General features: G+C 39.8%; 1 protein-coding gene across 2 annotated transcripts; it reads left to right on the plus strand.

Moving 5' to 3' along the window:
• Positions 1 to 23,184: 23,184 nt before the first annotated feature.
• Positions 23,185 to 100,168, plus strand: BBOX1 (gamma-butyrobetaine hydroxylase 1). Of its 2 annotated transcripts, none has more exons than XM_061380977.1 (8): positions 23,185 to 23,313; positions 33,470 to 33,723; positions 35,161 to 35,275; positions 60,648 to 60,846; positions 80,907 to 81,012; positions 87,118 to 87,314; positions 97,421 to 97,587; positions 99,318 to 100,168. In XM_061380977.1, exons 2-8 carry the CDS (start codon positions 33,505 to 33,507, stop codon positions 99,476 to 99,478), a joined length of 1,164 nt encoding a protein of 387 aa, XP_061236961.1. In that variant the 5' UTR covers positions 23,185 to 23,313; positions 33,470 to 33,504; the 3' UTR covers positions 99,479 to 100,168. The 2 variants fall into 2 exon arrangements, with proteins under 2 accessions (XP_061236961.1, XP_061236962.1); XM_061380978.1 differs by having other exon boundaries at positions 23,200 to 23,313; positions 33,467 to 33,723.
• Positions 100,169 to 144,179: the final 44,011 nt, after the last annotated feature.

The raw sequence follows: 144,179 nt of genomic DNA on the forward strand, positions 1-144,179 counted from the left end.
TACCAGAATTATATAGCCATGATCTCTATTAATGATTTCTTTTATTTCCAAACTCACTGAGAAATCCATAAATTGGTATATTCATGTGATATGTCACAATTATTCTGTGGCTGGTATTTATCATTAATGTTATTTAATTTAGTAACATATCAAATATGGTAAGTTATAATAAAAAATATTTAAACATCATATATTGATAAGGCAGGCTTCCCTTATGGCTCAGCTGGTAAAGAATCTGCCTGCAATGTGGGAGACATGGGTCAATGTGGGAGACCTGGGTTCAGTCCCTGGGTTGTGAAGATCTCCTGGAGAAGGGAAAGGCAACCCATTTCAGTATTCTGGCCTGGAGAATTCCATGGACTGTATAGGAATTAATAATAATAATCCTTATAATAAGTAAAGAAGTATGAAAATTTTTAAAATCTCATTCTATATATATTCATGACTGGGCTCATGAAAATAACCAAGTAATGCTAATGTACTATAAAATAAATGAATTCCAGCTTTCCATTTGTATTTCTGTCTCAGAGCTCTGTGTTTATCAATTTTTTTAAAGCCATTAATGGGCCAACCCAACCCTTTTAAGTAATCTGTTAAAAGAGTAAAACAACGTTTCCATTGAGATGTTTTTATATCGCTAGTTTATCTGTCTAAAAGCATCTCAAAATTAAAATTTACTCCTACATTTGCAAACCAAGTACACATGTCTGGATGAAGCATTTTTAGTGGCTTTTGATACTCAAGATGACTTTCTCAGAAGTAGGAAAAAATAGAGCACTTTGAGAAATTGAAATTTGGCTAGACAAATAATGAACCCACAGATCATAATTTCCCAAATATTTTATATAAATGGTGTGTTAACTCTCTTTTCCCACTGCTCAAATCATGCAGTGAGTGAGAAGCCACCCTCTTTCTGCCAAAAATGCCATCAGAGTCTTGTGAGCTAATTGGAAAAATGATCATGAAAGAAAAACAAAGAATGTTATAGAACCCTATAAAGCTGAGAACAAATAAAAAGTATTGTAAATCTTGTAGCCATACGTTCTGGGAAACAAACTCACTCAGAAGGACAATGCAGATAGTGGAGTGCAGTTTATTACACCGGTGGGCCCAAGGCAGAATATCCTCTTAGCCAAGGACCCGGACCAATTTTTGTGAAAACCTTATATACCCTAAGTGTATGTGCCCAAACCCACCTCCCCAAATTCCCTGAAACTAGTCTGAACAAAAGAAAAGAAAGATACAATCAAAGTTAACCCGTGATTCATATGCCTTTAGCCTAGGTAGTTAACAATGGACAATTATCAATAGGCCTGTGGTCATACCCCAATAAGTGTAATAGAATTTATGATTCTATTTGGTTACACAGATAATTAGGGTATTCTTTTAGGAAACAGAGAGGCTAGGTACAAGCCCTGGGGCTCTTCCATCTGGGGGCCTGGTTTTCCAGTTGGTATGTCATTTCCATAGATACTGGGCATAGAGCTCAAAGTCCACAGTCCAGCCCAAGATTGAGTCCTGCTTTCAAGATGGGGCCTGTTCTGTCTGTTTCTTCCTTCATTCCCCCATCTTGATGCTCTTAACTCATAGTATGAGCATCATTCATAGGGATATATTGCACCTTGACTCTCCAACCTCCAATTTGGGAGAACAACATCAACCTTTGGGTTACAAAGTTCATAATACATTGTAAAATAAAGGGTCCACAAAGCAGAACTATCAAGGCAAATATAACAATGGTAAATATAGTTTTCCACCCATCACCTTTCACCCAAGATAGGACCAAAGCCCAAAAAGGAAGATTATCAGACATAACTTTTACCTGACCTTTCACGTCATCTAGGGTGGCTGATATATAGCCAGATAAATCAGGAATATATACACAATATTCAACTTTAATTATAGCACAGGTCCCTTTTTGTACTGAAACTATGATTAGTCTCAAGATGATACCAGCAAGTCCTTGTAGCAGCAGTTGATTGTAGAGCTTCATCTCTGTTTCTTCTTCTTCTTCTTTTTTTTTTTTAATGTGTTTATACTAGCCATGACATGGAAGCAACCTAGATGTCCATCAGCCTATGAATGGATAAGAAAACTGTGGTACATATACACAAGGGAGTATTACTCAGCCATTAAAAAGCCAGAAAGTCTTTTGGACTCTGTTTCTTCTTTAAGATAATCTTGGTTTCACAGGGATCAGTGGGGTCCTATTGTGTAGTCCGCTCAGCGTCCTCCGGGTCTGCATGATATGCTCTCTTTACCCTCATTTGGTGGATCCAGGGAGTGATGCTTGCAACTTTAACTGCAGTAGGGCTGGTTAGAACAACAGTATATGGACCCTTCCAATGTTGGGTCAAGGCGTCATGTTTCTAGTCCTTGACCACACCTGATCCCTGGGCACAAATTCGTGAATCTGTTCCCCAAGGGGGAATGGCACCCTTTCTTAATGTCTTCACAAATTTAGTCACCTGATTTATTACCTTACCCAGTTGTTCCATCTGCTGTAAAATCTCATCTCCCTTTACCTGAGGCAAATTTGTTGACACCTGTTTTATTATGGGAGGAGGCCTCCCATACACAATTTTGTACAGAGAATTTTGTACACAATTGTACACAATTTTGCCATGGGACTGTGGGGTCATCCTGAGTCTGAGCAGAGCCATCGGAAATAAGTCCACCCAGGAACAGTCAGTGTCTAAGATCCACTTGGAGAGTGTCTCTTTAGGTGTCCGGTTGGTTCCTTCCACCATCCCAGAACTCTGGGGCCTATATGCTGTATGTAATTTCCACTTGATGTTTAAAGTTTGGCTTACTTGTTATACTAAATCAGCTACAAAAGCGGGGCCATTGTCTGATCCAATGCTGGTAGGAAATCCAAATCTGGGAACTATCTCCCTAAGCAGGCACCAGGCTACTTTTGATGCTCTTTCAGTCTGGGTAGGAAAAGCTTCTACCCATCCCAAGGACGTACTATGACCAGCAGGTAATGGTAGTGTCGGTGAGGTTTCATTTCAGTGAAGTCCACTTCCAGGTGTTCAAAGGGCAGCATGCCTTTTACCTGAATCCCTGGAGGTTTCTGTCAGTGCCGAGAAGCAGCATTGACCTGTGAGCAGGCAGTGCAGTTCTGAGATTTTGTCCTGCATAGGGAAGAGAGGTGGGGAACCAAGAAATATTTTCAAATTAGCTCTTCCAGTTTATCATGGCCTAGATGGGTCGCTTGGTATGTTTGGCTTACCAGAGAGGGTACCAGCTCCTCCGGTACCAATAATTTGCACTTGGCAATTCCCACCATCCCTTTTCAATCTTGATGGCCCCTTCTGCTTTGGCTAGTTGGTTTTGGGCTTCAGTGTATTTTGAAGAGTCTAGCGTTAGCTCAGGTAGCTCCGCCAATATGAGAGCTTTAATAGGGGCTTTACTTGTCACCCCCAAGCCCTCGTCTGCTTGTTTAGCAGTCTTATCTGCCAATCTGTTCCCTGAGCCCGGGGGTATCCTCTTTTTGACGTTCTCAGCAGTGTATGACTGCAACCCTTTCTGGTTCCCACGCAGCATCTAATAGGGTCTTGATTTCTTCCTTATTTTTAATATCTTTTTCACTACCTGTCAAAGGCCTCTCTCCTTATACAGAGCCCTGTAGTGTGGCAAAAGCATACCTGGAGTCTGTGTAAATGTTTGTCTTCTTACCTTTTGACAGCTGGAGGGCCTGGGTTAGAGCATATAGTTCGCCTGTTGAGCGGACCAGTGTGATGGCAGAGAGCTAGCCTCAACGATGGTTTCTTCCGTGACTACTGCATATCCTGACAGTCATTGTCCTTGTTTCGCCAGGCTGGTGCCATTGGTGGACAGGACCCAATCTGGGCCCTGGATTGGCTGGTCTCTCAAGTCAGGTCTGTTGGCATATTTCCTTGCAATCATGTGAGGGCCCACCTTCTCCCACAAGAAACAGAGTGGCCAGATTCAGGGCCTGACAAGGCTCAGTAGTAACATGGGGGTCTCACATAACAGTCCCTGGTATTGAGTAATCCAGGATGTTGACAGCCATTCATGGGGGTCCCCTCGCAGGAGAGTGTTGACCTCATGCAGGACTTTTACGAACAAATCTTGACCCAAAGTCAGCTTGGTTGCCTCCCGGACCAGTAAGGCAACTGCAGCAACTGCCCGTCAGCATCCCAGCCCCAGGGGCTATATTGTCCAGCTGATTAGAGATAAGTCACTGGTCTGCCCCATGTCCCCATAGTCTGGGACAACACTCCCACAGCCACCTTGTCCTATTCAGTCACATAAAGAGTAAACGGCTAAGCAAGGTCTGGCAGACCCAAGGCGGGTGCTGACATACTTGTACCGGGTTTGAGTTCTATTACCAGTGGAACTTGTTTTGCTAGCCTGGGGCAGGGAGGGGCGGGTAGGGTGGTTGTCTTCAGCCCAGACCTCAGCGAATTGTTGAGTTAACTCTCTCTCTTGATGTTTAGTCCATCTGGTTTCCTTGCTGGGAGATTGTGCAACCTCCATTCATCTTGAGGGGTTACTGAGAGGAAGAGTAAATAGTTGGTTGAGCCCACTTGAACAGTGGGTCTTCTGTGGGGGGAAAGGTCACTCGTGCTCCCAATTTAGACAGCAAGTCCTAAAAAAGGTACTGGGCATTCAGGGATGTATACAAATTCATAAATACATCTGGATAAGAAAGGAATGTGGATTTTAGGATTTAGTTTCAAGGGAACAAAAGACACTTAATATACTTCTCAAGTGCAAATTTGTCCACAGTTGCACACATCGGACCAGGTTCTTTAAGACAGTTCAGTGTAGTATATATTTTCTTCCAGTCACACTCTAAATTCATCTTCCACAGTTTATTTTCAAATTCTAAATCTGTTTTCCCACACATATGTTTAAGTCTTTTGTTAAGGTATCCAAACAGTCTGGAGAGTACTTCATTTGTTAAACAACAAATCAGAAAACAGAACTATCTGTTACTTGGTCGAAGTATGCTGGCTTGCACTCAGGAGACAACAGCAAGGCAAGTTCCCTTGGATCCCCCTGGCTCTCCTAGAATTTAGCCAAAAGATAAGAAACATGCTCCATCTTTGAGATCACTTGCCTGGAGACTTCAAGAAACCCCCTAATTTCAAGGTAGGTATGTAGGATTCAGATCCACATTACAGGGTTAATCTGGGAACCACTGGAAAATCTTAGAGAGGTATATTTATCAGTTTATGTCCTCAGATCCACAGGTACCATTTACTTAGTCCCATTTTCAGCTGTGTGTTCACCTGAACCACCATCAGTGTGTCACACATCTTTCTAAATGCAAAAAATTTAATTACAAACAGCCATTTGTAATATGCCTGTTTGACCTAATTGCACCCAAGGTTATAGATAGTCTTGTGTCTTGTGTTCAACAAGTGCTTGAAGGAATGCAATGGTTTGAATAGCTAAAACCAAATCTGTAATACATGTCACTGAATCTTGGAGGCGGGATACAAATTAAGAATCCCAGGAAGTAGGGATGTCCTTGGAAAGAAATATTTCTGTAAAACTCTGTCTCCCAAGACTCCTCAGTTTTTCCTTCTTGTTTCTTTCACTCCCATCCAAGAGCAGATGCTGCTCCTTGCCTCTCATCTTCTGCCCTAAATGATTCCTGCCCATCTGCTTAACCTCACTCCTCTCATTCTCTGCCTGATCAAGGGCAACTGCAGTGACCTGTTTTTTCCTCAAGGGCACCACACTGACTGCTCTCTCAAACCATTTTGCTTTGCCCTTCTCCCTGCCTGAAATATTTTTTATACTCTCTCCCATTCTTCTGTTCTGTCTGCCTGTAATGTTTTTCATCCTCCCCCAAAGGCTGGCTGTCTCATCATTCTTGTCTCAGCTTGAGCATTTTCTGCATAATTTTTTTTTAAATAAAAGCTTTCCCTGACCAGCACAACTAATATGTTTTCACACAAGTTTCTCTCCACCCTATTTCCCTCTTTAGTAAATTTTTTACAGCACTTACCACTAACTGAAATCATCTCACTAATTTATTTCCTTCTTGTCTGTGTTCCTCAATAATAGCTCCCTGAGGAGCATCTCAAAGTGTTTATAGCAGGCTCTTAAACATGCTTGTTGAATAAGGGAGTAAATGATTATTGCAGTTGCTTTTAGTCTCTTCATTGCTACAAAGTGAGGGAAGGGAGCTCTGATTTTGAAATCAGAACTGCATTTCAATTCCAGCCTTGCTGATTACCTGCTGAATAAACTTGGGCAAGTTACGAACCTTCTTTCTCTGAGCTCCAATTTCCTCACCTATAAAGTAAGAATAATAGTATCTACCTCATTGGGTTTTGTGAAGATGGAACAAAATGGAACAGAAAACAATGATTAAAGTGTCTGCTCCATAAGAAATGCTCAGTAAACATTAGTGACAAAGTAGTGCTTCTCTCAAAGGACATTTGCATTTGAAAAGGTCTCTGGAAGAGGCTAAATCTTAATGAAGAGATGCTTGCCTTGCAATCAATGGAATGCCTGTTATTGGCGTAGTTTCTTTTGGCCAAAAAGAGATCATATTGAGAAAGAAAGTTAACTAGCGCCCTGCACATCATAGTTTGAAGACAACATTTCCAATGGAGAAGGCAAAACCTCTTTTAAAGGATGAGCAAGAAAGGAGCTTAGATATTGGTGAGGAGAAAGTCTTACTCAGCAGCATCTCCTGGGTGGATTTATCTTAAGTATTGGCCCTGGAGACACAGAAAATGTCAGTCTCTCAGAGTTGATAACACCAAGAGATACTGCCTTGCAAGGTCCACACTGATGCATGTAAACTAGAAGCCAATTTGTTAAATTAGAACAAGAACTCTTAACTTTGAAATGGCAACTATTCATATTAGCCTAAGCTGTCCATTTTCTCTTTCTATGAAAAAAAAATTGTGGAAGACAAATTTTAATATAAAAATGGCTTGATGGGCAAGGAGAACTATTCGTGGGTCTCAAATATTTTTGGATATATTCTATCCGACACTAAGGCATCCATCGTCACTGCCAAATCCTTATGTGGTTGGTGCTAGAGGGGTGATGGCAGCTTTCTTCTTCTAATTCCTATGTTTCAATATTTCCTCACCTTCCAACTGACCCTTTCCTTAGATATCTTGATATCATTTATCCTGCAACTAGGGGCTTCCCTGGTAGCTCAGATGGTAAAGAATCTGCCTACAATGCAGGAGACCCAGGTTCGATCCCTGGGTCAGAAATAACCCCTGGAGAAGGGAATGGCAACCCACTCCAATATTCTTGCCTGGAGAATTCCATGGACAGAGGAGCCTGGCGGGTTACAGTCTATGGTGGCCACAAAGAGTCAGACACAACTGAGTGACTAACACACACACACACACACACACACACACGCATCCTACAACTGCTTGGGTCTTACTAATTCAGACAGGTAAGAGTTGGAAGAACTGTTTCAGCCACTCAGTTCCTTGCCAGTTTCCTAGAATGAATTTCCTATAATTACATTCTCAAAACATTTTATTGTTAAGGACTTACTATGCCTTAGTATATTTTATGTTTACTATCTGTGTCTATGAGTTCACACATTTGAAAATTGTCAGTGACTGTAGGAGTAATAAGGATTTCCAGACATTCAGACAGTTCAAAGATACCTCCAGTTTCATCCTCCCAATAACATGATTGGATTGCAGTTATCTGCCTCCTTGAAAGGATGTGTGATGATTGACTTGCTTAACTAATGAAATGAATGGGGGTGATTTGTGACACTTACAGATGGGAGTCTTTAACTTCCAGGCATAATTAGCAATGCTTACTCTGTCACAGCATCTGGTGATGTACCAGGCTGTAGAGACTTCATCAGTCTAAACCCCCAAGTTCAGTTTTGATTCTCAAGCTCATTGAGCAGATCCCACTGCCCACAAAAAATGGACATGTCATATGTGTAAGAAATACCCCCTCAGTTGCTTTAAGCCATTTAGCTTTTGCAGTTATTTATTTATGCACCATAATTCAACCAATCCTCACTAATACTGGAATGAAAATCTCTAGAGTGGACACGTAGATGATATCACCTTAATGATACCTGGTTTTTCTTTCCTTTGAAAATATTCCAGATTCACCATCTATAAAATAAGATTTTAAATCAGAAGATGTCTAAGGTTCTTCCCAATTGCAATTATACTTGTACCTTTACTGATGATTTTCCTGAGCCCTGTCTTTAGGTTCATGGGCATATGGATCAATCTGCATTTCCATTCAGCCATCTGTTCAGAAGAGTTTTCAATACTTTGTGATATGATCCTAGGTTATCCCTTTTTGGAGATCTTTTGCAGAAAGAACTGTGGGTTTTTGATAGTATAAAGGAAGGTTCTCAGACAAAAATTTTACAAGTGATTTCTTTCTCAGAGTTTTGAATGTATGGAAACAGAGCTCTCTCAACTTTTTCATAGAAATTGGGAGGTAAAACAATAAGTTATTTGTGGCATTGTGAAAAGAAAACATGGCTAAAAAAAAAAAGAAAATAAAGAAAAATTGCACCTAAAAAAAAAAAAGAAATAAAACATAGCTAATGGTGAAAAAAATATTGAAGGGAGAACAAATGGCTCATTGAGCATACGGGAGCAAAAGTGAAATACTTTGGGAGGAAGAAAACACCCTCATGAAAAGTAAAATATCTGCTAATTGGAATGATTGAGAAAAAACAATGCTTTAACTAAGTATATCAATAATCAGTCAATGGACTATGCTCACAGAAATGATTACTAATCATTAAGCTTTATTCAATTAGCCAAGCAAATGAGAGGGAGAATGCCACTGCTGAATCTTTTACACTTTCTTATTTTTTGTGTTCATCTTTAATTCCTCATTGAGCATAACATATACAATGACTAAATCTTAGTTATTAATTCAAAGTCCTTTTTCTTTTCACTACCCCAGTTTACAAAATACAGCTGAGAGCAAAGTAAAAGCATAAAACACAGCCTTTCCTCCCTGAGGCTCAGATAACAGACTTGTAGCCAAATGGAATTTTACCAAACTTTCTAAAATGAGTAACATTGTGTGAGCACTGTTCCCTTGGGAACTGTATGAAAATGAGATGTCTTATCACAAAGGATTCTCCAAGAAATATCCTCAAAGAAATGGGCAATTGTCTTGATCCAGAGACAACTGTAGAAAATTACAAACACCTAAGAACAGCTTAAACTAAAAAACATGAATTTTTCCAAATATGATAATAAAAAAATATGAAAATTTATTGAAAGTCTATTACTCATTCTTTCAATGCCATTTATTGATTGTATCTAAGGTGCCAAGAACCATGTTAGATGTTTTTACATGAATTGTGTCATTTGGTCAAGAATTCTATAAAGTACAGATGAATTTATAGATAAATGGCTTATCTAAAGTCATGTACCTATAAACCCTCTTTTCCAGGAGGTGTTTATTAAGGTTTTCTGCATGCCAGCACTATTTTATGCACTAGGGTGCATCATAAATGTTTGAGGGGGAGGGTCCAAGAACGGGAGTACAAACTGAGGCTCCTATACCATATGGCTAAATATTTAAAATATAAATGTGACCTAACACAAGTTTGTATGGCCGATGCACAATGAGGCCAAAAAAGCCCAAAGTTGGAGTCTGGAGCAGAGAAAGTTTTATTGTAGGACCATTCAAGAAGACCAGGTGGTTCGTGCCTTAAAAAAAATCCTGAACTCCTCAAAGGGTTTCAGCAAAGTGCTTTTAAAGGCAAGGTGAGAACAGAGGCACAGTTTGTTGTTGCAAACTTCTTGGTGTCACAATCCTTTGTTCGTGCAGCTGTTCATGTAGGTCAGGTCTGATGCTCCTATAAAACTCCAACAAAACAAATGCTGTTTTCTGTTCTGCAACTTTTTTCTCTATATGAGTGGACACTTAATTATCATAAACCCAAGAGTAGGCTATTTGGTTTATTTCAAGTTATAAGCAACATTCTTTTACAAAAGGTGCAAAACCAGCATGACTAAGCACAGGCCACAAAGCACAAGGGTTAAAGTCAAAGGAACACATCTAATACGAAATCAGATTTCTTCTTCCCTATTACATAAATAATATTGTGCTAGATCCAGCTGTTAACAGCTCAGGGGAGCCAAATGTATGCATCTCTTCCCAAATTCATATTTAGTAATGTTGCATTGGCAGTTTGAACTTGGCCATGATGGGATCATTTCAGTTCAGTTCAGTTCAGTTCAGTCGCTCAGTCATCTCCGACTCGCTGCGACCTCATGAACCACAGCACACCAGGCCTCCCTGTCATCACCAACTCCCGGAGTACACCAAAACCCATGTCCATTGAGTCAGTGATGCCATACAACCATCTCATCCTCTGTAGTCCCCTTCTCCTCCTGCCCTCAATCTTTCCCAGCATCAGGGTCATTTCAAATGAGTCAGCTCTTCGCATCAGGTGCCCAAAGTATTGGAATTTCAGCTTTAGCATCAGTCCTTCCAATGAATATTCAGAACTGATTTTCTTTTGGATGGATAGGTTGGATTTTCTTGCTGTCCAAGGGATTCTCAAGAGTCTTCTCCAACACCACAGTTCAAAAGCATCAATACTTCGGCACTCAGCTTTCTTTATAGTCCAACTCTCACATCCATACATGACCACTGGAAAAACCATAGTTGACTAGACAGACCTTTGCTGACAACGTGATGTCTCTGCTTTTCCATATTCTATTTAGGTTGGTCGTAACTTTTCCTCCAAGGAGTAAGCGTCTTTTAATTTCATGGCTACAATCACCATCTGCTGTGATTTTGGAGCCCAAAAAAATAAAGTGTGACACTGTTACCACTGTTTCCCCATCTATTTGTCATGAAGTGATGTGACCGGATGACATAATCTTAGTTTTCTAAATGTTGAGCTTTAAGCCAACTTTTTCACTCTCCTCTTTCACTTTTATCAAGAGACTCTTTAGTTCTTCACTTTCTGCCATAAGGGTGGTGTCATCTGCATATCTGAGGTTATTGATATTTCTCTTGGCAATCTTAATTCCAGCTTGTGCTTCCTCCAGCCCAGTTTCTCATGATGTACTCTGCATATAAGTTTAAATAAGCAGGGTGACAATATACAGCCTTGACATACTCCTTTTCCTATTTGGAACCAGTCTGTTGTTCCATGTCCAGTTCTAACTGTTGTTTCTTGACCTGAATATGGATTTCTCAGGAGGTAGGTCAGGTGGTCTGGTATTCCCATCTCTTTCAGAATTTTCCATAGTTTGTTGTGACCCACACAGTCAAAGGCTTTAGCATAGTCAATGAAACAATGAAGCCAATGAAACTTCTGGAATTCTCTTGCTTTTTCTATGATCTAGTGGATGTTGGCAATTTGAGCTCTGGTTCCTCTGCCTTTTCTGAATCCAGCTTGAACATCTGGAAGTCCTTGGTTTACATACGGTTGAAGCCTAGCTTAGAGGATTTGGGGCATTACCTTGCTAACATGGGAAAGGGCACAGTATAGAAGCCTTTACTGTTTGTCCTAAGACTGATATTAAATACAGAATTCCCAAAGCCCTGGTGGAACTTATGTTTCACAAGAGAATATATAATAGTTTAAATATCAAATATTTAAAACAAATTATTTTCAAGATCAAATTGGTTATATTATCACCGCTCTCTAAGATTAATGGTGATATTAATCATCATAAGATTAAGAATGACTGTTTATGGATAACTTATTTAATTGGAAATTAGTTCTAGGAGAATAAGTGACTAAAAATTCAGAGCTGAGTTACTGATTTCAGCTTGCAAAATGATTACCAATATTTATTTTTCATCACAGTATTTGTTACGATGGCTGAGGATGGACTCAGAACAGCTTCCTACTCAATAAAAGTGTTCCTTCTACTTACCGGCTGAGTCCTTTTGTAGATTCTGGCTGGGCCTGCTCCTTGTTCACAGGTCTCTTGATCTTAGATAATGAAAGCACTTTTGTTATTTACCTGAGAATTAGAAACTTGTGGACACACAGAGCTGGTTGTTCAATGTTTACCAGCATACCACTGGGTTATACATATGGGTAGTAAATCAGTGTGGACTAAAAATAAAATATTATTAACAGCAATTACTTTTGGGAAAAGGAATTCAAAAGAAGGAGAAGGAAGGCTTTTTATTATATTTCCATATTTTTCTAAGTAATATGAGGGCAATGGGATTATGATCCATTTTGGTTTTCTTCTTTATAGATATATATAAAGAAGGCTTTATGTATATAGCCTTTTTAATATCATTATATTTTGTTTTTTTTAAACCTTTATGAAATGACTAAAATTTAAATAAAAAGAATCAACTGTGTAGGAAGTATCCTGTACAGATCCTGCTATTTTTTTCCTTAAACAAAATTGGAAATGATATAAGCAGCAGAATCTTCCCACAGGTACTAGATTTCGCTGAAGCTAAATGGTCCTGCCACTTACAGTATTTTCTTAAGCCCAAGCCATCCCCCACCTCCAGCATCACCAGATGCTAAAAATGAGACAAGCATGTTGCCACTATAGTCTCCAGGCTCCAAAGGCTTCCTCCTTTGGAAACACTACCCATCTTCATATCTTTCAGTTAGATCTTGCTCAATCTCATCAAATCCGACAACATCATAGAGGTCTTTCATGTAACCCAGATCATCCTCCATTCATGCATGCTCACTGAAAGGAAAGCATCATTCATTATATTTCTGTTTAGAATAAAAACTGAGTTTCAATGTGTTTTTAATGTCTAACTCATTGACAAGATCAATTATCTGTACTTAACAGGGAATTAACTTTTAAAATAAACTTTTCTTCAGTCTAAAGCTTAAAAAACACATGGGCAAAATGAAAACATTTCTGGCTCCAGTACTGACGTCACCTCTTGCAAGTTTTGTGACCTTCTGTAGTTCATGAACCTCTTCAGCCTCATTTTTTTCCATCTGAAACCCTTAATATTAGTCCTGTTTGCTACTTCCTGGATAGTACACTGAGAGACCAAATACAAAAGCCAATTAAGGCTGTGAAGGGTTAACTCTGACAGGAGAGAGCCCTCAGGGAACCACTGGTATTTATTTCACTCTTAAAGAGGCTTCTCATAGTCCAGAGTAGAATTTGTTACTGTGTTATTTGTTTTCAATGTGGGAATTAATTCTTTATGTGCAGGTTTTTAAACTTTAAGCATTAACATGTTTGTTAATTATTGTTTTGTTTCTTTTTACTCTTCTATTAGAACCCATGTTCATGCAGCATATTTTTTTAAACTACGTTCTGAGAGCTAAAACGGAATTCACAAAATTTATTCCAGCAACTGTTAACTAAAGCACAAAGTGTGAAATTAAAGTTAGTGGAGTGTATTTCTATTATGTCCTCTAAATGTTTGTTTTTTATATAAATTTATTTATTTTAATTGGAGGCTAATTACCTTACAATATTGTACTGGTTTTGTCATACATCGACATGAATCTGCCACAGGTGTACACGTGTTTCCCATCCTAACCCCCCTCCCACCTCCCTCCCCATATCATTCCTCTGGGTCATCCCAGTGCACCAGCCCCAAGCATCCTGTATCATGCATTGATCCTGGACTGGCAATTCATTTCACATATAATAATATACATGTTTCAATGCCATTCTCCAAAATCATCCCACCCTCGCCCTCTCCCACAGAGTCCAAAAGACTGTTCTATACATCTGTGTCTCTTTTGCTGTCTCACATACAGGGTTATTGTTACCATCTTTCTAAATTCCATATATATGCATTAGTATACTGTATTGGTGTTTTTCTTTCTGGCTTACTTCACTCTGCATAATAGGTTCCAGTTTCATCCACCTCATTAGAACTGATTCAAATGTATTCTTTTTAATGGCTGAGTAATACTCCATTGTGTATATGTACCATAGCTTTCTTATCCATTCATCTGCTGATGGATCTAGGTTGCTTCCATGTCCTGGCTATTATAAACAGTGCTGCGATGAACATTGGGGTACACGTGTCTCTTTCAATTCTGGTTTCCTCAGTGTATATGCCCAGCAGTGGGATTGCTGGGTCTATTTCCAGTTTTTTAAGGAATCTCCACATTGTTCTCCATAGTGGCTGTACTGGTTTGCATTTCCACCAACAGTGTAAGAGGGTTCCCTTTTCTCCACACCCTCTCCAACATTTATTGCTTGTAGACTTTTGGATCGCAGCCATTCTGACTGGCATGAAATGGTACCTCATTGTGGTTTTGATTTGCATTTCTCTGATAATGAGTGATGTTGAGCATCTTTTCATGTGTTTGTTAGCCATCTGTATGTCTTCTTTGGAGAAATGTCTATTTAGATCTTTGGCCCATTTTTTGTTTGGGTCGTTTATTTTTCTGGAATTGAGCTTCAGGAGTTGCTTGTATATTTTTGAGATTAGTTGTTTGTCAGTTGCTTCATTTGCTACTATTTTCTCCCATTCTGGAGGCTGTCTTTTCACCTTGCTTATAGTTTCCTTTGTTGTGCGGAAGCTTTTAATTTTAATTAGGTCCCATTTGTTTATTTTTGCTTTTATTTCCAATATTCTGGGAGGTGGGTCATAGAGGATCCTGCTGTGATTTATGTTGGAGAGTGTTTTGCCTATGTTCTCCTAAGCAGATTTATATTTTCTGGTCTTAAGTTTAGATCTTTAATCCATTTTGAGTTTATTTTTGTGTATGGTGTTAGAAAGTGTTCTAGTTTCATTCTTTTGCAAGTGGTTGACCAGTTTTCCCAGCACCACTTGTTAAAGAAATTGTCTTTTCTCCATTGTATATTCTTGCCTCCTTTGTCAAAGATAAGGTGTCCATAGGTGTGTGGATTTATCTCTGGGCTTTCTATTTTGTTCCATTGATCTATATTTCTTTCTTTGTGCCAGTACCATACTGTCTTGATGACTGTGGCTTTGTAGTAGAGCCTGAAGTCAGGTAGGTTGATTCCTCCAGTTCCATTCTTCTTCTCAAGATTGCTTTGGCTATTCGAGGTTTTTTGTATTTCCATACAAATTGTGAAATTATTTGTTCTAGCTCTGTGAAAAATAACATTGGTAGCTTGATAGGGATTGCATTGAATCTATAGATTGCTTTGGGTAGTATACTCATTTCCACTATATTGATTCTTCCAATCCATGAACATGGTATATTTCTCCATCTATTAGTGTCCTCTTTGATTTCTTTCACCAGTGTTTTATAGTTTTCTATATATAGGTCTTTAGTTTCTTTAGGTAGATATATTCCTAAGTATTTTATTCTTTTCATTGCAATGGTGAATGGAATTGTTTCTTTAATTTCTCTTTCTGTTTTCTTATTATTAGTGTATAGGAATGCAAGGGATTTCTGTGTGTTGATTTTATACCTGCAACTTTACTATAGTCATTGATTAGCTCTAGTAATTTTCTGGTGGAGTCTTTAGGGTTTTCTATGTAGAAGATCATGTCATCTGCAAACAGTGAGAGATTTACTTCTTCTTTTCCAATTCGGATTCCTTTTATTTCTTTTTCTGCTCTGATTGCTGTGGCCAAAACTTCCAAAACTATGTTGAATAGTAGTGGTTAAAGTGGGCACCCTTGTCTTGTTCCTGACTTTAGGGGAAATGCTTTCAATTTTTCACCATTGAGGATAATGTTTGCTGTGGGTTTGTCATATATAGCTTTTATTATGTTGAGGTATATTCCTTCTATTCCTGCTTTCTGGAGAGTTTTTATCATAAAAGGATGTTGAATTTTGTCAAAGGCTGTCTCTGCATCTATTGAGATAATTATATGGCTTTTATTTTTCAATTTGTTAATCTGATGTATTACATTGATTGATTTGCTGATATTGAAGAATCCTTGCATCCCTGGGATAAAGCCCACTTGGTCATGGTGTATGATCTTTTTAATGTGTTGTTGGATTCTGATTGCTAGAATTTTGTTAAGGATTTTTGCATCTATGTTCATCAGTGATATTGGCCTGTAGTTTTCTTTTTTGGTGGCATCTTTGTCAGGTTTTGGTATTAGGGTGATGGTGGCCTCATAGAATGAGTTTGGAAGTTTACCTTCCTCTGCAATTTTCTGGAAGAGTTTGAGCAGGATAGGTGTTAGCTCTTCTCTGAATTTGTGGTAGAATTCAGCTGTGAAGCCATCTGGACCTGGGCTTTTGTTTGCTGGAAGATTTCTGACTACAGTTTCAATTTCCGTGCTTGTGATGAGTCTGTTAAGATTTTCTATTCTTCCTGGTTCAGTTTTGGAAAGTTGTACTTTTCTAAGAATTTGTCCATTTCTTCCACGTTGTCCATTTTATCAGCATATAATTGTTGATAGTAGTCTCCTATGATCCTTTGTATTTCTGTGTTGTCTGTTGTGATCTCTCCATTTTCATTTCTAATTTTATTGATTTGATTTTTCTCCCTTTGTTTCTTGATGAGTCTGGCTAATGGTTTGTCAATTTTATTTATCCTTTCAAAGAACCAGCTTTTGGCTTTGTTGATTTTTGCTATGGTCTCTTTTGTTTCTTTTGCATTTATTTCTGCCCTAATTTTTAATGTTTCTTTCCTTCTACTAATCCTGGGGTTCTTCATTTCTTCCTTTTCTAGTTGCTTTAGGTGTACAGTCAGGTTATATATTTGACTTTTTTCTTGTTTCTTGAGGTATGCCTGTATTGCTATGAGCTTTCCCCTTAGCACTGCTTTTACAGTATCCCACAGGTTTGGGATTGTTGTGTTTTCATTTTCATTTATTTCTATGCATATTTTGATTTCTTTTTTGATTTCTTCTGTGATTTGTTGGTTATTCAGCAGCGTGTTGTTCAGCCTCCATACGCTGGAATTTTTAATAGTTTTTCTCCTGTAATTGAGATCTAATCTTACTGCATTGTGGTCAGAAAAGATGCTTGGGATGATTTCAATTTTTTTGAATTTACCAAGGCTAGATTTATGGCCCAGGATGTGATCTATCCTGGAGAAGGTTCTATGTGCGCTTGAGAAAAAGGTAAAATTCATTGTTTTGGGGTGAAATGTCCTATAGATATCAATTAGGTCTAACTGGTCTACTGTATCATTTAAAGTTTGTGTTTCCTTGTTAATTTTCTGTTTAGTTGATCTATCCATAGATGTGAGTGGGGTATTAAAGTCTCCCACTATTATTGTGTTATTGTTAATTTCCCGTTTCATGCTTGTTAGCGTTTGTCTTACATATTGCGGTGCTCCTATGTTGAGTGCATATATATTTATAATTGTTATCTCTTCTTCTTGGATTGATCCTTTGATCATTATGTAGTGTCCTTCTTTGTTTCTTTTCGCAGCCTTTTAAAGTCTATTTTATCTGATATGAGTATTGCTACTCCTGCTTTCTTTTGGTCTCTATTTGCATGGAATATATTTTTCCAGCCCTTCACTTTCAGTCTGTATGTGTCCCCTGTTTTGAGGTGGGTCTCTTGTAGACATATATAGGGGTCTTGTTTTTGTATCCATTCAGCCAGTCTTTGTCTTTTGGTTGGGGCATTCAACCCATTTATGTTTAAGGTAATTATTGATAAGTATAATCCCGTTGCCATTTACTTTATTGTTTTGGGTTCAAGTGTATACACCTTTTTTGTATTTCCTGTCTAGAGAAGATCCTTTAGCATTTGTTGGAGAGCTGGTTTGGTGGTGCTGAATTCTCTGAGCTTTTGCTTGTCTGTAAAACTTTTGATTTCTCTTTCATATTTGAATGAGATCCTTGTACAGCACAGTGATCTGGGCTGTAGGTTATTTTCTTTCATCACTTTAAGTATGTCTTGCCATTCCCTCCTGGCCTGAAGAGTTTCTATTGAAAGATCAGCTGTTATCCTTATGGGAATTCCCTTGTGTGTTGTGTGTTGTTTTTCCCTTGCTGCTGTTAATATTTGTTCTTTGTGTTTGATCTTTGTTAATTTGATTAATATGTGTCTTGGGGTGTTTCGCCTTGGGTTTATGCTGTTTGGGACTCTCTGGGTTTCTTGGACTTGGATGATTATTTCCTTCCCCATTTTAGGGAAGTTTTCAACTATTATCTCCTCAAGTATTCTCTCATGGTCTTTCTTTTTGTCTTCTTCTTCTGGGACTCTTATGATTCGAATGTTGGTGCATTTAACATTGTCCAAGAGGTCTCTGAGATTGTCCTCATTTCTTTTAATTCGTTTTTCTTTTTTCCTCTTTGTTTCATTTATTTCTACCATTCTATCTTCTACTTCAGTTACCCTATCTTCTGCCTCCATTATTCTACTGTTGGTTCCCTCCAGAGTGTTTTTAATCTCATTTTTTTTGCATTTTTTCATTATAAGTGCACTTTATTGTGCATTATAATGCACTTTATTGCATTATTCATTATATATTGACTCTTTTTTATTTCTTCTAGGTCCTTGTTAAACCTTTCTTGCATCTTCTCGATCTTCTTGTCTCCAGGCTATTTATCTGTGATTCCATTTTGATTTCAAGATTTTGGATCATTTTCACTATCATTATTTGGAATTCTTTATCAGGTAGATTCGCTATCTCTTACTCTCTTGTTTGGTTTGGTAGGCATTTATCCTGTTCCTTTACCTGCTGGGTATTCCTCTGTCTCTTCATCTTGTTTATATTGCTGTGTTTGGGGTGGCCTTTCTGTATTCTGGCAGTTTTTGGAGTTCTCTTTATTGTGGAGTTTCCTCACTATGAGTGGGTTTGGACGGGTGGCTTGTCAAGGTTTCCTGGTTAGGGAAGCTTGTGTCAGTGTTCTGGTGGATGGAGCTGGATTTCTTATCTCTGGAGTTCAATAAAGTGTCCAGTAATGAGTTATGAGATGTCAATGGGTTTGGAGTGACTTTGGGCAGCCTGTATATTGAAGCTCAGGGCTATGTTCCTGTGTTGCTGGAGAATTTGTGTGATATGTCTTGCTCTGGAATTTGTTGGCCCTTGAGTGGTGCTTGGTTTCAGTGTAGGTATAGAGGTGTTTGATGAGCTGTTGATTAATGTTCCCTGGAGTCAGGAGTTCTCTGATGTTTTCAGGATTTGGACTTAAGCCTCCTGCCTTTGGTTTTCAGAATTATTCTTACAGTAGCCTCAAGACTTCTCCATCTGTCACTTCCAAGGTGGTTCCCTCTGTTTTGGCTTCTTCTGTTTGCTGTCTCTTCAGTGTCTAATTTCCACCCTGACACAAGGGGACGATGGTGGACACTTTTTTAGGCTCACTTGTTCAGTCCCACTCCAGTACTCTTGCCTGGAAAATCCCATGGATGGAGGAGTCTGGTAGGCTGCAGTCCATGGGGTCGCTAAGAGTCGGACACGACTGAGTGACTTCACTTTCACTTTTCACTTTCACGCATTGGGGAAGGAAATGGCACCCCACTCCAGTGTTCTTGCCTGGAGAATCCCAGGGATGGGGTAGCCTAGCGGGCTGCTGTCTATGGGGTCGCAGAGAGTCGGACACTACTGAAGAGACTTAGCAGCAGCAGCAGTTCAGTTGTGCTGTGGGGAGGGAGGAACACTGCAAACAAATAACACTGGCATGTGCTTTCAGTGTCTCGGCCACACTGGGTTTGCCCCCACTCACAGCGTGTGTGCTTTCCCTGTCTACACTGCTTAGGCTCTAGGTTGCTCTGCCAGGAACTGTCTGAGGCTGGCCCTGGGTTGTATGCACTTCCCAGGTCTAAGCCACTCAGGTTCAGGTACTCGGGTACTCCACAAAGGCACAGATTTGGTTGGGCCTGCATTTTGTGCCCTTCCAAGGTCTGAGCAGCTCAGATGACCAGGTGTTTGGTGAGTGCAGTCGCTGCAACTTATTGCCTCCCCCGTCCCTGCTGCTCGGTTTTCTGGGTGTATGACCAGGGCACCTTCTCAGGTGGATGTTGACCGTCCAGAATCCCAAGAAGTCTTGGTTAGCAACGAAGCCTGCTTGCAGTTTGGTAGATGATGCCTCTCTGGGGCTGTGATTGCCTCCTTCCAGCTCTGGTGGCTTTTGCCTGCCTGTCTCCAGTGGGGGATGGGTTGGTCCACAGCCAGCTAGCTCTAGTCAGTCTTTTCTTCTGTGAGCGGGCCTGGTGCTGTCTTAGGTTAGGGCTTTTCGCATAGCTCTAGTCAGTCCTTTGTTCTGTGAGAGGGCCTGGAGGTGTCTTTAGTTCAGTTCAGTCCAGTTGCTCAGTCGTGTCGGACTCCCTGTGACCCCATGAGTCACAGCACACCAGGCCTCCCTGCCCATCACCAACTCCCAGAGTTCACTCAAACTCATGTCCATCGAGTCGGTGATGCCATTTAGCCATTTCATCCTCTGTCGTCCACTTCTCCTCCTGCCCCCAATCCCTCCCAGCATCAGGGTCTTTTCCAATGAATCAACTCTTCACATGAGGTGGCCAAAGGATTGGAGTTTCCGCTTCAGCATCAGTCCTTCCAAAGAACACCCAACACTGATCTCCTTTAGAATGGACTGGTTGGATCTCCTTGCAGTCCAAGGGACTCTCAAGAGTCTTCTCCAACACCACAGTTCAAAAGCATCAATTCTTTGACACTCAGCTTTCTTCACAGTCCAACTCTCACATCCATACATGACCACTGGAAAAACCATAGCCTTGACTAGATGGACCTTTGTTGGCAAAGTAATATCTCTGCTTTTCAATATACTGTCTAGGTTGGTCATAACCTTCCTTCCAATGAGTAAGCGTCTTTTAATTTCATGGCTGCAGTCCCCATCTGCAGTGATTTTGGAGCCCAAAAATATAGTCAGCCATTGTTTCCACTGTTTCCCCATCTATTTCCCATGAAGTGATGGGACCAGATGCCATGATCTTTGTTTTCTGAATGTTGAGCTTTAAGCTAACCTTCTCACTGTCCACTTTCACTTTCATCAAGAGGCTTTTTAGTTCCTCTTCACTTTCTGCCATAAGGGTGGTGTCATCTGCATATCTGAGGTTATTGATATTTCTCCCGGAAATCTTGATTCCAGCTTGTGCTTCTTCCAGCCCAGCATTTTTCATGATGTACTCTGCATAGAAGTTAAATAAGCAGGGTGACAATATACAGCCTTGATGTACTCCTTTTCCTATTTGGAACCAGTCTGTTGTTCCATGTCAAACTGTTGCTTCCTGACCTGCATAAAGGTTTCTCAAGAGGCAGGTCAGGTGGTTTGGTATTCCCATCTCTTTCAGAATTTTTCACAGTTTATTGTGGTCTACACAGTCAAAGGCTTTGGCATGGTCAACAAAGCAGAAAGAGATGTTTTTCTGGAACTCTCTTTCTTTTTTGTAGCTCTAGTCAGTCCTTTGTTCTGTGAGCAGGCCTGGCCGTGTGGTAGGTTAGGGCTTTTCGGGGGTAGCTATCCCACAGTCTGGTTTGCTATCTCAAGTTAGTTCCTTCAGATTACCCTCGAGGCATTCAGGCCCAGTTCTTAGTCTAAGCAATGCTGCTCGTGCCTCCCTGCCCAGCCCCTGCTTGTTAGTGGAAGATGCAGACGTCTGTGCTGCTTCTCTGCTGCGGAGTTACTGATGGGCACGTAATCTGTGGGTTTTAATTATTTATTTATTTTTCCTCCCAGTTATGTTGCCCTCTGAGGTTCCAAGGCTCACCACAGACTCGCCAGTGAGAGTGTTTCCTGGTGTTTGGAAACTTCTCTCTTTTTGAAGACTCCCTTCCCGGGATGGATCTCCGTCCCTACCTCTTTTGTCTCTCTTTTTATCTTTTATATTTTTTCCTACCTCCTTTTGAAGATAATGGGCTGCTTTTCTGGGTGCCTGATGTCCTCTGCCAGCATTCAGAAGTTGTTTTGTGGAATTTACTCAGCGTTCAAATGTTCTTTTGATGAATCTGTGTGGGAGAAAGTGGTCTCCCCGTCTTATTCCTCCACCACCTTAGGACCACCCCCTAAACGTTTAAAGTATAATTAACTAATTGCTTCTGGCATGCCTATTACCTCAGTCACTGTGGGTTTAAAGTGCTGGCAACATTGCTGAGTGCCCCCCACATCCACACACCCTCCTCCCATACATGGGAAACAAAACCTGCCTTAATTTCACTGGATGCTGGATGTCAGTCATTCGATCTGGAGACCTGGGAGAGCAAAAGAAGGGACCACAAATGACATGGTTTAGACTTTACTGTGAAAGAGTCCACAGAGCATCATTAATGGAAGGGACACTGCAGCTCTGGAAGGAAGGGTTGTCCTCAGCAGGAAACCAAAGAGGAGACCAAAGAGAGTGGATCTGCATTCTCTCTCCCTCTCTGTGTCTCTAGTTAGCTCTTTATTTCCTGCCTCTCTGAGTATCTCAGGTGTGGATGTCCTTCGGGCAAGAATCAACAAGTTGTGGGCTGAGGCTGTTTGGGTGTCTTCCTGGGAAGAGTGGTGTTTGCTGGGAGGAGGGCAGAGGGCATGTGTCTCTTTCCTGGACTTTACTTGCCACCTGCAGACTTGCTTTTAATAGAATCTGGGCCCCTGTTAAGAACTAGAACTTGAGACTCGCCCACTAGCCCTCCCTTTGCACTGTTCAGACCCATCTGAATGCCCGGCCTCCAGGCTCTGGGTCCCTGGCAGGCTGTCCACCCTGGGCTTTCCCTTTTGTTGCCCTAAGGGCTGTGTGTTGAGAGTCAAGTCACTGGGCAACCAGGTGCCTTCAGAAAAGCCCCACACTCTCTGGCCACTGCAGTTCACTTCAGCCAAAGCTGCAGAGAAAGGAGGGCATCAGGCTCAGGGAGACCCATCCCAATCTTCCTACCAGTCCCCGAAAACTAGTCAGGCTCCCTCCAAAGAGACTCATAAGGAAGATTCTATGAACACAGAGATACCATCTCCTCTCTGCTCAGGTGAGGAGCTGGTAGCCCCTCCCTATTGAACATACATCTCAATAATTTTTTCTCCAAGTGAGTGTTGCAACAATAAAGCTGTTGCATGAACAGGTGGGACAAGAGTAAAGGAGCTCCTGCGCTTGCTGCTGCCAGCTCAGGAACAAGAGATAAAACAGGTGAGAACCTGAGAACTGCCCTCCATGTATTAGAAAGATTCTAACAAAGGCAATGTAAGTTGCACTGAGTCCTGGGGTTTTGTGGCTTCAGGAACTAGTAGGAGTTAAAGGATTTTCTCTTTCTAACTGCTTCTCCTCTAAGCCATAAAACCTCTTTACTTTTTTTTTTTTTCCACCTCCAAGCTCCCCTCAGGAGTTGTTACACCTTCAGATTGGGACATCCATCCTTCCTCATTTGCAAGCCTCAACTGTGTCTGGGGGCAGGGCAGCAGTGGAGCTGCCAGGAGCAGAAAGAAAGGCTTACAAGTCAGAGCACTACAGGGACACTGGAGGCAGATCCAACTGGGTGGTGACAGGCACCGAAGGTTCCTTGTGCAAAGGACATTGAATAGTAAAGCCTACATTTTCCTGCCTTGGTAAGTTTTGCATGGTTTGGGGCCTAACGCACATCTGAGAACAGGTATAGTTGAGTTCAACTTTTTCTTATTTGGAAGAGCTTGTGGATCCAGGTCTATGGATTAGGGGTCGGGGGAGGGGGCATCCAATTGGAAATACAGTCACATGAGTCTCACAGCCATGTGGGCTGAGATGAGGATGGTCCATCAGGCATTTGCAATAGGCTTGATTTTGGAATGCAGTGGATTTGATTGCTTCTTGGCAGCTTCCCTTCCCAATTATGTTTGGCTTAGTCTAATAGTCAAATTACTTTGCAGTCCCTAAGCAGATCCAGAAAGCATTCAGAGGGGACAGAGGGGATACTGTCTAAAAAGTAGACTGGGTGATGGGGGGAGGGAGGGTTCTGGCTGGAATCTGAAAATGTTCACTGACCAATCCACAGTCCAGCCCAAAGGAAATGACTGTATATTATATGATGGCCCTTTGCTAAGCTCCCAAACTGAATGTAACATGGTTTTCTAGAATACTGGTCAATTAAGGCTATTGTATCCCTCTTCAATTATTTTGCTTCCTGAATATAGCTCAAGGGGAAGTGTGACGGAAATTTTGAAATGCTTTTCTTTGAAAACAAAGGATTTCTCATAATGAATACATATTCTGATTCAAAGATTTAGAGACCTTCTTAAAATCTAGACCCAGTACTGTATAGACCAGTACTCTGCTTTACCTTGGCAAACAAATGCATTGATAATTTGTTTCAATCTGAATGTAATGATGTCACCAGACTGAAGCTAAATTTTTCCTTTTTATAGATTAGGAAGGAAGTATTTGCATAAAATGTAGTACTTTAAACAAGTGAGCAGGCAGAAGGGTAAACCTACTCAAGAGAATGGACCGGTTTTACTAAGGGTTTCATAGAATTCATTATTCCCCTGAAAGTACACTCATGAATTATTAAGTAACTCAGCCACTTATTAAATCAAGTTAGCAAAAAAAGCAACAACTTCTAAAAGTTCAAACGACTTAGGTAGCAAAAGTAATGAGTAGAGTATGTATATACTCAAACCATATTAAGGTTCACATACTACCAATGTGGTCTGGTCAACCTCTACCTCACCAAGTGGAAATGAATCGAGTTTTATGACTTAAAGGTTGATATATAAAAGAATAATAATATTTTAAGCCTTTATGGTGTAATGTCTGGAAAACTTCCTGTCCTCTCCTTTCAATGATGAAATGTCGGATGGTGAGGTCAACCAACAACCAACAATCTTGAGAGTTAGCTGCTATTTTAAAAGTACGTTTTTGCTAAATTGAAGTTATTGCCTGGAAAATTATTTGACCATAGATTCTCCATGAGGTAGTCAAGTGTAGTGGCCGTGACTTCAAGTCAGTTTCTTTACCTCTTAAATCTCCAATCATCTGTAAAAGGGAATGATGGCAGGGATCTCACAATGTTTTCCAGAGGATTACATAAGGTTTATTCAATTGAAAGCATCAGTAGAGCAGCTACCACATAAAAAGTGCTGAATACATGGTTAGTACATACATCTCATACACTTACCCATGCAATTTGCCTGTTTCTTGCATTTTGATTTTTTTTTTTTTTATCCTAAAACCTAAAAACAGAAGGTCAAACACAGAAAATCCTGTGCTATCACAGCAGGCCTGATGACTTACCTGAGGAAGAGGAAAAAGACATTAACAGATTCTGACATTTGATAACATGAGTCTTCTCTATCTAGTCTTCCGTTATACAAAAACAGTTGAAAAATGACAGTTTTTATTTTGAAGGGTGAGTAATCTAGTAGATGAATCAGCCTTCTCTGGTGTGTATTATTAACCTCCATCAATTTTAATTTTATATATAGTAACTATGCAGTATATTTGTCAATTTCTTGAGAATCCTATCTAAAACCTATTATTCAGATTAGTTGCAATTAGCATTTGAGAAGTTTTTGCACTCCCTTGGATTAGAACTAGAAGTTGTTCACTTTTATATGTGTACAGTAGCTTGGCCAATCCAGGTTTGGGGCAACCCCCACCAGTGTGTGCTGGGACAGATTACTCCCAGCATTTCTGAGCTTCCATTTTCCTTGCTATCAGATGAAGCCACTCAACCCAATGATAGCATAGATTTTTCTTTCAGACTCCAGTTCTAAGTTTATTTTATTCCCAAGACCAACACATACAATAACTTTCAGAGCTATTTTCTTGATTTTCCAAGCCAGCTGGGAAATTTTGAGTTTGTAATACTTTAAAGAAGGCAAAAACCACACCCATGACTGAAGTAAGATAATCTCTAAAACAATTTATTGAGCAAAACAGGAGTCCCAAACAAAGGTCCATAACTCTGAAGGGGGAAAATATGGTGAGTTAGCAAGGAAAATGACAACGCATACACACACATCAAGTAATGGGGTGAAATGCAAAGAAATCTATCCCATTAGATATTAAGCCCCCCTGACATCAATCCAAAGTCTGTTTCTCAGGATGTTAATATGACTTCCTTCCACCAAACTCAAGTGATATTTCATGAATTAAATTATAATTGTGAATAATAAGAAGGAAAATAGGTATAAAATAAATATTTTCATTTTATAGGACCATTTTAATTCAGCAAAAATATCTCACTGAGAAATATATATATATATATATATATATATATATATATATATATATATTTAGAAAGAGAAAGAGAGGAGAGCTTCTTCATGGCACTCAGCTCTAAGGTCCCTAGGAGGAGAGCATGAGTTCTTAGTTGTTCAGTCATGTCTGACTCTTTGCGACCTCAGGGACAGTAGCCTGCCTGTCTCCTCTGTCCAAGGAATTTTCCAGGCAAGAACACTAGAATGGGTTGCCATTTCCTTCTCTAGGTTATCCTCCTGACCCAGGGATCCATCCTGGGTCTCCCTCATTGTGGGCAGATTCTTTACCATCTGAGCCTCCAGAGAAGTATGTATACATAGCTCACACAGAGCTATGAGCATCAAATGTTTTGGTTTTTCTTTTTTCTTCAGAGAAACACAACAACTTATCAAATAACTAAATGGTCATTATGCTTCAACACAGCTCGGGTTTTTTTTTTATATTTATTTATTTATTGAAGGATAATTGCTTTACAGAATTGTGTTGGTTTCTGCCAAACATTAACATGAACAAGCCATAAGAACACAGCTCAGTTTTAACAAGTCAAATTGAAAAATAGACTTTAACAAGCCACACACACTTACAAGCCTATACATTACAGGAGAAAATTTGTTTTCAAGTACAATGTCCGTTGATTTTTTTTTTTTTTCCCGTTTTCCATTTCATCCCATTTATCCTAATAAAGCTTTAAATAAATCAAGAAAAGTTAAAGAGGAAAACTCTTTTCCCATCCTTTCCCTCCTTTGGTTTGGATTATCATTCACATTTGTCATAAAGTTCAGAAGGGGATTGTGAAGCACAGAAATAACCTGTCAAGTTCCTTCACAGATACCCAAACAACTTAACTTTAGCAACACCCAGGTCTTTCCAGTTCTGCCACTCTCTCGCAGCTGCCTCAGGCAGCCTCCATCAGCCACCCTCCTGATATGGCCTCCTCTCTCAAGATAACCCTCCCAGAACATCCATTTGACCAAGAGGAGTGGGGTGGGGAAGAGTCTGTGTACATGTGTGTGTTCAGTTGCTCAGTTGTGTCCAGCTCTTTGCAACACTCTGGACCATAGGCCACCAGGCTCCTCTGTTCCTGGAATTTTACAGGCAAGAATACTGGAATGGGTTGTCATTTCCTCCTCCAGGAGATCTTTCCAACCCAGGGATTGAACCTGAGTCTCTTGGCAGATTATTTACCACTAGTGCCACCTGTCAAACCCTGTGCCCCTAATACTTGGAAATGCACTTTCCCTCTCCAGTTCAAACTTGAGGTAGAAAAAGGAAAAAAAAAAAGATAAAGAAAAAAAGAGGGAGAGAAAGAAAAAACGTCAGGTTAGAATGGAACAGGTGTTGGTTGGTATGGCCATATCTGTAGGTGTGATCACTTCAACAGTTAGTGGGACTTGGCACAGAGCCATGGGTGAGTACAGAGCAGTGTTTATTATGGGAGAAGATGCACCCTTCAAACAATGTATCTATTAAGAATTAATGTGTGAAATTTCAAGTTTTATGAAAATCATTTCAAACAAAACATTTTCAAGCTCGTTGGTGGTGGTGTAGTTGCTCAGTCATGTCCAACTCTTTGCAATCCCATGGATTACAGCCTGCCAGTCTCCTCTGTCCATGAGATTCTCCAGGCAAAAATACTGGAGTAGGTTGCCATTTCCTCCCCCGGGGGATCTTCCCAACTCAGGAATCAAACCCAGGTCTCCTGCATTGCAGGCAGATTCTTTACCAAATGAACTACAGGGAAGCCCTTCAAGCTTATTAATCAGCACTTTCTTGACAATGAGTTAAGTTTCAAATATATACCAATACACATGAGAGTTTGATGATTAAAAATTAATAAGAAGGATTTTTCCCCTTAATTGTCTTACTTCTTAGGAGATCTTAAGATGGCATCACCTGTATTCTGGTATTTCCCAACCTCTTTCTCCTGCTGCTTACCTGGGCAATTGCTGTAGATATTTCACTGGACAGTGATGATTCCAGTTAATCTGGGAAAATATAACCAGATCCTTAAATCATACTGGAAATGTAAGGAGAAAAAGAGTAAATGTAGTCAATTTTTCTCTAGCTCAGAGGTTGGCATATAGATATATGTGTGTGTGTATATATATACACACACATATAAAGGGAAGATAGTATATTTTCAGCTTTATATACTTTCCCTGTTGCATGTTCTTGTTTTATTTTTTCATACCTTTTGAGAATATAAAAACCATTCTTTCCTCATGGACTGTGTAAAAACATCTGACCCACAGGCAGCTGCCTGTCCTTGAACAAGTTATGTACGTTATGTTTTTACCACAGTAGGTACAATCTTACTTAAATACAGAAAATAGTCTTCTTTTTCCTCCTCATGTGTCAAGCTAAAATTTTCATTCCAATATTAAATGTCTTCTATGTGCCTGCTGCACTGGAGGATACAAAGATCACTTGGAAGTTCCAAACTTGAAAATAAAGGAGATAATTATGAAAGTAAAAAAAATAATAAGGAAGCCTGGGCATAAGTGACATTGATAGTTATCTGAGAGGCCCCAGGATGGCCTGTTTAAAGAAGATATCTATATAAGCAAGTCTCAAAGAATGTGAGCAACACTGCTGAATGCATGTTGATTCCATCTTATTTTCCATCTTCACTAATTAAACACTGATTTCCACAGAGCAAGCATGTGACTAGTAAACAGTTATATTTCCCATCTTCTCTTATAGCTAAAGTTAGATTGTGATATAATTCTGGCCAACGAAATATATCTGGAAGTTGCTAGATGGGGAGTTGCTAGATGGGGAAGAGTTGAAAATAAGGTAGACTTAAGTGCCACGTGGTGTTTTTCCTTTTTCCTCCCTGGAATGTAGATGTGGTTTTGGTGATGGAGCAGTCATGTTGCAAACATGAGGCAACAAGCAGAAGGGTAAAATCTCTGAGTAGCCTGGGCTTCCCATGATTCTGTGAAATCACATTACCAGTAATGGACAGTCATGTTGGGACTTCTTTTTATACAAGAAAAACAAACTCTTTACTTATTTAAGCTTCTATTTGCCAGATCACCAAGATACAGATAGCCTGGCTCACAAAAAGAAAACTTTGTGAAAAGTCATCTGTTGAGGTCCTTTAATGGACCAGAACCTGGTGATCCGGAGTCAAAGATAAGACAGTAAATGAGAGAGAGAAAGAGGCTGATATTCCTTGGTTTACACAGAAAACCAATAAAGCCCTTTGACACAGGGCTTGTGTCGCTCACGAAGGCACCTGGCGCCCTTTTGAGGGGGGTGAAGTCACAGTGCGCCTTCTTGAGAGGGTCTTAGCAGTCTGGGCAGGAGAATGAGCACGATGGGTCTCTGTGCTGCAAAGAATTAGCCTGAGAGAGAGAGAGACAGAGAGAGAGAGAGAGCAAGACCAAAAAGCTCTGATGGAGCAAAGGTGTTTTAATCAACATGGTGTGGGCATATATACTGTCTTACAAGGTAGTCATTCTCAGCAAAGATAAAGATTAAAATTCCAGACTTACAAAACATAGGTGATCCATATTTTAAAGAGAGAGAGTTGTAAACAATCACTTTTACCCTATGGTTCATAAGAAGGAAGAGGGTACTTATCACCGTATTGATAAACTAACAAAGGAAATACCTGGATTCCTCAGCCCCGGGAGAGGCTTGCCTCTCAATTCCTGAATATTCAGGAATTAATAAGGAACAGAGGATTCCTGACAGATCCAAAACAGCACACAGGAAGCCTCCTGTTAAATGCTTCCTGACAATCCCCCCTATTTTATTATATTTGTAAAAAAGGTCCTGACCAATTGAGTTTGTTTAGTATTAACCAACCTTATAGAAAGGCAATGATAAACAACAAATATAATTACCAAGACAATCACCAGAGTTATAGTTCCAGACCTGATGCTGTGGGTAATATTTTGCCTATGGCTATAACAAAAGGAAGTGGGACACAGTCATAAAATATGACTGAGTATAGTGAAAGAAATAGTTACTATGACCATGACTGGTCCCTGTGAAATCGCAGCAAGTTGTCAAATGTCCCATTGTTCAGGCCCACTCTGTTTACCGAGGACGATTCTAGGACGAGGTGGGGCTAATCCACCATCAAGCCACCCAAGAAGTCCTTTGTCATGGTAATGTTGTATCATAGTGTCAGTGACCTTCTATGTCACTTGTGTTACATAGTCACACACTGTGTTATTAACCCCTTTTGAGCAGTTAGAGAACCACAAACCATGGGGTCCTCAGTCAACCATGTGTTGAGTTTTTAAGACAGATGGAGCCGAAAACAATGTATCATCCATATAGTGAACAACAAGAAAGTTAGGAAATTGCTTTTTCACAGGCTCAAGGGTTTTGGCAACGTAGTACTGACACATGGTGGGAGAATTCATCATCCCTTGTGGCAGTACAGTCTATTGGTACCCTTTATGAGGCCCAATACGATTAGGATAAGGGAGAGAGAAAGCGAATCTCTCTCAGTCTAATTGGTGTAAAGGTATATTAAAAAAGCAATCTCGTAAATCAATAATAATAATAATATGCCAATTTTGAGGAATAGTGGTAGGTGATGGGATTTTTGCACCCATAGGTTTTACAGATGCATTAACTTTTCTAAGGTCTGTTAGGAGACGCCATTTGTTAGATTTCTTTCTTATAACAAAAATAGAGTTTTAAGGAGAACAAGATTTCTCAATATGCTTTAATTCTAGTTGTGTATCTATAAGTTCCTTAGCCACCTATAATTTCTCTTTTATTTGTCATAAACCTTTTTGCCATATCTTATATCTTTTTATTAACAGCATATATCTTACTTTTTTTTTAGCAACTATGGAGTGTCTTGTATATTAGCATTTTATAGATTGGTGAATATATTTATTATATCATATTATAATATATATTTATATATATTATACATTATATAATATATTTATTAATAGTTTAAAATCTCCTTAGTTTTTCTGTAAGAAAAACTTTTTGTAAGGGAAGTTAATGTTCAGTAATTAATGTTTTAAAATCTTATTTTATTTGGAAATGACCTAGTTATTTAATAAACTTTTATTATTTAGTTCAGTACAACTCTAGAAATTTAAGTTATCCCAATCTTAAGAGATTATTTTAGATTATAATAATAGATTATTCTATTAAAAATATAATTATTTTAATAGAGTTTATCTAAAAGTTTTCATCTCATTTATATATTTATATAAATATATAAAGAGTTACCTTTTTGTTGACAAATTTAGTTTACCTTAAACCTAGGCATAATAAAAGCATTATATAATGTTGATGACTTAAGACGTGTCTTAATTAGATGAGCAAACAATTATATTTAAATTATATTTATATTTAAATAAACATTATATTTAATATTGAATACTTTTCAGTTCACGTGAATTTGAATTTAAATAGAGCTCTTTAACCTCATATTCTCTAAAAACAAAGCTGGTGTATCAACGGCAGCACTGCCAGATGTTGAGGGTTTCAGGGAAAAGATGGAATTTGTCCCTGGTTTTTGTTGAAGGGGATCTGGGGGGTCCCTACTTGGAGTTTTCTGGAATAGGCTTTCCTTCAGTGTCAAATTTAGACTTACAGTCTTTGGCCCAATGCATATCTCTATGGCAGCAAGGGCAGATTTTTGGAGGTTTTTTTTTTTTAGCTTTTTTAGGGAAATCCCTTTTTAAATGGTTCTTATTTCCACATGTAAATCATCCTTCATTTCCCTTTCTTAAGGCAGCAACCGTTGTTTCAGCTAGCATTTGCATCTTTTGAGTTTCTGATTTTAGATTGCAACAAGCCTTCAAATAATCAATAATAGTCTCTGTCTCACAAATTGGAGCTATAGCTTTTTGACATTCCTAATTTGCATTTTCATAAGCAAGTAATTTCTCTAGTTGCCTACTGGCTTCTTCTCCAATTACAGTACGGGAAATAGCAGTTTCTAATCTAGCTAAAAAATCAGCATACATTTCATTAGGTCCCTGAAATTTAAGTAAGTGATTAAGTAAAGTAGAAAAGTGATGGGGTTTCCAGCCGTTTTACCCATATCTTAGTACTTACCGGCCCCAATAGGCCACTGAGGTCACTCTGTCCGAATCTGCCATGTGTACCAGGCTCCTGTTCGGGCACCACTTGTTGAGGTACTTTAATGGACCAGAACCTGGTGGTCTGGAGTCGATGATAAGAAAGTAAAAGAGAGAGAGAAAGAGGCTGATATTCCTTGGTTTACATGGAAAACCAATAAAGCCCTTGACACAGGGCTTGTGTCGCTCATGAAGGCACCTGGCACCCTCTTGAGGGGGGTGAAGGCACAGTGCGCCTTCCCAGGAGGGTCTTAGAAGCCTAGGCAGGAGAATGAGCACGACAGGTCCCTGCGCTCCAAAGAATTAGCCTGAGAGAGAGAGAGAAAGCAAGACACGGGGACCAAAGCTCTGACGGAGCAAAGGTGTTTTAATCAACATGGTGTGGGCATATATACTGTCTTACAAGGTAGTTATTCTCAGAAAAGATAACAATTAAAATTCCAGACTTACAAAACATAGGCGATCCATATTAAAGAGAGAGAGAGTTGTAAACAGTCACTTTTATCGTATGGTTCATAAGAAGGAAGAGGATACTTATCACCGTGTTGAAAAACTAACAAAGGATATGCCTGCATTCCTCAGCCCAGGGAGAGGCTTGCCTCTCCTCTTAATTCCTGAATATTCAGGAATTAAAAAGGAACAGAGGATTCCTGACAGATCCAAAATAGCACACAGGAAGCCTCCTGTTAAATGCTTCCTGACAGTCATCCCTAGTAATGAGGGCAGAATGAGTCTAGGAACTGAGATTTGAAAGTTCCTGATTTGGCTGGATCCAGCAAATTTGGGCCGGAGAAGGCAATGGCAGCCCACTCCAGTACTCTTGCCTGGAAAATCCCATGGACAGAGGAGCCTGGTAGGCTGCAGTCCATGGGGTCGCTGAGGGTCAGACATGACTGGGCGACTTCACTTTCACTTTTCACTTTCATGCATTGGAGAAGGAAATGGCAACCCACTCCAGTGTTCTTGCCTGGAGAATCCCAGGGACGGGGGAGCCTGGTGGGCTGCCGTCTATGGGGTCACACAGAGTCGGATACGACTGAAGTGACTTAACAGCAGCAGCAGTGAATTTGGGCATCAGTTAAAATAGCACAGGTGTGACAGTTACACTTTCAATTTGTGGAGTATTTTTCTCTCTTAAAAAAATTCCAGAGCTTTTATGCAAGCTTAAAAGTGCCTGTGTCATTGGTTCTGAACTTATTTTTTTTTAAGTGCTATGAGAAAACAAGGAATTCTTTCTGTCTGGATCATGACAGAGCATTTATCTTGTTTACTTTTAGTCACTGTGTTTCTGTTTACAGCTCATGAAATACTCTCATCAGAACAAAGGTCCCAGCACAGATAAGTGAAACCACAAACCCCAGCAAATAGCAGAAGCCAGAGTCCATTTGAATTGTTAGAAGTCAAGTTCAGACCTGATCCTCCTGAGAGTCCTTTTAACACTGATTTGTCATAGCAGGTAGCTGACAAGGTTTACCCCCAAGGACTAGAAACATGGGCTGCGTCATCCAAAAGGCAGAAGTGCTGGATGGAGCTCACTTGATGCGAATCATCTGGCAGGATGGTACAGACTCTATCTACCCAGCTGTGTGGCTCCGGGACAACTGTCAGTGTCCCGACTGCTACCTTGATTCGGCAAAAGCACGGAAACTTCTTATCGAAGCTCTTGATGTGTACGTTGGGATCAAAGACTTGATGTTTGACAGGAAAAAGGTAACTATCTCCAAATTATCTCTCCCTGCTCTCTCAACTTAAATAAAAGGTCTAGACTCAAATAATTCGAATGATGAATTATATTGTATTTAATATATGTATATATTATATATCAGAGTCAGGGATGTGCTCAATTAGTCATGTCTTAGCAACCCCATGGACTATAGCCCACTAGGCTTCTCTGTCCATGGAATTTTCTAGGCAAGAATACTGGAGTAAGTTGCCATTTCCTACTCCAGGGTATCTTCCTGACCCAGGGATCAAATCCACATCTCTTGTGTCTCCTGCATTGGGAGGCAGATTCTTTAATACTGAGCCATGTATAAAAAAAACAAGACTGCATAGTGCTTGGTGCCAAGTCAGCATGCTCACTAAGGGAAAGCTTCTGCTATCATTATTACTATTTTATTACTACTGCTATTATCTTTAATTAAATATACAGAGTTGCTCATTATTCCTTCAGTGAGTGGCAGCCTTGAAGGTACAATCAAACTATTTCTCTAATACAAGGAATGCTCCCTACCTCAGTTTACTCATCTAGAAATGAAGGATACTAACAAGATTTGTTCCTAGAGATGATGTGAAGACTGAATGAGATAATGTGGGTAAAATGTTAGCATGTGGTTGGCATACAGTGAGCACTCAAAAACTTGTATTGATTAATATTTTTAGTCAAATTCGTGAGTAGACGTAAAAGACTTCGTATGGGATTCCTGACAGCTCAGCTCTCAAAACCACAAAGCAGACATGGCCCCAGCCTGTTTCTCTCTTCCAAATTTGCTAGGATGGTTATCAGAAGAGGAAGTGTGACCAGCAAGGTTATCTACCCCACCTCTGTCTTCATCTTGAATCAAGGACTTTACTGCCAGAGTTCACTGCTTGCTAGCTGTGGGATTATAACCATGTTATTTCCTCTTACTTGCCTCACCTGAAAATGTGAATATTAGTTATAGCTTCCCCCACAAGTTGTGTGAGGACTAAGTGAGTTATGTTGATAGTGCTCCTTGTATAGTAGGCACTCAAAATGGTGCTAGTCCTCCTATTATTATCTACCTCATCATCATCATTACTATTTCTGATATTCTTGGCAGGAATCTTCATTGATCTCTGACCTCAAGTCATCACAGAAAGTTCAGGGACCACGGGTTTTAAGAATATAAAACAAGAACTTCAGATCTAGCCAGATTTTGTTTCTTGTGTAATATTTAAAGGGCTTCAGACCTCAGGTGTATCTCCTTGGCGTTCAGTTTCTTCCTTTGCCAAAAGTTTATTCTATGCTTGTAAGTATATAAGTTAAAAAACAGAAGGAAAAAAAAGCAAGAGCTAATTTGATTCTCTGATAACCTTAAATAACTTTCAGAAACAGCAATAGCAGAGAACCAAAGTACATAGAAGTATAATATATGTTTATGTGATATTTGCTTTCTGTGTTATAAGGTTCATATCATGTGGCCAAATGACCATTGCAGTGAATATGGAGCTGATTGGCTGAAGAAAAGATGCTTTTCACAGCAGGCCAGAGAAAAACTCCAGAAAGAATTGTTTTTGCCAGGTAACCTTGCTACGGTTTTCAGATTTTAACCTTTAAACCTCATATGGTAAAAAAATTTGCTCAGAAGCAAATTAAAACCCTTGTACCCTGGTTAAAATATTATTGTAATTTATGTGGAATGTTTAATGATTTACCACACAGATCATGCAAGTAGAGATAGAAAGAAACATAGAGCAGGTCTAGACATTCTAGAACTTGGAATTTTCTACCTCAAAAGAAAAGAAATTTAGCAAATTTGTATCCTTGTCATCTAACACGAAAACTTTCACTCCACAGGCACTCCATAAGTCTCCCTGCAAAGAAGCAGGATGAATCAAAGGCACACTTGTTCCTTAACAGTTTTGTCTGAGGTCAGAAAAACACAAGATCAACAAGGCAGATATTTCTAAACTGGCGTCCACAGATAAAATTATGTGATCCATGAACCTCATGAAATAGTATACACAGCATTGAATGTGCATGTGAGTGTGTGTGTCAGGCTTGTGCACAGCAAATTGCTTGGGGAGAGTTTATATGAGTCTCAAGGGAATCTGTGACCACAGAAATATTCAGAAAATCTCCACTAGACAGATTCAGTCAAAAAGGAAGACTTCGTTCTTTAAAAAAAAAAAAAAAACCTTCCTTTCAGTCTTTTTTCTTTTTTATTGAAATATAGTTGATTTACAATGTGTTAATTTCTGCTGTCCAGCAAAATGATTCAGTTAGACATATAAATACACTTTTATTATGTTCTTTTCCATTATTGTTTATCACAGGATGTTGATATAGTTCCCTGTGCTGTCCAGTAGGCTCTTTTGCTTATCCTTTCTACATATAATAGTTTGAATTTGTTAACCGCAAACTCCTACTCCATCTTTCCTCGAATCCCCTCTCCCTTGTAGCAACTATGAATCTGTTCTCTATGAAGAAGGTTTTAATCTTGATCTGAGATACAAAATAAGCACTTAATAAGATAGAAAGTTATTTTTTAAATACGACTTTTCAGAGATATACAATAATACAACTCAATCAGAAGTGCTGGGGAGAAGTGGGAAGTAGTAATACTTTGTGCATGCTCAGTTGTGCCCATCTCTTTGCAATGCCATGGGCTGTAGCCCACCAGGCTCCTCTGTCCCTGAGATTATCCCAGCAAGAATACTGGAGTGGGTTGCCATTTCTTGCTCCAGGGGATCTTCTTGAGCCAGGGATTGAACCTGCATCTCCTGAGGCTCCTGCACTTGGCAGGTGGATTCTTTACCACTGAGTCACCTGGGAAGCCATTACAATTTTATTCTCTGCATATGTTGAAGATTTGTATCACAAGATGATGTGGTCAAAGGCGATTTTGAGAACAAGCTGATTCTTATATATTTACTTGAATCTTGACTTGCACAAATACACTAACAAGGTAAGTTTCCTTGAACATTCTTTTCCACTGTTAACCAGACATATTGGACCACTGTCCCTTTGGGCAACTGATCAGCCTTATTGGATTTTGTAACACATCTCTTCTGGGGATTCTGGGTCATATACCAAGACACAGATTTTTACCTTACTGCTTTCAGATCTGAAATTCTCAAACATGTATGGTGACTCTGCATGGTTTTCAGTGCTAGACTTACAACAGTGTCCTAGGTGTGGAGATATTACTACAGCTTCACCTGGACCCATGGTTATCGATAGGGTGTGGTGTGGTCCCCTTCCTGTTCAAGGATAGGCCTCATCCCTTAATCTTACCATTCTGACAGCTGACAAAGTTTTGCTCCAGTGCTCTCTGTCTAAACCATCAGAAACCCATTTTCCTCTTTATCTAGTCAAGCTAGCTGGTGGAATCCAGATGGATATCCAAGGAAAGATGCTTTTCCTGCCTTCCCCCAGTGAGTTCACGGTTAGATTCTTCAAAGAGTCTCCAATTACATAACTGAATGGAAACTGTCTGGGTCAAATAGCAATATCACAAGTGTATTTTTTTTTATTATTTATTTTAGATTTCTTCTGGTACTCAAAATATTTTTCCTTAACTCTGCCTTAATTTTGTAATCCCATTGGATTTTACTTTCATTTCCTTCAAGTTCTTTTGATGATCTCAGGGAATAAAAGCCAACTTTTTATTATTACAGCTTAAGCTTTTAAGCATTGTAAAAGGATACGGCCACCCCCTCCATTAATATTTCTTGACAAGCGCAGTTTTATAGCTTGCATTTCTCAGTACTGTCAGGCAGTAGCAGGATGGAAATGATACTACTTTCAGTTCAACAGTGGAAAAAACAGGTCACATGGACAGGCTGCAATCAGAAATCATATAAGGAGAACTGGCTGTTATTTAGACAATGGAAACTATTTTAATGGTTTAAAACAAGATCAGATTTTTAAAATATATTCTCAAGCTGTGTGGTTGGTAGGTAAAAGAAGAAATTAATGGACCATTTTTGAAATATTGCTTCTGTGGCTTTTTGCCTGTAGAATTTGGCACCTTATTTCCCTGCCATTGCATATTTTCAAACATTCATACTCAGAACAAGTAAACAGACTCAGTTACATTTGTGAAAGAGCTTTGTTTTGGGTCCTCACTGGCAGTGTTTCCTCTGTTGCTCTTTCCTTAGAGTGAAGAAAGACTTTTAAAATCTGATGTCAAGATGCAGATTACTTTTCCTTGATTTTCCCTTGGCATTAGATGTTGCACTCAGAAATGGAAAGACCATCCACCAGAAAAAGCTCTTGTCATGGGACAGTCACAGCTGGGAAACATGGATAACAATCATTCTCTCATACATTTCTATTCAATTGCACCTATCTTGTGCTGAAAACTGTAAGGAAATAACAAGTTTTAAAAAGACATATTGCAGGACAGCAATAGAAACTTTGGCCACCTGATGCAAAGAGCTAACTCATTAGAAAAGACCCTGATGCTGGGAAACACTGAAGGCAGGAAGACAAGGTAATGACAGAGGATGAGATGGTTGGATGGCATCACCAACTCAATGGACATGAGTTTGAGTAATCTCTGGGAGATGGTGAAGGACAGGGAAGCCTGGGGTGCTGCAGTCCATGGGGTCACAAAAGAGTCGAACACAACTGAGCAACTGAACAATGGTAGAGACGCAGACGTAGAGAATGGACTTGTGGACTCAGTGGGGAAGTAGAGAGTGGGATGAATTGCAAGAGTAGCATTGACATATATACACTACTATGTGTAAAATAGATAGCTAGTGGGAAGCTGCTGTATAGCACAGGGAGCTCAACTAGGTGGTCTGTGATGACCTAGAGGGTTGGGAGGGAGGCCCAAGAGGGAGAGGATATATATATACTTATAGCTGATTCACATTGTTGTACAGGAGAAACCAGTACAATATTATAAAGCAATTATATTCCTGTTAAAATTTTTTTTAGAAAAACATGGATTCTTCCCTAGAAGATTTATCCCACCTAGGAGGGGACAACAGCCATGGAAACAAATAAGTATAGTACATTATTTTAAGTACATGAAGACGTGCATAGAAGATTTATTAGAATGCAGAAGGACTCTGAAGAGATAAGAAAATGTGACTCAAATAAGACGTAATACTTGAACTGGGTTTTGAGGAATCCATTTGTTTGACAAAGATAGAAAGTAAGGAAATTCTCAACAGAGAAAAGAGCAAAGAAGTATAATAGAGCAGGGTGGGTTTAGGAAACTGCAATTAGTTTAATATGGATGAAGTTACAATTGTTAGGCAACTAAGAAGGAAGTGGCTTAAGTGCCCTACTAAGAGGCTCAACCCTAAACCCTAAGGCAAGAAAGTTTGCTTAGCACCAAGGTCAAGTATTTTTCCTTCTGTTAGTTTTTCAGGCTGATTCTCTTCTTATAAGGCCAGAGAAATGATTGTTTATAAGTTTAAGAAGAAGATGGCTTTATCTATTTTTTTAGGATGCATTTTACATTTTCATTTTTAGGACGCATTTACATTTAGGATGATTTTTACCAAACACATATAATTTCTCAAGTGCCTATGAGATTGTGAATGTCTCCTTAGCTTCCTTTTGTTCTTAATGCATTCTACCCTTCCCTCTTCCAGTGTACCCCTTTGGTTCTTGGTTTGTATTTATCTTAAATTAAAGAGGGTGAAGAGATCAGATCTGTGATGTAGAAAAATCTTGGTCATGGTCATCTGGGCTGGATGGATTGGTGTGGGGAATGCTCAGGAGCAGGGTAACCATAGTATGATCTAGAAGTCATCCTGTATGAATCATTAAGAACTTAAACTAGGAAAGTAGCAGAGAGCACAGGGATAGTATTTGTACTCAAGAAAAATAGATATTAACCTGGAGGACAGGAGGGTCTGGCCCTCTAATCTTTATCCATTTAAATCCAAGCCTAGCATGTGAATATTTCCAAATAGATGGATATAAGTGAAGATTTTAATAAAACATTGGAAATATGAAGAATTTTTCTGAAATTGCTTTTTAGCTTTCATGAGAAATTGGCATGATTATACACTCATTTTTGGGGACTAACTTTAAGATGCAAAATTCCCAAAATAAAACTGATAGGACTAAAATAGAAAAGAATCAGTGCATAATGTGATCTTTTGTATATGAACCTAAATATCTGTTCTTTTTATTAACATGTGGTGGCAGAATGAATGCTTGTTTTCCTAGCTATCTCCTTGAATTGGTACTGGAATATTTGTGTATTACTCTCTGACAGCAGTAATATTTGTTATCGCAAATTGAGATTTAAAAGGTGTTAATTTGAAGAAAATCTTTATTCCATAGAAGCAATCTGCTCAGTTTTGTCAGCAATCCAGAAACTAAGTACACAGCACAGTCAGAAAAGAATATTTCCCTTCATTTCCATATGTCCCTCTTCTATCAGAGCAAGCCTTCACCTGTGTACTTTATCAGATTACAACCCTTCTACAGTCCATAGCTATGACTCCCTTCTTTGTTTCAAAAGGAATATGCCGCAAGAGGAACTGAAAACTCTCAAGTAGCTATGCTGCTGCTGCTGCTAAGTCGCTTCAGTCGTTTCCGACTCTGTGCGACCCAAGACGGTAGCCCATCAGGCTCCACTGTCCCTGGGGTTCTCCAGGCAAGAACACTGGAGTGGGTTGCCATTTCCTTCTCCAATGCATGAAAGTGAAAAGTGAAAGTGAAGTCGCTCAGTCATGTCCAACTCTTAGTGACCCCATGGACTGCAGCCTACCAGGAGAAGGCGATGGCACCCCACTCCAGTACTCTTGCCTGGAAAATCTCATGGGCGGAGGAGGCTGGTAGGCTGCAGTCCTTGGGGTTGCTAAGAGTCGGACACAACTGAGAGACTTCACCGTGGTGATTTTGCATATGGTTAAAAAAAAAAAAACAGAGCTCCCCCTTTCTAATAGAGGGCCATATGCGTCCTTGAAGATGAAGATTTTTATTATAGTGCAAAGAATAGAGTTGGTTTGGTACACAGCCTATTTTTATAGAAATTTGCCCCAAAAGCAAAAATTATTATCTTTTTTAAAAATGAACAAGTAATGTACACAACAAATATGCCCAATTCCCACATAATAGTTCATCCATATCCCTAAACGTTGCCCCATCCTTCATCCATTCATAAACCCCCAGAGGTGGGAATTAGCAGGGCAAGTCGGGGATGGAATGAAGGTATCTGTTTCACTTATTACTTGGTAATTATGAAAAGGACTGGGAGGTTTTTTTTCCCAAGCTATCTTAGAACATTCCAACTGTATGAACTACCAGTCAGAATAGCTTCAGAAGAGCTCTGTTAAAACAGATGCATCAGAGCAATCAAGCCACTGTGTCACATTGCCAAATATATTGCCTTTCCAAGAAAGACCTAGTACAAGTCACTCAGGCCCACACTCTGGTGCACAGGTGGGAGAATGGCCCAAAGTCTTCGTATGTTTAAAAAGAAAGTCTCTATTTTGCCTGACATATGTGAAATGAACCTACCAAGTTTCAGAGAAATGTGTTTGGGGCTTTGATGAAATAAATACAGGTATCTTAAATGCTTGTAAGTTTACAAATGCATATTTTGCTGCCCTTTTTCTCTGTGCCATAGTGATGTCTTTCAATATGTCCTGTTCTTTTCTGAATCACATATCATTTGTTATCACACTCAGTTTCTGCATTGCACTTGAGAAACGAGGGCATAATATCTGAAGGCTCTAATATCCCTGTGGACTGTAAGTCAGTAAGTCCAAGATGGGAGATTCACAGCCTGAGAAGCACCCTGCAGTATTGTATACCCAACAGAAGCCCCCAGGCTGGAGGTTGTTTCCACAGCCATCTGCCTAGTTTGGGGTTCTACTTGTAAACTCTAGGTCAGATCCTTTTTCTTTTATGTTTTTTTCATCTCCATCCATACTTCCAGCTAGAAAACACATAATCATATACTCAGAGATATGTATTAAAGTATTAAAGATAAACTCTGTTTTGAAGCTGGACACATTACAAAAATACAGGGTGGGGAGAAGTCCTATGAACTACATCTATTACTTTTTAAAAACTTTTAGGTAAGAAACATTAATTATATATTTTTAATCATTTTTAGTATTTAACAACTTTATAAAATAAACTATCATATCATCATCCAATGTTAGTGCAAAATAGGACTTTGAAAAGCTCGTGTCTTCAAAAAGTTGATATCTTTAAAAGCCTTGAAAAAGTTTGAGGATATTTCTGAGAATCTAAAGTAAATCTATTTTGAGGAAGAATTATTATAGTCTATTCCCTTTTCATAATTTTTCAGTATACCTACCACATCAAAAGTTAAGGAAAATATACTAATTTCTTTATTCTTGGAAAAGTAATTATCTAGAGTTACACTAAAGTAAATTTATTTCTTTTATTTCCCTTTTCTTTCAAACAGGGAAAAAGTAAAGTGGGCTTTCTCCAATGAGTGAACAACTTCCATTTCTCACAAATAAGACTTACTTTTTCTTGCAGCGTGGGAATAAGTTTTGTAACATTGGCAATTGGATGGCAAATTTAGAATTTATAAATTAAGAAAATTCTAAACTGTGGCAATTTCAAGAAGTAAAGTTGTATTGTTTTGTATGCTGGCTTCACTTTACCAAACCTACATATAGGCACATAAGTTATAAATTTAATGTCATTTCTGCTAGTGCCTACACATTAGGAGATTCACCAACTGGGAAAAAAAAAAAAAAAGGACAACTGATTCTGATTAAAAAACTATTACTTCTCACTTCTGGTTCTACCTTGTTCTTCAAGATGGCAGAACACAATGGAACAAACATAGTTTGGAGTAATAGATATCTTCATCATACTTAAATTTCTTTAAGATTCCAGTTCCAAACTTTCAATATGTCCATGGAAAAAAATTAGTTTTAATTTCTTCTTAAATTTTTCTATCCCCATAAGGAAAAAAAAAAAAAGATTTTGGAAAGACTTTTGATGTTGCTGTTCACCCATTCTGTTGATTTGCCTACTTTCTAGCTGAGCAAATTAGTTAAATAATTTTTAGTCTCTATTCCATTCAACGATTTCTTTAACTTTAACCTTTTGCTCAAAATTCTGTATTTTTCCCAATCTGTAACTTTGCTTTGAATCAAAAGAACAGTATAGCACTGAATTAAAAGTACTCTAGAACCTAAGTCTTGCTTAATCTGTGACCTTGACCAATTTTCTTAACCTTTCTTGTTCCCAAATCTTTATCTGCACAATGGAGATGGGACCAGCTTACAGCCTTGAAAAGCACCACACTGAGTGAAAAACGATGTCTCACTTTACATATGACCTCACTTCATCTTCAGAAGGTTCCCTTGAAAGCAGTTGTAAATACTGATAACTATAGAGAACAGCCTTGAGAGGCTTCTTGACCTTCTTAAATAGTATATCAGTTTACAGAAAAAGAAAAAAAAAAAGCACAATCCTATTTTTTTTTCCATCAGCTATCAAGCTTCCATGTTCATTGCCTGTTTGCCCAGAGAAGACTGACATTCAAAACGCTATAGGTGAAAAAGATTGTATAATTTGTCCTTCTTGCTAACCACTTAGTCAAAGCCTTTTGTTATCTCATACTTGAGTTACTGAAATAACATGGCCTCTGTGTTCACCCCCAGCTTGCACAACCCTGCAGGGTTATCCTCCAGATGCCCATCATTATCTTCCCTCCCCCAGCCCTGGTGATTCTCTGCAGCACAATACAGTCCGAAGTCTTCCCTGGGACTTTCTAATCATCCCGCAATCTAGAGCCCCATCCACAAGCATGTGGATTCTTCAGTTCAGTTCAATCCAGTCACTCAGTTGTGTCTGACTCTTTGCAACCCCATGAATTGCAGCACGCCAGGCCTCCCTGTCCATCACAATGCCCGGAGTTCACTCAAACTCACGTCCATCGAGTCAGTGATACCATCCAGCCATCTCATCCTCTGTTGTCCCCTTTTCCTCCTGCCCCCAATCCCTCCCAGCATCAGAGTCTTTTCCAATGAGTCAACTCTTTGCATGAGGTGGCCAAAGTACTGGAGTTTCAGCTTTAGCATCATTCCTTCCAAAGAGCACCCAACACTGATCTCCTTTAGAATGGACTGGTTGGATCTCCTTGCAGTCCAAGGGACTCTCAAGAGTCTTCTCCAACACCACAGTTCAAAAGCATCAATTCTTCAGTGCTCAGCTTTCTTCACAGTCCAATTCTCACATCCATACATGACTACTGGAAAAACCATAGCCTTGACTAGATGGACCTTTGTTGGCAAAGTAATGTCTCTGCTTTTGAATATGCTATCTAGGTTGGTCATAACTTTTCTTCCAAGGAGAAGCATCTTTTAGTTTCAGGGCTGCAGTCACCATCTGCAGTGATTTTGGAGCCCCAAAAATAAAGTCTGACACTGTTTCCACTGTTTCCCCATCTATTTCCCACGAAGTGATAGGACCAGATGCCATGATCTTAGTTTTCTGCATGTGGATTCTTCAGTTCAGTTCAGTAGCTCAGTCGTGTCCGACTCTTTGAGACCCCATGAATCGCAGCACGCCAGGCCTCTCTGTCCATCACCAACTCCCAGAGTTCACTGAGACTCACATCCATTGAATCAGTGATGCCATCCAGCCATCTCATCCTCTGTCGTCCCCTTCTCCTCCTGCCCCCAATCCCTCCCAGCATCAAAGTCTTTTCCAATGAGTCAACTCTTCGCATGAGGTGGCCAAAGTATTGGAGTTTCAGCTTTAGCATCATTCCTTCCAAAGAACACCCAGGGCTGATCTCCTTCAGAATGGACTGGTTGGATCTCCTTGCAGTCCAAAGGACTCTCAAGGGTCTTCTCCAACACCACAGTTCAAAAGCATCAATTCTTCGGCACTCAGCCTTCTTCACAGTCCAACTCTCACATCCATACATGACCACTGTAAAAACCATAGCCTTGACTAGACGGACCTTTGTTGACAAAGTAATGTCTCTGCTTTTGAATATGTTATCTTGGTTGGTCATAAATTTTCTTCCAAGGAGTAAGCATCTTTGAATTTCATGCAGTCACCATCTGCAGTGATTTTGGAGTCCAAAAAAATAAAGTCTGACACTGTTTCCACTGTTTCCCCATCTATTTCCCATGAAGTGATGGGACCGGATGCCATGATCTTCGTTTTCTGAATGTTGAGCTTTAAGCCAACTTTTTCACTCTCCACTTTCACTTTCATCAAGAGATTGTGTGGATTCTTACCTTTGTCCAAATTCTGCTTGTTTCCCCAATCACTTACTCTATTCTTCTGCCTGGCCTAACTTCACCTCTCCATCCTACAAGATCAAACTCACATCCCAGTGGACCCCTTTACCAATAGTTCCACCCTAGATTTATAATTATCCCTGAGACAAACTGGCTCGGTGATAAAGAACCCACCTGCCAATGCAGAAGATATGGGTTCATTCCTTGTGTCGGGAAGATCCCCTGAAGAAAGAAATGACAACCTACTCCACTATTGTTGGCTGGAGAATCCCATAGACAGAGGAGCCTGGTAGGCTACCATCCATGGGGTCACAGAAGAGTCAGATATGACTCAGCCACTAAACAACAACAACAAAGTCAAACTACAAAATATGGACCAGAAAGCGAGCAAGTCCAGAAAACGGACATAATTTCACTGGTAACACTAAAATGCAAGGCTGTGGTATAACAATGGAAGCATATACATTTTTCCAAAAGAATTTTGTTAGAATTTGTTAGGAGAGGAAGTGAAAGAGGGTGGTGTGCCAAGAACATGCTTCCCCTGTAAAACAGCACAGTGTTACAAAAGGAGAACAGCTTTGGAATCAGCAGAGGGGTTTTGACTTTCTGCTCTGTGAGCCTGACTTGTGCCATAAATTATCTGACTCTCACTTTTTCCATATGTAAAAGAGGCAATACCTCTCAGCTGTGGGATGTGAAGAATAAGTGGAAAAAAGTAAGTGCTGTGCTTAGCTCAGTGCCTGGCACACTGTGGCTACTCAAATCCTGTTAGGTCCTTTCCCTCGCCTTCTCCTCCTACATAAAGAGCCATGGACATAGTAAAGGCATAATAAAGAACATCTGAGCAAGGATAAAAGCAAAGAGAGTAACAGCATCATGATCATGCCTTATGCATGAGTTCCCCTTACTTGAAGAATAATATTATAATCCTGATTAAATCCTTGAGGGTGACTCAGAAATGAATTATTGCCATGAAAAGGATTTTACTCATTCAGACATTGATTTTAAGTGTGGGCTAAATTTTTTCTACTTGACAGATAGTTTTCTTTAAATAAAACTAAGGAAGGCAGTGAAAAGACAGGTCAACTTTGACCCTAATTCCAATCAGGTCTGTAAAAATGTTTGCTGAAGCTAGGATGATCAGCAAACTTGGGGAAAAGTGATGTATCATCTACTGGTTAGTTAAGTATCATTAGAGATGAAGACACCACACTCAGCAGATATATTTCATATACAAACCTCAATACTTAGATGAAAAAAAAATTCCAGACCCAAATTAGATATAGTCTCATGACCATATGAAAACAGATAATATTAATAAAGAAGATAGGGGTAAAAATAAATAAATAAAAATAAAAATAAATAAAATAAAAATAATAAAAATAAATTAAAAAAAAAAAGAAGATAGGGGGAAGGTATCTGAAGAGAACCATGTGCTCATAAAGGAGGAAGAAGAGTGTCTAAGCTCTAACTTCAAAAGGGCATGATGGAAGTGTCTGGGCTTCCCCAGTGGCACCAGTGGTAAAGAACCCACCTGCCAATGCAGAAGACATAAAAGATGTGGGTTCAATCCCTGGGTCAGGAAGATGCCCTGAAACAGAAAAGGGGAACCCACTCCAGAATTCATGCCTGGAAAATTCCATGGACAGAGAAGCCTGGTGGGTTACAGTCCATGGGGTTGCAAAGAGTTGGACATGACTGAGCACGCATGCACACAGGAACAGAAGTGGCTAGCCCAAAACAGGTTGATCAATCATAATCATGATGCACAGCCAAAAGGGGGGTTTATAAAGTGATTTACTTGGAGAAATAAGAAAAAAGGAGGAAGATCAGAGGAAAGATGAATCCTCTGATGGGAGTAGATGGTCTTAGATAATCCTGCTTCACAGACAGTCTTCCCTGACAGATGGTAACTCCATCTGTCAGGCAGTGGGGTCAACCACTACTATTTGACATAGTTTTGTAAGTCCTAGCCACGGTGTCAGAGAAGAAAAAAAAATAAATAAAAGAAATCCAGATTGGAAAAGAAGAAGTAAAATCTCACTGTTTGCAGATGACATGATCCTCTACCTAGAAAACCCTAAAGACACCACCAGAAATTTACTAGAGCTAATCAATGAATATAGTAAAGTTGTACGATATAAAATTAATACACAGAAACCTCTTGCATTCCTATATGCTAACAGTGAGAAAACAGAAAGATAAATTAAGGGAAAATCCCATTCACCATTGCAATGAAAAGAATAAAATACTCAGGAATAAATTTACCTAAAGAAACAAAAGACCTATATATATAAAACTATAAAACACTGATGAAAGAAATCAAAGATGACACAAATAGATGGAGAAATATACCATGTTTGTGGATTGGAAGAATCAATATAGTGAAAATGAGTATACTACCCAAAGTAATCTATAATTCAATGCAATTCCTATCAAGCTACCAATGGTATTTTTCACAGAACTAGAACAAGTAATTTCATAATTTATATGGAAACACAAAAAAAGAAACCTCGAATAGCCAAAGCAATCTTCAGAAAGAAGAATGGAACTGGAGGAATCAATCTGCCTGACTTCAGAATATACTACAAAGCTACAATCATCAAGACAGTATGGTACTGGCACAAGGACAGAAATATAGATCAATGGAACAAAATAGAAAGCCCAGAGATAAATCCACACACCTATGGACATCTTATCTTTGACAAATGAGGCAAAAATATACAATGGTGCAAACACAGTTTCTTTAACAAGTGGTGCTGGGAAAACTGGTCAACCACCTATAAAAGAATGAAACAAGAACACTTTATAAAACCATACACAAAAATAAGCTCAAAATGGATGAAAGATCTATATGTAAGACCAGAAACTATAAAACTCTTAGAGGAAAACATAGGCAGAACACTCTCTGACATAAATCACAGCAAGATCCTTTATAACCCACCTTTTATTTAATGGAAATAAAAACAAAAATAAACACATGGGACCTAATTAAACGTAAAAGCTCTTGCACAAGGAAGAAAACTATAAGCCAGGTGAAAAGGCAGCCTTCAAAATGGGAGAAAATAATGGCAAACAAAACAACTGACAAAGAATTAATCTCCAAAATATACAAGCAGCTCGTGTAGCTTAATACCAGAAAAATAAATGACCTAATGAAAAAGTGGGTCAAAGAACTAAACAGACATTTCTCCAAAGAAGAGATACAAATGGCTAACAAACACATGAAAAGATGCTCAACATCACTCAGTATCAGAGAAATGCAAATCAAAACCACAATGAGGTACCATCTTACACCAGTCATGATGGCAGCCATCAAAAAGTCTACAAACAATAAATTCTGGAGAGGGTGTGGAGAAAAGGGAACCCTCTTATGCTGTTGGTCGGAATGTAAACTAGTACACTGTTCTATGGAGAACAGTATGGAGACTCCTTAAAAACTGTAAATAGAACTGCCATATGACCTAGTAATCCCACTGCTGGGCATACACTGAGGAAACCAGAATTAAAAGAGTCACACGTACCCCAGTGTTCATTGCAGCACTGTTTACAAGAGCTAGGACATGGAAGCAACCTGGATGTCCATCGGCTGATGAATGGATAAGAACGTTGTGGTACATATACACAATGCAGTATTACCACTGTAAAAAAGAATGCATTTGAGTCAGTTCTAATGAGGTGGATAAAACTGGCGCCTATTATACAGAGTTAAGTAAGTCAGAAAGAGAAACACCCATACAGTATATTAATGCACATATGTGGAATTTGGAATGATGGTAATGACAACCTTATATGCAAGAGAGCAAAAGAGACACAGATGTAAAGAACAGACTTTTGGACTATGTGGGAGAAGGTGAGGGTGGGATGATTTGAGAGAATAGCATTGAAATATGTATATTACCATATGTAAACCAGATGACCAGTGCAAGTTCAATGCACAAAGCAGGGCACTCAAAGTCAGTGCTCTGCTCTGGGGCAGCCCAGAGGGATGGGGTGGGGAGGGAGGTGGGACGGGTGTTCAGAATGGGGGGACACATATACACCCATGGCTGATTCATGTTGATGTATGGCAAAAACTACCACAATATTGTAAAGTAATTAGCCTCCAATTAAAATAAATTAATAAAAATCTAGACTCTTCATTATCTCTTATACCACGCACCCAACGTGCCAAGAAAATCTAACTCTATTGCCAATCCAGAATCCATCAACATCTCACTATCTCCTATACCAACCCTCTGTCTGAATTACCAACATGTATACCCTCTTTCTCCCTTCTTTCCCCCTACTCCTTTGCCAATCTTCCTTCTTCATATTTTTAAGCATTGCTAGGCACTAAGCTCAGTGCTTAATATGTATTGCTGTATTTAATCCTAGCAACAACTTTACAAAGACAACATTATTATAACCTTTTCACACATGAGGAAAATGAGATTGATAAAACTAAGTAGTCCAAAACAAAAGAGTTAAAGAAGTGATGGAGCCAAGATTTGACTGAAGAGCATCTGTTTTATTAGATTCCTTTGTCATCCTCCTCCTCTTCTAGGTGCTTGTAGCAATTTGTGCCAGCTTCTCTTTCCATGCTGGGCTTCCCTGGTGACTCAATGGTAAAGAATCCACCTACAATGCAGAGACACGATTTCAGTCCTGGGGTGAGAAAGATCCCCTGGAGGAGGGCATGGCAACCCACTCCAGTATTCTTGACTGGAGAATCCCACGAACAGAGGAGCCTGATGGGCTACAGGCCATAAGGTTGCAAAGAGTCAGACACGACTGAAGCAACTAAGCTTGCACACATGCTCTTTCTGCGCCATTGCCATTACGGCACTCAAGGGTCAGTGTCTGTGTATTTGACTGTCCGCCCCACTAGAAAATTGGAATCAAGAGAAAAAACGAATATTAATAACAGGTACCATTTTTCGAATACCTTCCATGCATTATAAAATTGTACCAGGAATTGTTCTCTGTGCTGGGGATACAGTGATGAAGAAAACAGAAAAAATGTTCTGTCCTTAAGGAATTTGCATTCTGGTAGAGAATGAGATCACAAAATTTACAAACTTATTTATACCACATCAAGAGACAATAAGGACACAGATACAGGCAGGGTGTTCGATGTGGTGATGGGGGTGAATGGAAGTCTCTTCTGAGTCCTTCTAATTTTTACTGAAACGGGAAGCAAAGCTGTCAGCTAAGCATGAGTAGAAGGAGGATGTGTGGGAAGACTGAGAATAGAGAATATGATAAACAGTCAGCTAGGGAAGTATGGGATAGAGTTAACTATAGATTAAGGAGTATGCAATAAAATCGTCATCATGGTATATTTTCGTCCAGCCACATTCAGCTGCTCTGGTTCAAGTGCAGTTAGGTGCGCTATGTCTAGTACTTTCAAGACCATCTCATTTAAATTTCCCCACAATCCAGCAGATTATTTCCACCCTGTATTTTCAGGAAAGAAGTTGAACTGAGAGAATATATCACTTTCTGAAGGTCATGCAGACAGAAAGTGTGAGAATTCCGACTTGAATCCAGATCTGTCACCCTCAAACCTTTGACACAAAGTCCCTATCAAACTGGACCTGCATCTCATTTCTACATAAGTACTCAGTACATTCTCAGTGAACTAGCTTCGGAAATGAGACTTGGCTGAGGGGCAATTCTTACATGTTTTGGCAGACTGAAAAGTTAAGCTGAGTCAACAGACTTGAGACTGCCAAAACAAGGTTAATTAGATTTAGGCTGCATGAATAAAAATGTAGTAGCGAGCCCACTGTGTAGGTATGGCCAGAGTACACCTGTAGTATTAGGTCTGATTTGAGACACCCAGGCTGTTATAGGGCATCAGCAAACTTGAAAGCATCAACCAGAGGAGAGCAGAGAGGATAGTATGGGGCTTGGGAGCCATAAAACGTGAAAAATATGGGTGAGAAAGAGGCTATTTATTTAGCCTTGGAAAGAAAAACTCAGTTCAGTAACTGTCTTTATACCTTCTCCAAGACTGCCATATTTTGTGTGATTCTGGAGCACTGAATTAGCGCCTCAAAGAAGGTGACAGAGGTAGATGTGACTCTGTGTAAGGAAGAAGATTGTGTCATTTGGAGCCGACTAGAACCAGAGTGGGTTGCTCCATAGGGAGACGTGTGCTGTGCAATGAAAAGCCATCAAGAGGGTGTTCTACAACCTTTTCAAGGATGTCAAAGGGGATAGTTAAAATAATGGCAGAGGGTAAAATTGAATTTTCGGTTTGCACTGCCAACTCGAAGGAAGTCTGAGATAATAATCTTCCTTCTTGACATCCTTCGGTGCTTGTTATCCTTCAACAAATTTTTTCTGAATATCCAGAGTCTAGTTCTTCATGTAGTATCCTAGCTCTGACTTAACATCAGCTGTGTGATGTTGCATCACTTACCTAAGATACTGATGCCTGTCTCATCTATAAAATGGGGACAGTACTAGAACCTCTATTATGGGGTTGTTGTGAGGATTACATGTGACACTCCATGTAAAGTGCTTAGAAAGTGCCTAGTAAGTGTGTTAGGACTTCCCTGGTGGCTCAGGCGGTAAAGTGTCTGTCTACAATGAGGGAGACCTGGGTTCGATCCCTGGGTTGGGAAGATTCCCCTGGAGAAGGAAATGACAATCCACTCCAGTACTATTGCCTGGAAAATCCCATGGACAGAGGAGCCTGGTAGGCTACAGTCCTTGGGGTCGCAAAGAGTCGGACACAACTGAGCGACTTCACTTAGTGTTAGCTTCTGTTTTTGTAAATGTTTATTACACTGTCCTTTAGTGCTGTTTCATAATTTCCTGTGTTTTTTCCAACTGTATGGTCACTCTTGTCATAGGGTTGCTGCTGCTGCTGCTGCTAAGTCGCTTCAGTCTCTGTGCAACTCCATAGATGGCAGCCCACCAGGCTCCCCCGTCCCTGGGATTCTCCAGGCAAGAATACTGGAGTGGGTTGCCATTTCCTTCTCCCATGCATAAAAGTGAAAATAAAGTCTCTCAGTCATGTCCGACTCCTAACGACCTCATGGACTGCAGCCTACAAGGCTCCTCCGTCCATAGGATTTTCCAGGCAAGAGTACTGGAGTGGGGTGCCATTGCCTTCTCTGGTCATAGGGCTGAACATATATAATATATCAGGTACCTAATAGTCCAAAGCAGAAGTGAGTTTCTCTTCTTGCAAGCAATTTATAAACTTGTTTATACATTCTCAAGGAGACTTTTCAAGTTTGGTGAGATTATCACCTACAGGAAAGGTTTTATGGATTTCTCTATCTTTTAAAATGCTAAAGGGTGCTCAGATACTGTCTTCATTTGAGTTGGTTCCAATTTCCATTAATCATTAGGAAATAAGCAAATATTTTATTTAGGATACAGAACACAGTAGTTTTATGAAAATCTATTGAATGCCAGCCCTGTGCTGTATACCAGGAGGAGAAAGAGTTAAGGGCAACAGCCAGGAGGAAATAAAAATAAATGACAAGATCCTTATAGTTTGCAAGGACCTTGCAGTTTAGTGAGAGAGAGAGAGATGAGGACCCACCTAACCCACTCTTGCTTGCTTTTATATCTCACCTGTGACACCCACGTCTGTCTAGTGCGTCCTAGGCTCAGTGACTTTGAGTTCCTCCAGTAAGCTAAGAGATCACCCTTCTTCCTATTGTCTTTCCTATTTGGACACTTTCTCTGCCCTTTGCATGACTGACTTCTCTCACCCCTCAGGATGCAGCTTAAATAGCATCTTTTCAGTTAGACCTTTCTTATCTGCCATGTCTAAATAGGGTCTCCATCCCACTTCCAATGATTTTTTTGTCAATATACCCCATTTGTTATGCTCATAGCACTTGCTACAATGTTTAGTTTTATGTATTTATTTCTTTGCTTCCTTATTTATTCACCTTTTCCCTCCCAAGGGCAGCGATCACATCTATTTTTATTCACTACATGTTCTCTTTCATATAGCCAAACCTTTCAACAAACACATACAGAGTAAATGAAAGATCCTTTCAGCACAGTGAGGTGAGCACTGGGACCGAGGTGTGTATGGTGCTAGGCACCACAGAAGACAGCCATCCTAGCCCAGTCTTGCAGATGCCAAAGGAGGGCATCACAGAGGCTGTCACGGCTGTGTCAGTGCTCCTCAGCACTTTTCTCATACATACCAACAGCTTCGTATCCCAAGCCTGCCATGCTCCTGGAGGGTCCTCTCTGCCTAAGGGAGCCTGCTTGGCCAACACACAGGAAAGGCCAGGAGACCCAGGAATGAATCCCCAGAAACAGCTCTCAACCAATAAGTGGTGGGTGTCGGTAGCCTGTGCATCTCAGCTTCCTTGGCTCTGGGTAGGATAACTCTGAATGTGAAGTATAGTCTACAGCATTGCCATGAGGTCCAGCAGTGCTGAGTCCCAGCTGCAAAACCCTAACCTGTTCACCCGAAATTATCACAACACTGTTATTTGGCTATACTCCAATATAAAATAAAAAGTTTTTTTTAAAAATCCATCCAGAGGCCTGCTTCCCTGTCTTACTTCCCCACCTCCTATTGGTGCCTCCTTAGTAAATTGTTGTTTATTTGCTCAGTCATGTCTGACTGTTTGCAACCCCATGGATTGAAGAACGCCAGGCTTCTCTATCCTTCACCATCTCCCAGAGGTTGCTCACACTCATGTCCATTGAGTTCATGATGCCATCCAACCATCTCATCCTCTGTTGCCCACTTTTCCTCTAGCCCTCAATTTTTCCCAGCATCAGGGTCTTTTCTAATGAGTCAGCTCTTTGCATTAGGTGGCCAAGTATTGGAGCTTCAGCATCAGTCCTTCCAATGAATATTCAGGACTGATTTCCTTTAGGATTGACTGGTTTGATCTCCTTGCTGTCCAAGGGACTGTCAAGAATCTTCTCCAGCACCACAGTTCAAAAGCATCAGTTCTTTGGTACTTCATGGTCCAACTCTCACCTGAGTAAGTTGCCTGCATTCAAATCCTCATCTTAGGGTCAGCTTCTGGAAGATTTCAATCTAAAAGACGACAAATGACCAAGATCTTGAAAGGCAGGTTGAGTCACTAGACAAGAGACAAGGATACCCTTTCCAAAAAGGGCAGCAAGTCCTTAGTGCAGAAAAGAGAATCAAAGCCCTATTTCCACTCAGGGGCCTTTCCTCTCCTCGGGGTCAGATTTGGTTTTTGGCTGAAGCCCTGCAAGATATCTACAGGAAAAGATAGTAAGCCATCAGCTGATCCTTAGCACATGAGATGAGCTGTTTCAGACAGTTGTTTCAGGCACAGTTCTGTACAGGTGAACAGAAGGTCCTAAATTCATGAAATAACACACTGTAACCCTGCACACTGCATTCATGAATCTTCAACTGAAGAGCTTCTTTGTGTCTTTTTCTTTTTTGAAAAACAAGTCAGGATTCAGGAATGTGAGGTTTAACCCTGAAAAGCAAGCCTTATACAAATGGTTCCTTGAAAGCCAGCATGTAGCCTGTGCATAAATTTTATGATGTGTGAAGCACATGTTCAAGGAAGTATTTATTAGTAAGGCCATAAGTTAAATTAGAAAGGGTGGTTCATGCCTTAAATATTCCGTCATTTTCCATACTATTTATGTATCCAGACCCAAGTGTGAAATTTAAGTTTGCTTTCAATGTATTCACCTGACCAATGATTTCTTCTAGGCCAATGTGTTTTCATATGGTCCCTGGTGGTGAGGTTTTGTGGTTGGGGCAGATTGGGAAAATGCTTCTAAATTACCTTTTCAACATCAGAGTTTCTGTTCAGATATCATAGGATCTACACATAGATCATAGAATGATCCTACTGGTTGGATTTATTAAGATGAAGTTTATTTCTCCTGGAAAACTAGAGTACTTTATATTGAGGATGTTATGATGAATTTGGAAACTGGTTAGTCACAGTGCTGTCCCTGAAAATTACACTTGCCATTATCGAGTCTAGCAGTGGCTCATATTAGGACACAGATTTTATGATGGGCTGTGGCCCTTGGTCACTGATTTTTGCAAAGCGGCTGCCTAGGCCAATCAAAATAGGAGCTATAGCTGAAGAACTGTAAACTTGGTAGAACTTGAAAGGTACTGTGACCAACCCCTGATAGTAAAATCCTATGAATGTGAAATTATTTATAGTACAGATTGATGCTTATATTAACAGCCTTGCTTTATCTTTAGTCTTTATGTGAATATAGTTAACTTTCCACATGTAAAGAGTAACATATTTACTGAAAGAATATAATTCATTTTCTATAAGTTAGATAAGAATATTGGATATTGTGTTTGTATGTCCATGTGTGTTTGACAGCATGTGTGTTTTACTCTATAACAGGAAAATGACTCATGTAAAAAAAAATTCATTAAAATATGCTATAAATATATTTTGATGTATATAGTGTATACCCTAAGTAGTCCTTCTTGAATCCACAAAGTTTCCAAAATACAAAAGTTTTTAAAACATTTACATCTTGTGAAGGTGTTTTTTCCATCTCTATTTATTACATTTCCTTGCTACACAGTCACCAAAACTCTCTGGAAAGTGATAATGGCCTTAAGTAAAACCACTGGCATGGATCACTGACTTACATTGGCATTAATTTTTTAAAAAGAAGCTAGCTGATTTTTAAGCCTTGGTTCACTTCACAAAAGCAGTGAATAGCAATGCTGTTGTAGAGTTGTGCCATGAAACCTAGTTGTAAAGTTTTTTCTGCATTGAAAGTCCTGACTGGGAGCCAGGGTTTATCTTTAAACATTCATGCTTGAACATGTCCAGATGAAGTGTTTCTAATTGTAACTTGCCCTGCTTTACTTTCCATCCAGAAAGTAGATTTTCCATGTAAGGGTGAGAGTAAGCTGTAAACATTCAGACATAGGACTTAAAAATGCATGTGACAACAGTGTTTCAAGGCATCAGATGTTTATTTTCTGTGTGGTTGCTAAAATTACAGACTTTGGAATTAGTCACCTGAATTTGCTTAACTAGCTCTGCAAATCATTAGCTGTGAGACTCAGCTCTCTGTTCCCTTCTCTGTACCATGGGAATACTGAAACCATCATAGTATTCCTATAAACCCTATGATGTATATTTATTATGAATTTTCAAAAAATAATGTATGGAGAGCACCTTGGACTGCAGCTGACTCTAGAAAGTATTCAGCAAATATCAATTGTTATATTATGTATTTTCTTAGTCGCAGTTCAATTCAGTTCAGTCGCTCAGTCGTGTCCGACTCTTGACGACCCCATGAATCTCAGCACGCCAGGCCTCCCTGTCCATCACCAACTCCCGGAGTTCACCCAGACTCATGTCCATTGAGTCAGTGATGCCATCCAACCATCTCCTCCTCTGTCATCCCCTTCTCCTCCTGCCCCCAATCCCTCCCAGAATCAGTCTTTTCCAATGAGTCAACTCTTCGCATGAGGTGGCCGAAGTACTGGAGTTTCAGCTTCAGCATCATTCCCTCCAAAGAAATCCCAGGGCTGACCTCCTTCAGAATGGACTGCTTGGATCTCCTTGCAGTCCAAGGGACTCTCAAGAGTCTTCTCCAACACCACAGTTCAAAAGTATCAATTCTTCAGTGCTCAGCCTTCTTCACAGTCCAACTCTCACATCCATACATGACCACAGGAAAAACCATAGCCTTGATTAGACGGACCTTTGTTGACAAAGTAATGTCTCTGCTTTTTAATATGCTATCTAGGTTGGTCATAACTTTCCTTCCAAGGAGTAAGCGTCTTTTAATTTCATGGCTGCAATCACCATCTGCAGTGATTTTGGAGCCCAAAAAGTAAAGTCTGACACTGTTTCCACTGTTTCCCCATCTATTTCCCATGAAGTGATGGGACCAGATGCCATGATCTTAGTTTTCTGAATGTTGAGCTTTAAGCCAACTTTTTCACTCTCCTCTTTCACTTTCATCAAGAGGCTTTTTAGTCCTCTTCACTTTCTGCCATAAGGGTGGTGTCATCTGCATATCTGAGGTTATTGATATTTCCCCCAGCAATCTCGATTCCAGCTTGTGTTTCTTCCAGTCCAGTGTTTCTCATGATGTACTCTGCATAGAAGTTAAATAAGCAGGGTGACAATATACAGCCTTGACGAACTCCTTTTCCTATTTGGAACCAGTCTGCTGTTCCATGTCCAGTTCTAACTGTTGCTTCCTGACCTGCATACAAATTTCTCAAGAGGCAGGTCAGGTGGTCTGGTATTCCCATCTCTTTCAGAATTTTCCACTGTTTATTGTGATCCACACAGTCAAAGGCTTTGGCATATTCAGTAAAGCAGAAATAGATGTTTTTCTGGAACTCTCTTGCTTTTTCCATGATCCAGCAGATATTGGCAATTTGATCTCTGGTTCCTCTGCCTTTTCTAAAACCAGCTTGAACATCAGGAAGTTCACGGTTCACATATTGCTGAAGCCTGGCTTGGAGAATTTTAAGCATTACTATACTAGTGTGTGAGATGAGTGCAATTGTGCGGTAGTTTGAGCATTCTTTGGCATTGCCTTTCTTTGGGATTGGAATGAAAACTGACCTTTTCCAGTCCTGTGGCCACTGCTGAGTTTTCCAAACTTGCTGGCATATTGAGTGCAGCACTTTCACAGCATCATCTTTCAGGATTTGAAAGAGCTCAACTGGAATTCCGTCACATCCACTAGCTTTGTTCGTAGTGATGCTTTCTAAGGCCCATTTGACTCCACATTCCAGGATGTCTGGCTCTAGGTCAGTGATCACACCATCATGATTATCTGGGTCATGAAGATCTTTTTGTACAGTTCTTCTGTGTATTCTTGCCACCTCTTCTTAATATCTTCTGCTTCTGTTAGGTCCATACAATTTCTGTCCTTTATTGAGCCCATCTTTGCATGAAATGTCCCCCTGGTATCTCTAATTTTCTTGAAGAGATCTCTAGTCTTTCCCATTCTGTTGTTAGTCTACTATGTGCTATTCACTATACCAGACTCCTTGCATAAACTCATTGCATGGTTAACATATACCTTCAAGGCAAATATTAGTATGGTTATTTTATAAATTAAGAGATGGAATATCAGAGAAAAGACAAAGAAACAAGCTGGTAAGAGGCAATATGATGACTCAAGCCCAAGTCTCTTTAGCTCCATGTCCTTTATTCTGCTCATGTCCTATTTCATATAGTATCAATTACATGTGGCTATTTAAATTAAAGTGTGCGTGTGTGTGCTCAGTTGCGTCTGACTCTTTGCTAGTCCATGGATTGTAGCCCACCAGTCTTCTCTGTCCATAGAATTTTCCAGGCAAGAATACTGGAGTGGGTTGAGATTTCCTACTCTAGGAGATCTTCCCAACCCAAGCACCAGACCCATGTCTTTTGTGTCTCCTGCATTGGCAGGTGGATACTTTACCACGGTGCCACCTAGGAAGCCCAAATCAAAGTTTAAGTCAGTTTAAGTTAAATAAAGAAAAAAACTCAGTCCCTCAGTTCCACTATCCATATGCCAGGTCTCAATATCCACATATTGTTAGCAGCTACAGTACTGGATGGTACAGATAGAAAATAGTTCCTGCATCTCAGAAAGTTCTACTTGACAACACTGCAGTCTGGACCTTACTATCTCTCCAGGCTGGTTTTCTCTCAATAGGATATGAGATTTTTCTTTTAAATATTACAACAAGGCTCATCAATAAATTACTTAACTCTTTGTAATAAAGACATCACACATTGCTGTAGATGACCATGTAGAGCACAGCTAATACATCTAGCAGTCTATACAGGAATGAAAAATTTGCCCTTAGCCAGATTATTACAGTGCCCAAGAGCTGAGAACTATTCAGCCATAGTTTAGATGATCTTTCTATCCAATAATAAGAGCCCATAATGATGGGATATCCTAAAGCCAGTATGAAAATCTCATCTACCTCTAATACTCTATGGACTTACAGTTTTCATTTGGAGCTCAATAAGCTTAAAGTTGTTTTCAATATTTTTTAAGATTCTAGATGTAGTCCATTTAGGTGTAAGGTTTGGAAAGAGGAGATAGTGATTTATCATTTTTGTCTTTAACACTGATATTTTGCCCAGGAAACTTTTCTCTTTATGGGAAGCCAAATGACCTTTCTATCTAGGTAGCCAAGAAGCAGTATTTATGACATTGATCACCTTCTTTTCACAGACCTTTATGATGGATATCAACTATTACAATCTGGAGACTATAAATGCAAAGGGCAAATAGGAGTGGCAAAGCAAAAAACCATAAAATCCAATATTCAAAAGTCAAGCAGATCTCCTCTTTGAATAGAAGCTCTTTCACATAAATCCAACTCTTGTTAGAGAGCAGAGTGGTACAGCTCAAGCATGCTGGGCCCATAAAAACCAGCTCTGTTTGATTTTAGCAGAAATAGCTGAGGCATGAGGGACAGACATGGGAAACTGCATGTGTTTAAAAGAATAACTGGCATCATAGAAGGAGCGTTTATAAGGGATCAGAAGATCTGTTATCTCCACAGTATCTTGAATGTAATTCAACTGTAGCATCCAGCACATTGTGTGATTTGTTTGCTTTGTCACCTAGGAGTCTGTCTAATCCATACTGTTGTAGGTGGCTTACCTTCACTATTTTGCTGCTTTTACTCATTTTTTTTATCAATTTTTATTATAGTTGCTTTACAACATTTTTTGTTTTAATGGTCAGCTTCCATGTCCAATCTTCCATAAACCATGAGTTCCTGAAGACTTACTGCTATCACAATGTCTCTCAATATAGTAAAATATTAGGCTTAGTGAGGGCTTCCCTAAGTGGCTAATTTGGTAAAGAATCTGCCTGCAATGCAGGAGACCCAGGTTCAATCCCTGGGTCAGGGAGATCCCTTTGAGAAGGAAATGGCAAGCTACTCTAGTATTCTTGCCTGAGAAATCCCATGGACAGAAGAGCTTGGTGGGCTACAGTCCCTGGGGTCGCAGAGTCAGATACAACTTAGCAACTAAACCACTACCACCAAACACCACCATCAGGCTTATTGAAAAAATAAACCATCAAAAAATTATTGGGTAGCTAATAGAATCAAGAAACACCAATAATGTGTTTACACCCTCCACCCCCCAAAAAAAATTATGATTATATTCCAAATCATTCTAATCTCATTATTACCACTTTAGCCAGCCTGCTCTGGCAAAACAACATGGCCCATCTTTTCCTCCCCATGGACAGCTTTTGCTGACTCCCATGAACAAGTTGACCCCAGATAAAGCTTCTTATCAGTTGAAATAAGAGAAAGCAGGGGCGGTTCCTACCATGGCAAACACTGCCCCCCTCCCCCCCAACCCCAAGGGATAGGCTGTTCTAACACATCATTCTCATTTTCTATTTGGAATTGAGTAATTTAACTTGGCTGTTAAAAATGCACAGTATTTCAAGGCTATTTCTAAGCAATATCCAGACAGAGAAGCCCTAAGGACATATGTATCAAGAACCATCTACAAGCTACACATTCTCTTGACAAAGTGCTATAGTGAATACCAGTCATGGGTCTTGCACAGTGGCAGGCAGAAAGCCTGAGTACACTGGCCTGGCTCCAAGGAAGAAGAGCTGGTAATTTGGGTATTTCTAATATGATTGAACTTTAGTCCGTCCCATGATAGATCAAAGGTCAGCTTCAATGAACTAGTTCCTTCTCTGAAGTTCTCATTGTATGTTAAAAACAGTGTTTTTAACACTGGTTTCTCCTTTTTCATAATTCACAGAGTGTCAGTACTGGGGCTCAGAGTTCCAGCTGCCTACTCTGGATTTTGAAGATGTTTTAAAAGATGATGAGCATGCATACAGGTGGCTCTCCAGCCTCAAGAAGGTCGGCATCGTGCGACTCACAGGAGCAGCTGACAAACGAGGAGAAGTTTTAAAACTCGGGAAAAGGATTGGTTTCCTTTATCTCACATTTTACGGGTGAGTCACCAAATAGTTGGTATTCTGCCATGACAGAGAGAGTTGGATATAGTTCTCAGGCAGAGGACTCTTTTGATTGATGATATAAAAATGTCTACACTGTTTTGAACAGGAAGTAAAATGAGAGTCTAAAGTGGGATTTCTCTGAGCATGACTGGAATGACATCAGACACCAAAGATAGGGTAGTTAAAGGTCAAGGGTTCGTTTGTTAAGGCCACCACAACAGAATATCACAGATTGGGTGGCTTAAACAGCTGAAGTTTATTTCCTCCCAGTTCTAAAGGCTGAAGTCCAAGATCAAGGTCTTGGCAGCTATGGGCTTTGCAGGTGATGCAATGGTAAAAAATCTACCTCCAGTGTAGGAGATGCAGGAGATTTGGGTTTGATCCCTGGATTGGGAAGATCCCCTGGAGGAAGAAATGGCAACCCACTCCAGAATTCTTGCCTGGGAAATCCCATGGACAGAGGAGCCTGGTGGGCTACACTCCACAGGGTCACAGAGTCAGACCCAACTGAGTGAGCACACACGTACATTGGCAGGTGTGGTTCTTGGTGAACGCTCTCCTCCTTGCAGTTGGCCGCTTTGTCACTGTATCTTCATATGGCCTTTCCTCTGGGTATCTGTACTCTTGGTATCTCTTCCTCTTATAAGGACATCAGTCCTATTGGACTAGGGCTCCACCATTGAGATTTCATTTAACCTGGAGTTCCCTGTCCAGTGATTAGGACTCCACACTCTCACTTCAGAGGGCCTGGATTCAATCCCTGGTCCAAAAAAAAAAAAAAAAAAATTTCATTTGCCCTTAATCACCTCCTTAGAGGCTCTTACTCCAAATATAGTCACACTGAAGGTCAGCACTTCATCATATGAATTTGGGGAGGACACCATTCAGTCCACAACAGGTGAGATAGAAGACTATTTCTGCAACATGTTTTAAAAATATTCAGCTTTACAAAAGTGAAAGTTGATTAAGTTTTACCTCCCAAGAGTTGGTGCAAAATTAAGTTGGGCCCTGAGGAAGTGAAACCAGCCAGCAGATGTGTTAGATAAAACTAACGAGCAGAAAATTAAATCTACACACTTTAGCAAGTAACAGGAAATATTATAATCGATTTTAACTTTGGAACAAAAGGCTGTTTGCATAAGAAGTGCCTGGAAGGTAACATTAATTATGGATAATAAAACACTAACAACGGGAAACACTTATCTGGAAATGGGGGCATTCATTAGGGTAAGCCTGTCATTTGAGATGAATACACTTATTCTTGGGCTCAGAGTAGAGGGCACTAAAAGCGAAAAGGACCTCCAAAACGCAAAGGTCGCAGGCTGGTAGCACACAGGCAGTATTCAGATGTGTTTTGTTTGGCCCACATAACGTTGAAAGAAAATGAAATTAGTCATCTCGCATCAAAAACTGGGAGAGTTTACATTAAATATGGGTCTGACTTTTCTTGAAAAATCAAATATAGCAACAACTGAGCTTAACCCCCTGCTTGCCAACAACCTGCAGGATATATAATATATATATATATATATATATATATATATATATATATAAAGGCTGAATCCTGAAGTGAGCACATTCCACACCCCAGTTTCACACATTCTGTCCCCACTCCTGCCTCAGACCTGCAAGGCCCTGCCAGTCTTTGACTTTGCCCCTAGGTCAGCTAATCAAGGGCGAGACCTCATCTGCAGGTAATCAGAAGGTCAAAAATCTTCGATCAGACTTCTCTGGTGGTACAGGGGTGAGAATCTGCATGCCAGTGCAGGGGACACATTTTTTGATCCCTGGCCCGGGAAGATCCCACATGCCATGGAGTAACTTAGCCCGTGTGCCACAACCACTGAGCCTGCACTCTAGAGCCCGGGAACTGAAACTACGGAGCCACATGCCTCATCTACTGAAGCCCGTGTGCCCTAGGGCCCGTGCTCCACACCAGGAGAAGAAACTGCTGTGAGAAACGCATGCATCACAACAAAGAGTAGCCCCCACTCACTGTAACTACAGAAAAACTCATGAACAGCAGTGAAACCCAGAGCAGCCAAAAATAAAACAAATTTAAAAGTTTTAAAAATATTCAGTCCCCAGTGATTTGAACAAGTTTATTCATGGAAGAAGACTATCATGTTTAAGCTTGAATTACCTAGTCTCCATTCCCACCCCAGGAAGTTACAACTACTATCAGCAAATTTGTTGTACAAAATTTTTATCTGCTCTACATCTGCAAGAATTGAAGCTGCCTTTAGAGAAGGCAATGGCACCCCACTCCATTACTCTTGCCTGGAAAATCCCATGGATGGAGGGGCCTGGTGGGCTGCAGTCCATGGGGTCCCTAGGAGTCGGACACAACTGAGCGACTTCACTTTCACTTTTCACTTTCATGCATTGGAGAAGGAAATGGCAACCCACTCCAGTGTTCTTGCCTGGAGAATCCCAGGGATAGGGGAGCCTGGTGGGCTGCCGTCTATGGGGTCACACAGAGTCGGACACAACTGAAGCAACTTAGCAGCAGCAGCAGCAGCAACCAGGCCTGACCCTGCTTCGCTTCCAAGATCAGATGAGATCAGGTGCATTCAGATGGTAAAGAGTCTGCCTGCAGTGTGGAAGACCCAGGTTCTATCCCTGGGTTGGGAAGATCCCCTAGAGAAGGAAATATTCTTGCCTGGAATTGCACTCCAGTATTCTTATCTGGAAAATCCCATGGATGGTGGATGTAGCCTGGCAGGCTACAGTCCATTGGGTCGCAAAGAGTCAGACACAACAGAGCAACTTCAGAGATAACAGCAGTTGAAACAGACAAAGGAGAAAGAGTCTTGAAATTATTAACAGCTTCGACTGTATTATTTGGTCTTTATTTTTCACAACTTTTTGAAATAAATGTTATCTCTGAGTTCCTTTTGGAAACTGGGGCCCAGAGAACTAAACTATACCCCCAAGGTCCTACAAATAGTAAATAAGGAACCAAAGCTAGAATCTGGGTCTGTTCAAGCCCTGGGCTTCCTAATCTACCTCAGTAACAATAACAATATGAAGGAAGAATATGAAAAAGATGCTTTCAGGCACTGGAGGTAAATAGATCACTTCAAAACCAATCTTTTCTATGTTGTTTTACTTCATTTTTACTTGCTGACACCAGACTTTTGCATTGATGCCAACACATTTCATAATTTCATTACAGTGGCCAAATTTGGGGGCTCTGTTACACTTGCCTAACTCCCACCTCCATCCATCACACTAAGGGTCAGATTCTTAGTCCTGATTCATGGCTTGTGTTTTGTTTTGTTTGTCAAAGTCTTAATAACTCAGCCACCGATCTCATATTGAGCAATTTACTGGACTAAATACTAAAGGCTTGTTGTCCAAACAAATCAGACTTCCTACTACTCTTCCACTTCCTTTGTCCAAGATCTTTGCGTCTGACCAAATTGTGTGTGGGCAGGGTCGTGTCCGACTCCACGTGAGTCCCCTGTGGACTGTAGCCTGCCAGGCTTCTCTGTCCATGGAATTCTCCAGGCAAGAATATTGGAGTGGGTTGCTGTGTCCCCCTCCAAGGGATATTCCCAACCTAGGGATGGAACCTGCATCTATGATACCCCCTGCATTGGCAGGCAGGTTTTTTACCACTAGCGCCACCTGGGATGCCCTGACCAAATAGGTTGCCTACTAAATCTCACCTTCAGCAAATGTCTTCCCTAAGACTCTCCAACTATACCACACTCCACGACATGCCTTTCTTTCTACTTTGCTTCTTTTTCCACTAATGATAACCAAAATCTCTTTTTTTGTTGTTTTTTTATTTTTGGTAATTTCTAATCCCCAACTTCAAGAATTTACAGAAAACAGTTTTGCTGTTGCTGCTATTGTTGTTGTAGCTTAGATTTTGTTTGCTTATTTGCTTTGGGAGGGGGGTTGTCAATAGAATGAGAAAACTAATGTTTTCCCCAAAGTTATTTGCCTTTTCTATATTGAAGTTAGGGTAACATGAGATTTTTTAAAAGAAGAGATATTTAGGACAATGTTTCTCAACCTAGGCTGCATGGTGGAATAGCCAATTTAAAAAAAAAAACACACAAAAAAATATCTGAGTCCCATCTCCAGAGTTTTTGTTTTTTTTTTTTAAACAAGACTTGGATTTGGCCTGGGTAGCAGGAATTTTAAAACTCAGCAGGTGATACTCATTTGCATCAAAGGTCTTAAGCCTCTGGTTGAGAGAAAGGGTAGTTCAAGAAAAGGCAGGTCTCAGTTGATATAGAGCTTGGGTTCTTTACAACCTCTGAATTCTCACAATTATGTAACTAAACAGAACTTGTCATGTTCTTCTTGGTACTGTGGTAATGCCTGGACATGACAACTTTATAACATAATCCGTAGCTGCCTTATACAGGGTCTCTCCCTTTCATACCTTTATTTGTCTTCTGGCCTTACACTTGTTTGAAAAATAACTGGCTGGTGAGTGAACGGAAAGAATAAATGAAGGCAATAAATAATGGAGACGAGGGACTGCCAAATGTATGAGAGGGACAGAGAAAGGAAAATGGGGAATGTTAAAGGTAAACTTTGCTTTCCCTAGATTTTTCAAGAGCCTGGTTTCTACTCTTACTCACATGCCAAAAACAACAATAGCTTACTATTTCACACTTGCTTGCCTTGGGAAACTAATACCCACCTAGTACTTTTCCTTTCAAATAGGGTTACTAGTTCGGACACGACTGAGCGACTGAACTGAACTGAATTGAAACTGAGAATTATAGTATCTGATTTGGGGTTCTGACTGTTCTCTCCATTCTTATATGATTGGCTGGATAAATAAAAATAGTAGATTCCAGAACTTTGTGTAGTCTCAGTATATAGTAGGCAAGGAATAAATATTTAATGAATAAATTCTCACCTAGGTTTAAAAGGACTGCAAGGCAGTAGATGAATGCAATAATTATTAGAGGATTTCATAATTATAAAATTATATTCACCTGAATCAAAATGGCAACAGCTTTGAGGGTAAAGCTTACATCATGTTCCACATGTGTATTTTCTCAGATACTTGTCATTTTTTTAACCATGCGTCATCTAGATGATATTTTTTCATGCAGCCGTGTGAAATGCTCATTAAGCTTACTGCCTTAATGATGAAATCTTTAAAGAAAAAGATTTGGTAAAGAAACTCCCATTGTCAGTTTTGTCAAATATTTATACATGTGGAGCAGTATGTAAAAAGATAACATTTTCAGGAGGATTTAAACCTTTGACTTGAGGCAACATAGTTTTTACAAAGTTAAGGCCAAAAACCTCATCCCATGTCCCTGACCCCCACCCCAAAGGAATAAAAATAGCTTTCTGGATCTCTTCTTTATTGAAGAAATTATATGACTTTTATGACATAATTTAACCAATGGGAAATAGTCATTGTAAATTACACTCCACTGCCACTGTCAAGTAGAATAAAGCATTCAAGGAAGCATCCCATAGAGTAAATCTGAAAATAAGTATAATCAATGAAAGAGAATGTCTTGGTTGGTGGTATTGTCCTACACATCCATGCAACAATTGAATACTTTGCCATGTGCAAAACACCACACCAGCATTTTGTTCTGAGCCAGATTTGGGTTTCTACTTATGCAAAATTATCTTTGGTGATTCTTGTATGTGGTGCTGGTGGTTTAGTCTCTCAGCTGTGCCCAACTCTTGTGATCCCATGGGCTGACTGTAGCCTTGCCAGCCTCCTCTGTCCATGGGATCATCCAGGCAAGAATACTGGAGTGTGTTGACATTTCCTTCTCCAATTCTTGTATGTGGATGAATGTAAATAGTTGAGTTGACTTCATCTAGATAGTGTAGAACAATTAGTGAAAGTTACTCAGTTGTGTCCGACTCTTTGTGACCCCATGGACTATACAGTCCATGGAATTCTCCAGGCCAGAGTACTGGAGTGGGTAGCCTTTCCCTTCTCCAGGGGATCTTCCCAACCCAGGGATTGAACCCAGGTCTCCCACATTGCAAGTGAATTCTTTACCAGCTGAGCCACAAGGGAAGCTCAAAGAACAATACATATCCCATAAAACCAAGGAATAAACTATCAAGGAGTCCTCGACTTTTGGCATTACAAATGAGGGAACAAGACAGGCAATATATGCCAACGGTAATTAAAAGGTAGCACAGAGCTAAAGGATGGTGCTCTCCTGGTCTGCTGAAAGCATGGTGATAATGGGGTAATATTCAGCTATTAATATGCCAACTGGACAGAAGGAAGCCAGGGCTCCTCAAATTTGCACAGGCTGCTGCTGCTGCTGCTAAGTCGCTTCAGTCACGTCCTACTCTGTGTGACCCCATAGACGGCAGTCCACTAGGCTCCCCCGTCAAGAACACTGGAGTGGGTTGCCATGCTACCAGTGTATAAATAGATGTGATATTAATACATACATATTTAATTACAACTGTATAATTCCGTACAGCTCCTTCTCCCCACCACAAGCTAACTCAACATATATGCAAACCATTTTATCCACCAAAGAAGCTGGCGAGGGAACAACTACAGCCATAGTTCTTTTCTCACTTTGCTAGGATTGCTTTTCCCCCTTCATGCTTCACCTTCTTTCTGGCATGCACCTCCCTCACTTTTCCATCTCCCTGCCTTAATCCTGTCTACAAACAACCTGTTCCAAGTCCTCTGTTTTTGGCTCCTTTTCAGTCTTTCGTGCCCTTCTTGCTTGGCCTACTCATCTTTCTCTTCCTCTATTCTAACCACCACTCACACTACATCTTCCCTTGCTCTAGCAGCCTCTGCGACTCTAGGGGAGAGAACCCCTTTCCCAGCCTCAGCTCTACCAGCACCTCATTCTCAATCCTGGGCATTAGAAGAAAACAAAATATTAATAAGTACTTTACTCTACTTCCTAGGAGCCAGTTTTGCATTCTGAATGGCTTATCCAGAAAAGAGAGTTGAAATATCTGTATATTCATAGCATCTAGTTAGGCATTTTCCTGTTTCTTGTAAGAAATTCCATTGTTACGGATAATGCATAGTGTGGAAAAAAGTGAACTATTCTGTTGTAAGATATCACTACTGCTTGTTGGACTGTAGTAATGTTTGCTGGTCATTGTCTTTTGAAACTCTAAAATATATGACGACACTGTGAAGTTCAGATGGTCTTCCCTAAAAAGGCAAAAACATAACCTGAGACTTCCTTCTCTAGTTAATTGGACAACTAACGTGTGTGTGTGATAGAGATGGGGTAGGGGGGGAGGATTCAACATCGTATTTTCTAAAGTGTTTACCATTAGCCTCATGTATTCACTAGTTATCTTGCTGCTACTACTAGCCAGGACAACCTTTGACAATAAGTTTATTCATTGCCATTGCTACTGTCATACTGAACTTCTTTCAGGTAGGAATGGTGGCCTGATCAGGCCATCACCTTTCTTTAGAACTAGCTTGGTGCTTCACACACATTTATCTCTCAGGAAATGTTAATGAGAGGGAATATAAGCTATGATGTTAAGGAATTCCATTTGATCAAGACATCAAAAATTCTTTTTTAGCATTATCGACATTTATCAGTCCTCAGTTAGAAAATTAACCTCATGAACAACTCACTAGAAAGTCAACCAGAAGAGAACACAAATTTCAACCTTAGCTAGCAAGATTCCTTTCCAGAAGTTCAGTTCTTTCTTCTTTCCAAGAAGGTTTTATTTTCTAGCACAAGCAAGATGCAGTAACACATGCAACAAGGATTAGACTAATAAGATTAATAATACATTTTTCTGGAACAGTAACATCAGGAGTAAAATAAAGATGGTAAGAAAGAAAGAAAAGAAAAGAAATTTCTGGATTTTGGTGGTAGCCAATTTTTATCTTGTAGAGACAAGCATGAACGTGATATAAATATTGAATAAAACTTATAAGGTCACAAACTGTAGTGGGAAAATATAAATATTTTGAAACACTTCATTTCAAAAAGTTTAGGAAAGAATTAAGGACTGAACACCCCAGACCATCTGTATTGCCTTACTGCCCTGAGAGCTGCCCACAGGACCAATAACGAAACAGAGCTTAATCATGGCTTCACCACCGCCTATTTGTAGGTGAAAAATTAGTCTAAACTTCTCATGTAATTTCCCAGAGTCCTATCATTCTCTTCTAGTGAGGACTTGTTTCTCTTTTCTAAGGGAGTGTTTTAATACCAATCAGGCTCTTCGAGGCCTTTGGATGAAAAGTTGCTGGAAAAAAATGTAAAATGCTACTATTACTGCTGACACTTGCATCTGCATGAGTGCCTTGCATGCAGGCTTCATCAGATGAATCAAAAAATATCAAACAGCAAATGTTTCTGTTGGGCTGTTTGTGAAATACACCAGCCAGGCCAGTTAAGAATTAGCAATATTGAAGTGGCCTCTGGGGAAAACAAATATATCTCCCATCCAGCATTCACTGGATTTCTGCTAGCATTTCTGTAAGCCAGCCCAGCAGCATTTCACACATTAACTTGTTTTAGAGATTGAGGATGTATGAGTGAAAATATGATTATTTGGCATCTGGACCCTTAGAAATTACTCCTACTGTTAGTACTCCCTCCAAATCTGACTTTGAAACAGCTGCTTGTTTGATGTACATGTTACTATAAAACATTTCTTTTCTAAAGTGTGGGACTGAGAAGGGAAAGGAAAATCAAGTTTACCCATTTTGCTGAAGTTTCTAGCCAAGCAATTGCTTCAGAAAACCACACAGCCCTTCTTGGATAAAAATGGCTTCTGAGTTAGAAAAGACCAATCTAGAAGCAATTCAGACTTGAGAAGAAAACAAAGAAATCTTGTCTGAGTTCTGAATTGAGTTGTAATTTCATCCTACTTTGTGAACATTTTGCACTGAGATTTCTTAGTGAGTTGTTTTAAATTTAGCACAGTATTTGAGGATGGGAGGGTGGGTATTTAAAATGTGTACTCTTCTGAGTATTAGGGTTTCCTAAGCAGGACAGCATGCAAGTTGTTTCAGCCATTGTGAATCCCAGTTTATGTTATCAGCCAAGAGCTAGTCCCTGGAGTTCCTTCTGTAATATTAGGTTTTGCAGTTAATGCCAGCAAAACCACTTGAGTATGAGGTCATCTCATGAATGAAAGGAAAAATAACTTCTCTGTCTCATGCTCCTCTAGAAATCACTTGAGGAAATTTGTAAGCTACCCTAATAAAGCAGTTGCTTCTCCACAAGCCCTCCGATCCCCGTTACCTCCTTGGTAATACTCTATGATGTCAAGACCAGCAGCTGCTGTTACTGAGATGTGAGAAAATAATTTTCCATTAAGCACCTTTTATGTGCTAAGTATTGAACTCCGTGCTCTACATCATGATCTTGAATCTCGACAATTCTGATAAGAATCATTATCCCCATTTTAAAGGTAAGGAAACTGAAGCAGAACAATCAGTTGCTAACTCAGCTTTACTTGATTCAGTAGTCTGCAATCTTGCCTGTACACCATGCTACTATGGGTGGTTTGTTGTTATTAACATTTTCTCAGTTCCTAGTGCCATAATAATCATTGACTATCAAATGTGGCTTCTACTCGTATTGCAAGCCCAGAGGCAGGAAAGTAATTTGACAGCCCTATGTGGAAAGTCCTCAAACTAAACCATAATGACAGCATCAGAATATTCATTCCTTCCCTTCTTCTCTATTAAGCTCAAATTATAGCCAACTGTTTATGCAAAGGGGAAATGACAATTGACAAAGAATCAGATAACTTGTTACAAGAAAAGATTAAGTTTATATTTTAATCTTTCACATTATTAATTAAACTATCATCCAGTTCTTGCTCTGGTGAAATAAATTAAGCAGTTTTCCATCCCCCAACCCCCCAAAAAACCATTACATATGCTTAATGTGGAATTCTCATAGATTTTTTTTTTGCAATGGATTGCATTCTAAGTTTTTTATAATGAAGGCCTTTTGAACTTTGAAGCAAATTGCTGTAACTGCTTATGTTTTTAAAGGTAGTTGTCATCTTCCTATCATTTATGTGTGTTCAGTCCCCTGCTGCTGCTGCTGCTAAGTTGCTTCAGTCGTGTCCGACTCTGTGCGACCCCATAGACGGCAGCCCACCAGGCTCCCCCGTCCCTGGGATTCTCCAGGCAAGAACACTGGAGTGGGTTGCCATTTCCTTCTCCAATGCATGAAAGTGAAAAGTGAAAGTGAAGTCGCTCAGTCGTGTCTGACTCTTAGCGACCCCATGGACTACAGCCTACCAGGCTCCTCCGTCCATGGGATTTTCTAGGCAAAAGGGCTTTTTTTCAGTCAAGAATACAGGAATGGGTTGCCATTTCCTCCTCCACAGAATCCTCCCGACCCAGGAATCAAACCCTCATCTCATTCATTGGCAGGAAGATTCTTTACCACTAAGTCACCTGGGAAGCCCATCTTCAAGCCCATCTTCAACTTGATTGCTGAGAGTATTATTAACCTTTAAAAATAGAGGATAAAAAAAAATACTTCTCATGGTAGAATATAATATGGATAGAGAAAAATCACATAAAACAAATGTATAGTTTAATGAATTACTAAGGCAAACACTCTTAAATACCATCCAGGTCAAGAAATAGAACACTGGCAGCCACTCTACAACCCACCCACAAGTCCTAACCAATCACAAACCTTCCTTTTCTCCCCCCATGTAATAGCTCCCTTGAATTTTAAGGTATTCACTACCATATTCACTTACATATTTTTCTAGTTTAAAGTATGATCACCCCAGTGTGACTCCCTTATCACTAAAGTTTGGATTCCCAACTTTTTAGTTTTCTGATACCTTTTTTCCTTACCTAACAATTGATTCTTTTTGTAAATATAAATTTGCTCATCAGCACCAGTGCTACACCAATGTATTTCTATTCACTTTAGTTGCCTGAAGCCCATCCTCTTGTAAATTTCTCTGGAAGAACTCATGGGAACAATATTCTCTGAATTCTTGCATGTTGAAAGCAGCTTAAGAACTTTATACTTGAAAATCAGCTTGGCTAAATATAAAATTCTTGGCTTATAACATCTCTAATATGTCCATATGATTTTATTAGTAATTTCTTTTCCTTATAAGTAATTTGGTATTTCTACCTAGATCCCCTCAGAAGATTTTTTTTTTTTCAAGAGTACTGATTTTATAGACTATGTCTTGGTATTGGTTGCTCTGAGGCAACGTTTTCAGAGAGTGTTTGACGATCTTTCAATGCAAAGTGTCAAATATAACTTTTTTAATTTTAAGCCTTTTTAAAATTGTAGTTTCTAGAACTTTCTGTTTTTTAATTTGGGTTTCTTCTTTTGAGGACATCTATTATGTATATATTAAATCTTCTTTGCCTATCCTCTTTTTTTTTTAATTTTTATTTTTTTTAATTTTATTTTATTTAACTTTACAATATTGTATTGGTTTTGCCATATATCAAAATCTTAATTTGTTACTTTCTCTCCAGTACTTCTTATCTCTTCCCTCTTTTTGACATTTAAATTCTTCTCCCTTTCATCCTCTAGCTATCTAAAGGCATTATTTGTTATGCTTATTTGATCTTGCATTTCTTCTAATTTAGCCTTCCTTTTTTAAAAAAATTTTAATTTTTTTCCTTTCTGAGTATACTGCCCCATTTTTAGTTTCTAATTCTTATGTGAGTTATTCTTTCATGTAGTGTATCAGTTTTCTGGATTCATCAGAAGTAATTATATGTAGAAAACAAATTAGAAATAGGGATAATTATAATATTTTATGCTCATCTTTTGGGGTAATATCCTTCTGGTACATATTGTCTGTGGGTGTGCTATTTTGATTTATTCTTTCCCTTTAAAAAATAAATATGAAACTAAAACTTAATCATTTCTATGTTGCTCATTTTTATAAAAAACTTTGTTTTCTTAACTGTTAAAAGGGTATATGATTCAGAAATCTTTTGTAATTTATGGTTTTATGCCAGATATCACAGTGATGTCTGATAATATTCTTTTTCTCCTTCTCCTAGTCCTTCTCTTTTGCTTTCATCCAGATCTTTGTCCTTTGTCCCTGTAATATTCAATTTAGGGTCTTTTTCTTGGAAGGGAGCTTTATCATGGAAGGGAGTTTGGTAAGTTTTTAGAGTTTATGGGGCCCAGACTATTCCAACTCCTTACCATAAACCTCCTGTATTAAGCCATACTGGAATGTGAAAAACCTCTCCCAGACTTAATTGGCATTCGCAAATTGCCCCACTGCACTTTCCAGTGAACATGTTTGTGATTTGGGAATTTTCCAAATCCATCAGATATCTAGAACCTTCTCTCTGCTTCCTCCTACACAATTGCTGATACCATGTATTATGGCTTTGGAGGGCCCATCTCTATACCCTAATAGAATGAGATTTTTTGGTAAGACTTTGCAGGGCTATAAGAGAATCAGAAATGTGAAAGGAAGCCAAGAACAGCCATGGAGCAAATCCTCTTGGTCCAGACCACTTGACATCCTCTCTCTCATCCTCTGATAGACCGTATTCTCTCCCTCCACTTCTCATAAGCTATTTTTTTCTGGCTGTGATGACCCTTATCAATTCAGTTCAATTGCTCAGTCATGTCCAACTCTTTGCAACCCCATAGACTGCAGCACTCCAGGCCTCCCTGTCCATCACCAACTCTTGGAGTTTACTCAAAGTCATCTCCATTGAGTCAGTGATCCCATCCAACCATCTCATCCTCTGTCATCCCCTTCTCCTCTCACCTTCAATCTTTCCCAGCATCAGGGTCTTTTCAAATGAGTCAGCTCTTCACATCAGGTGGCCAAAGTATTGGAGTTTCAGCTTCAACATCAGTCCTTCTAATGAACACCCAGGACTGATTTTCTTTAGGATGGACTGGTTGGATCTCCTTGCAGTCCAAGGGACTCTCAAGAGTCTTTTCCAACACCACAGTTCAAAAGCACCAATTCTTAGGTGCTTGGCTTTCTTGAGAGTTCAACTCTCACATCCATACATGACTACTGGAAAAACCATAGCCTTGATGAGATGGGCCTTTGTTGGCAAAGTAATGTCTCTGCTTTTTAATATGCTGTCTAGGTTGGTCATAACTTTCCTTCCAAGGAGTAAGCATCTTTTTATTTCATGGCTGCAGTCTCTATTTGCAGTGATTTTGGAGCCCAAAAAAGTAAAGTCTGACACTGTTTCCACTGTTTCTCCATCTATTTGCCATGAAGTAATGGGACCAGATGCCATGATCTTTGTTTTTTGACTGTTGAGCTTTAAGCCAACATTTTCCCTCTCCTCTTTCACTTTCATCAAGAGGCTCTTTAGTTCTGTCATCTGCATATCTGAGGTTATTGATATTTCTCCCAGCAATCTTGATTTCAGCTTGTGCTTCATCCAGCCCAGCATTTCTCATGATGTACTCTGCATATAAGTTAAATAAGCAGGGTGACAATATACAGCCTTGATGTACTCCTTTTCCTACTTGGAACCAGTCTGTTGTTCCATGTCCAGTTCTAACTGTTGCTTCCTGACCTGCATACAGGTTTCTCAAGAGGCAGGTCAGGTGGTCTGGTATGCCCATCTCTTTCAGAATTTTCCACAGTTTATTGTGATCCACACAGTCAAAGGCTTTGGCATAGTCAATAAAGCAGAAATAGATGTTTTCCTGGAACTTTCTTGCTTTTTCGATGATCCAGCAAATGGCAATTTGACCTGTGGTTCCTCTGCCTTTTCTAAAACCCAGCTTGAACATCTGGAAGTTCACATATTGTTGAAGCTTGGCTTGAAGGATTTTGAGCATTACTTTACTAGTGTGTGAGATGAGTGCAATTGTGCAGTAGTTTGAGCATTCTTTGGCATTGCCTTTCTTTGGGATTGGAATGAAAACTGACCGTTTCCAGTCCTGTGGCCACTGCTGAGTTTTCCAGATTTGCTGGCATATTGAGTGCAGCACTTTCACAGCATCATCTTTTAGGATTTGAAATAGCTCAACTGGAATTCCATCACCCCCACTAGCTTTGTTTATAGATGACCCTTATGCTTCTAGGTAAATCCTACCCGATCTTCATGTCTCTACTTGATGGTCATTTCTTTACTTTCATAACATCTTGTAAGTTAACTTTGGAAGATAAATCACACTAATTTGTCTTCCCCATAGACTATCAGTTTCATGAGGTACAAGTACCATGTCTACTCAATTCTACATCCTCAGTTCCTGGCCACTAGTATGTCCCTAAAAATAGTACTGGAAACATAAGTAACTAGAGGTCTAAAGAGTGACTACATCCAGGAAGTCACATGTGGAAATGTCACAAATATAGTTAGAAATAATAAGCAATAGGATATTCCTTTGGATGGTTAACTATACAACTTTTTAGTTTATTTTAGCTAGAAGAGCATTTTCCATGTTAAAATTTAAAAACAAAAACAATACATGACCATTATATTTTTGACCCAATGGGATATATAATGATGTTTCAAAAAGCGCATTCTTTCTTAATCTGACCAGAAGAACTTGCAGTATCAGAGGTTGTAGCTGCTAGGGACAATAAATCTAGGTGGCAGGTTTAGAACATCCTTTCATATAAGTACTACTTCAAAAAAGAAAAAGATTACAAATGAATTCAGCTTGATCTTCCAAGTATGAGCCACTAACCAAAAGAGTATAAGTCAATCACCAAGAGTATAAAGAAAAAAGATCTATCAAAAGCTAAACTTCAGCATTCCATACATATTGAAGGATTCAAATTCATCACAAAACACTATTAATATTATGAAATACCATAGTATCTATGAATGGTCATTTAGATTAGGGTAAATCTAGTAAATTAGCACTCAAACCAATTCCATGAAATACTGTCTTAAAATCATGATTTTAATGTACAGAAGCTTTTAACAAACTCTTGAATAGATGAAAAATATAAGGGAAAGTTCTAATTACTAATAAATGTTTAGAATGACATGAACAGCTCAGTGAAAATACATAGGTTTATTTAATGTAGTCTTTGGCAAAAACTTCCCCAGTGGCTCAGATGGTAACGTGTCTGTCTATAATGCGGGAGACCTGGGTTCGATCCCTGGGTCAGGAAGATGCCCTGGAGAAGGAAATGGCAATCCACTCCAATACTATTGGCCTGGAAAATCCCATGGACAGAGGAGCTTGTTAGGCTACAATCCATGGGGTCGCAAAGAGTCGGACACGATTGAGCAACTTCACTTTCACTTTGGCAAAATCAGTATTATTCATTCAGTGACAATTACCTGCCCCAGGGCAATGCCAAGCAGGTCTATACCACTGGATACAGATGCTACACTGAGCCTGCTTCCCCAGCTTTAGAACAATCTGGTGCTCCACTTCTGTTGCATCATAACTCCTGATAATCTGCTTTAGTTGTTGCCTTACTTAGATCCGAAGAATATATCACTAATGAGAGGTGCATTTGTAAATACACCCTAATCTCACTAAGGCCCACAAGTGGGCTTTTAAAAAATGCTTTTTACATTGGCCAGTGCATCATGTTTGCATTTATTTCTGCTGTGTTTTATTGGAGATTTGGATTTGAAAAGGATAAGTGAAAACTTAGAGTCATAGACAATCAGCAGCAGCCTTCCTGGCGTGATTCATTTCTATAAGGAGGTCGAAAGGTAGATCAAATGACATTTCTAAGATTTTTCCAGACTTATGCTATAACTATTAAGAGAATGTTTTATTCTTGGAACTGGCAAACTCCTTTCCTGGGATTTATCATTATGTGTGAGTGTAGACTTTTAGGCTATACATCCCATACCGTGCCTAAGACACTTAAGGGCTAAAAAATGTTTATTATCCCCTGCCAGTTAGCTCAGAGGGCTGGAGAAGTGCTCTGAAGAGGCCAAGTCACAAGCCTCATCTCTGTGGAAGCCAGTTAGTGTCAAAGAAAAGCTCTGTTCCCTGCCTGAAGTTCACACCTTGAATCTCAGCCAGCTCTGGCCACAGAAAAACTTGGTTCCTCTACCCTTGATCATAGGAGCAATCAGGAAAGAGAATGTAGATGGATCAATGCAAAACCATCATCACTCTAGGGGAGAAAATCTAAATAAAGTCATTTCCTCCTGACAGTGTCAACAGCATCATCTTCTTAGAGGATCTTATGTCTTCTAAAACTCGATACAATTACTTTTTTTGTATCCTTAAATCCCTTACTACATGTTGGTTATTCTTGGAGTGCTGATGTTGACAATAGTCTGAATCTGTATTATATATGGGCCGTGGAATGACATGAACTTCATAGAGAACATGTATTTCTTGGCTATAGTCATGATGATATAATGGATTGCCTGACTCATACTTGAAATGAGCAGCAGCATGCTGTATATACCCTCTTTTCCTTTCACTAAGTTTCTTTCCAGTTCATGGCCACATGTAGATGACTCTTTAATCGTTAATGAAAGATACACCAGGCTTTCCACCCTAAATTTAAATGAGAAAAAAAAAAAAAAAAGACCAAAATAGCTAATTTCATCCTCAATCTCAGAGAATGGGGAAGAAGCCCAACCTTTTCATTTCACATTTCCTTGCCTCAAATACCTCTCTCAGAAATTCACATTCTCCTTCCTTTATTTAATTCAGGCCTCTATGAAAAATTTCAGCTCTTTCTAGAGTACTTCCCAAAGCATCATTTCTACCATGATGTTCTTCTGGCCCCATTCTCTGTCTCCTTAACTTGCTTTATTTTCTTTGTAGCACTTATCTCTACCTGATATTAGATTTGGTAATTACTTGTTTGTCCTTTTTGTTCCCAGCTATATTTCTAATGCTAAAACAATACATGGAATCAAATACATTTGCTCAATATATAGTTATTGAAAATGATTTCATGACTATAAACATAAGGGCTTCCCTGGTGGCTTGGCTGGTAGAGAACCCACCTGCAATGCAGGAGACCAGGGTTCAGTCCCTGGGTTGGGAATATCCCCTGGAAAAGGGAATAGTTACCCACTCCAGTATTCTGGCCTGGAGAATTCCATGGACAGTATAGTCCATGGGGTCGCAAAGAGTCAGACAAGATTAATCAACTTTCAGTCACTCACTCATGAACATAGTATAACAGGTGGACATTGTAACAACAATAAAATGGCATGTGTATATGGTGACCAACTTTGGTTTATTTTGAGACACAGCTTCCTTCCAATTACCCATTGTTTCCATCTTCCAAGGCAAAGTTGCTCAACATCATTAGCCATTAGGATATTACAAAGCAAAACCATGAGCTACCACTTCACATCCTAAGATAGTTATAATAACTTAATTTAAAAAAAAGAAAGAAAACAAGTAGAGTGAGGATGTGGAGACACTGGAACCGTCACACATTGCTGGTGACAATGTAAAATGGTTGAGCTGCTGTGGAAAACAATTTGGTGGTAGAACTGTACAAAAAAGGATCTTCACGACCCAGATAATCATGATGGTGTGATCACTCACCTAGAGCCAGACATCCTGGAATGTGAAGTCAAGTGGGCCTTAGAAAGCATCACTACGAACAAAGCTAGTGGAGGTGATGGAATTACAGTTGGGCTATTTCAAATCCTGAAAGATGATGCTGTGCAAGTGCTGCACTCAATATGCCAGCAAATTTGGAAAATTCAGCAGTGGCCACAGGACTGGAAACGGTCAGTTTTCATTCCAATCCCAAAGAAAGGCAATGCCAAAGAATGCTCAAACTACCACACAATTGCACTCATCTTACATGCCAATAAAGTAATGCTTAAAATTCTCCAAGCCAAAAAAAAAAAAAAAAATTCTGCAAGCCAGGCTTCAGCAATACATAAACCATGAACTTCCAGATGTTCAAGCTGGTTTTAGAAAAGGCAGAGGAACCAGAGATCAAATTGCCAACATCTGCTGGATCATGGAAAAAGCAAGAGAGTTCCAGGAAAACATCTATTTCTGTTTTATTGACTATGCCAAAGCCTTTGACTGTGTGGATCACAATAAACTGTGGAAAATTCTGAAAGAGATGGGAATACCAGACCACCTGACCCGCCTCTTGAGAAACCTGTATGCAGGTCAGGAAGCAACAGTTAGAACTGGACATGGAATAACACACTGGTTCCAAATAGGAAAAGGAGTACGTCAAGGCTGTATATTGTCACCCTGCTTATTTAACTTATACGCAGAGTACATCATGGGAAGCACTGGGCTGGAAGAAGCACAAGCTAGAATCAAGATTGCCAGGAAAAAATATCAATAACCTCAGATATGCAGATGACACTACCCTTATGGCAGAAAGTGAAGAGGAACTAAAAAGCCTCTTGATGAAAGTGAAAGAGGAGAGTGAAAAAGTTGGCTTAAAGCTCAATATTCAGAAAACTAAGATCACGGCATGTGGTCCCATCACTTCATGGCAAATAGGTGGGGAAACAATGGAAACAGTGTCAGACTTTATTTTGGGGGGCTCCAAAATCACTGCAGATGGTGATTGCAGCCATGAAATTGAAAGACGCTTACTCCTTGGAAGGAAAGTTATGACCAACCTAAATAGCCTATTAAAAAGCAGAGACATTATTTTGCCAATAAAGGTCCATCTAGTCAAGGCTATGGTTTTTCCAGTGGTCATGTATGGATGTGAGAGTTGGACTGTGAAGAAAGCTAGGCACCGAAGTATTGATGCTTTTGAACTGTGGTGTTGGAGAAAACCCTTGAGAGTCCCTTGGACTGCAAGGAGATCCAAGCAGTCCATACTAAAGGAAATCAGTCCTGGGTGTTCATTAGAAGGACTGATGTTGAAGCTGAAACTCCAATACTTTGGCCACCTGATGCGAAGAGTTGACTCACTGGAAAGGATTGGGGGCAGGAGGAGAAGGGCTCAACAGAGGATGAGATGGCTGGGTAGCATCACCAACTCGATGGACATGAATTTGAGCGAACTCCGGGAGTTGATGATGGATAGGGAGGCCTGGCGTGCTGTGGTTCATGGGGTGGCAAAGAGTTGAACACAACTTAGCGACTGAACTGAACTGAACAAAAACTTATAGATAGAATTATGATATAACCCCATAAATCTACTCCTTCATATCACCCCTCCACAAATTGAGAATAGTTATTCAAATAAATGCATGTACTTGAAAATCCACATATTCATACCAGGACTATTCACAGTAACCAAAGAGCTGAAACACCACAAATGTCAATCAAATAATGAATGAACACATTGTTATATATCCATACAACAGATCATTATTCAAGCATAAAAAAGAATGAAGTGCTGATACCTGCTACAACATAGATGAATCTCAGAAATATTATGTTAGGTGAAAAAAGCCAGGCACATGAGTCACATGTATGATTCTATTTATATTAAATATACAAAAGTAGTTAAATCCACAGAGATAGAAAGCAGGTGGGCATTTGCCAGAGACTGAGAAGAGGACAAAGTGGAAAGAAACTGCATAATGGGTAGTAGGTTTTAGTTTGGAGTGATGGAAATGTTTTGAAACTATATAAACAGAGGCATTTGTTACCAGCATTGTAAATGTTCTAATGCCACTGAATGTCAATGAAGTTTTCATTTTAAAATGGCCATTTCATATTCTGTAAATTTGGCCTCAATAATTCATTTTTGAAATGCATTAAGCTATTAAAAACATAACCTACAATCCCATATGCGTGTGTGCTTGCTCAGTCACTCAGTCATGTCCAACTCTTTGTGACCCCATGGACTGTAGCTCGCCAGGCTCCTCTGTCCTTGGAATTTTCCAGGCAAGAATACTGGAGAGGGTTGTCATTTCCTCCTCCAGGGGCTCTTCCTGACCCAAGGATCAAACCCGTGTCTCCTGTGTCTCCTCCATTTGGCAGGAGGATTCTTTACCACTGAGCCACCTCATATACACCTCTTTATAAACTCTGTACTCTTTTTTTTGGAGAGGAGAAGTGAAATGAGAAGCTGATTCTGAGAAGGCTACTTTGGACAAAGAAAGGTCAGACTCTTCCTGGCTCGTAGTCATTATGGTAATTATTTCATAAGATGAAGTTTCCATTTCTCCCGTGTCTCAAGTTCATTCTAACACATTTCCTCTGGCTAAGTGACAGACTGTTTAAACATATGTTTCTTGTATTTTACAGACATACCTGGCAAGTGCAAGACAAAATCGATGCAAACAATGTGGCTTACACAACTGGGAAGCTAAGCTTTCACACTGATTATCCAGCCCTCCATCATCCACCTGGGGTAAGGTGAGCCTCAACATGTTTTCCCCAAGGCAGGCCAAGGACTAGTATTCTCCTGTATTTTGAGCCTAAAAACTTGTATGTTTCACTAGTTAATTTGTCTTAATGTAGATCTTTCTCCAAACACAATCCAAACTCACAAAATCGCTGTACCTAAATCTTGAACAGCCTCACATTCACAAGGGATAGAAGATTTCCAAGTATTTTTTTTTTTTTTTACATTTCTTCATTTCTCCCTGGAAATAACTACTGGCACTTACTGCTTTGCCAAGACATTTTACCACAGCACTATATCTTGAGGTCTTTTTGAACATTTAACATTCCCTGGAGACCTGAAAGAGAAAATAAAACCAGGGAACACAATGTAGAGTTTTTCCCACAAAGTCACATGGCCACCATTCCTATCAGTTAACTACTGCAGTAAAAAAAAAAATACAACAACAACAAATGAACAAACAAAACCACTCCATAACTTACCAGCTTAAAAGCACAGCCATTGACTATGGTTTTACAATTTCGGCTATATTCAGCTAAGTAGTTCTGCTGCTGCTGAGTCTGCAAGGGACTGGTGGACCTAGGTGGTGGCTGAGATGACTTGTCCCTGCCCCATCTGATCTATCACTTCCCCACACACCAACACCCCCACCCGCACCCTGGCTGGCCCAGGCTTATGCCTGCTACATAGCAGGTAGCAGGGTCTCCAGAGAGCATGCTAAAACATACAAGGCCTCTTGAGACCCAGGCTAGCAATCAGCACAATGTCATCTCTGCCATGTTGTCATGCTTTTTTGGTCAAAGGTTTTAGCCCAGACTTAAGGGTTGAGGAAGTAGAGGCCACCCTTTGCGGGAGAAGCTGCAAATACATACCACAAAAGGGTGTGAATGCAAGAAGCAGAATAACTTTGGTTGTTTTGGGAAACCATCTACTCTCCCATCTATCCGATTCTTCATCAAGCAGGGAGATGTTCACCATGGAGCACAAATCCTCCAGATCTTCTGGAAGCCTCCCCGTGTATTACCTTGTTACAACAGTACCATTTTACTAAACAGCTGCATTTTCACAAAAGCATCATTTTGCTAAAGCAAGAAATAAATGGTCAGAAAACTATCTTTGAAAAGAGATGTTGTTCCTATTTTTAGAGCTAAATGCAAACTAAATGAAATAGCCCCACAGAAATGTGTATCTTCAAAGATAAATGAAAGTGGAAATTTGGGGTAATTCTCTAGCTAACGAAGGTGAAATGGGGGAAATCAAAATCCATCTGTGTTTTTCATCATATTAACTGGACACACTTCTCCATGCCTTTGTTACCCATTGTCGTCATCAGTATTAACTAAGCTAGGCTAGTATTTTACTTCACCTGTTTCAAATTACTTTGTTGATTGTAAAATACCACATGATTTCTTTGAACTAAATGCGACAGTGAAATGACCCTCAATAGTCACCTTTTCAGGAAGGGGTTGAGGGGAAGACACACAATGTGATTTGTTTTAAATGTGGCCCAGAAATTTTCTAAAACCCTGGAGGTTAAAAGTCAAACTAATCATCTCAGTTCATTTGCCAAAGACAAGTTGGAGAAGTCAAAGGGAATAAAGTTCTTAAAATTAGACTAGAAAACTAGATTCTATTTGAAATTTTAAATTACCTGATTTTTTATGAATTTATGTTTTGTTTCAGGGTTAAAATTGAAAGCCTACAGAAAAGTGATCAAATGACTTCATAAACATTCCTGAAGTGTAAAGTTTGACATTTTCATAGTATATTATATTACACTTTCTGTATTTTATATTCTTTCAAAGCATTTTTACTTATATTGCTTTATTTGATGCCTCTTAGCATTCCTTCAAGGTAAATAGAAGCAATCATGTCTTTTTATGTTAAATGAAGGTGCCCAGCATGGTTAAATACTTTCACAGGGTAATAGGGAACTTGAACTTGAAACAAGGCCTCCATCAAAATTTTTTACCACATCATAGGGATCATGAGTTGGACTTTCTAATTACCATTTCTATAACATGCTGACTATAGACATTGTCATACATTACAAACACATGAAATACAGGAATTGAATCTTTTACTTTCATATTATTTCAAAACTTAGCCCAGTACCTTAGATGTAATAAAGACTTAATAAATATGCTAAAAAGAAGTTTAAAATGCCACAAAGTTGTACCAATCTCTATCAGCAAGTGAAAGGTCCAAATCTAAATAAACTGATAGATTATTAAATAAAAAATGATTCCTGAAATGTCTAGATTCTAGTAAAATAATGATTGAAATTCAGGTACCTGCTTGTGCTATTAAGTTTCTACTTTGGAATTATTCAAAGGTTTTTGAACCAAAGTTTGAGTTCTTTTATAGCAAATAGAATAAACCAATATTCTTTTCAGTACAGATGAAATGATCTGGATAATGAGTTACCTGTTGAGAGTTCAGTTTGATCAATTTCAATCACATGGGGCAGGATAAGGAGACATATCTTTAATGAAACACAGATGTTGTTTCATTCACTGTCTCTGGGCCAGAAGTCACATGCTGCCATAAAGTAACATTTAAAAAGAAAATATTTTGGTTCTGAATGACTTACATGACATCAAATTTTGTGGGTTTTATACACACCAGGCATATATTTACCTTTTGAATGTGCAATGAAAGTGTTGTCTGGGTCCATCGTCTTTTTTCTTTCATAGGATTGCATTAAAATGTACATATACAAAAGAAGATTATTAGTTGCCCTTGCCATATGTAAAAGACATCAGTTGACCTTTGTTTTAAAGATTTATATTTAAATTATTCTGTGACTTCATTATGGCAGAGTCTAAAAAGGATTTGAAGAACACAGATTCTACCACAGACCAAGTTATGTTATTGCTTTGCCTTCTTGGAGTTTGAGAGGCTTGAGGTTGATATTTCCATTTCATCTTATTTTTAATCATGCTGCTTCACCCCTCATTGCCTTGGCAATGAGTCGATTTTCTACAATGACTTGGCCAGTTTATGCACATATTTTCAAGCTCAAAAAGAAGACATCAATTTAAGGATAAGCGATTATTCATTTAGGTCAGTTCTCTCATAATAGCAGAAAATGCTGCTGCTGCTGCTGCTGCTGCTGCTGCTGCTGCTAAGTCACTTTAGTCGTTTCCAACTCTGTGCGACCCCATAGACGGCAGCCCACCAGGCTCCCCCGTCCCTGGGATTCTCCAGGGAAGAACACTGGAGTGGGTTGCCATTTCCTTCTCCAATGCATGAAAGTGAAAAGTGAAAGTGAAGTCTCTCAGTCGTGTCCAACCCTCAGCGACCCCATGGACTGCAGCCTACCAGGTCCTCCGTCCATGGGATTTTCCAGGCAGGAGTACTGGAGTGGGGTGCCATTAACTTCTCCACAGAAAATGAGGTGTCATCAATCTAAAAATGGAAGTTTAAGTTTACAAAACACAACTCACACACCACACAATACTAAATTAGTAACAGTGCTGTAAAGGGACTTCTCCCTTCACAGGAAAGGAACTTGCTGTCTGAGGATTTAAAGCACAAAGGCCAAGGTTTGAACACTAGTTTTGCCATATATTAGCAGAGTTCTTACCAGCTGGCCAGTTTTACACCTGAGTCCTAGTTTCTTCCTCTACAGAATGGAGATGAAATTATCAAATTCTAAAGACTGTTGTAGGGAATGAATAAATATGCATTTGTTGTTCAGTCACTCCATCGTATTCAACTCTTTGAGACCCCAGGGACTGCAACACACCAGGCTTCCCTGGCCTTCACTATCTCCCAGAGTTTGCTCAAACTCATGTCCATTGAGTCAATGTTGCCATCCAACTATCTCATCCTCTGTCTCCTCCTTCTCCCCTAGCCCAACACCATAATTTAAGACCACATGTATATTATGTTTTAAATAGAACTTTTGTATGGTTTTGGAAGGAGGCAGGATTTCTCACAGCCACATGTTGGGAGAAGTCACATGTGGCCTCTTCAGACTGACACATTTGGTTTGTCTGAACACACATTCATTGTATATCTGTTACGGATGAGGCACTCTGCAGGAGTCAAAGGAGAGTGGGGAATGTTGTTTCTGCCCTCCAGGAGCTCACAGTTTACAAAGAGATGGACCAGAGGAGATTCTGTTCCAAAACAGCAGAATCAGCACCAGGGCAAGAGCTTCCTGAACAAACACAGATACCAAATGCTGGCTGGGTCATGCAGAGTGGGGGCTGTTCAGAGAAGAAGTGAACTTGTTTCTGAAGTTCTGAGATCAGTCAGGCACAGACTAGGGGCAGGCATTCCAGGCAGAGGGAGTGGCTTGCTGGCAGAGGGAGAGTAAAAAAGATAGAATATTCTTTTGGGGGGAAAAAAAACCTGTAAACATTCATCATGTTCTATAATAATCTACATGGGGAAAGAATCTGAAAAAGAATGTATATATGTATATGCGTAATTGAGTCAGTTAGCTGTACACCTGAAATTAACACAACATTGTAAAATCAACTATACTCCAATATAAAATAAAAATTAAATTTAAAAAGTTAAAATTTTAAAAAAGGATTTTTATTTTAGATCTGCACTATCCAATACAGTAGACACTAGTCATCCAGGATTAAGTTGTAATTTAAACTAATTAAGATTAAATAAAGTTTAAATTTAAGTTTCTCAAACTAACCACATTTCATGTGCACAATTCACATACAGAACTAGGGATGACTACACTGGGCTCATGGAAGAACATTTCCATCATCACAGAAAGTTCTAATGGGCAGCACTTGCCCTAGCAATCTTCAGAGTTAGCCAAGCTAAATGGATATTTTTCCCACTTACACTGGTATCCCCCAGTCTGTGTATTTGATCATATTTGCCTCTTCCTTTGTATAAAAATTGTCAGACATTGGTTTTTATTTTTATTTCATGAAGAAGGAAGTTTTCACAGCTGAAGAGTGTTAGTTTCTTTATGCAGAAAATCACAGTCTAAATTTAGGTATTCAAAATCACCCACCCATGCTGACTTACTAAAAGGAATCACATAACCAAGGAAAATAACTCCATTCAAAAGAATATTGTTTAAAATATCACCACATTTAGCTTTCCAAAAAGAAATCATATTAAGCATTTTTCTCTAAATTTTAGTTAAAGTAACTAACACTTACCATCCTTTTGGTTTCTCATTCCCAATATTTCTGGGACTTATTCATCCTCATAGCCTCATCCTACCTTATTCCTTTATCATTATACTTGAACTACCTCCCTTGTGACTTGGCCTTCCCTTGTGGCTCAGCTGGTAAAGAATCCGCCTGCAATGCAGGAGACCTGGGTTTGAACCCAGTTGGGAAGATCCCCTGAAGAAGGGAAAGGCTGCCCACTCCAGTATTCTGGCCTGGGAGAGAATTCCACGGACTGTATAGTCCATGGAGTCGCAAAGAGTTGGACACGACTATGTGACTTTCACTTTCACTGCATTCGATTCTCAAGTAGTTACTCTCTTATAAGTTTCTCCCTTAAAAAATTGTATCCCTTGTTAACACCACTGGACCAATAATTTTCAACTCAGTCTTGACTACACTATTTCCATATTCAAAATCCTTTAACAATTCCTCTCTGTGCACAAGAAAGTCCAATCTTTCATCTGACATTCAAGACTTCCCCTGATTAGATCCCAAATTACCTTTCCAAGTGGATTACTATTTCCAGTTGTAACCCTCTACTGAAGCCAGATATTTTGAGACCCAGTGAAGTGTGTGTTTTTGCACACCCATCAACACTGCCAAGTGATTTGCTCTCACTGTTCTAGTCTACGTATCCAAAATCTTATCCCTTCAACTTCACCCAAATTAAATTCCACTTCTTCTGTAAAGCCAACAGTAAGTGCTCACTCCCTACTGCTCTTATGATCTGTGCCTTTTGTTTGCAAACATTATTTGATTGCATCCTTGTCTTAAACTGTAACACTATTTGAACAGTAAACTTGATTTCAAGCAACTTTTTTCCCTAACCTCTTTCTCTGTTGACACAAGTGATAGATATAAAAGTATATTACCTTTATGAATCATTCTTTAAAGCTGTCAAAAATGTAGGTGCACACCATTTTAAAACATGGTTCTCTGTTTTTATTTCTAGGTTCAGCTTTTGCACTGCATAAAGCAAACCGTTACTGGGGGTGAGTCAGAAATTGTAGATGGATTCAACGTATGCCAAAAGCTCAAGGAAAAAAATCCTCGAGCATTCCAGATTCTGTCCTCCACCTTTGTGGACTTTACAGACATTGGAGTGGATTACTGTGATTTCTCTGTACAATCCAAACACAAAATTATAGAGTAAGTACTGTTTCTAAGTTTCTCATCTCAGTAAAACAGTTGACAGCAAAAGCTTCATTGACTTAAAGCTTAAACAGAAAAATCCAATACACTTCTCAGCTTTACTTTATATTAACTGTTTAGCCCAGTTCTCGAATGAAGGTGAAAAGAAAGAACCCTGTCACCGCTAAAAAAAAAAAAAAAAAATATGAAACTCTATGAAATCTCTGTTCTTAGTCAATATAAGTAACTAAGACTTCATGTATTCTTCATTTTTAAACTATAAATTGTGCATAATTATAATCAGTGTGATTGTATTAATCAGGACCCTTTCAGAAGTAAAAGACTATAACTCAAACTGGATAGTCTAGCAGTTGAAAAGTATCGTCTGATATTGACCTTTTATTTTTTCCTTCACCTCTTAGCCAACACATCCAAAAATGAAGTGTCGGCTTCATTTTTAAAAACAATCAGTAGAAACTCCAAGTTTTCATTGTCTTAGAGCTGGTAATGACAGCACACAGAAAATACTTATTTTCCAATAGCTACAGCAAAGGTATAAACTCGCTGCCCAGAATGTTTAAATCTATCCTGGAAGAGTCACCATGGCTAGGAAGTCAGAGAATTCTGATTGGCTGTCCTGGATCACACGTTCATCTCCAAAGAAAGGTCAGCCTCAACTGAACCACAGGGCAGAGAAAGAAACAATAACATCTCCCCAGATTGATGCCAAAAAATCACATGTTCCCTACACAGAACTTTTTGTGTTCTTTTTTTGTTTAGCATTATTTCATAAGACGGTATCTACAAAGGCCACGCATATATCCTTTTATTTGAGAGTTATCCTACATTGTTTTTCTAGGACATATTTGATTTAATCTGACCTTAATGAATTTTGAGGTGTTTCAATTTTACAGTTGATTTTGTATTCTTCTTTTAGGAGAAATAACCAAATAATATGAAATAAACTCATTTAATAAATAATCAAATCCCCAATATACTAACTCAGCTTTCTTAAATACACACGTGATCGTCATTTATTCATTCAACAAATATTTACTGAGGCCATTCACTCTTGTTGGTGCATGGGATACATTGGTAAACAAAACAGTTTCCTGTTCTCATGAAGCTTCCTTACTAATGGGGGAGGGGAGAATTAGAAATTTTTTAAATAAATGAGGAAATTGAAATGAATGTTAAGATATTTTAAGTGCTTAAGAAACAAGGACAAGTCAGGCAGGTTAGGGGAGTCTGTAGAGCCAAAGACTTAGGGAGGATGAAATTTGTATCATTAAATAGTGTTTCAGTTGAACTCCAATACTTTGGCCACCTGCTGTGAAGAGCTGACTCATTTGAAAAGACCCTGATGCTGGCAAAGATTGAGGGCAGGAGGAGAAAGGGACGACAGAGGATGAGACAGTTGGATGGCATCACCGACTCAGTGGACATGAGTTTGGGTAAACTCAGGGAGTTGGTGATGGACAGGGAAGCCTGGCGTGCTGTGGTCCATGAGGTCACAAAGAGCTGGACATGACTGAGTGACTGAACTGAACTGAACTGAAATAGTGTTTCAAGGACAAGCTTTACTGAGTAGGTGATATTTGAGCAAAACTTAAGAGTAAGGGAGTTTGCCCAGAAGATAAGCAGTTTCCAGAAACAGCTAGAGCAAAGATCCTAGGATGACCCTAAGAAGATGCTTGGTGTGGTCAAGGAACCACAAGAAGCCACTCTGTGGGGTAGAGTGTTAAGAAAGGAGGCCATGGAGAAGGAAATGGCAACCCACTCCAGTATTCTTGCCTAGAGAATCCTGTGGACAGAGGAGCCTGGTGGGCTGCTGTCCATAGTGTTGCACAGAATCAGACACAACGGAAGCGACTTAGCATGCATGCCTTGGAGAAGGTAATAGCAACCCATTCCAGTATTCTTGCCTGGAGAATCCCAGGGACAGAGGAGCCTGGTGGGCTGCTGTCTATGAGGTCGCACAGAGTCAGACACGACTGAAGCAGCTTAGCTGTAGCAGCAGCAGGGCCACAAAGTGAAAATATAGGTCACTAACTACAAACCACCAAACGGTTCCATTTCCACTTAAACCAAGGTTGTATACTTTATGTCTGAACTTTTTTTATTTTTTGTCTTCATTCATATCTTGGTAGTTTTTCCCTGCTTTCCAATAAAGTTTTTCTATGAGGGCTATTAAAAAAAAAAAAAAAAAGAAAGGAGGCCAGATGGTTGTCAGTTCATATAAAGCTGCGTTAACCATCATAAGAATACTGGCTTTCACTCTTAGTGAAAGATTTTGACCAAAAGAGAGACATCTATATTCATATAAAGTTATTTACATTTTTAGTGGATTACCCTGGCTGCTGTGCTCAATATAGTGCAGGAGAACAAGGGCAGGAATAAGAAGTCCAGCTAAGGAGCTCATATGGGACTTCAGGTCAGAGCCGAGGATACCTCGAACATAAGTGGTCCTGGTGGGGACAGCAGCAGTGTGGAGAAGAGTCCTCTTTGGGATATATTTTTGCGTATTTAATCAGCATATTTCCCTGAAATATTGGATGAAAGGTCTGAGAGGAAGACAGACTTAAAAAAATAAATCCTGGTCCAAAGTAACATTATCCAAGAGGTCAGTCATCGAGAATGGAAAAGGAAGGAATAACTCTCAAGATTCCTAGGTTTAACATGATCGTTTTAAATATTTAAAAGACCATTACAAATTATCATTTTGTTGTGACACAATATGATTACAGATTCTGCAAGGCTAGTGAATAGAGGCAAAAAAAAAAAAAAAACCTTGGCTATTGAGTGAGGTTAACCAAATAGCCATCATCTGAATCATAATTTGGCTTTGTTATTTTTTTTGTAATGAAATTCCAGAATATGGTCATTATCAAGGTCTCAGAGATATCCCTAGAAAGTATCAAGTTTTAACATTAATTCACTTAAAATGTGTTTTTAACAACAGGAGATGAAACAGAGTTTTCAGTTAATCAAGGGTTTCAGTACCCTGATTGTTCGGGTTAATTTTCCTAGTGGTTAAATCTTTTCACTCTTTTGAGATGCTTATTTCCTATTTAATACAAAAAGATCTTGGAGGCTGCTGAGAAAGTTAAGTGTCATGCAGTACAATAAAAAATAAAGAAAGAAACCAGGACAAAAACAATAATGGTGATTAAAAAAATAATAATATTGGTCAATTAAGCTATGGCAGTGCAACCTAGTGGTTACAAATCCAGCCACATGAACACAAGTCCTTCTCTTGTTATCTGTGTGCTGCTGGTCAAATGACTTATGCTTGCTAAGCCACAAAAAGGAATAATTGTCAGTAAAAAGAAAAAGAAGGAGTGATATGAATTCTTGTGCTGTGCTGTGCTTAGTCACTCAGTGCTGTCTGACTCTTTGAGACCCAATGAACTGTAGCCTGCCAGGCTCCTCTGTCCATGGGGATTCTCCAGGCAAGAATACTGGAGTGGGTTGCCATGCCCTCCTCCAGAGGATCTTCCCAACACAGGGATTGAACCCAGGTCTCCGACATTGCAGGTGGATTCTTTACCACCTGAGCCACCAGGGAAGCCCAATAATACTGGAGTGGGTAGTCTATCCTTCTCCAGGGAAAATTCCTGACCCAGGAATCGAACCAGGGTCTCAAGCACTGCAGGTGGATTCTTTTCCACCTAAGCTACCTAGGAAGCCAGTGTTAATACCTACCACATAACAATTGCAGTGGGAATTATAGAGAAAATATACAGACAGCCCTGTCACAATGCCTGACTCAGAAAGAGCAGAATAAATTTTAGCTAGCTATCATTTTCATAATCCAATCTATTTACTGGTGATAGATTTTAATTTCAGCTCTGAGTTTCTAATGACCAAAGCAAGACAGGATCATAATGAATTTGCAAGATGCTCTTAAGATATAAAATTTTCTTGCATAACATGTGATGTGGTAGGCAAGACCATAGTATCTCTCTCAATGAGAAATAATATTTTAACTAATGAAGAGAATCTACAGCATCACACTTGAATTATAGGAGATGATTCCCCAGTCTTCACTGGGCTCTTTTATGGACATCACTGATAAGGTTTTACATTTGCTAGTTTGCACTCAAGATGTTGCTGGTTTATGTTTAAATGCTTGTCCTGCATGCATAGCTAGTATTTAGCTGGTTATTCCCCATCTTTGGGGTTTTCACCCTTTTTTAGCATATAAAAAGATGTCCTCTTCATTAAAGGGGACTGGAATGCAAAAGTAGAAAGTCAAGAGCTACCTGGACTAACAGGCAAATTTGGCCTTGGAGTACAAACGAAGTAGGTCAAAGGCTAACAGAGTTTTGCCAAGAGAACGCACTAGTCATAGCAAACACCTTCTTCCAACAATACAAGAGAAGACTCTACACATGGACATCACCAGATGGTCAATACCGAAATCAGATTGATTATATTCTTTTAAAGATGGAGAAGCTCTATACAGTCAGCAAAAACAAGACCGGGAGCTGACTGTGGCTCAGATCATGAACTCCTTATTGTTAAATTCACACTTAAACTGAAGAAAGTAGGGAAAACCACTAGACCATTCAGGTATGACCTAAATCAAATCCCTTACGATTATACAGTGGAAGTGACAAATAGATTCAAGGGATTAGATCTGATAGACAGAGCGCCTGAAGAACTATGGAATGGATGGAGATTCGAGACATTGTACAGGGGGCAAGGATCAAGACGATTCCCAAGAAAAAGAAATGCAAAAAGGCAAAATAGTTGTCTGAGGAGGCCTTACAAATAGCTGAGATAAGAGAAGCTAAAGGCAAAGGAGAAAAGGAAAGATATACCCATTTGAATGCAGAGTTCCAAAGAATAGCAAGGAGAGATAAGAAAGCCTTCCTCAGTGATCAATGCAAAGAAATAGAGGAAAACAATAGAATGGGAAAGACTAGAGATCTCTTCAAGAAAATTAGAGATACCAAGGGAACATTTCATACAAAGAAGGGCACAATAAAGGGCAGAAATGGTATGGACCTAACAGAAGCAGAAGATATTAAGAAGAGGTGGCAAGAATACACTACTAAGTCACTTCAGTCGTGTCAGACTCTGTGCGACCCCATGGACTACAGCCTACCAGGCTCCTCCGTCCCTGGGATTCTCCAGGCAAGAACACTGGAGTGGGTTGCCATTTCCTTCTCCAATGCATGAGGGTGAAAAGTGAAAGGGAAGTCATGTCCTACTCTTAGCGACCCCATGGACCACAGCCTACCAGGCTCCTCCATTCATGGGAGTTTCCAGGGAAGAGTACTGGAGTGGGGTGCCATTGCCTTCTCCTCAAGAATACAGAGAACTATACAAAAAAGATCTTCATCATCCAGATAATCACAAAGGTGTGATCATTCACCTAGAGCCAGACATCCTGGAACAAAATGCAAGTGGGCCTTAGGAAGCATCACTATGAACAAAGCTAGTGGAGATGATGGAATTTCAGCTATATCAAATCCTAAAAGATGATGCTGTGAAAGTGCTGCACTCAATATGCCAGCAAATTTGGAAAACTCAGCAGTGGCCACAGGACTGGAAAAGTCAGTTTTCATCCCAATCCCAAAGAAAGGTAATGCCAAAGAATGTTCAAACTACCACACAATTGCACTCATCTCACACACTTGCAAAGTAATGCTCAAAATTCTCCAAGCCAGGCTTCAACAGTATGTCAACCATAAACTTCCAGATGTTCAAGCTGGATTTAGAAAAGGCAGAAGAACCAGAGATCAAATGGCCAACATCCACTGGACCATCAAAAAAGCAAGAGTTCCAGAAACACATCTACTTTTGCTTTATTGACTATGTCAAAGCCTTTGACTGTGTGGATCACAACCAACCGTGGAAAATTCTGAAAGAGATGGGAATACCAGACTACCTGACCTGCCCCTTGAGAAACCTGTATGCAGGTCAGGAAGCAACAGTTAGAACTGGACATGGAACAGCAGACTGGTTCCAATCAAGAAAGGAGTACATCAAGGCTATATATTGTCACCCTGCTTATTTAATTTATATGCAGAGTACATCATGAGAAATGCTGGGCTGAAGGAAGCACAAACTGGAATCAAGATTGCCAGGAGAAATATCAATAACCTCAGATACGCAGATGACAACACCCTTATGGCAAAAAACAAAGAAGAACTAAAGGGCCTCTTGATGAAAGTGAAAAAGGAGAGTGAAAATATTGGCTTAAAACCCAACATTCAGAAAATGAAGATCATGGCATCCAGTCTTATCACTTCATGGCAAATAGGTGGGGAAACAATGGAAACAGTGAGAGACTTTATTTTGGGGGCTCCAAAATCACTGTAGATGGTGACTGCAACCATGAAATTAAAAGACTCTTGCTCCTTGGAAGAAAAGCTATGACCAACCTAGACAGCATGTTAAAAAGCAGAGACATTACTTTACCAGCAAGGTCCATCTAGTCAAAGCTCTGGTTTTTCCAGTAGTCATGTATGGATGTGAGAATTGGACTATAAAGAAAGCTGAGCACCAAAGAATCAATGCTTTTGAACTGTGGTGTTGCAGAAGGCTCTTGAGATTCCCTTGGACTGCAAGCAGATCCAACCAGTCCTTCCTAAAGGAAATCAGTCCTGAATATTCATTGGAAGGACTGATGCTGAAGCTGAAACTCCAATATTTTGCCACTTGATGCAAAGAACCGACTCATTGGAAAAGCCCTGATGCTGGGAAAGATTGAAGGCGGGAGGATAAGGGGAAGACAGAGGATGAGATGGTTGGACGGCATCACTGATGCAATGGCCATGAGTTGGGTAGGCTCTGAGAGTTGGTGATGGACAGGGAAGCCTGGTGTGCTGCAGTCCATGGGGTAACAAAGAATTGGACATGAATGAGTGACTGAAGTGAACTGAACAGCATATAATCCTGCATCAAGACTTTCTTTTCATCCTCTTTTTACTTACAGCATATCCTGCTTACTAAGGTCCAATTTTGCGTTTTAAGTTGATCCTCATGAAGCCAAGCACACATCTCCTCTAACATTCTTCCATCCTCAGAATAACATCTTCTCTGCATCTCACAACTAAATTTACTTTCTATTTCTCCTCAGGTCATTTCTTAGAATGTAAAGAACAAATTTGTGACTTATTTTCTCATATAGAAAGTAAACACCAGGTTAAAAGAAACAGAGACTGTACTACACAGAGAGAGAGAGAGGAATTGATTATTTTCGCCCACATGTATGAACTCTTAGGGGCTTACTCAGGTGGCGCTACTAGTAAAGAATCCACCTGCCAATGCAGGCAACACAGGAGATGTGAGTTCGATCCCTGTGTTGCCAAGATCCCCTGAAGGAGAACATGGTGACCCACTCCAGTACTTTTGGTGGAAGAATCCCAAGGACAGAGGAGCCTGGCAGGCTATAATCCATGGGGTCGCAAAGAGTCGGACACAACTGAGCATGTGAGCAAAAGATGAACTCAGAAATGAAAGCTTAATACAATGTACCATGAAATACACAATTCTGATTTCATTGAGTATCCCATGGTACACTGTGTTAGCAGAAAAAGAAACAAATCAGCAGAGTGGCTGTGATGGAAGAGTCCCAAGGGAAGTTTCAAAGATGTAACATCCTTGTCAGTGACACGAAGGATGACTCAAAGGCTGTCATTGTTACGTGTGCTTAGTTTCTCAGTCATGTCCGATTCTTTGTGACCTCAGGGACTGTAGCCTGCCAGGCTCCTCTGTCCATGGGGATTCTCCAGGCAAGGATACTGGAGTGGGTTACCATGCCCTCTTCCAGGGGATCTTCCCAACCCAGGGATCGAACCCAGGTCTCCTGTATTGCAGGCAGATTCTTTGCCATCTGAGCCACCAGGGAAGTCCGTTATTGTTATATGCACAGAAAATAATGCAAAGTGAGAGGAAGGGATGTGTGTCAGGAGGAGTTAGGCTAGAATTTTAAAGATAAAGTGAAAAGGCAAAACGTCCTCAGAAACTGTGAAAGGAGTCTGAAACCAGCAATATGAATACATCAATCAAAAGGTCTCAAGCTCTATGGTTTGTATCACTCAAACCTGAAGATCCACAGTCTCTTCTGCTGACTGACCCTTTTCTTCATTCTTTGTTCATGAAACTACAAACTGCAGGCTATAGCGCATCCTTTATCTATGTGGAAAAGATGGGGCAGCAGGGGTGAGCACTTCACTGCCTATTCAGTCATATTTGTATTTTTATCAATATATATAAATTCAAGTTCTAAGAGCCTTTTTTGAACACCTGTTTCTTTCTTACACTTTCTTTCCTTATATGGGTTCAACAGGTAGTTTTCAGTCACTACTCAAATAGCAAAGAGTTGCTGTTAATGACTATTTCTAAGAGTTTATCATTCAGTTCGGTTCAGTTGCTCAGTCGTGTCCAATTCTTTGCAACCCGATGGACTGCAGCACACCAGGCTTCCTTGTCCATCACCAACTCCTGCAGCTTGCTCAGACTCGTGTCCATTGAGTCAGTGGTACCATCCAACCATCTCATCCTCTGTCGTCCCCTTCTCCTCCTGCCTTCAATCTTTCCCAGCATCAGAGTCTTTTCAAATGAGACAGTTCTTCGCATCAGATGACCAAAGTACTAGAGCTTCAGCTTCAACATCAGTCCTCCCAATGAATATTCAGGACTGACTTCCTTTAGGGTTGACTGGTTTGATCTCCTTGCTGTCCAAGGGACTCTCAAGAGTCTTCTCCAACACCACAGTTCAAAAGCATCAATTCTTTGGCACTCAGCTTTCTTTATGGTCCAACTCTCACATCCATACATGACTACTGGAAAAAGACTACATAGCTTTGACTAGACAGAGCTTTTATCATTATACTTGCCATTGGCTCACAGGATTGACTGTTAATCTGAAATACAAAGTGTGGAGACCAGGTACCCATACTTTGTATACCACTGGTTCTCTCTGTGTGAGGAACCAGCCAGGTTTAATCTAGACCCCAAATCAGTGTCACCAAGCCCTGGAACATGTACCAGAGTCTGTTCCATTTGACCCATCAGTCAGCTATTGGCTCACATTACCACCTCCTACGCTGACCCAGGAGTAATTCTCGGCACTTCATCACCATCCTTGCCCACCTGAAGTTTTTCTCTATCTGTCCTCTTTCTACCTAAAGAAAAGATAAAGTTGGTTGCTATTTTAGAACTGGCTAAAAGTCCGTCTTCCTAATAAGCTAAAAAAGTTTTTTCTTCCTCTGTCTCTGTGTCTAAACAATGCTCATACCTTGCTAATTATAACCAACAAACTTAAATTTAGAACTGTTATTTCTTACATTAAAAACAGTATTATGTTATATTGTCATGATCCTGATTTACATTCTAAAAAATACTATAGAGATCACAATATTAGAATCTCTCAAGGTACTCAAAAGACCTTGGTACTGTCCAAAGGTACTAAAAAATATACAAAGTTACATATGCAACAAATATTTATTAACTGCCTATTATGCCCAGGCTCTATGTAAGTGCTGGGAATGCAACATTAAGTGAAATACAGTATCAGTCTTCTCGAAGCCTGTACACTAAGATAGCTAATATAGATGGAAAGATCCAAAGAATGTACTTCCAGCTAGACTCTACTTTCTCTGTGCCTTGATTTCCCCATCTATAAATTAGAGATTGAATTAAAACAGATTATTTCAAGCTTTTAAAAAAACAAGTCTTTCTTCCCAATAATGCTCCAATAAAATCATACTTAAAACCCCAATAGATAAAACATGTAAGTTGATTGATCTATGAATTATAACATAGGCATATTTTAATATGTAAAAGCAACTCTTTTTCAAAGAATGAAGAATGAATTAATTTTCCTAACAAATAAACATTTTAACTTAAATTTCTCAGAAACATTTATTTTGAAGTAATTTGAATCATTCTGGCACTTTGGTGGTAAGATTTCCAAAAACGCTTGCCAAATGAATAAATGAAAAACCAATACTTTGTATCACAGATAACCTTAATATTTTCTGTACATGTGTTTGGATTCTTTAATACTGTATTTCAGAAACATCATCCAAGATGAAATGACCCTTACAAATGTAAATAGATACTTCATGACTTCTATATTTTAACTTCTTCTCTTTGAAAAACAGATTAGATGATAAAGATCAAGTGGTTCGTATCAACTTCAATAATGCAACTAGAGACACGATATTTGATGTACCTGTCGAGAGAGTTCAGCCTTTCTATGCTGCTCTGAAGGAGTTTGTTGACCTCATGAACTGTAAAGATTTCAAGTTTACTTTCAAGATGAATCCAGGTCAGTGAACACACCTCCTCAAACAACTGAAAGAATGGGTTTTCTTCAATCTTAAGCACTGAGCACAGTATCTAGAGCAGTTTTTCTTAGACGAGGCACGTGGAACAATTTACAACAGAGTCTTGGTGTATAGCCAGCTTGCTTAAATAGCAGACTTCTGGCTCCTACCCTGGCTCTAAATTGACTTTAAAATACTCATTCTTAAATAAGCTCCTAGGTAATCCTTAAACACATCAAAATTTAATAACCTCTAACCTAAAGAATAAATATTGAAAGACAAGCTACAAGCCAAATAAAATCTCATATCTGATATGAAGACTGACAACATATTTTCTATTCTGATAGCCAATCAATACAAACTGAAGCTTATACTTAGTTCTTCTAACTTGGTAAACAGATAAAATCATCCCCATGACTCTCACTCTAAAGTTCATGAGTCATATTTACTCACTGCACTTATCTGATCTGGCAGGCATATTGCTACCTGAAACAAAGTCGTACTGAAATATTCCAGCCACTTGGATAAAGAAGCAGAAAGCATTGTGGGTTCTGTGGACCATCTCTACTTAATAAAGTGACATGAAATTCAAGGCTTTTGATATCTAAAATAAAAGGCCTAATTTCTCCCTCCTGTTGACTGGGCCAAGTAGAAGATACTTTTCTCTTGTGCTCTTTTTTTTTTAATTGATCTTTGGATCTAGTAAAGTACTACTAGAATCTTCATAAGTTCACTGCTATGCAGTCAACACCACATTGATTTTTAAGAACAGTAACATGTAAAATGGAAATGAAATGGGAGAAAAATACCCAAAAAACAGGAGTTCGAATTCAAGCTTCCCCATTTAATGGCAGAAACCTTCTGACAAGTACTTCAACTTCTCAGAGCTTCAGTTTTCTATGTATGAAAAGATGAGATAATACTCTTCCTTCAAGATTTTAATGAGGCTTAGAAATAACATACATAAATACTAAGAACATAAAAGACAAACCGAGAATGTCACTATCTATAATTATCTGAGGCTGTTAAACTAGAAATAAGCATTTCTTAAGTCATAAGGAGAAAGACAAAGGTCATATGATATCACTTGTATGCAGAATCCAAAATATGGCGCAAATGAACCTGTGTATGAAACAGAGAGACTCTTAGACACAGAGAACAACTGTGGTTGCCAAGGTCGGGGGCAGATGGGGTGGGATCTGGGGGTTAGCAGATGCAAACTGTTACATATAGAATATATAAACAAAAAGGTCCTACCCTATAGCACAGGGAATTTTTCTATATCCTGTGATAAACCATAATGGAAAAAAATATAAAAACAGATGTATGTATATGTATAACTGAATCACTTTGCTGTATAGCAGAAATTAATATAACATTGTAAATCAACTATATTTAAATTTAAAGAAAATACTTCTGAGCAGGAGGTAAGTAACAATCAGGAAGAACAATTCAGAAGTTTTAGTTTATGGAGATAATAGTTTAAGAATTAGAAAAGTGTCTACAGGGGCCTGACAGCCTATGTAATTCAGATGTCAAAAGGCTTAAAGCAATCAGCATCTAGTGGTCTGATTTGCATGAAAAAGCGAATATGTAATTTTATGTAAAGAAGTAAACATTGTTTCTTGATGTGAACCACATGGCAGTGTTATTTTTGCATTTCACATTTTCTAGTTCAGCAAATCATTTACACGTAAGATTATATTCATACTGTAAAAAATCCTTTGTCTAGGTGATGTGATTACCTTTGATAACTGGCGCTTACTTCATGGCCGACGAAGCTACGAAGCCGGAACTGAGATAACCCGCCATCTAGAAGGGGCTTATGCTGACTGGGATGTGGTCATGTCAAGGCTACGTATCTTAAGGCAGAGTCTCCAGAATAGAAACTGACTCTCCTGTTGCTAACCTCAGTAAGAGTCCAATGAGTGTATTTTATAAGATATGACAAGGTTATTTGTCTTCACAGACCATGAGCCATATCAGTTATATATTAATCTCTTTAACACTGAACATGTCATCTTTCTCACAAGAGTTCTCTTTTCTTTCTAATCATATACAATGCCAACTTTTTAGATGTAGCCATGTTCCCTCTTTTTCAAATAAAGCATCTCTTCTGTTCAGATGCATGTATGATCTAATTTCTTTTTTTTTTTTTAGAAAAGAGGGAAACAGTTTTATTACTGAATAAGCACAAGGCCATATTACAGTATGCATTGTAAGCAATCCACCAAGTTAAGAGAAAGAAAGAAATTCTAGAAATTCAGGCTAGAATTAAACAGTAGTAATCCTTTACATCATGTTCTTAAGATTTTAACAGTAACTTGTCTTTTTTTTTTATTTTATTTTATTTTTAAACTTTACAATATTGTATTAGTTTTGCCAAATATCGAAATGAATCCGCTGCCACAGGTATACCTGTGTTCCCCATCCTGAACTCTCTTTTGCCCACCTGTGAAGTCTCCAGAATGCCTTCAAATCACCTTGCACTAAACCAAATTCTCTCTTCAAATAAGGCTTCTTTTGAATAAAGCTTTGTTTCAATAAAGTTTGCATTTCAAATAAAACTTGTCTCAAATGAAACATGTTTCTGCTCTATTGCCTATAGGGTCTTGTTTTTCATGACTGCATATAACTGTCTTTAGCATGCTTGGGAATGCTATTTTCCCAAGCATAGCATATTGGGATCATATTTTTAAAGATCTCTTTGTTTACTTTTATTACTGAATTCTGTGACCCAAATTTCCAGCCCTCACCAACCTGGTGAGCTAAGCTTTTCTTGTAATACCTAAATTATGACATCAAACCCAAGAATATGTCAAATTAAAAGAAAATATAGTCGCCTGCCCTTACAAAGCTGCTCTTGCCCCAAAATACTCCTAAGGACTGCCAGGATAGCATACCCCTGTCTGTTGATCTGTTCCCTTCACTTCTTGCCTTCAACTAAGAACTAGTAAAAGTAGAACCAAGATGCATGCAACACTCACAAATGAACATGATGTCTGCTCACCTGTGGACAGCTTTACCTGCTGGTCTTGGCTTCCTCTATGGCCACTGCCTTGTCCCCAGTGGTGGAACACAGGTGTCACCACCAGCTGTGAAAGCTGTTGTGCCTGTTGAGTACGCCTACTGTGCCCAGTCCTTATCCATGTCTCCTGAAAAAAGGAGTCTTGGCATTTCCATTTGCTGAAATCCTGGTAGTATATAGATTTTTAGTCTATACGCTTGGGGCCCTAATCAAGCCTCTTACTCTGAAAGTCTTAATCATTGCCACTGCTGTAGAGCCCTACCTGTTGGTTTATAACTGAATGAAAATATTACTTCCATCCATGAGTTTCACACTCACACTGTGCTGATGGCACTGAGAATCTGGATGAAAAGTGCCTGAGGCCCATGTCAGCACACCCCTCTGTTTTCTGAACTCTGGTATTAAGTCCACATCACCAGCCCAGTCTCCTCTTTCCCTTGTAATGCTGGCCCTTTCTGGGGTGTTCATTGCCCTTTCCCAATCATCTGTTCTTGATGGAGCTACTATGGTACACCACGTATGTTTGGTTTTTCCAAACTCCAAATGGAGTGGGCTGGGTTCTCAATGCCATCTCTTCTAAGGAGCTCCTAGAATGAAAACAGGTACGTTCAATAGGGGCACGGCTTGAATCGAAGGGGCAGCTAATACCTAAAAAAAGTACTTAATCAATACCTAAAAACAAATACATTTCTTGAGTAACCCTAGGTCCATCCACTTACAAAACCTAAACTCCAGGCACATGCAACACTAATGTGACTTGTCATGCTTTTATTCATTTGACAGATATTTAATCACATATCAGGTATATGTCAGGCACAGTGCTAGACTAAAGACATAGAAGGACTTGCGATGAACCTACTTATGGTCTGGTAGGGGAACAGATAAGGATGTAGATGATGATGTGTTTTATTAACAGAATGGTTCATAGGAAGGCATCCAAGATTGGAGAGGTTAAGGAAAGCTTCAGTCTGAGTTTAATAAGGGTTAGCAGTAGTTTTCCTGGCAAAGATAGGAAAACTACTTTCAAGCTCAAAAGGTAGAAGAGGCACAGAGAATTGTGAGTGATCACAGTGGATGTGCTGATTTACAAGTAAAAACGAGCAGAGCACAGGAATGGTGTAAAGCCTGAGTTTGGATGCCTAGATTCAAAGAGTAATAATAATAATCAGTTAACTAGGTGTCTTTGAACAAACAACTTCTTCCATTAAGCCTCAGATTTCTATATATAAATGAGACTAAGAATAGTTATCTCATTAAATTTATTTGTGGATTAAGTAAAAGTTCACAGACAGCAGAATTTTCTCAAAATTCTCAGACGATTAGAGTCATGTTTGTGTATGTGCCTGTAATACTACTTCCCAGTCTCATCCTGTGAAAGCTACGATTCGATGGATCTGGGCTAAGAACCAAGAACTGTATCTTTAGCAACCATCCCAGGTGATAGACATCATCAGAGAAGTTTAGAAAATATAAATGTAAAGCATTTAGCATGGTTCCTAAGTGAGGGTAAGTACTCAATAAATGGTAACTATTGTTAGTTATAATAACAGAGGTTGTAGAGGGAGAGAATAGACAAGGATGAGACAAGATATATGATGCCAGAGACAGAGATAAGGACCAGGTCATGAAACATCAAAATGAATGTTGCGCTAAAAAGTTGACATTTTATCTTGAAAGCAATGAGGAGCCACTTAAAGGGTTTTTGTTTGTTTTTTTTTTAACAATAGAGTGCCTTAGTCAGATATTCATTTTTAAAGATCCATCTGGCTACACTGTAGAGGAAATTGTAAATGAGCAAGGCTAGAAGCTATAAATCTACTTATGAGGTTATAAATCTGCTTACTGTAGGAAGCTGGATGAGAGATTAAGAAGGACTGAATTAGAATGCTGGGAGAAGAAATGGAGAGATACTTAGGAGGCTAAATCTAGAGAACTTGATGCTTCTCTGCATGTAAAGAATGAAGATGTTCAAAATGCCTGCCGAGTTTCTAGTTAAGAAAAATGAGTTAACTGTGATTCCGTGCTTAAGGAGAGAAGCCACAAAAGCAGAAGCAAGTTTGTGAGCAAGAGAATGAATACAGTTTTGAACAGACTGGACTTGGATTGCCCTTGAGCTGATCTATTTGTCCATTGGCTCTACATATACATACAGCTCAGGACAGAGACCTGGATTGGAGATCTGCATTTGGAAAGTATCTGAAAGTGGATGAAATCATTACTTGCTTTCCTGGAGACCTTTAGTGATTGTGACCAAACTTACAAGCCTCATGGTATGATGATAAACAAATGATATTGGCCTAGTTTGTGGAATTAGTTACACCCTGAACATAAAGAATCAATACTGGCTTATATTCAAAATCAGCTAGACCACTTACATACTGTATTTTGTCCCTAGAAGATGGCATTCCAAACCAGCATCCTACAGACTGGCTGTTTCCTTCTCTGTTGAAAAATTATTTCTGCCCTGGAAAGAAGGAACAGAGGATTGGATGCTGTTGCAACAATTTCTGAAGTGTTATATAGGACATGACATATTATGGGCTACAGCAGCTGGTGCCGACGGAAGATGACTAGGTTTCCTGGATATAATGGTCTAAAGATTTGACTTTCCTCCAAACTCATAATAGATCTGATGTAACTTGGATTAGAATTTACCCCCTTTTGGCAGTGTGGACTCTTACGGTCTGTTCTATTTCTCTGATTTGACTTGTAGAATATTAGCGTCTTGGCTGGTTAATCGGAATAACTCCACAGGTCACCAGAATGACATGTCACAAGATATCTACGTTGGTCTTTATTTCTCCCCCTAACGGACCATTAAAAGGTGAATAAATGAGTTTCGTTTGTGGGGATTTATGCAAAAAGAGGAAATCCATGGCAAAGCTAATGGACACAGAGGGTAATTTCTCTGTCCAGGAATTTAAATTAAGAAAGAGGAGAGACTTAATGAATAAAAATACCCTTTTGTGTTGTTAAATATCATTTTGAGAATAGATCTGAACCAAAAGTTCTTGCAATGAAAGTTTGATTCGTTTGGATGTAATGGCTTATAACATACCTCTGTGTCTCTGCACATACTTCCCCACTGTCTGGACCACTCTTCCCTACCAACTTATATGCTTGCAAAATTTATCTTCCTCCTTCAAAATTTAGTATAAGTTTTACCTCTCTTGTGACTCCTTCCCTGATTCTCCCAGTCAGGCTTAAAAAATCTTTCCCCTTGCTCCCGTTGAGCTTTACATAAATGTTTGTTTTGTTGTTCCTCAGTCACTAAGTCGTGTCCAACTCTTTGCAACTCCAAGAACTGCAGCATGCCAGGCTTCCCTGCCCTTCACTGTCTCCCACAGTTTGCTCAAACTCATGTCCATTGAGTTGGTCTTGCCATCCAACCATCTCATCTTCTGTCATCCCCTTTTCCTCCTGCCCTCAATCTTTCCAATGAGTCGGCTCTTCCCATCAGATGGCCAAAGTATTGGAGCTTCAGCATCAGTCCTTACAATGAATACTCAGGGTTTATTTCCTTTAGAATGGACTGGTTTGATCTCCTTGCAGTCCAAGAGATTCTCAAGAGTCTTCTTCAATACCACAGTTCAAAAGCATCAATTCTTCGGCACTCAGCCCTCTTTATGGTTCAACTCTCACATCCATACATGACTACTGAAAAAACCACAGCTCTGACTATACAGACCTTGTCAGCAAAGTGAGATGAAAACTGACCTTTTCCAGTCCTGTGGCCACTGCTGAGTTTTCCAGATTTGCTGGCATATTGAGTGCAGCACTTTCACAGCATCATCTTTCAGGATTTGAAATAGCTCAACTGGAATTCCATCACCTCCACTAGCTTTGTTCATAGTGATGCTTTCTAAGGCCCACTTGACTTCACATTCCAGGATGTCTGGCTCTAAGTGAGTGATCACACCATTGTGATTATCTGGGTCGTGAGGATCTTTTCTGTACAGTTCTTCTCTGTATTCTTGCCACCTCTTCTTAATATCTCCTGCTTCTGTTAGGTCCACACAATTTCTGTCCTTTATCAAGCCCATCTTTACATGAAATGTTCCCTTGTTATCTCTAATTTTCTTGAAGAGATCTCTAGTCTTTCCCATTCTGTTGTTTTCCTCTATTTCTTTGCGTTGATCACTGAGGAAAGCTTTCTTATCTCTCCTTGCTATTCTTTGGAACTCTGCATTCAGATGCTTATATTTTTCCTTTTCTCCTTGATTTTCACTTCTCTTCTTTTCCCAGCTATTTGTAAAGCCTCCTCAGACAGCCATTTTGCTTTTTTTGCATTTCTTTTCCATGGGGATGGTCTTGATCCCTGTCTCCTGTACAATGTCACGAACCTCCGTTCATAGTTCATTAGGCATTCTGTCTATCAGATCTAGTCCCTTGAATCTATTTCTCTCTTCCACTGTATAATCATAAGGGATTTGATTTAGGTCATACCTGAATAGTCTAGTGGTTTTCCCTACTTTCTTCAATTTAAATCTGAATTTGGCAATAAAGAGTTCATGATCTGAGCCACAGTCAGCTCCTGGTCTTGTTTTTGCCCACTGTATAGAGCTTCTCCCTCTTTGACTGCAAAGAATATAGTCAGTCTGATTTTGGCGTTGACCATCTGGTGATGTCCATGTGTAGAGTCTTCTCTTGTGTTGTTGGAAGAGGGTGTTTGCTATGATCAGTGTGTTCTCTTGGCAAAACTCTATTAGCCTTTGCCCTGCTCCATTCCATACTCCAAGGCCAAATTTGCCTGTTACTCCATGTAACCCCTTGGTGAAAGTGAAAGAGGAGAGTGAAAAAGTTGGCTTAAAGCTCAATATTCAGAAAATGAAGATCATGGCATCTGGTCCCATCACTTCATGGGAAATAGATAGGGAAACAGTGGAAACAGTGTCAGACTTTATTTTGGGGGGCTCCAAAATCACTGCAGATGGTGACTGCAGCCATGAAATTAAAAAATGCTTGCTCCTTGGAAGGAAAGTTATGACCAACCTAGATAGCATATTCAAAAGCAGAGACATTACTTTGCCAACAAAGGTCCATCTAGTAAAGTCTATGGTTCTTCCAGTAGTCATGTATAGATGTGAGACAATAAAGAAAGCTGAGCACCGGAGAATTGATGCTTTTGAACTGTGGTGTTGGAGAAGACTCTTGAGAGTCCCTTGGACTGCAAGGAGATCCAACCAGTCCATTCTGAAGGAGATCAGTCCTGGGTGTGCTTTGGAAGGACTGATGCTGAAGCTGAAACTCCACTACTTTGGCCACCTCATGCGAAGAGTTATCTCACTGGAAAATACCCTGATGCTGGGAAGGATTGGAGGCAGGAGGAGAAGGGGACGACAGAGGATGAGATGGCTGGATGGCATCACCAACTCGATGGACATGAGTTTGGGTGGACTCCGAGTGTTGGTGATGGACAAGGAGGCCTGGCATGCTGCAATTCATGAGGTTGCAAAGAGTCAGACACGACTTAGTGACTGAACTGAACTGTAGTCATTGTCCACAGTGATTTTGGAGCCCAAGAAAATTAAGTTTGTCACTGTTTCTATTGTTTCCCCATCTGTTTGCCATGAAATGATGGGATTGGATGCCATGAACTTAGTTTTTTGAATGTTGAGCTATAAGCCAGCCTTTTCACTCTCAAAAAGGCAAAAAGACAAAACATGTCCACTGGAGAAGGGAATGGCAAACCACTTCAGTATTCTTGCCTTGAGAACCCCATGAACAGTATAGATGTTTGTATATTCATCTATTTATTCTAGTAATATTCATGAGTACCTACTACATGCCAGACACTATTTAGGGCACTGGTAGTACAGTGGTGAACAAGACAGACACAAGTGTCCTCATAGAGCTAATTGTCTAATGGTAATACCAGGCATTGATCAAGTAATCACAGAAGTAAATGATTAGAAATTGTGATAAATGTTCTATATGAAAAGTCTAAGAAGCTACAAAAGCATGAAGTAAGAGAACAGAACTAATATGAGGGGAGTGGTGTTCAGCCTTTCCTGAGGAATCGACTTTTGAGCTGTTTGATGAAGAATGATATACAATAATAATAGTTTTAACCTCAATCAACAGAAACTCCTAACCTATCAATAAAGACATTTTTCATCTCACAAAACTTTAAGTCCCAGAATGAGGCAGGCTCCCCACATCACATTTCCTCAGTCCCACTCCTCTGTAGCTCTCTTGCTTCTGCCTTACTTCATGTGTGTGCGTCAGCCTCAAGCTGCTGAAATGGCTGCAAGAGTTCCAGGCATCATATTCAGACACGACTATGTGGAAGGGAACAAAAATTCTGACATTTCCTGCATCTGTTTCTTGGAAGCAAAGAAACCATTCCTAGAACCCATCCTCCAAGCTTTCTCTCATGTCTTCTCAATCACAACTCTGTCACATAAACTCTCTTAAACTAATTTTTGACAAAAGAAAACGGAACTTCTGTGTTTAACTTCAATGAGTCAGGATCTGCCCTCTGGCTGGGAAGTAGTCTCCATCACTGGTGCACACGTTGTGTGGAGAAGAGCAAATAACTAAAACATCATGATGAAGATGAAGATTAGTTGACATGTTGGCAACCATCAACATCTTCTCTGGTCTCTCTCTAGAGAGAGTTATCTAGGTGAAGGGGAAAAGGAGGCAAGGAGAGCATACCAGGCAGAGCAAAAAGAGTAAGGGCTCTGACATGGAAAGTAAGGTGGTACCTTTGAAGAAAGAGATGAAGGCCATGAGTCTAGATGCTGAGTAGCCAACCAACAGTGTCCAATAAATTACAAACTCTATAGACAGAGATATTTTCATCTGTGTATCCCCAGTATATCAGTATCTGTGGAATACATGAGTGAAGCTAGGGCATACGAGTACTTTCCACTTTACAACTTTGATGAAACTACATCACTTCCCCAGAATCTCAGTCATCTAGAAAAACCTCAGTTTTTACACCAGGCAAGAGCTCATGTATTCTCTGTCTTGCACTTGTATAACACATGTTATCTATGCATTTATCCAATTTTAGCTTCAAAAGCTTTTTAATTTCCTTCCAGGATCAGTCCATTCACCAATTTAAAACATACCAGCAGAGAACTTCAAATTTCCAGACCAGCTTGCAAGGAACTTCAAAGTCCTTGCTCCATCCTAACAAAGTAAAAGCTGAACAAACTGAAAAACCAATAACACTCCCTAGATCTGTCAAACAAGTGAGGTCACAGGGCAAACTACTGCCCCAAAACTCTAGAGACAAACAAGCAAATACAGAGAATCACAACTTATCAGAGCTTCCACAGGACCAGTGCCAAACAAGCAAATACAGAGAATCACAACTTATCAGAAACTCCCACAGGACCAGTGCCAGGGTAGGGAAACCTAATTTATAATTGACAAGTACATTGGTCTTTATACATTCAGAAAACTAAGATAATGACATCTGGTTCTACTACTTCATGGGAAATAGATGGGGAAACAATGACTTTATTTGGAGGGGCTCCAAAATCACTGCAGATGGTGACTGCAGCCATGGAATTAAAAGACACTTGCTCCTTGGAAGAAAAGCTATGACCAACCTAGATAGCTTATTAAAAAGCAGAGACATTACTTTGCCAACAAAGGTTCATCTAGTCAAAGCTATGGTTTTTCCAGTAGTCATGTATGGATGTGAGAGTTGGACTATAAAGAAAGCTGAGCACTGAAGAATTGATGCTTTTGAACTGTGGTGTTGGAGAAAGCTCTTGAGAGTCCCTTGGACTGCAAGGAGATCCAACCGGTCCATCCTAAAGGAAATCAGTCCTGAATATTCATTGGGAGGACTGATGCTGAAGCTGAAACTCCAATACTTTGGCCACCTGATGCGAAGAACTGACTCATTGGAAAAGACCTTGATGCTGGGAAAGATTGAAGGCGGGAGGAGAAAGGGACAACAGAGGATGGGATGGTTTGATGGCATCACCAACTTGATGGGTATGAGTTTGAGCAAGCTTTGGGAGCTGGTGATGGACAGGGAAGCCTGGTGTGCTGTAGTCCACAGGGTTGCAAAGAGTCAGACATGATTGAGGGACTGAACTGAACTGAATTGACAAATTGCTGGAGACTCAATTTGGACATGTCTAAAAGGGCAAAGCTCTAGGGAGCCCTAATCATAGGGGGGCCTTCACATTTTTGCAAATTTTAGCTTCAGGAGCTTTATACGTTCTCATAGTGAATATCAGAGAAATATCCCCTGCTCTTCCTGCAGTGGGAGGGAAAAGGAACCATTTAAAATATGCCAGAAATTTATGTTTCTCTTAACAGAAATTAAGGGTCTGCCCTTAGGAGAAATTATTTTCTCTATATAATAATAACATGGTACTCTCATTCTATTCGACATTTCTAAACATTTGGCTATTTTAGATTCTACATATAAATCATATCATATAGTATTTGGCTTTCTCTATCTGACTTATTTCATTTAACATAATGCACTCAAGAGCCATTCACGTTGTTGTCAATGGCAGGATTTTCTTCTTTCTCATTACTGAATAGCAGTCCTTTGTGTGTGTGTCTTTATACATTCATCTTTTGACGAACACTCACTATTTCCATATTTTGGCTGTGGTAAATAATGCTGAGAGAGTAGAGCATTACCAAGGACTGGGAGGGTGAAGAAATGAGGAAATGTGAATCAAAGAGTATAAACTTCCAATTAGAAGATGAATAAATTTTGAAGATCTAATGCACAGTGTTGTGAGTATAGATGTATGTGCTTAGTCAGCCAGTTATGCCTGACACTTTGTGACCTCATGAACTGTAGCCCACTAGGCTCCTCTGTCCATGGAGATTCTCCAGGAAAGAATACTGGAGTGGGTTGCCATGCAGTCCTCCAGGGGATCTTCCCAACCCTGGGATTGAACCTAGGTCTTGATCATTGCAAGCGGATTCTTTACAATCTGAACCAGCAGGGAAGCCCAAGAATACTGGAGTGGGTAGCCTATCCTTTATCCAGGGGATCTTCCCAACCCAGGAATCAAATTGGGGTCTCCTGCATTACAGGCAGATTCATTACCCACCGATCTACCAGGGAAGGCTGAGTATAGATAACAGTACTGTATTATTATCATATACTTGAAAGGTGTTAGAAGGTTAGTTCATAAATGTTCTCACTACAAAAATAAATGACAATTATGTGATGTGATGGATGTATTAGGTAACACTATGGTGGTAATCACATTGCAACAGAGAAGCGTATCAAGTCCACATGTTGTACACCTTCAGTTCAGTTCAGTCACTCAGTCGTGTCCAACTCTTTGCAACCCCATGAATCACAGCACACCAGGCCTCCCTGTCCATCACCAACTCCCAGAGTTCACTCAAACTCACCTCCATCGAGCCGGTGATGCCATCCAGCCATCTCATCCTCTGTCGTCCCCTTCTCCTCCTGCCCCCAATCCCTCCCAGCATCAGAGTCTTTTCCAATGAGTCAACTCTTCACATGAGGTGGCCAAAGTATTGGTGTTTCAGCTTTAGCATCAGTCCTTCCAAAGAATACCCAGGACTGATCTCCTTTAGAATGGACTGGTTGGATCTCCTTACAGTCCAAGGGACTCTCAAGAGTCTTCTCCAACACCACAGTTCAAAAGCATCAATTCTTCGGCACTCAGCTTTCTTCACAATCCAACTCTCACATCCATACATGACCAAAGGAAAAACCATAGCCTTGACTAGATGGACCTTTGTTGGCAAAGTAATGTCTGCTTTTCGATATGCTATCTAGGTTGGTCATAACTTTCCTTCCAAGGAGTAAGCGTCTTTTAATTTCGTGGCTGCAGTCACCATCTGCAGTGATTTTGGAGCCCAAAAAAATAAAGTCTGACACTGTTTCCACTGTTTCCCCATCTATTTGCCATGAAGTGATGGGACGAGATACCATGATCTTCGTTTTCTGAATGTTGAGCTTTAAACCAACTTTTTCACTCTCCTCTTTCACTTTCATCAAGAGGCTTTTTAGTTCCTCTTCACTTTCTGCCATAATGGTGGTATCATCTGCATATCTGAGGTTATTGATATTACTTCTGGCAATCTTGATTCCAGCTTGTGCTTCTTCCAGCCCAGTGTTTCCCATGATGTACTCTGCATATAAGTTAAATAAGCAGGGTGACAATATATAGCCTTGACGTCCTCCTTTTCCTATTTGGAACCAGTCTGTTGTTCCATGTCCAGTTCTAACTGTTGCTTCCTGACCTGCATACAGGTTTCTCAAGAGGCAGGTCAGGTGGTCTGGTATGCCCATCTCTTTCAGAATTTTCCATGGTTTATTGTGATCCACACAGTCAAAGGCATTGGCATAGTCAATAAAACAGAAATAGATGTTTTTCTGGAACTCCCTTGCTTTTTCGATGATCCAGCGGATGTTGGCAATTTGATCTCTGGTTCCTCTGTCTTTTCTATATCCAGTTTGAACATCTGGAACCTCATGGCTTACGTACTGTTGATGTCCAGCTTGGAGAATTTTGAGCATCATTTTGCTAGCATGAGATGAGTGCACTTGTGCAGTAGTTTGGACATTCTTTGGCATTGCCTTTCTTTGGGATTAGAATGAAAACTGACTGTTTCCAGTCCTGTGGCCACTGCTGAGTTTTCCACATTTGCTGGCATATTGAGTGCAGCACTTTCGCAGCATCGTCTTTTAGGATTTGAAATAGCTCAACTGGAATTCCATCACCTCCACTAGCTTTGTTCATAGTGATGCTTCCTAAGGCCCACTGGACTTCACATTCTAGGAGGTCTGGCTCTAGGTGAGTGATCACACCATCATGATTATCTGGGTCATGAAGATCGTTTTTGTGTAGTTCTTCTGTGTATTCTTGCCACCTCTTCTTAATATCTTCTGCTTATGTTAGGTTGTACACCTTAAACTTACACAATGTTATATATCTCTTACATCTTAATAAAGTTGAAAAAAATGATACACAAAGCATTCTGTGAACAGATTTGGAAGTTTATACCTGCTACAACTACTATTTTTTATAATTCCAATCTAGTTTTAATGATTTGAAAAAAGAAACAGATGGAGCTAGCAAATGCTATTAAGGAAAATATTTCTTGCTTAAATGCTGTATACTTAATATAAACATTTAATTAAATATTTGAGTAGCATTGAATGTCATATTTTGTCTTATAATAACTCAAGGATGATTTTTCAGAACTGTCATCTCAAGTGTAAACATTTTTTTTTTCTCTCAGAAATAATGAAATAACCATTTGCTGATACTCCAATAAGTACTTAGATTTATAAAGGAGAAAATGCTCTTAAATAGCATTTAATTAACTGCTTCCCCAAGTATGGTAACAATAATATTAAAAGCAGATTTGATTATTTTAGAGTTTCTGGAATAGACTTTTTAATTTTTAATTGTTATATATTTTATACTTATGACTTTCTAATGATAGTGATAATTGGGTTTATGATAATGATGTAAAGTTCCTTTTCCTACTTAAACTTAATAACCGTTAGAAGAAAGCTATTTCTAATAGCATATGTGACACTCTTTTCAAGGTGATTCTTCATTGACTGAAGTCAGGAAAATTCTGATCATCTTATTAACAAGCAAATAGAATGCAAGAGGAGAAATTACTTTCCATGATCATACAAAGTGAGTGACAGACCCAGAGTTCAAACATGAATTTTGGTTTCCCATTCAGGTCTCTTTCTATTTTTCCATACTGTGAAGATTTTAAATTCATGTAGAATTAGGTTGGCTCCTTGCTGCTTCCAGTTATCCAAAACCAATGGCCTTACTCTCCTTTTTCTGTGAAGTTATCCCAGAATTGATTCAGAGACAAAAGTGAAAGGATGCAAACAAAGGTCATTTGAGGGTCCAATAGCCATGAGTACTAAAGTTCTCAAATCATGGAGCATGTGAAAATCACTGGGAAGCTTGTTTAGAATGCTGACTCCCAATACACACCCATTTGGATTCAGTAGGCCCAGGTCTTGGAGTGTTGATATTTGACAAACATCCCAGGGAACTGGTGGTAGGTGGTCCATGGATCCTATTTCAAGCAACAGTGTTTGGATCACGTGGTGCAGAAGAAGCATTACAACCCTTACTGAAGAGACATCTGGGACTTTTGATAGTCAGACAACATCTGCACTTGTTTCACTTTCCTTACTCAATGATTTCCTTTATTTTCCTCTGGTATACCAGTAGCAGAAAAGTATCACAGAGAGGGTCCCCTTACCCTATCTGCATTAGCAGAGGTCAGCAACCACTACTGTCTGTCAGTCCCAGGAAGCCTCAGCCTCCTGTCTACCATACATTGTCCTTATAAGCTGAACATTTCCTTGGAAACATTTAGCACAGCTGTAATACAGGGTTTTACAGGGTTTTCTGCATAACTAATTATTCAGGTTTTTTCCCTGGACATTGTTACACTCATAAAACACAGTATACAGGGGACCCGGGTGACACAAGCAAAGTATCACTTTGGGATACAAACTTTTTTCTTTTGAAAATAATCCAAATTTCACACTCAGTAGATAGAAGACAGGAAATTTTTCCTTTCCTTTTATTTTTTGGAGAAAGTGGCATTTCCAAAAGTTATCCTGTGATGTGGCTGAAGGATGCTGGCTATAAAAGTCAAATTGCTGAAATCAATATAATGAGAAAACATTTACAACGAGTGCAAAAGGGGTGTTTTTGGCTTATTTATATATGATGTAAGTAGTGGCACTGAGCTAAGCTTTGCATTTCCTGGAAAGCATACAGAAAATATCACTGTCAATGATGCTTGATGAGCTCAAATATTGCTATGGTTTTTCTCCAAGAAATATTATTGTGCTGACCCAGCTGCTTAGTGTTCATTGTGTATTTTAAAAATATAAATCACAAGATTTCTCTTTTAATACATTTATGCAAAATTACAGATCTTACCACCTGAGTTTTTTCTAAGTTAAGTCAATATAGAGAAACTTATTTCTTGAAAAGGAATTGGGTGTGAGGAAGTAGGGTACAGAAGATGCAATTCATACAGATATGTGGTTTTATTTTAAGACATAAATCAAGCACTTCCTTTTTAATACACTTGGGCAAAATTGCAGTCCTAGTTGTTTATAGAGTTAAGACATACATAGAGACTTAATTCTTGGACCAGTGATAGGTCAAGGCCAGATGGGAAGCAGGATGCAATGAATATAAATATGCACATGCAAAGAAACCTTATTTAGTGGTTTCTGTTTATCTCCTTGTAAGTTAAAGAAAAGTAAAAATATGTCAGAAACTTTTTCGAAAGTTCATTAGAACCACTGCATAGGTACATTATGAGAGCTTCGCGCTGTATAACAGCAATGAGCATCTAGGCTCCACCATCCATAGGATTTTCCAGGCAAGAGTACTGGAGTGGGGTGCCATTGCCTTCTCCGCTAGTCAAAGCACTAAGCACTTTACATGAAAGTGAAAGTCACTCGGTCGTGTCTGACTCCTTGTGAGTCCATGGGCTATGCAGTCCATGGAATTCTCCAGGTCAGAATACTGGAGTGGGTAGCCTTTCCCTTCTCCAGGGGATCTTCCCGACCCAGGGTCTCCCACATTGAACCCAGGTCTCCCACATTGCTGGTGGATTCTTTACCAACTGAGCTCTCAGAAAAGCCCAGCATTTTACATATGTTGTTTAAATCTGCAAGGCAAGTATTATCTACATTTCAAAGATTCCTTCCTTCCTTCTTTCCTTTAGCTACACATAGAGTCATTATGAGTATACAGTGAGATATTATTTGGAAATATGAATTATATGAATGTAAAGGATTATCAGTAGATAATCTTCATTTCAAAAGATTCCTTCCTTCTTTCCTTTCTTTCAAACTTACTGAACAGTTGCAAGAATAGTAAAAAGAGTATCTGTGTCATCTTAACTCAGATACTCCAAAAGTTAACATTTTACTATATTTAAATTTTCATTTTCCTATATGTATTTAATTTTTAATATCACATTATTTCTCAAACATTGGAGGATAATGTAACATGCAAGTATATTTCAGTTCCAGAATTTAAGACCATAAACCTGGAAGATAAAGGAAAGATTCAGTTCAGTTCAGTCACTTATTCATGTCCCACTCTTTGTGAACCCATGGACTGCAGCATTCCTGGCTTCCCTGTCCATCACCAACTCCCAGAGCCTACTCAAACGCATGTCCTTCGAGTCAATGATGCCATCCAACCATCTCATCCTCTGTCATCCTCTTCTCCTCCCACCTTCAATGTTTCCCAGCTTCAGAGTCTTTTCCAATGAGTCAGTTCTTCATATCAGGTGGCCAAAGTATTAGAGTTTCAGCTTCAGCATCAGTCCTTCCAATGAATATACAGGACTGATTTCCTTTAGGATGGACTGGTTGGATCTCCCTGCAGTCCAGGGGACTCTCAAGAGTCTTCAACATCACAGTTCATAAACATTAAATCTTCTCAGCTTTCTTTATAGTTCAACTCTCACATCCATACATGACTAGTGGAAAAACAATAGCTTTGACTAGATGAACTTTTGTTGGCAAAGTAATGTCTCTGCTTTTTAATATGCCGTCTAGGTCGGTCATAGGTTTTCTTCCAAGGAGCAAGTGTCTTTTAATTCCATGGCTGCAGTCACCATCTTCAGTGATTTGGGAGCCCCAAAAATAGTCTCTCACTGTTTCCATTGTTTCCTCATCTATCTGCCATGAAGTGATGGGACAAAATGCCATGATCTTAGTTTTCTCAATATTGAGCTTTAAGCCAACTTTTTCACTCTCCTCTTTCACTTTCATCAAGAGGCTCTTTAGTTCCTCTTCACTTTCTGCCATAAGGGTGGTGTCATCTGCATATCTGAGGTTATTGATATTTCTGTAGGCAATCTTGATTCCAGTTTGTGCTTCATCCAGCCTGGCATCTCGCATAATATACTTTGTGTATTAGTTAAATAACCAGGGGTGACAATATTCAGCCTTGATGTACTCCTTTCCCGATTTGGAACCAGGCTATTGTTCCATGTCCAGTTCTAACTGTTCCTTCTTGACCTACATACAGATTTCTCAAGAGGCAGGTCAGGTGGTCTGATATTCCCATCTCTTTCAGAATTTTCCACAGTTGGTTGTGATCCACACAGTCAAAGGCTTTGGCATAGTCAATAAAGCAGAAGTAGATGTTTTTCTGGAACTCTCTTGCTTTTTCAATGATCCAACAGATATTGGCAATTTGATCTCTGGATCCTCTGCCTTTTCTAAAACCAGCTTGAACAGTGGAACTTCATGGTTCATGTACTGTTGAAGCCTGGCTTGGAGAATTTTGAGCATTACTTTGCTAGCATGTGAGATGAGTGCAATTGTGCAGTAATTTGAACATTTTTTGGCATTGCCTTTCTTTGGGATTAGAATAAAAACACCTTTTTCAGTCCTGTGGCCAGTGCTGAGTTTTCCAGATTTGCTGGCATATTGAGTGCAGCACTTTCACAGCATCATCTTTTAGAATTTGAATAGCTCAACTGTTATTCCATCACCTCCACTAGTTTAGTTCATAATGATGCTTCCTAAGGCCCACTTGACTTCACATTCCAGGAGGTCTGGCTCTAGGTGAGTGATCACACCATCATGATTCTCTGGGTCATGAAGATCTTTTTTATATAGTTATTGGACCTCCAAAAAATTTAAAAATTCTAATAAGAAACATTGTCATACACAAAGACATGGCAGACTGAGAGAAAATATTTGCAAAATATTTAACAAATGATATAGGGAAAGTATGCCAAAGTACAAATCATTTTTTAAAACAATTAATAAATAAATTATTTTAAAAAAGACAAGCAGCTCTACAAAGATACTGTATCTCACTGGTAGTTGGGAAACTGGAAATTAGAACAACAATGAGATATTTTGTCGGCCAGACTGGCAGAATTCTTTTGTGAATAGTGACATCAAATGATGAGTCAGAAGTGAGGAAATGGATACTCTTACCCAGATGAGTCAGAAAAACAAGGCTGTTGAGATGGGAGAGGACAAGCAGAAGTTCTAGATTAGGAAAGATGGATAAAAACTACCACGCTTCCTTTCCTCCCATCCAAGTACTAACCAGGCCCGACCCTGCTTAGCTTCCGAGATCAGACGAGATGGTGCGCGTTCAGGGTGGTATGGCCGTAGACTACGCTTCCTTTCCTGAAGCAAGGCCAAAATGAAATAGGGAGGAAGCCTCAACTCTAAATCAAAGCCAGATTTGTGTATTATTACTTGCAATTTAGCATGGTAATTAGGGCACTATTATATTTTGTGATTTGAAGTGACTAGAGAAGGGACAAGACCTAAATGTGTTTTCCTCCAGGGCAGGAGAAGAACCATCTCTTCAGATAAGGCTCAGAGGGGCCACTGGGAATAAAATAACATTGCTCTATAATCAGATCTATGAGCTCTGCTTAGCAACCATTGTATGCATATATATAAACAATATATGTATTACATGTGTATATGTGTGTGAATATATACACAGACTAAAAAGATACGTCTAAATTGTTGCCAGAGGTTTCCTCTGGTGAAGGAAGTGGAAAGCTGAGAATTCTCATAAATGGCACATCTTTTTCAATGGTGGTTCTTAAGCAATTATTCCTAAATAGCAGAAGCTTAATTCTGTGGCATTATGAATTGAAGGAAGGATGGAAGAATGATTCTGAGACTAACAAAACCAAACCTTATTCAGAAAACAAAGAAAGATTTTGTCCTTCAGTCAGTCCTAATTCATGCCCTTGTCATTTCTCACCTGAACTACTGGTTTCAGTCAGAATTTAACTCAGTTCTCCACCCTGGTTTCTTATTGGCTGTGTGTTCTTGGGCAAGTTACGGGTTTTCTGAACCTAAATTTCCTCACTTATGAAACAAGGTTAAGATTGCAACATTTAACACTAGAGGTTATTGTGAAGATTAGCCATTATGCAAAAAACAAGTGAAATTATGTTTGAAAACTAGCCCAGCATTTCAATCTTTATGATTGATACAACTATTTTAAAAACTGAATACCTATAATAGTACAAATACATAATACTTATATTAATATACTATACTTAATGCTCAGTATATGATAGCTATTGATACTATATGAAATTCCTAACTAATATCCTTTTCTCTAACCTTATCACCCACTAGTTCCATTGTGACCAAATCATCTTCCCAAAATAACAGTTAAGTCCCAACTCCCTATTTTTAAATTCTCTAATGATTCTTTATTACATCTAAATGAAGTCTCAAATCTTGAATGAACAACCAAGCCACACTTTCTACTTCTTAGCCTACCACTACGGAGAAGGCAATGGCACTCCACTCCAGTACTCTTTCCTGGAAAATCCCATGGATGGAGGAGCCTGGTAGGCTGTATAGTCCATGGGGTCACTAAGAGTCGGACACGACTGAGCGACTTCCTTTTCACATTTCACTTTCATGCATTGGAGAAGGAAATGGCAACCCACTCCAGTGTTCTTGCCTGGAGAATCCCAGGGGCGGGGGAGCCTGGTGGGCTGCCATCTATGGGGTCGCACAGAGTCGGACACGACTGAAGCGACTTAGCAGCAGCAGCAGCAGCAGCCTACCACTTATGAATCCTATACTCTCCCTGTAACAATTTCATCTCCCAAATATGTGCTTTTGAGTCTGTCCTTCCTACTTATCCTCTAAGCCTCAGCTTGGACATATCTTCTCCAGTAAGTTCTCCCAATTCTTTTCCTTTTGTGGGAGATGGTCCTTCTCCATTGCTCTTCTGTATAGCCTTGTGTTAAAATCTATTTCTTTGCATTATATTTACCTCATATATGTAATCTTCCTTACTTGGTGGGGCTACACAAAGTGAGAGAAACTAACATAACCTGAGTACCTCTAATGTGAAAAGCACTGCGTAGCATTCCACATTATGTTTTTTGATTATTCCTTGACAGACAAAGAAATAAATGCTAAATATCTTGCCCAACTGGATGACTAAGGTGGAGAATCACTATAGAAACTCAGTCTTTCTACTCTAAAGTCCATGTTTCAATGCCTAAACTTTTTACCTCTTGGTGTTCCCAGAACCTGTTATGTGATTTAGTTGATACCTGAGGAAAAAAAAATTTTAATGTAGTCAAAATGGACGGAAGAGCCATTTTTATGTGATGGAATAAGTCCCTAACAAAATAATTCTCCAACAGATGACCATAACCACTGGGAAAAAAAGATAGGAGAAAACAGAAAAAGATAGGAGGTGTCTGCAGCATAAACAAAACAGAAAAATTGGGACGGGATATCAAAATTTGGGATAAGGGATCGGAGTAGGATGAGTTTTTCCATTTTTACTCCTTTGGGCTGTCACAAACTACAGTCATGACATGATGTAGAATGACTAACCCCCGACAGGAAGCCCTCCCGCCTGCTCATCTGAGGACCTGAGAAAGTGAGGAGCAACTTTAGATGGCAGAAATCTAAAGAGTGTGTGAGTTTCGTCCTGCCCAACTCTTTGTGACCCTTTGGACTGTAGCTTGCCAGGGTCCTCTGTCCATGGAATTTTTCAGACAAGAATATTGAGTAGGTTGCCATTTTCCTCCTCCAGGGGATCTTCCTGACCCAGGGATCAAACCCACATCTCATGTGTCTCCTGTGTCTCCTGCATTGCAGGCTGATTCTTTACTCATAAATTATGGGTAAGAACTCCAAATCATATATGCTGGATACACTCAAATAACTCATCTGAAACTAACAGAACTAATTTGAGATTTTAACTTCCACCAGTTACACAGACTTTCCAGTCTGAGTTTAACTAAATTAGTTGCATATTAAAACAAAAAGTATCAACACTCTTTGGAGGTCTAAAATGGTGTGCTGAGTCCTGACATGTGAATCCATAATGTGCAGATACAACCCAAAGTTATTAAAATTTGAGGAATCAGGAAATCGTGAGCCATTCTAAAAGCAAAAGATAAACATCGAAGTCAACCCAGGTTGGAGTGAGGGGCAATCAGATGAAGGCAACCAAAAAGTTACAAACTTCCAAGTAAAAGATAAATAAATACTAGGGACCTAATGTACAACAAAATAAATACAATTAACACTGCCATACATTATATATGAAAGTTGTTAAGAAAGTAAATCCTAAGGGTTCTCATCACAAGAAAAAAAATTTATTGTCTATTTTTTTAACATCTACACAAGATGATGAGTGTTCACCAAATTTATTGCAGTTATCATTTAAGAGAGAAATATAATACAAAAAGAGAAAAATGCAAATAACCATGAACATCTTATCAAAAATTATAGGGACCAAAAAACAGTAGAACAATATTTTTAAATTGCTGAAAGAAAACTGACAATCTAGAATTCTATATCCAATGAATATATTCAAGAATGAAAGTGAAAACAACCACTTTTTTATAAAATTAACTAAGAGAATTGATCGCTGGCAAATCTACACTAAAAGAAGTATTACTATAATAACTTCTTCAGACTAAACAGATTTGATTGCACAGGAAAACACAGTTCTTTAAGAATGAGCAAAAAAACATCCAAAATAGCAAAAAGAAAATGAGTAAATTAAAATCCAAGTTTTCGTTTTTAATGTCTTTAAAATACAAATAAATATTTAAAGCAAATATTGTCATGATACTTAATTTCACATTTCAACTTAATGGAGCTATAAGATATGAGGTAACTGGTAAGAGTATTTCTGGGTGAGTCTGTGAAGGTATTTCTGGAAGAAGATTTTTAGAAGTGGAAGTTTTCTGAATGATACTATAGTGGGGGATACACATTATGTTTGTCAAAACACACAGAATGTACAACACCAAGTTCAGTTCAGTGGTTCAGTCATGTCCAACACTTTAGGACCCCGTGGACTGCAGCACACCAGGCTCCCCTCTCCATCACCAACTCCCAGAACTTGCTCAAATTCATGTCCATCAAGTCAGTGATGCCATCCAACCATTTCATCCTCTGCCATCCCCTTCACCTCCTGCCTTCAATCTTTCTCAGCATCAGGGGCTTTTCCAATGAGTCAGTTCTTCGCATTAGGTGGCCAAAGTATTCAGCTTCAGCATCAGTCCTTCCAATGAATACTCAGGACTGATTTCCTTTAGGATTGTCTGGTTTGATCTCCTTGCAGTCCAAGAGACTCTCATGAGTCTTCTCCAAAACCACAGTTCAAAAGCATCAATTCTTCAGCGCTCAGCTTTCTTTATGGTCCAACTCTCATATCCATACATGACTATTAGAAAACCATAGCTTTGACTAGATGGACCTTTATCGGCAAATAATGCCTCTGCCTTTTAATATACTGCCTAGGTTGGTCATAGCTTTTCTTCTAATGAGCAAGTGAAAGTGAAAGTGAGGGTGCTCAGTCGTGTCTGACTCTTTGCAACCCATGGACTATAGCCCACCAAGCTCCTCCATCCATGGGATTCTCCAGGCAAGAATACTGGGGTGGGTTGCCATTTCCTTCTCCAGGGGATCTTCCCAACCCAGGGATTGAACCTAGGTCTGCCACATTGCAGGCAGACACTTTAACCTCTGCACCACCAGGGAAGCCCTTAAATACAAGAATACAGTCTCTCAGAAAACCTCCTATAGAGACACAGAACTTCAGATCCAAGTACTAACATCAAAGATTTCAAGGGAGGAAAGTGAGCCAGGTTGAAAGAAGAAGGGGGAGGAGGTGGGAGAGGGGTGCGAAAGGGGTGGCCTTACAGATGTCTCCTGCTACCTACAGATACCCAGGCATTATGGGACTTTTCCCTGGGCTTCCAGAGAAGGGAGGACTGGAACTCGGCCCTACCAGAAATCAGACCAGACCAGAACCAGAATTCGAGTTCTCTACCAAGAGGAGGTGATCCGTCTCCAATCCTCAGCTCAGGCTGAGGGCCCTTCGACCAGATTCCTGCATCCAGGACCGGGGGACTAGAAAAACGGGGAAGGATAGGAAGGGTTAAGGAGAGAAAAGAGAGAGGGAAGGGGAGAGAGGTCAATAAAGTCTATTGTTCCTTACCGGTCGGGGCACTCTGGCCAGTTGTCCATGTCAGGAGGAAACCAGGGACAAAAGGGTCCCAGTTGTGGCCACTGGGTCTGGACCATTGGCAGGCAAGCTTGCCCCTGAGTATCCCGAGTGGTCAGGATGTCAGTCTCAGCGAAGAAGAGTCCCCACCAGAGTCGCCATTCATTGCAAGAAGGAGGACCCCTTCCAGGGCCCGAAACTGGGTTCTTGTCTAACACTCGGAAATGAATTGTCTGAGGAGACACATGTGCTGACAAAGCAAGAGATTTTATTGCGAAAGGGCACCCGGGTGGAGAGCAGTAGGGTAAGGGAACCCAGGAGAACTGAAGCAACTTTTAATTCCATGGCTGCAGTCACCATCTGCAGTGATTTTTTAGCCCAAGAAAATTAAAGCCTGTCACTCTTTCCATTGTTTGCCCATCTATTTGCCATGAAGTGATGGGACCAGATGCCATGATAGAGTGAACCATAATGTAAAACTACAGACTTTGGGTGACGATGATGAGTCTATGTTGGTTCATCAGTGATAAAAAATGCACAATTTGGCTGTTCGTGTGTAAACACATGAAGTGTACAGGAATGAGCTGTCCTTTCCACTCCATTGTGCTGTGAACTTAGAACTCTTTAAAATGTCCACTAATTTAAAAAACAGTAAATAGGCATAAACTCTCTCTCTCAAAGCACATTTACATGTTCAATACATCTGTATTCTTTTGGCTGTGAGACTAATGGAAAGACAAAAAACAGCAGGTATTTAGCATTGTTAAATTCTCAGGATTTTGCTTTTTAATATTTCATTTAAAGAGGTCCTAACTTTGATCCATCCACTTAAATGAAAAAGAATCTGGACTGAATCAGAAGCTAAATTTTATTTGGAAAAGTTTTGAACAGTTTCCATTGTTAGATTCTTTATAAATGCATCCCTTAAGTATTCCCTGATTTTCTATTTTGGAAATTCTAAGCAGAAAAGGGTGTGTAGGCTACTGTATGGTCATCAGTGCTCATCAGGGAAGAATGAAGATGGGGATGAAGAGGAGGACAGAATGGGGAAGGAAGGGCAGGAGAAAAAGGAGGAAAATGTAGTTTTAAGTATTCTTTTTGTAACTTTAACTTCTGCTTCTATAACTGGTTATAATTTGATAGCCTAAAAATAATCATTTTACCACTGTCACATCCTGTCTTTATGGAAGAGGACTTTTTCGTGATATTTGGGTTTAGAAAAAATATAGGCCAAATTTAAATTTTTCCAGTGCCTTATCTGTGTTGTCTTGTCAGGAAATCTCTGCAGAATCACAGCAAATGAAACCAGCATGTGTTATATTTAATAGGGCTTATAAAACTTATTTTGAAGGAAAAAAAAATAAAGAAAACATAACTCTTAACAGAATCAGAACAGAAAGGTTTTTTTCTTTTTTATTTGATCTTAAATGCTATCTAAGAACTATCTGAACTTAATACAGAGGAGAAAGAGATTAGAGTAGAGGGCTCCAAATTTAATAAAATCTATTAAAAAAAAAAAAGTGAGAAGTGCTGGCTGGCTAGCAAAAAGGGACTTAGTCAATAGTTATGTACCCATGGAGTGCAAGGAGATCCAACCAGTCAATCCTAAAGGAAATCAGTCCTGAGTATTCATTGGAAGGACTGATGTTGAAGCTGAAACTCCCAATACTTTGGCCACCTGATGAGAAGAACTGACTCATTGGAAAAGACCCTGACGCTGGGAAAGATTGAGGGCAGGAGGTTTGACCAATGAAGTTCAGCTGCGCAGTCTAGCATCCAGTACCCCTAAGGACTGAGAATGCTTTTATTTTCAATAAATTTGTTTGATACTAAGAAGTTTACACCCACCCCTCAGTGCCCTTCTACGAAGCAGCCAGAGGCCTAAGCTTTCTGAGAATTCACAGAAAATGGAGCTGCAAGCTGGCTCTAAAGCAGCTAGCTGCTTCACTAGTCATTTAATGAAGATACCAGGCAGTGTCTGCCTTCAGCAAAATAATGGTGAGGACCAGGAGCTGGAAAACACACATCTTCAGTGTTGGTGGTTCTCCAGGACACTGTGCCACCTGCTGAAATGACGTGGGATGAACGCTCTGATGGTAAGGTAAATAAAAGCCCCTCAAAGGTGCCATGTGTCAATCCCCTGAGTCTGTGAATGTGTGACTTTACTTGGCAAAGAGGACTTGGCAGATGTGATTAAATGAAAGATTTTGAAATGGGGAGATTATCCTGGATGATCCAAGTGGCCCCTATCTAACCATTAAAGGTCTTTGTAAGAGGATGGCCAGAGGGTTAAAGTAGAGAACAGAGGTAGGAGAGAGAAAAGGGAAGGGGGCAAAAGGTCCAGAGGGAGGTTTAAAGATGCTTTGTTGTTGGCCTTGAAGATGGAGAATGGAGCCAGGCACCAAGAAATACAGGAAGTCCCTAGAAGCTAGAAAAAGCAAAGAAGTTATTCTCCCCCAGTACCTCCAAAAGAAACTCACCGCCCCCGCCCACCCAACACCTTGACTTTAGCCCACGACTCATTTCAGACTTCTGACCTATAGACGTGTAAAAGTCCACGGAATTCTCCAGGCCAGAATATTGGAGTGGGTAGCCATTCCCTTCTCCAGGGGATCCTTGCTACCCGGAATCGAACTGGGATCTCCTGCATTTTAGGCAGATTCTTTACCAGCTGAGCTACCAGGGAAGCCCCATAAAGTAACAAGTTTGTTTTGCTTTAAGCCACTAAGCCTATGGTAATGTGTTACAGCAGTAATAGGGAGGAATTCGGTCCCTCACTCCAGAACTGTTGCAACTCTGAAGAAGCGAGCAGGCCCTTTGGGTCTTACCGTAGACCCACCCCGCCAGCTCTGTGCTTGTGGCCTCTACTACAGAGATAGCCGTGCAGACACCCAGGCACCAGCAAGAGAGGCTGAGTGGAGCTGGGGCCTGCCCATGATCTTGCTTGGCTCTACATCTTTCTTCCCCCACTGAAAGTGTCTCCATCTGCTCCAGCAAACCCAGCCCAGCCCTAGTTCTGCAGGACTGACCTGCATCAGCCTTGTATCAGCCTTGACTCATCCCAAGCCAGCAGGGCTTTCTGTGTCCTTAATGGGAAACCCCTGTTCTGGGACCCATCTCAGCTGTGCAGCTCAGCAAACCCACTTGTGTCAATTTCTAAATTTCAGGTACAAGGAAGAGGGTAATTTAGGAAGGTGCTGAGAGTAGGATCTTTAATTGGATAGGCCTTGTAACCAAATGGTGTGGCTGGGAAAGGTTCCCTATGCCTCCACCTCTCCACCCTCATCATTGGAATTACATCTCTTTCTTTGCCTCAGGCCTTAGTTCACACATTTGTAGAAAGGTGATTGGACTAGATGGTTTTTCTTAGGAACCATGCCTGTGTGCTCAGTCACTCAGTCGAGTCCGACTCTGCAACCCCATGAACTGTAGGAAACATCTACCAACCACACCCTAATCTGTGACCTATATGGTTAAGTAGGTCTAAGGAAAGGGTTTGCTTCATAGATTTAAGCTGCATTTCGCCATTCAGCTTGCAGCCCTGGGGGCCCTCTGCCCAAGAGTTCTTTCCATGGAGTTCTCGAGGCCTTTAGAATTTACTGGTCTGACTTAGCCAGTAAGGCCAAGATTGTTTTCACATGGCAGGGTTAGACAAAGAACTCTGTGCTGCCAAGCCCACATCCAATCTTAAATCGATTTCATTTGTATAAACCTAAACCTGTCCTTACTTCCATCTCTGCTCAGCTTGATTTATTATTTGAATCTTTTATTCTGTTCATTTTAACTCTTTACTGTATTTTCACGGTCCTTGATCTATTTTTTTAAATTATTACTTATTACTGCTTTATCTTGGTTCTTTTTAGGACCTTATCATTATTCAGTTTTGTTTTAGCCTATCTGTTTTCATTGTAAATTGTACTCTTTTTTATTTCCTAGTCAATTTATTTTGTGTTTTACCCTTTCTGGTTATCTAAGTGATATAAGTGGGGCTTCCCTGGTGGCTCAGGTGGTAAAGAACCCACTCCAGTATTCGCCTGGAAAATCCTACAGATAGAGGAGACTGGCTTGCTATAGCCTATGGGGTCCCAAAGAGTTGAACACGACTTAGCGACTAAGGGGCACACCAAAGTGGTATACTTGAAAAACATAAGGCTAACATCTGCAGTAATAGCCCAGAGTCCAGGCAAGAAAAGTAGAATATCTTTTCTCCTCCAGGACCAACCAAACTGTTTGGTGGGTGATTTCTGAGATATTAGTAAGAATTACTAGCTTCCTGCTCTCAAGGTGAAAAATTAAAATAAAGTAAACTACAGAGTCTCTCTAAGAACTAGGAACTTAAATCCCCTTTCTATGAAGATTCAATGTCCATAAATGGTTAGAATTAAGGGGACTATGAGATGAGAGGCTTCGGCTTTCCCTTGTGGATACTGTTAGGAAGCTCAGAGTCAGCCAAGGACACTTCTGAGCCTCATGACCACAGAGGCCTTCTTGGGGAAAGTGAGTCTGATTATTTTTTAATACTTATTGATTGTTCAACAAACTGGTCTCATCACATTACTGGATCTATAAAATAGATTAATTTTTAAACTATATTTAAGTTCATTTCAAAAACAACATTCACCTGTGTACATTAAACAATTGTTTGCTTCTTTAAACTGATAATATGAACCTTAAAAAAATGAACAGGATATTCTTGGAATATGCATGTGGGCCTAATACTGGTGACATGAAATATGCTACTGAACATCTCGTTTTACATGATTTTACTTTGAAATTTTTCAGAAAACTGTCTGAAAACTTCAAAGTAGTATTTTAAGGTTAATAAATTGATAATGACTTTAACTGACTCTTCTAATAGGTCATTATATATTTAATTAAAAATACTTTTCTACAAGCTCTGAGGTTCCTTGAAAACTCAGAGCAAAATCTGCCAAATAGAGGACATTACATTTTATTTTTTATTAAATTTATAAAAATTCATTTTAGATGTGCCCAAGGATACTTTATTTTTGCTTCTGTATTTGATAAATATTTTACTATAAGGCTGCTAAGTCGCTTCAGTCGTGTCCGACTCTGTGTGACCCCATAGACGGCAGCCCACCAGGCTCCCCCGTCCCTGGGATTCTCCAGGCAAGAACACTGGAGTGGGTTGCCATTTCCATCTCCAATGCATGAAAGTGAAAAGTCAAAGTGAAGCCACTCAGTTGTGTCCGACTGTTAGCGACCCCATGGACTGCAGCCTATCAGGCTCCTCCATCCATGGGATTTTCCAGGAAAGAGTACTGGAGTGGGGTGCCATTGCCTTCTCCATACTATAAGACAACAGTTATTAAAAAACTTGTCTGATTCTTTTGAATGTATCACCAAATTTAGATGCTACAGAATTTAGGTCTTCTTGTTTTAAGTCCATTCTGGAACAGAATATAAACATATCCAATTAAAATTTAGAAGCTCCTTCAAAGATTCATCCCAAAGTCAAGATATTCCCAAGACCATTCAGTTTCTCCTGTGATTTTGGCTTCTATTTGGAGTTAGTCCTTGACAGACTCTGATTTCTCATTTCTGTCTTCCCAGCACCAGCACTGTAAGATTGCCAGCATCTTTGCTTCTTCCCTCGTGTATGTGCATGCTAAGTCGCTTCAGTCGTGTCCGACTCTTTGCAACCCTATGAACTGTAGCCTGTCAGGCTGCTCTATCCATGGGATTCTCCAGGCAAGAATATTGAAGTGGGTTGCCATGCCCTCCTCCAAGGGATCTTCCCCACCCAGGGATTGAACCCACATCTCTTAATGTCTCCTGTGTTGGCAAGCGGGTTCTTTACCATTAGCACCACTTGGGAAGACCCTCTCACCTCACACCCACCCCCTTACGTGCACATTTCTCTCACCTTCTCTACCTCTCTACCTGGCCACTTAGAAATCAGGGCAGACCTTCAGGGGCAAGACAGTTTAGAATGCTAAATTAGGGGAATCCTTAACCATGGGATTCCCTGCTGTCATCGTGACTCCTTGAGTCCTAACTGCCTTAGTAACAATCTGATCCCTTACAAAAGAGTTTTAAAACATTTTCCATGCTTTCTAATATTTTTTTGTAGGAAGTTTGGTCTGTTGTAAGTGAACCCAATATAGTCTAGGAGAAACATACCTAGACCTGGGATGAACACATGCATTTTTTATAGTGTCTTTTTTTTCAGATTGGAATTTTTATTTTGATGGTTTCTAGCTTTTTTAAGACAATTTCATGTATTTATTTATGACCACGTCATATAAGCACCTCAGTTCCCTGACCAAGGATCAAACCTGCACTCCCTGCATTGGAATCTTAACCACTTGACCACCAGGGAAGTTCCCAAAGCATGCATTTTTGATCAACAGAGATTGAAGATAAGGGAAGTGCTGAAACACAGATGTGGAGACAGGAAAGCACATAATACTCAGCCTTATGCCTAGAGGAAAACAGGTTCCACTCCTGCTTAGGTATATGGGTCAGAGCACGAAGACATCTAGAGTCCCAGGACAGCACAAGGCTTGCCAAGAAACAGTGAGACTTTTTTAAACAGAAAAGCAAGATTCTTGAAAAAGAGAAGAATCTTTTCAATGTCAGCCAGCACTTTGCTAGGAGAAGTCCCTTAACTAGTTCTCACAACTCTGATTATCATTCTCCTACACAATGAGAAACGTGAAATCCAAAATGATAAAACCACTTGCCTAGATCACACAGCTAGGGAGCAGTATAATGAGAGTGAGGTCTAACACTCTCTCCATGACCTTATAACTGCTCATCTTTAGGAAGGCAACAAGAATTTCATGTTCTAAAAACAAGAAGGTCTGATTGTGCCCTCTTTATCCTATAAGTATCACTGAATACCAACCATGGGTCAGGTGTTGAGGAGGAGAAAAAGTAAGTGATCTGGTACAGAACTCAAGGAAACTCCAACATGTTGGGGCATGCAGGGAGTCACAAGCATTTCTAGAACATCAAGTCCTCAGTGAGACTAAATTCAGAGGCAGACTCAGGAGACAGATTGAAAAGCCAGAAAACGAACCCTGTCACGGGTTCTTTGTCCTCCAGGAGTTTGCAACTACATAGCAGAGCAATCATGTATTTCCTTATCACACAGTGGGGGTAGGGGAGGAGGGGAGGTATCTAAAGAAGAAAAAAAAAAATTAACCCTAAGAGTTTACAGAGAAGACCTCTGTACAGAGATATAGGACCCACAGAGCCAAAAATGTTCACTATCAGATCTTTTTTTTTTTTTTTTTTTGACCTGGACGACTTTTTATTTATTTATTTATTTATTTTTTCATTAGAAAATATGTTTTTATTTGTGCATTTTTTTTCAGGTAATATTTATTTATTTTTTTTATTTTATTTTTAAACTTTACAATATTGTATTAGTTTTGCCAAATATCGAAATGAATCCGCCACAGGTATACCCGCGTTCCCCATCCTGAACCCTCCACCCTCCTCCCTCCCCTCCCCTCCCTCTGGGTCGTCCCAGTGCACCAGCCCCAAGCATCCAGTACCGTGCATCGAACTTGGACTGGTGACTCGTTTCATACATGATATTATACATGTTTCACTGCTATTTTCCCAAATCTCCCCACCCTCTCCCTCTCCCACAGAGTCCATAAGACTGATCTATACATCGGTGTCTCTTTTGCTGTCTCGTACACATGGTTATTGTTTCCATCTTTCTAAATTCCATATATATGCGTTAGTATACTGTATTGGTGTTTTTCTTTCTGGCTTACTTCACTCTGTATAATAGGTTCCAGTTTCATCCATCTCATTAGAACTAATTCAAATGTATTCTTTTTAATGGCTGAGTAATACTCCATTGTGTATATGTACCACAGCTTTCTTATCCATCAACTATCAGATCTTTACAAAAGCTTTAGGTGCAGCTCAGGTAGGGTATGCATCTTCCCTATGGCTCCAGTTCCTCTTGTCAGCCTTCTCTGGCTCCAGATCCTGACTGGTGATTCTAGCCCCTGGGCTCAGGTATCACCTTCTCTCTTTGTCCCTCCCAGCCTGGGGACAGTAATGACTTCTTGCTACTGCTCATCTCTGGGTTGCCTTACTGTCCTCTTAGGCTTCATAGCTCTTTCATCACCTGTGTAACCAATGAGTCCTATCTGGCTCTTTTGTGATCCCACGGACTGTAACCTGCCGGGATCCTCTCTCCATGGGATTTCCCAGGCAAGAATACTGGAGTGGGTTGCCATTTCCTTCTCCAGGGGATCTTCCAGACCCAGAGATTGAACCTGTGTCTCCTGCATTGCAGGAAGATTCTTATACCTCTGAGCCACAAGGAAAGTCCATATAACCAATTACCTGCCTTGAGTTTCCTATGTTTTAAATACTCAGAGTGGCTTAAGTTATTCTGGTAGATCCTGCTGGAATTCTCTCTCCTCTAGTTGGCTGGGATGGTAGGACACAGTTACCCTCCTCCCAGTCTTGGACAGCAGGTGAGGAAAGCATATAACTGACAACCTTGTCCCCTGCTGCTGAGTTGCAGGAAGTGATGAAATAAAGGGAAACTTGGATCCTCCCTGGTGGTCCAGTGGCTAAGGGTCCATACTCCCAATGCAGCAGGCCTGGGCTGGATCCCTGGTCAGGGAACTAGATCGCACATGCTGGAACTAAGACCCAGTACAGCCAAATCGGTAAATAAATAATTTTTAAAAAAGATGGGGGAGATGACTAAACAGTAGCATGGACCTTACCTGAGTACTGAGGACACTGTAAAGAAATATCTTCAGCCCTCAATAGTCTTTCAGCCATTGTGACAGTGGTCAGCCCAGCAAGAAGGGATTCAGAAGCCACTCAGTATAATATTTCCCAAGACCAACATTAGTGTAACAAAATTCTCCATCAGGCTAAGCGAGAAAACAAATCATTCTTTGTCAAGTGCAAAGTTGTCACTTTCTAACACACAAAAGGGAAACAGACAGACCCTGTGAACTGTCAGTTCACTCATAAATTCAAGTGTGAAGCTTTTTGTTGGCAAAATAGTCAAGTATTTGTGAATTTATAGTTCATTAAATCGATCTGTAGCATGTTTAAATTCATGGAGTTTTATATGCAGAATGAATGCACACTTGCTTCTAGTAACCTTGCAATAAAAATTAAGTCTGTCCTGAGTTCCTTAGCTATGGTGTAATCGGAATCAGTCAGAAAAACTCAACTAGCTACCTTCAGATTTATCCGAGTTTATTTACTGCCTTGCTTGTACTCAAAAATCCCATATTGTGAGAATTACCTGTGTTTGCAAGGTTTCCTTTCAAAGAACAAAAGCGCTTCCAAGGCAGCACTTAGAGCTAATAAAATGGAGAATAAAAGACAAAACTGGCCATTTTGACATTCAAAGGAAAGAAACCCGGAAAAAAGTAAACATTTCTCTGGTTGTCTAAGAGTGATGAACCATGTGGCACCAAGCAACCCATATTGGGAGCAATTTCTGAGTAAGAAAAGAGAGATGTACTAAAACAGATTGAGAGGAAGTGTGTTCCACAACAAAACAAGATCGCAGGGCCCTTTGGGTAGACTGGGCTTCACCGGATGCCCTCAACTCATGTTTTCATCCAGAGGAGGAAGCTCGCAGACTGCAGTGCCTGGACCTTACAGTGTGTTCTTTAGGCAGGACCTCCATCTAGTGGTTTGACCTGAAAATTATTCCCCAGCCTTAATCACACACACACACACACACACACACACACACACACACACACACATACACACACACATTCTCTTGTAAAAACTTTTAAAATAGAAAAATAGATTTTCCTCTTGTTGCCTGGCAGAGTTCCCCATGAACCCACCAAACCCCGTCCCTCAGTCTCTAAGGACTGAACTTTTCTTAACCTCTGGATTTTGTCCTACACTATCCGTTTGTAGCAATTTCATCCAGTTTACCTCTGGGCACACATTAAGAAAAGTGATTTCTAATGACAAAAAGGAACAAAGCTGTGTGAGTGTGTCTTGTGTGTGTAGTCTATAGTGTGTGTATATGCGCTGGGTTGGGGTGTTCTGATAAAGAGCTTGTTTGTGGAACAGAGTGGCCCATGGTAATTGATAAAGGTGGAGATGTAGGATACAGATCAGTAAGAACGACTAAAGAATGAATGAATGGATAATGACATACGAGCAGATGCACAAGTGTGCAGAGGAGGGACAGCATGGTGCCTCACCGGATGGGGAAGCAGAGTGTGGCTGGAATTAGACCAAAATCAGCTGAGACATCGGTGGCTCATAGTCCTGAGCAAGTGACCGTGAGCTGCCAGAGCTCCCTGCTCCTGCCAGTGTTCTTGCCTGGAGAATCCTATGGACAGAGGGGCCTGGCAGGCTACAGTCCATGGGGTTAAAAGAGTCAAACACAACATAGCGACTAAACCACCACCATTGTTATCTTTTTGGGAGTTCCCCCTGGTGCCTCAGACGATAAAGAATCTACCTGCAATGTGGGAAGCCTGGGTTCAATCCCTGGGTTGGGAAGATCCCCTGGAGAAGGGAATGGCAACCCACACCAGTAGAATTCCATGGAGAGGAGCCTGGCGAGCTACAGTCCATGGGGTTGCAAAGAGCTGGACACGACTGAACGACCAAGACACTATATACACTGTACAACGGTCCTTGCACACCTGCTCCTACCTGTGTGTGCCTGTGATCATGTCCTTCTCAGCTGAGCTTCCGACATTCTCTTGGCCACTTACCTCTTGCAGTTCTAAGTGCTATGGATCTTCTTCTCCCATGTGTATATAGTTCAGTTCAGTCAGTACAGTCGCTCAGTTGTGTCTGACTCTTTGCGACCCCATGAATCACAGCACGCCAGGCCTCCCTGTCCATCATCAACTCCCGGAGTACACTCAAACTCATGTCCATCGAGTCAGTGATGCCATCCAGCCATCTCATCCTCTGGCGTCCCCTTCTCCTCCTGCCCCCAATCCTTCCCAGCATCAGGGTCTTTTCCAATGAGTCAACTCTTTGCATGAGGTGGCCAAAGTACCGGAGTTTCAGCTTTAGCATCATTCCTTCCAAAGAACACCCAGGACTGATCTCCTTCAGAATGGACTGGTTGGATCTCCTTGCAGTTCAAGGGACTCTCAAGAGTCTTCTCCAACACCACAGTTCAAAAGCATCAATTCTTCGGCACTCAGCTTTCTTCACAGTCCAACTCTCACATCCATACATGACCACTGGAAAAACCATAGCCTTGACTAGACGGACCTTTGTTGGCAAAGTAATGTCTCTGCTTTTGAATATGCTATCTAGGTTGGTCATAACTTTCCTTCCAAGGAATAAGCATCTTTTAATTTCATGGCTGCAGTCACCATCTGCAGTGATTTTGGAGTCCAAAAAAATAAAGTCTGACACTGTTTCCACTGTTTCCCCATCCATTTCCCATGAAATGATGGGACCAGATGCCATGATCTTCGTTTTCTGAATGTTGAGTTTTAAGCCAACTTTTTCACTCTCCTCTTTCACTTTCATCAAGAGGCTCTTTAGTTCCTCTTCACTTTCTGCCATAAGGGTGGTGTCATCTGCATATCTGAGGTTATTGATATTTCTCCCGGCAATCTTGATTCCAGCTTGTGCTCCATCCAGCCCAGCATTTCTCATGATGTACTCTGCATATAAGTTAAATAAGCAGGGTGACAATATACAGCCTTGACATCCTCCTTTTCCTATTTGGAACCAGTCTGTTGTTCCATGTCCAGTTCTAACTGTTGCTTCCTGACCTGCATATAGGTTTCATATAATTTGTACACGATTTGATGGTTTAAGGATGCCCCCCCCAAAAAAACACCCCAGATCTCTAGATTCACTATTCTGTAAATAATAGGTCTGTGACAATTCTTAGCACTGGTGTAGTTTTCCCTGTTCTTCAGTATTTCCTTACTTTCTCTCACCCTTCAATGTTTTTCAGCATCTTCTTCATGTATTCTCACATAACAGTCAATACCACTGATTCTGTTTTCTCCATCATTGAATCTACCTGTGTTTTCCATTATTCATTTGTGTTTTTTCTTTCTATATATGTGCTTCCTTTGTCCGACATTCCTCCTTTTAGCCACACTAAGAGCAAACGGTGTTTTTAAAGGAAATCTACATGCTCATCAAGGGAGAATCAGGAAACATGACATGAGAAAGTAGATGAATGGTAGTGGGTAGGAGGAAGTCATGAAGGTGTGAAAACAGAGGGAGAGAGAGATGGGAAGATACCAGATTTTAAACACCCATCAGCTTTAGGGCAGTGGCTTTCAGCTTTTGTGAGTTTATTGCACATTTTTAAATGTTAGAAATTTTGGCAGCTTAGCTGAGGTGAATATGTGACATAATTTTTTTTTTCAAAAGTATGACCAAAACAATGTCACTCCACAGACTCTTAAAATGTGATTTTGGCACTCCACCCAAAGAAAGGTGGGTCTATGTCCCCTGCCCTTGAAATTGAGTGGTGTGTGACTCAGAGCCAATTGTATGCCATGATGGGAAATCCAAAGCTAGTTCAGAAAAGGTGACCATCCTTCTGCCTCATCCACTGAAATGCCTGCCACAGGGGCCTTCACCATTTCATGAGGAAGTCAAACTAGTTCTTATGAAGAGATCACCTGGAAAAGCCCCGGGATTTACAGAGAAGGAAAGATACAAGGGAGAGAGCCACCTGAGAAGTTCAGACCCCAGCTTCAGATCCCTAGTATTTCAGCTGCAGTTGCCAAGTGACTGAAACCAAAGAAAAGACTTCAGAACCATCCAGAAATATCCAGTGTAGCCTTTCTGCCAAGTCATTAGCCTACAGAAACCAAGAGAGGTAGTGATCATCATTTTAAGCCACTAAGCTCTGGAGTAATTTACTACACAGCAGCAAGAGTTGGAATAGAAGGAAAGACTTAGTGCTGAACAAGTCAGGAAGCATTAGAAAGCAGTCTCTACTACACAACCACCCTGTCTCACGTTGACTACAAAAACATGCTCAGTGTCTTCCACAGATTCCCCTCAGCATGTTCCCTTTTGGAGATGCTTAAGCTCCAGTGAAGACTCTTTCTTGGACACTGGCCTGATATTATTATCTTATACCCTTCCCTACAGGGCTTCCCTGACCAACTAAATTAGTGTTTCATGTAACAGTCATTAACGTAAACAGCAAAAGTATTTGGATCAACATCTCGTGGCTCACCTAGCCCCCCTTGGTTTCTAATACCATTATTCAGTTAAAGATGCAAGGCTTCTTGGTGGAATAGCCAATTCCAGAGCTGGGGCAGGGGAAATATAAAGTGAGTCTGGAAGAACATGCAGTGCCAGATAATAAACAAGAGCTCAAAATAAAAACAAAACAAACAACAACAACAAAAAAGGGTGGTGGGGGGAAGAGGCATGTCAAAATTTAGAAGTTTGGGATTATCAGATACACGTTACCATACACACTGCTATCAGATGTATTCAGCAAAGATCTACTGTATAGCACAGGGAAGTATACTCTATATTAAAATAACCTATAAGGGAAAAGAATCTGAAAAAGTATATATATATATGTGTGTGTGTGTGTGTGTGTGTGTAACTAAATTACTCTACTGTACACTTGAAACTAACACAACATTGTATATTAAAATACTTCCATTTAAAATATTAAAAAAAAAAAATAGGAGTCAAACTGAAAGAGCTTCTAATGGCCAAAGCTAGGACAGCTTCATCAGAATAACATAGTATTAGATTATGACCCAAAGTACAAAACATGTTCATGAATCCCCCTCACATAAATTTGTGTCTCTCATGCGTGCATGCTCAGTCATGTCTGACTCTGTGACCCCATGGGCTGTAGCCTGCTAGGTTCCTCTGTCCTTGGGATTTTCTTGGCAACAAAACTAGAGTGGATTGCCATTTCCTCCTCCAGGGGATCTTCCTGACACAGGGAACAAACTGGTATCTCTTGTGTCTTCTGATTTGAGATGTAGATTCTTTACTAAATGCACCCCTTGGGAAGCCACTGCTCAGTGTATCCATGTGTATACATCTTTATGTATATCTGTATGTAATCATACAGATTACAGTTACATCAAAAATTTTAATAACAGTAATTGCTTACATATATTACTATGTGGCAGGTCCTGTCCTTAAACACTATGCAAATATGGATCACCTTAATCCTTAGAGCACCCTATTGGGGTAGATATTATTGTTACCATTTAACAGATGAGGAACCCAAGGTCTGTCACATCAATGCACAAATCACAAAGGATACAATGAGGACAGCACATTGTAGGTACTGGCAGCCCCCCCAGTGGGGCACTGGCACCTCAGGCCTGTCCAGCCACTGAAGAGCCAGGGGCATTAGTGTACCCTTTCAAGTCTCATCAAAAGGCTCTGATATAATTTTCTCAATGTCAGCCTAAGATTTAAACCTAACACCAAAATGCAAACTCTCAAGATCTCTGCCATACAACCAGAATAGTAATACCAACACTGTGATAATAATTATACTGATATTGTATGAAAATGATACAGCTTTACTAAAATGCAATGTAGAGTCTCAGAAGTTGTATGAAGTCTCTTAAGTCTCTGAGGAAAATGTTGTTATTAACCTGTTAAGTAAAAAGACAGTAAAATATCTGCCAAAGCAAGAGAACCAGAAAACTCACTCAATGGAGAGACATAGGAAAACTTCTCAAGCAGAACCTGGTTAACCTGAACGCTGTGTTCCCAGAATTTTAGCTGAGTTCTGCTTTTAAGAGGAGAAACACAACGGAACAAGCTGAATTTTTGTTTCTCTTGAACTAAAACAACAATCACAGCATCCGGAGGTCTTCTGGGTCAGAGCAAAGTCAAGGTCCAGCCTCCAGCCCCTACCACCACATGCCTGTTATGTATTAGAACAAAGAATACTTGCTCCCTGGGGCAGAGCAGAGAGCAGGCAGTAGAAAGGCATGGAATACTGGCTACCAAGTACCTGTTTTGTCCTAAGAACTGGGCCAGGTATCATCCAGAATCCTTTATTGTTTCTCATAACAACCTTTTTAGGAAAGTTTTATTAACGCCATTTCACATGTGAACCCAAGGTTCAGAGAGGTAAAATAACTTGCCTAAGATCACACAGCTAATTAGAGATGAGGATAGTATTTGAATTCAACCAAGACTAGCTCCAAAGACTTCCTCTTTGTAAAACCACAACCAAGAAAGGGTAGTGAAAGATATCAGCAGACCCCTGAGCTTGAGGGAAAGCTTGTTGAGGGAAAGCCCCAGAAAGGACCTTGTGCTTCTATGACAAAATGCAGACCCCAAACTCCATGTTTGTAAGAAGGGGTCAAACCACAAGTAGGCAGTGGATGATACATCCTCCTGTTACTGGGTCACCACAGGACAGGCCAGTAATCAAGAGACAAGTTTGGGGCAAGGAATAATGACTTTATTTGGAAAAGTCAGCAAGCCAAGATGATGGGCTCATCCCCACAAAGAACCAGCTTGCCTGAGTTAGAATTTAGGTTTCTCTTATACTAAAAGAGAAGGGAGTAGTCGAACATCTCCTGGCTCCCATCAGCTCCCTAGAGGGGATGTGTTAATTTCTTCCTCCCTGCAGTCATTCACAGATGGGACTGGTCAGGATGTTTGCTGTGAGGTAAACAAATGTACTTTAGCTTAATGCTCATTACCTGGGAAGCACGGTTTCCAGAGATGGGCCATTATCCATAAATTAAGTTTATAGGCAACATCCTTTTAGTGATTAACTTGTAAAATAATACAAAAAGTTCTTCCCTATAACATTCCTAGGTGGTGGTGGGTATGAGCATGAAATAGCTAACTGGGAGACACCAGGGAATCTGTCATAGAAAGTCAGATTAGAGAGGTAGATTTTCTGAACCTGGAGAAGAAGAGAATGAGTTTCATTTGCATGTTCCCTGACTATAACCGTGCTTACTATGGGCAGGATACTTTCCTGCTTTTTCTCATTTCATTCTCATTATGTCCAATTCATAAGAAGAAACTGAGACCTAAATTGCTTACCTAACTAACCTAATGTCAGAGAGTCAGTGTCGAGCCAGATACTCTGTTTCCAGAATCCAAGTTCTTAATCACTAGGAACAAAAAACAAAGTTGAAATACTGAGATTTAACCCATATTATTTAGTCTATTAAAAATATTGTTTTATTGCCATTACAATACTGAATTTTATTTTATTCTAGTAATAAATTTTATTAGTATTGAGTTTTATTACCATAGTTTGAATTTTAGTACAACTATAATACTTGGCTTGTTATTAATACTGTATTATATGTATTATTTTAGTACTGTTATTTTAGTTTTATGGCAATAATTATCATCTTTACAGCTCTAGATTTTATTATTGTTTCCATGTTTAGTGTTTTAGCAACAGTTTTTTTTAATTTTATTGAAGTATAGTTGATTTAAAATAGTGTGTTAATTTCTGCTGTACAGCAAAGTAATTCAGCTATACATATATATTTCTATATTCTTTTTCATATTGTTTTCCATTATGGTTTATCACAGGATATTGAATAATATCCTATACAGTTCCCTGTGCTATACGGTAGGACCTTGTTTGCCCATCCTGTATATAATAGTTTGCATCTGCTAACCCCAAACTCCTACTCCTTCCCTCTCCTGCCTGCCTCTTCCTTGACAGCCACAAGAGTGTTCTCTATATCTGTGAATTTAATAACAGTTTTATGGCCTGCGTAGAAATGGAAAATAATGACAATAATGGCATGAAAGTCATCTCATGTTTGCTTATATCAAATGAAGAATGAGTAAATCTAGCACCAGCATCAATGCTGCAATTTGGTTTACCCAACACCTGTTCAAAAGCCTTTCCCAAGTGCCTCCCTAAACAATCATTGCAAAAGTGGAAAGAACTACATTTCCCAGAACTCTTTGCAGCTCGGGTACTCACATGACTTTTAGTCAATGAAGAAATATTGGGTTGGCCAAAAACTTCATTCAGGTTTTACCCTAAGAGCTTATGGGAAAACTAGAACTAACTTTTTTGTCAACCCAAAACATCCACTCAATCCTTGGAAAGCAAAAGTGACGCGAGATAGAGGAATATGTTGTAGTGGTCACACTCCATGAGATCAGATCTGAAGCACTTGGTCCTTCTGGGTAGCTATAACTAAAGTTCTGGCACCTCAGGTGATTAAGAGCCAGACATCATTAGCAATGGTATTTCTTCTAGATGACTTCATATTGCAGCTAGAAGTTTCTCCATGCTGTGTTCTTCCAGTTGTGTAAAATCAAAATAAATTTCCTGGCCTTCATTAACATGTAATAAACCTGTTAATGTCCTATAACAAAACCCATTCCTGAAGTGAATTCTGTTATTTATTTATTTATTACTAAGAATATTCATTAATATATAACACTCCACTCACTGATAGACTTTTGAACTTTTGAAGTGAGAAAGGATATTTAGAGGTTAATAAATTTGAACTATTTCCTACTGTGAGAGAACTTCTTAGAGTAATCTTGACATTCAGCCTTCTTTTTATCCCTTCTAGGAAAGGGGGATTCACTTTGGCTGTTTGAAATCCTTTGCAGTCCACAATGCTCTCATCTGGCATGCCCTAAAATGTCTTCCGTAGGAAAGCATTTGTATATATGCACTTAGGATTATGTGGTTAGATACATTTGGAGAATAAATGCTAAGCTAAATAGTTACATAGCTTATTGCAGAATTTCTCAGAGCCTTTCATATACCAATATTCATAGACAATCTTCAAGAAGTAGTAAGCTATGCAATTATTTTCCAAACATTTGATGAAACATTTTTCTTTTGTGATGAATCTCCAAGAATTTCTGTCACACGAGATGACTTTCATGATACTTGCCTTAAATTAGTGGATCACCAGAAGAATAGGAATTTCAACTTCAGAATAGATGAGTGAAGAGGTTTGGAAACCAAAGATCATTTGGCCCCCTAAGATAACATTACAGAAAAGCCACCAACTTACCAATCTTGAGATCAATACTTTTTTTCCAAGAGCCCCAACTCAAAAGGAACCCTGCTGTGTGATCTGAGTTGCTGCCTCTCTTCTGGTGTTCCAGGTTATCTACTGATATATCACAGATCATCCTGACTCTTAGTGTTATAAAAATAGTAGAGAGAGTTCCTACACACCCATCACCCAAGGTTCCCTAATATTAACTTCCTATACAACCTGAATACATGACCACAGTTAACTAATTTGGTATAATTCTTATTGACTAAACTGCAGACACTATTAAACTTCACCAGCTGATCTACTAACAATTTTTTTCTACCCAAAGATCCTAGCCAAGATCCCACATTATGTTTAGCTGTAATTTTCCCTTAGTCTCTTCCAGTGTGTAACAGTTTATCAGCTTTGTCTTTCACGGTCTTGGCACACTTCTGACAAGTACTAGTCAGCTATTTTGTAGACCAGTTTTCTCATAATTGGATAGAGATTAGGGTCAAACTACTCACCTGATACCTGGCTTCTAAGAGGAAAGAGAGAAGTTACCTGTCCTCTTAAATCCTGCCAAGCATTACATCACTGCATTCTATTGGTCAAAGCAAGGCATAAGTCCCACCCAGATGCAAGGGGGAGGGGCTGGACATGAGGTGCCAACTGCCCTACAGCCATAAAAGAAATAGACGGTGGCTGTCTTTGAAGACCATCTATCACAACAGGATTTTGAAAAACATTTTAAAAATCCACTTAGCAAGACACATGAAAGCTGGGAATTTTCCACTGTCACACTGAACATCTTTAATTATATGAAACCTGTTTAAAATAGGGCTAGTAGTAACTGCTCCGTATACTTTATGGGGTGTGGCAGCCATGGAGGATTGCTAAGATCATCCTTGAAAAAGAAAAACTTCACGTAGTAGTACAGTTAGCCAATAGATTCCAGCAGCCGCACTTTGGGCATTTGTGATAGCAATTCATGCCAGGGCCACACCCTCCCCAGGCAGCTTTTAGCCAGTGACTGAGTACAGCAGTGAGCTAGAGCCAGGCCATCTCTGCTTGTCACAGGATTTCTCCAAGGAGATCCTCCTCAGCTCACAGATGCATTTTTTTTTCCACATCATAACACCCACCCTCTGAGATTGGATTGCATCTGATAATCATTCTAGAACAGACAACAGTTGTTAACTAATTGCTTTGGCCTTGCATGCACAAACTTGAAAAGCCGCAGTTTCAAAACTGTCAGAATGGGTGTTAGTTTGGAAGAAAATCCCAGAAACAACTGTAGGCCACCCTTTTAACCTCTAGGCACCAAATGCTGTGAGAGGGGATGAATCAGAGGCGCTCAGCAACATTTCCCAAGTAGGAAGCAAAAGACGGCTAATCCCATGGACTCACAAATCCAGCTGAAGAGCCCAGTTTGGATGGCTTTCAGCTCAGCCATGAATTCTTTTATGAAACACTGTATCACTAAGGCTCTTGAAAGTGAAAGTCAGTCAGTCCTGTCTGACTCTTTGTGACCCCAGGGACTATACAGTCTGTGGAATTCTCCAGGCCAGAATCTTGGAGTGGGTAGCCCTTCCCTTCTCCAGGAGATCTTTCCAACCCAGGTCTCCCGCATTGCAAGCAGATTCTTTACCAGCTGAGCCGCAAGGGAAGCCCATGGCTCTTGATCATACTGGAAAAGTTTGACATCCATGCCTCTGAATCAAAACAACTTTCAGGAAAATCTAACAGTAAGTTTCAAGAATACTGAAAACAAACTATTTCACATATATTTTTATTTGGTTATATTTGATAGAGCACTGTATAATAACATTTTTATATGTTCTTTCAAACAGCATTAAAACCATAGTGCTAAAACTTTATGTTGAAGTTCGACTGGCAGTGTTTTTCCCTTCTTAAGGTTACTTATTTCATCTAGTTTGAGACACAATTCATTTTTAAGATATAAAATAAGGGCACATTTTAAAAATGAGTGGTGCCTCAAAGTAGATGAAATACAGTAGAACCACTTGATTCTCTTCCTTTTTCTTGATTCTCTTACTTTCTTCCTAGAACATTTTTTTCTTTCTTTGCCCAATTACTCTTACCCATCCTCTGAGTTTTGGCTTAATTATCACTTCCAAGAAGTCTTCCTTAACCCGCCTACCCCTACCCTCAGACTACGTGAGTACCCCTGCTGTGTGTCTCCACAGCACCCCATACTCCACTTTACATACTCATCCTTTATTCGAGCGGTTTGTATGGTTTTCTATCTCCTTCACAGGGGGCTTCCCTGGTGGCTCAGACCATAAAGCATCTGCCTGCAATGTGGGAGACCCGGCTTCGATCCCTGGGTCGGGAAGATCCCCTAGAGAAAGAAATGGCAACACACTCCAGTACTCTTGCCTGGAAAATTCCATGGACTGAGGAGCCTGGTAGGTTACAGTCCATGAGGTCGCAAAGAGTCAGACACGACTGAGCAACTTCACTTTCTTTTCTTTCTTTCTTTCACAGACTATAAACTCCTTGAAAACAGGAGACTCCTCTGTCTTGCTCACAGGATGCCCTGCATAGCTGGCACTCAATAAAGATTCATTCAACAAAGAATAAATTATCAAATGAATAAGTGTCTCCATTGCAAGCATATAAATAAGCTCAATCTATTTTGAATGGTGAAGCAATAAGAATTTTATCTCACAGATGAGGAAACTGAGGCACAGCGAGTATGAGGCTAGTTAATGAGAGAGGCAAAGCTAAAATGTCTTAAGGTTCCACACAATAATAGGGATCTCTGACATTTATTGGGTATTTACTGTGTGCCTGGCACAGTTCTGACCTCTGTGTATGTATAATTTCACTTAATTCTCATAGTCACTCAGGGTTAGGTGGATGTTGTTAGTATTCCCACTTTATGAAAAGGGAAATGAGAGTGCAAAGAGGTAAAAATTTCCTAAGATAATGGTGGCTTCCCTGGAGCTCAGATGGTAAAGACTCTGCTTACAATGCAGGAGACCGGGGTTCGATCCCTGGGTTGGGAAGATCCCATGGAGAAGGAAATGGCAACCCACTCAAGTATTCTTGCCTGGAGAATCCTATGGACAGAGAAGCCTAGCAGGCTACAATCCATGGATTCACATATGAGTCAGACATGACTTGGTAACTAACACATACAAGAGAGCTAATAATTGGTGCAGTTGAGATACAAACCAAGGCAGACTCCCAGAAGTTCTACCCTCAGTCACAACATTAGAAACCAGGTAAACTGCATCAAAATATTTAGCAATAGTAAATACTATTAGGTACTAGCAGATGACTTCTTAAGAACATGGTTTCAAGCTGATCCGGGACAAATTGCTTTATCTCAGTGGATATAGATACTAACAAAAACAGAATTAATTCTAGTAGGGTTAAAAAGTCACTTTAATACAAGTTAGGAGCCCTCAATTCTTTATACACAGCCAACTCTTCAAGTGGCTATATAATCCTGGGTGAATCACTTAACTTCTCTGAAACTCAGTTTCTTCTCTACTTAAAAAAAGTAGGGTAAAGCAACTGAACCCACAAATCCTCTGATGGGGTTCATCACTTTATCTCAAAACAATTAACAGGTACACCAAATGGGAGAGATCAGCAGTGGTTATCATCCTATGCCAAATATTGAATTCGAGGATGTAACTTAAACTCCAGTGTTTGTTCTACAGAATTCAAATAATGTTTGGCAAGGTGAAGGGCTCTTGATCCTCTACCTGAAAGCATAGGTTTTCACATTTCAGCCATGGATTTCTATTCCTTTCCTGCTATAACAATGTTTGCATTAGTAGGGAGAGGGAAGCCCAGACTTGTGTTGACAGAGTTCAACTGTTGGGGAAAAGTACATACCTGGAGGGAGAACAGTGTTTAACAAGAAACAAGGCATCAGTCTCCACCTGACTCATTCCAAGCTGGGCCTCCCTCTGCTGTCGCTTTGTTCCAGCACTAGATCAGAGGTTCATGTGGAAACTTGTTGAAAACAAGCACTATCAAAAACTGCAGCCCAGCTCTGCTGCAGAGGAAAACAAGATTCTAGCCAGATGAGTGTGGGAGCCAAGGCTACTGGGAAGAGCTGGAGATACTTCCAGGGCTCCAGGGAGAAACAGGCCCTCACTCTTCAGTGTCACAGGACTGCCGAAACTATTTATTTATCCAAACCTTTGGGGAATGCTTTTCCAATAGGCCCTGGAATCCTTTTTCTTTTCTTGACTTGGTAAGAAGTTAAAGGTCATAATAAGTTATTCTCAAGCTTTGCCTTCAAAGCTAGATTCTTATGTCAAGACATCCAGTATTTTCAGGCTTCATGATTGTACTTTGACCAAGATGAATATGGGTGAATTTCTCAACTTCTCAAAGGTTTAGTTTCCTTACCGAGCAAATGAAAATAATAATGCCCACAATTTGAAGATTAAATGAGATTAGAAAGTGTCCCTAACATATAGTGTACTTAACAGAGGGAGCTCCTTTATGATTCCTTTCATGAAGGGTATGCGTGTGCTCACTCACTCAGTCATGCTGGACTCTTTCCCACCCACCAGGCTCCTCTGCCATGGGATTATCCCATCAAGAATACTGGAATGGGTTGCCATTTCCTCCTCCAGGGGATCTTCCCAACTCAAGCACTGAAC

Source organism: Bos javanicus, chromosome 15, assembly GCF_032452875.1.
Source record: "Bos javanicus breed banteng chromosome 15, ARS-OSU_banteng_1.0, whole genome shotgun sequence".
NCBI lineage: Eukaryota > Metazoa > Chordata > Mammalia > Artiodactyla > Bovidae > Bos > Bos javanicus.

Bases quoted from the DNA above. Each gene is read 5' to 3' on its own strand.
- BBOX1 (XM_061380977.1), top strand. From the start codon at position 33,505: ATGGGCTGCGTCATCCAAAAGGCAGAAGTGCTGGATGGAGCTCACTTG. The intron at 33,724-35,160 runs GTAACTATCTCC...CTGTGTTATAAG, and splicing joins TGATGTTTGACAGGAAAAAG to GTTCATATCATGTGGCCAAA. The intron at 60,847-80,906 runs GTGAGTCACCAA...TGTATTTTACAG, and splicing joins CTTTATCTCACATTTTACGG to ACATACCTGGCAAGTGCAAG.